The 121,896-nt window shown below is 39.7% G+C and overlaps 7 protein-coding genes and 1 long non-coding RNA gene across 10 annotated transcripts in view; 4 read left to right on the forward strand and 4 right to left on the reverse strand.

The window, feature by feature from the left end:
• EDN3 (endothelin 3) overlaps positions 1–3,925 on the reverse strand; it is a 17,015-nt gene extending 13,090 nt beyond the window's left edge. Inside the window, exons 1-2 of the mRNA XM_074843229.1 lie at positions 3,640–3,925; positions 2,959–3,199 (exon numbers count right to left, since the gene is read on the reverse strand). Coding sequence (XP_074699330.1) covers positions 2,959–3,199; positions 3,640–3,691 — 293 coding nt within the window. The 5' untranslated portion in view covers positions 3,692–3,925. The remainder of the gene's footprint in view (positions 1–2,958; positions 3,200–3,639) is intronic.
• A 25,327-nt stretch (positions 3,926–29,252) lies between these two features.
• ZNF831 (zinc finger protein 831) lies at positions 29,253–90,188 on the reverse strand. The gene is made up of 17 exons (XM_074843397.1): positions 90,118–90,188; positions 89,553–89,630; positions 86,289–86,398; positions 85,638–85,789; positions 84,467–84,553; positions 83,048–83,217; positions 74,962–75,095; positions 60,119–60,217; positions 59,009–59,080; positions 57,607–57,672; positions 49,325–49,378; positions 44,942–45,092; positions 36,174–40,458; positions 35,171–35,313; positions 33,311–33,474; positions 32,295–32,446; positions 29,253–31,043 (listed from the first exon to the last, which is right to left on the reverse strand). The coding sequence occupies exons 13-17, from the start codon at positions 40,452–40,454 to the stop codon at positions 30,198–30,200; spliced, it is 5,586 nt and encodes a 1,861-aa protein (XP_074699498.1). The 5' UTR covers positions 40,455–40,458; positions 44,942–45,092; positions 49,325–49,378; positions 57,607–57,672; positions 59,009–59,080; positions 60,119–60,217; positions 74,962–75,095; positions 83,048–83,217; positions 84,467–84,553; positions 85,638–85,789; positions 86,289–86,398; positions 89,553–89,630; positions 90,118–90,188; the 3' UTR covers positions 29,253–30,197.
• On the forward strand, positions 74,433–80,541 carry PRELID3B (PRELI domain containing 3B). The gene is made up of 6 exons (XM_074843400.1): positions 74,433–74,587; positions 75,497–75,665; positions 76,035–76,124; positions 76,722–76,792; positions 77,634–77,736; positions 78,407–80,541. Exons 1-6 carry the CDS (start codon positions 74,556–74,558, stop codon positions 78,524–78,526), a joined length of 585 nt encoding a protein of 194 aa, XP_074699501.1. The 5' UTR covers positions 74,433–74,555; the 3' UTR covers positions 78,527–80,541.
• Positions 90,189–91,366: 1,178 nt separating the features above from the next.
• On the forward strand, positions 91,367–92,566 carry ATP5F1E (ATP synthase F1 subunit epsilon). Its single transcript, XM_074843402.1, has 3 exons — positions 91,367–91,491; positions 91,676–91,802; positions 92,422–92,566. Exons 1-2 carry the CDS (start codon positions 91,460–91,462, stop codon positions 91,797–91,799), a joined length of 156 nt encoding a protein of 51 aa, XP_074699503.1. The 5' UTR covers positions 91,367–91,459; the 3' UTR covers positions 91,800–91,802; positions 92,422–92,566.
• An 889-nt stretch (positions 92,567–93,455) lies between these two features.
• On the reverse strand, positions 93,456–101,313 carry TUBB1 (tubulin beta 1 class VI). 2 transcript variants are annotated; one of them, XM_074843399.1, is made up of 4 exons: positions 101,253–101,313; positions 96,029–96,137; positions 95,728–95,838; positions 93,456–95,594 (listed from the first exon to the last, which is right to left on the reverse strand). In XM_074843399.1, exons 3-4 carry the CDS (start codon positions 95,786–95,788, stop codon positions 94,522–94,524), a joined length of 1,134 nt encoding a protein of 377 aa, XP_074699500.1. In that variant the 5' UTR covers positions 95,789–95,838; positions 96,029–96,137; positions 101,253–101,313; the 3' UTR covers positions 93,456–94,521. The 2 variants fall into 2 exon arrangements, with proteins under 2 accessions (XP_074699500.1, XP_074699499.1); XM_074843398.1 differs by lacking the exon at positions 101,253–101,313 and adding an exon at positions 97,776–98,039.
• Positions 101,314–101,512: 199 nt separating this feature from the next.
• CTSZ (cathepsin Z) lies at positions 101,513–107,004 on the forward strand. The gene is made up of 6 exons (XM_074843108.1): positions 101,513–101,713; positions 102,222–102,385; positions 104,202–104,381; positions 105,020–105,170; positions 105,428–105,590; positions 106,057–107,004. The coding sequence occupies exons 1-6, from the start codon at positions 101,568–101,570 to the stop codon at positions 106,168–106,170; spliced, it is 918 nt and encodes a 305-aa protein (XP_074699209.1). The 5' UTR covers positions 101,513–101,567; the 3' UTR covers positions 106,171–107,004.
• Positions 107,005–108,763: 1,759 nt separating this feature from the next.
• Positions 108,764–118,458, reverse strand: NELFCD (negative elongation factor complex member C/D). Of its 2 annotated transcripts, XM_074843104.1 has the most exons (15): positions 118,299–118,456; positions 117,681–117,796; positions 117,385–117,494; positions 116,251–116,360; positions 115,824–115,931; positions 115,063–115,215; positions 114,196–114,326; positions 113,597–113,762; positions 112,829–112,963; positions 112,158–112,297; positions 111,333–111,447; positions 110,914–111,009; positions 110,550–110,690; positions 110,061–110,190; positions 108,764–109,666 (listed from the first exon to the last, which is right to left on the reverse strand). In XM_074843104.1, the coding sequence occupies exons 1-15, from the start codon at positions 118,362–118,364 to the stop codon at positions 109,632–109,634; spliced, it is 1,752 nt and encodes a 583-aa protein (XP_074699205.1). In that variant the 5' UTR covers positions 118,365–118,456; the 3' UTR covers positions 108,764–109,631. The 2 variants fall into 2 exon arrangements, with proteins under 2 accessions (XP_074699205.1, XP_074699204.1); XM_074843103.1 differs by lacking the exon at positions 108,764–109,666 and having other exon boundaries at positions 109,805–110,190; positions 118,299–118,458.
• LOC141931224 (uncharacterized) lies at positions 118,440–121,665 on the forward strand. Its single transcript, XR_012625530.1, has 2 exons — positions 118,440–118,765; positions 121,381–121,665. It is a non-coding gene; the product is annotated as an uncharacterized LOC141931224 (long non-coding RNA).
• Positions 121,666–121,896: the final 231 nt, after the last annotated feature.

Below are 121,896 nucleotides of genomic sequence, written 5' to 3' on the forward strand. Positions count from 1 at the left end.
TGTAGTGTTTGATGTAGGAAACAAAACCAAAAAATATATGATAAGTAAGCAGGAAAAAGATCAGAATCAACAGATGTCAGGAAAACTTCTCTAATCTTTAACATCATCTTTATGGCCTCCCATTGTGTGTATGGTCCTCAAAGTTGCACTTGAGCCAAATTTTCAGTAAATATAAAAACTTCCAACAATACCCATACAACAGCAACATAAAAGCTCCATTTACAAACAGCCAGTCTGTACAGATCCAGTGGTTAGTTCCATTTAAAAGAAGTAGCATAACTTGCTTGGGATATTAAATTGCACAAGCAGGCCTGATTTCTCTCATTCACATCCAGAAGTACCTTTTGACTTACTGAGACACAGTTCCAGGTAGGACACCACGCCTGAATTAGTGCCTGTTCATCCAGACGTGTGACATGAAATCTGAATCCTGCTTCTGTTGCACTGGACATGGTCCAGAATGTTGAATATCTGCATACATACTTATTTCAGTGACTACCTCTGCCCTCCTATATTGAAGCATTCCTAGGAAGAATCCTAGGATTTTTGAAAATTGAGACTGCTCTTTCAGCTTAGAAGGAGATTTGTACATCTACCTCACGTGTAAACAGAGCTTTTCCTTTCATTGCTCACCTTGCTGGCTCAGACCGGGCAAGTCCCAGGAACAGCTAGAGGAGCAGACACCTGGCTCTTCCAGCCATCTCTAGACACCGCAGCCAGCCGACTTTGAGAGGACCTCCATTCTCCAGTTCTAATGAGCACTTACAGATTCCAGAAAATCCAGTTCCTGCAGGACTAATTCCCCTACTTTCCACCATTACCCACTCACTATTTATCAACCCAGAGGGCCTCCAGCAGCCCGATTAACCTAGTTCCAACAGTGTTATTAGGTTATACAGGTTGATGTCTTTGGAGCACAGTAGCTAAAACATATCATTCTATGTGAATACTTAATATTGAAATTGAATATATTTATTCTATAGCTTGCATAGAAATGTCCAGTCACATGGCATAAAAATTAAGCGTGATAACAATCAGAATTTCCTACACTTCACATCAAATCGTTACAGGCTAACCTATACACTGGACAGTGGGGATAAGACTTTACATATCTGAGAGACTTGCTGTTATTTTATATACAACTGATTTCAGTTAAGAAAGCATAGACTTATAGCCCCAACTGTTTAATACTTGGATTATTACACATACTTCATCGCTAATGCTATAGGTGTAATGGAAAAATTTATCTATCTTTTGTTCTTTCTTTGGTGATGTTTGCGCAAAACTTTCACGTAGGAAAGAGTTCTCCACATCACTGAATTAATGTACGCTAAATACTTTTCCCACTGGAATGAAAATTACAATTCCTGTAGACTTAAAACAGGATATCCTAAAAAAAAAAAGGGGGGGGGGTGCATGTGTTTAAAATTAGCAGAATTGTATTTATTCGGTGGGTAGAGGAAAAGGAATGTTGTTCCCCCATTTTCACTGGTGAGCTCTGACTTAAATATACTGAGTCATAAATATTTGGCTAAAATAATTCTAAATAATCCTGCGGTGGATTAGTGCATGTATGGAACTTAAAGAATTGAATGACTTGTGTGAATACATGATACTTATAGGTTAGTAGAAGTTCAAAAGACTTGTCACCAGACATGGCCTCTAGCCAGGACACACACATAGGTTTACAAATTAAGCACCTTAAACCCTGTTTGACTTAACCTATTTTACTGCTACTTTCTATCTTTCTATTCATTTTGTTATTTTAATCTAATTAAAAGCTTTGCAATTGATTCAAAGGCAGATCCGAGTTAGTACAACTGTTCCCAAACTGTAGTCAGTGGAGTACTTGAGGGTGTGTGTAGAAGTTCATAGTCATACAGTCCCAAGATCTTTAATTCTTGAAGTTTGTTAAAAGAAATGTTTTTAGATTCATCTGATCTCCTGATTATTTTTTAATGAGCTGGTTGCTGTGGTTGCTACAGAACTGAAACCTATTAGCCTACGAAAATCTTTAAGGCTGTTTTGGTTACTCAGAGAGACAGGATATATACAATGGTCTAGGAAAAGGAGGCCTCTAACCTTTAGGATGTAGGCAAAGTGTCACTCTTCCTGGAGGATTTGTTTTCATTAAGTACTGTTAGTACCAGACCCTGCTTTTCTGTGTACGTGCTCCACCCCCACTGACCTGTGTGAAACTCAGAATTTCCAATTCATGGGAAATGTTATGTTTTCAAAAATTATGTTTATTACGAGTTGAAACAAAAACTTATGTTTGCCATTCCCTTAAAACCTAATTGTAAAAGATGCTCTTCTGTAACATCTTAAATCTGGTATATTGAGGTTTTGAAAAATTATTTTAATGTCAAATTACTTTTCCACATGAATTTTTCTCAAATACAGTAGAGCTGCGCACACACACACGCGCTATTCTTCCTTTCCCAATGAGTGGTTTACTAGAAACAGATTTCTCCTACAAAACAGCGACAGTTGTCCCCCGGAGGGCCCTCCCCGGGGCGGGACACAGCCCACACGTGCCGCCCCCAGCCCGGCACACAGGGCCCGCCGCGCCCCGCCGCGGGGGCCGGCACCTTCCCGCCCGGAGGCCACCGGCACTGCGGGCCCCTGCCCGCGGCTCGCTCCGACCCACCGGCGCCCCCCGGGCCGGGCCACCCGGCGAAGCCCGACAGGTGTCAAGGCAGCGAGGGCAAGAATTGAATTGAGCGGAACCCGGGCGACCTGCGGAGCGCGGCGGGCTCCCCTCAGCCCCCCGATCCCTTCAGCGGAGCGCGCGGCGCCCTCGCTCGGGCTCCCCCCCCGGGGCCGGGCAGGGAGCCCCCGCCCGTCCCCGCCCCACAGCCCCCGCCGCCGGGCGGCCCCTCGCCTCCCCCCTGCCCGCCAGGGTCGCCCCCTCGGCAGCCCGGCCCGCCATTTCGCGTCCCGCCCGCCCTCACTCACTCGGGGGTGTTGATCCAGATGATGTCGAGGTGGCAGTAGTAGACGCACTCCTTGTCCTTGTAGGTGTAGCAAGTGCAGCGCCGGGCTCGGCGCCGCAGCGCCCCGCCGTCCACCTTGGCCCTGCCGCCGGCCGGCACCGCCGCCGCTTCGCTCTCCTCCCGCTCCTTCTGCCCCAGCGCCGCCGAGCGCGGTTCGCCGCCGGCCGGCACCGGCGGGGAGCGAGGCCGGGGCAGCGCGGACCCTGCACCGCGGGAAGGCAAGAGCAGCGCTCAGCTTCCCCTCGGCGCCAGCCCATCGCCCCTTACCCCCCCCATTCCCCCCCCGGGCAGAGCCCCCTCCCCCGGTGCAGCCCCCTCCCCTCACTCGCAGCCCTCTCGCAGCAGGACCCGAACCGTCGCCAGTCCCGGGAAAGTTTCAGGGCTGGCAGAAGCACCGTTATGTTTGTATTTACCGCAGCGTGGTGGGGTGCCCCCGCGGCCGCCCCAGGCTTGGGGTGCATCGCTAGCGAGTGTTTTTGTTTTAAACCTACGTGCGGCCAAACGATGTCTCTGGCCTCTAGTTATTTACCACGCATCGGAGCGGGCTATTGCTTACAGTCTTTTGGAAGAAGAAGAAAAAACCCAAACCCAGCCCTTCTTTGTGTGCATGCGTGGAAGTGGCAAAGAAAGAAATTCATATTACCTGCAGTCGACGTAATTGTAAGTCCAAAGAGGAACAATAAACCCAGCTCCATTAAACCCAAATTGCACGCTTGTTGACTGCAGGCAAAGGTGAACTGCAGGGGCGACTGAACCGTTGCAGGAGGAATCACTTCGGGTCGAGGCGGGGAATGTCCCGGGGCTGGCGGCACACGCTGCTCCCGGAGCCAGTTCCCACGCGGAGGTGTGATTAGTGGTTCTCCCTGGCAGTTATTTTCCTCCAGTGCAGACTTAGTCCTGAAGGGGAGAGTGTTGTCAAAAGAAGGGAAGATCCATCGCTTGGCTTTTCCCCCACACACCTCCCACCCCACCCCCAAATCTGATCAGAAACCGGAGCTGCTGTTTCCCAGCTGCAGACGCCTCCCACCCGCGGACAGCTGCTGCCTCCCCCGCGGCGCAGCCGTGACCGCCCCCGGCCCGCGCTCCGGCCCTGCCCCTGCCCCCCCGCGGCAGGTACACGGCAGCCCGGCCCCCCCAGGAGCGGGGCTCCAGCCCCTTTGTTACGGCCGAGGCTGGTCTGCCTCCACGGCTTTAAATGATCTCCTGCTCGCGCTCTGTGTGTGATCCCAGGAGGACAGAGGACTGCTTGGGCGACAGAAATGCCAAGTTTTGACTCCAAGCTGGGCTATAGTTTGGGGAATTGTTTGGGGTTGTTTTCCAGGTGAAGTTAAGTCACCAATTTATCAATACTTGCTTTTTCCCCGGTGCATTATGAACACTGCTTTGCGGATAAACCGACCTAGAGTGCAAAACTTAAGGTAAAAGGGGATATCATACCGCGTGAAATACCTGACACTTGTGCCTAGAAAAACACTCCAGCATGTGGCCCCATTTGCTATTGTTATATCAGCTATTGAGTGATAATAGGTGAGGGTTTAAGGGTTAAAGGAATTGGCTATAAATTTCCTTACAGTAGTGTGTGTAGTATATCCTGTTATAGGAAACATATGTCATAGATAGCACATGGAGAAAGGTTAACAAATTGAATCGTGGATATTTTAAATCAAAACACAATGTTTTATGTAAGAATGTTTCAGCTAACACAAAGAGCTGCAGCCAAAATTCCTTTTGTATATGACGCCAATTTGACATATTCACTAAAATCTGTTTTGTGAGTAGAAAACGAGTTGCGGGATCGCTCAGGTTATGTTATGCGAAGGAGGAACGCTGTCCTCTACCTGTATCGCATTCTTCTCCAGCCCTGCCCCGATTCCAGCTTCTGGTGTGGAGCATTCAGTAACAACACTTGCATTACAAAAAAAGCTCATGCCATGTTTTGTCAGTTCATCAAACCTTGCCTTTTGTCAGTTTCTACAGATGGAAAGTTTTGTGGGAGAACTCTAGTTGACCATATTCTCAGCTAATAACAAAAGCGTGATGGTCATCAAACGCAGGGTAATAGCTAGAAGGTTCCTTAGTCTCAAGTTCTGCCAAGACCACAGCTCTCTGTGGAAACTTAAATATTGCTTTTGTTTCACACAGTTTGTGCAAATCACAAGACTATGCAATATGGAATTGAAATGTCAGAAGCATTGGTCACGCCCTATCTCCAAAACCCTGTTAGAAAAGACAGGATTTCAGTAAATTTCTAAGGTTTGCACCCACTGCAGTGAGTGCAGTTCATGAGGACGTAGCTGCAAGTGGTTTGCTCAGGTATTGACAACATTCAAGAACTGTGAAAGTACCTTCTTGATTTGAGCTCCGCTAATTTTCAATAGTTTAACTGCAGCTGCTGAAGTTCTCATAACTACTACAGTGGGGGGAAAATAGATCCCATGTAAATTACTGAATTTAGCATTATTTTGAAGTTCATGCTTGATCTAGGAAAGTAAGTGCTTGCTTACCTTTAAGGATGAGTAACTGCCGTGACCTGAATGTTTACATAGTTTGCTTTGCTGGATGGTGCGTTTGTATTAAAGCCATGCACTCCAAGCACCAGCAGAGTTACAGTTAGGCTTCACAGTTGTATAGCTGCTGCTGTTTTGAAAAATATCATGGCAAAACATAGCTGAAAAAAAGAAAGTTTTTGAAGCTATTTCCATTTCTTACATAAGTAGAAAAATAATTGCTTCAAATCAGGAAGTTCTAGATGTTGTACTCTGATACTGTTGGATACAGGATTTTGACAGATGCTTATAATTGCATTTTAACTTATTTGAAAAAGGAAAAAAATAGAGATTTATTGTACAGCAGCTGTTTAACAGAACTCCTCACTGCAGTGATTAGGAAGTACTAGGTCGTATGTCGCTGGTGTAATAAGTAACAATGACATGAGTCCAAATTCTGATTTATGAATTTCATTTTCCTCATTGCAACATATTCTTTTTTGTTAATAATGATGTAAATTTATCATGGTAACAAAAAGGTTAAAATTAGTACTACATAGCTATATCATATGTATAGGTTTGTTACAGAAAAAGAAGTCATGTATTGTGAATTAATTTATCCACATTTTCCTAAAAATATTATTCTATTTTTTTAAACGATATTTTGAAGGCCTCTTCTACATTGCTCTACTTTTTCTTCCATGTGATGTTTAATCTCTGAAAAGCCAGGGGAGGCCATATCAGCACTGATACTGAGTGCTGTGTAAACAAAACAAGTAATAAAATATATTCTGAAATTAGCTATCAGGGTTCAGAAATTAAGAAGGGCAAGGTTTTGGTCAAATGACCTCACGTAAGCTCTAAAAGAAGATAAGACATAGACTCTCCAGAAAGAAAGAGACGCTCATCAAAGGAATTAATACTTCTGGGCATTGTGGGCCTGCTTCTCATTTACATTGACTATCAGGTTATTTGTGTCACGTACTCCCTAATGACTTGAGACCTTTTTATTTAATAAATATAGCAGTCACAAAACAAGAATGCTGGTTAAGTGAATAGCAACAAATAAATTTTAAAAATCCGGGGTTCATTTTGAGTTGGGATAGGAATAAATGATGTCTGGATATTGGTGTCAGTGATATTAACATCTGATGCAAAAAGGATTTGTAAATCTGTTTAAGGATTACAATTTCATCTGATTAAAAAAAAAAAAAAAAAAGGAGTAGCAGCTATGGAGGTAGCTGACATAGGTTGGAAGCCAAGAGATCCAATTCATATTATTTTACAGCTTTTCCTTTAAAATTGTTTTAACTTTGTAGGTTGCTTTTGCTATTTCAATTTCAAGATCTTTAGGGTGGATGGGTACTCTGCAAAAATCTTGTGAGCCCTGGACAAAATGTGTGGAGTTAATCCTCCTCTTTATACCTTCTAATCTTCCCACCTCCAACATACTCCTTCTGGCCCTTGTGCAGTGCTCTAAGAGCACACAATGCGAATTCCCCGGTGCTAGGACACTTCCTCATTCTTAGGGCCACCCAAGCAGCTTAAGGAAGACAATCAGCAGATCTACCCTGTTGCTGGGTGTAAATATTGTATATTTGAGAACTTCTAATTGACTGAAGGGAGAATATAACTTAGAGATGAGGTCAAGGCTGAAGGAGTCCTGGAATGTGCAACAGCTGAAACAGATGATCTTAAGAGAAGTAAGCTCAGATTCCAGATTTTATATTTGAAAACGCTGGACTGCCATTTCAATTAGGAACATAATCTTGGTTTTGTTTAGTACTTCTCTGCCCCTTGTATCCCTACGTTATAAATACACTCATGTGGTTTCGAAGCAATCAGAGACCCTAGCAGTAATTCCACAGCATTTAACCTTCATCATACAGGTGACTACACAAAATGGTTATGAGTTATAAAGAAGTTCCAGATGTGTTTAAATAAGGTTGGTTACTGAGAGAAACCACTTAAAAAGCTAACCTTCTAGGATATATTTACACTAGTAATAAAGTCTGTATTTAAAAAGTACGGTAGGATTTCAGCAGCAGTGGAGAATTTTTTGGCACTGATACCTATTCTTACAGCTTCACAGCAGGCCAAGAGGAAAGCCTGATCAATAGAGATATGATCCCAAGTAAAGGCAACCAATCTATTTATTATATTTATAAACGATTCGTATCTCTTTTCCCACTTTCTTTCCTCCTTCTTAATCATGATGTTCTTTAGTATTACTTAAAAAAAAATCATATTAAGCTGCAAACACTGTATTTTAATAGCACACTGCATCACTCTCACAAAGCAAGCAACTTAATAGATGGTACCTGATGTTTGCAAAAATGTGCTGAAATCAGTAGGTTCTCAAGAAAACCTTATCTTCTGATTATTATTTGTTACTTTTTGCTTGGGTTCTATAGCCAGAAAGCTGAAGTTAATCTTGTCTCCCCTCCTCTTACAGACAGCCCTATTCAGAGCCCTTTGATGTCAGTGCAAAGAATCCCATTTTTAGTGGCCTTTGAACCAGATGTAGTAAAAGGGCAACTGAGCATTTTGTAGGGGTTGCAGTTGGGTAACTTGCTTAAAGGAGAGTTATGTTACCTTCTTCTGTTTTCCCATTTTTATTATTTTTAATATTTACATACCATTAAAAATAATGTAGATACTTCGTAAACAGTGGAGAAGACAAATGCCTCTGCTCTGACCATGTTACAATTTATTTAGTTAAAAGCAAAGTAAAGAAGGAACTGTATGGCTGTTTTTCAGCCTTCATAGCAGTAGAGCAATAGCACACAAATTTAATGATTCCTGCTTGTTTCAGCTATTGTGAAATTTAGGAAGGAGTTTGCATAAGATAACATATCCTGCTGTTGTAATATTCTGGAGACAGGGCTCAGATCTCTGGATAAGGAATGCTGCAAAAATCCCACGTGTTATTATCACTACACACCACTCTCCCCAGGATCTGAACCTGACCTCACTTCCTGGATCCAAACAATCTCTGTCTTTGGGAAAATAACAGGATTTTACAGGAAGAGAATTTTCTCTAGTTATTATGTGAAACAGTTCTTTTCCTCGACATTTATTCAGGTTTGGGCATGTTACTGAACAAAGAGAATTCCATATCAAAATATGACCAGTCTGAACACTTCTTGGGTTTGTAAAGAATGGACGGAGAGCTGCCAGCAAATAAGAAGCTAGAGGCGGAAAACTGAGGTGGCTGTCTTGCCAAAAGAACTTAGAATATTTTAAAATGAGTAAGGCAGAGAGGCAAACCACTTGGGAGGGACAGCTTGTTTCTGGAGGTACACTGGCAGGGGGAAGAAAACACAAGTACCAAAGCAAATCAGTTTGGGCAGAAGCCAATCTGGAGGGTGATGAGAAGAGGGAGGGAGTGGTGTGCACATATAAGGATTTGGGTTCTGGCCTGGTTTTCCTTCCTCAGTGGCCTGGTAGGAAACTTGTGGTCAGTTGTTTGTAGTGTGAGTGACTGGGGAAGTCTTTAGTCCTGAGAGGAAAGGGAGGTGTAAAGATAAGCTGGAGGAAGGTGGCTAGAGACTAGGTATGTTCTGAAAGCTATGGCTGGCCCTCAGGCTATTATACAAAAACTGAAATTCATGTGCTTCTCTGACAGCACTTCCTTGAGAGCTGCCTTCTTGGACTGCACTGAGCTGAAGCCAGCCTGGATGCCTTTGAAGAGGGCATTTTTTTTGCATTTTTTGGGAAGCCAAAGTACAATAAACCCTAAATCAGCTGTCCTGTCTGTAGCAGAATCTGCAGAGAGTGATACACTGGAATGCTGGAGAGGTGAGTGCTTGCCATTGCTGTGCTCCTAGGAGCTGGATGGAGCCACAACATAAAGTGTACTGGGGCACTGTAGTGACGCTGCTTTTTATGGCTTTGTCCAGAGATGTAGCAGCTTGGGTGGAATAAAAGCCTAAAGCTTGTGTTGCAAATCACGGGGTTTGTAGCCCTTCTGGCTGTGAAGGGAGCTTTACAACATCTGCTGGATTTTAATTAAGAGCATGGACTTTGCAGAAATGATTGGTCTCTTTGTGCAGTGACAATTCCTGTTTGCCCAGTTAAGGAGTTTTTGGGGCTTTTTTCTTAGTGTTGCTTTGTGATGTGACATGCAGGTGATTGCAGAATTTTAAAAAACTCTGTGCTGGACCACTGATATGCAGAAACATCTTTTTACAAATCTGTAGATGAGATAGGTGTCTTCTAACAGCCAGTCTTGTTACATAATAAGGGCTGCCTGGAACAAAGCTTAATAAAATGTGCAGTAGCAAAAAATCTGCACATCAATAACAAAAACTTTATTTTATATGATGTGCCCAGGTGGACAAGACTGTTAATGTATGTGCAGCAGTCAGTATACTGTGTGATAATAATTTATTCACCTATAGAAAACCAAACAGCCTGGTCATAACTACCTTTATTCTGTGGTAAATCTCTTCAAATTTACTTAACAACATTAGTAAGAGATCAGTGTTTCTGGTGTTGCCTTGTAGGATAGTGTAAATAAAAGTTCTGCTGCAGTTACCAGCTACTAATGAAGTTAGTGTCTCCTTATTGCAACTTCTTGGCAAATCCAATTTTAAAGACAAGTACAGGTCTGACCGTTTCTTTTTCTGGAGGATCCACAGCTGAGACTCATCAGTCTAGCAACAACCTTGACGCCATGTTTGAATATATAACCTCTCCTCCTCCCAAGTAACTTATCTCTCACTAAGAAAAGACTTTCAGAGAGAAATAAACAAGTGTCTGCCTGTATGAACTAGTAAAGGGAAAATAAAATGAAAAATGAACCTGTATTATTTAAACAGTGTGACATGACAAACGGCGAGTGCTGCTCACACCTAGCCCTCTGAGAGCAGCTTGCTTTGTCGATAAGCTTTGATTGAACCTGAACCTTTAGTTACTGAACCTAACTTTGTGAATGCATTACATTTTGCAATGGCATGATATTATAATCCTCCAGATTTTCTTCAGACCATTTGTTGGGATGAAATCACGCAAATGTCCGAACACAAAGACAAGGCCAAGTTGGGCATCAATGTTGTGAGTGATCTGACTCGACTTCAGTCCTCTGGGAGTATTCAAGTTTGGTGCAGAGGCTGAGTAGGTTAAATCATTCTAGTACCTAGAAAGACTGCGTGTATGGGGATCAGGGGGCTGTAGCATGAAATCTGGGGTAACAACTGCAGAACTGTGCAGGTTGCGTGGCCTAGGGCTGGTGGCAGGTTTAACTAAATGAGGTTAAGGAAGCCCGTGCATTGCTCAAGTGTATGCGCTGTGCTCTAACCCTTTCTGCAGTGCATATAGAGTGCTCAGCTATTTTTGTGCATTCTAAAAATCCCTTTAGGTGTGTGTTACAGGCCAAGCACATCTTATGGCAAAGAGATAATTGCTATTCGGATCCAGATTACCAGGTTGTTTTCAGCTTGAGATGCTGTTGGTAAATAGCAGATGGCACAGATATCCGAGGCAGTTTTAGTTATGAAATTCATGTCTGTGGCTATGTTGTGTTTAGTCTGATTTGTTGAAAGAACAAGAGTTGGCAGCATCATTCTTGATGGTTCAAAAGGAGCAACTCTTTCCAGAAGAGGCAGAAGTCTGCAAAATAAACATGCAGAGTTACAAGATGAACATAAGCCTAACGTAACATGGGAATTCTTAATCTATTTAGCTGTTCTCATTGACGTGATTGTGCTTATTCTGGAGGGTCTTGACCTCACATTCAGTTTAATAACATAAGCCTGGGAGTAATAGCAATGCAGTACTTCAGGCATGGCAGGAGTTCTGTACATTTTGTACATTTAAGTACCTATATTATCTTCTCTATGGTTGAAACATCAGGATAGGAAGAGAGTTAGAGGGACAGTAAGTGCACCATACAACCTGCATGTAAATTCTGAATGCAGCTGATGTAGCTTTTTCCTTTCTCACATTTTCCACAACTGCATTTCACCCTACCTTATCAGGGTTGGTAAAGCAAGTGCTAGTAAATCAGATTATAAGAAAAGAGTGAATGCTGAAAGAATGTTCTCCCCTAGCTGCTAGGGAAGAATACTGGGACATTAACTAAAATAGGACAGGGAAGGTAGCAGTGTTTTGTGGGAGAATAGGAAAGACGGGGAAAACAATAGGCAAAGGAAGGGGAAAAGAGAAAGTCAGTTAAGTGGCTTTCATAGAAGTGTTTTTTTCTATATAAAGACAACAAAAGGAAAAAGGAGGAGGAATAAACAAAAAGTTAAAAAATAAAATAGGAGACTTAATGAGGGAAGTGGAGAGAAGGAATAAAGAAACAGAGTAGAGGAAGAAAATAAGATGCTAATCTTTTTCCAAGGGTCAAGTATATCCCTCTAACAGTTAGCAAGGCTTGGGTTTTGTTTCTGCTTTTTGCCTCTGAGTGCTTCTTTAAAACAAGTAGCTAACCAGGCACCAGGCTGTCTAGATTGTCATTTGAGCTTCCTAGGTATTACGCTATTTCCCTGGCAAAAATTCTTCAGCTGCAAACGTTTTCAGGCCATGGTTGTGGTGTTAAGGGCATGGAGAAAAGAGACAATCTGAGGTAATTTCTTAGTACAGTGTTACTTTTCATATATTTTAGAAGATATGTTGTAGTAAGCATTGAAAAGAATATTGAGGCAAACTAGAACAAAAGACAAGTTCAAAAAGCTATTTTATTGATTGAAGGACTTGATGAGGGAGGGAATGAAGAAGGACTGGAATTTGTACAACTCTGTTAACAGTCTGGCTGCATTCCTGTGTCAGTATTTTTATTGACTTTCACTTCCAAAGAAACAATGATGCTTCAAGCTGTTCTCTGAAGTCTGGCTATACCTTGCTGAACTAATGAGACAGAATGCATCACAGCTGTTAGCAAGGCCTGCATGTGTGTACACACATTTGTACGAGAAGAACAAAAGCGTTGTGATCATATTTTTCTCACTCTGAAGTGCAATTGTTTCCATGCCTTCTGAGTTTTGAGTAACAGCACACATTAGAAAGGCCATAATGAAATTTATTATCCCTGGCTCTGAAATAATTTATTGTTGTTTTGACATTTTTGGCTTTTGCTGTTTTATCTCTTCTAGACTAGGAATAGAGAACTAGGAGTCAGACTTTCTGCTTTTGATACTTGCAATTTTGCAAGCAAAGATTCACCTAAAGTTAATACTAGTTAGTTAGACTAGTAGTGACTATCTGTCATGATGATATATAGCTGAAGAGGATGCAGGACTTGTATTCATTTTGTGATAAATCAGAATCTAGGGGCAAGGATTTGATATGTCCATCATTGCCATAATAGGGATGGGCAGAAATTCACTGTCTTACTATAAGGTAGCTGCAAAAAGGATGATGAGGATTATTATAGGCTCCAGTTAAATTGCATAAAATATGAATTGAGTAGTGACTGTCAGTTTTTCACTGAATCTAATGGGTGTCTGATCCGCTAGAGATTCATTCAGATAGCTCTATTTGCTTTTAGTTAGTGAAGAGGTGCAGGAGTTACTACTAAATTGTAACTAACCATTGCTTTAATGTATCTGCTTCATATAGTTTATATTTGAGGTTCTGAAAATGCACTGGGACCTTAATATTTGCAGAATATAATAAAAATGAGAAAAAGGGTTGGCATTGAGAATAAGGAGATGTGAGCAAGTAAAGATAGTTATACTGCTGGAAATTGGCCACCCAAGAAGATCTGGCAGAGAAAGTAAAGTACTAATAGCATTATTAATCTACTGAGTTTTACTGCCAGTAAAATAAGTAGAGAAAGCAAGATCAAGGAGGAGAAGTTATGAGGCAGCAACACAAATAATGTAACAAACTTACAGTTGTCAGAGGTATTATGTTTGTGGTTCCTGTTACCAAACTGTGAGTATACACAGGGACAGCAGCTATGCCAAATGTCCAGATATTGCAGTTCGCAGTGAGATGACATAGGCATAACACTGTTTAAACTCAGTATGCTTCTCATATGTAGTAAATCCCCCCTGATTATTTATTACAACAATCAGAAGCCATTTTTCATGGGTTTGGGGGGGAGGGGTTTGAATGCTGAGTTCACTGAATGCATTTCTTCTACTCTTACTCTGCAGAGTTCCTGTACCATGGCACTGTGCCATTGTTATGTCTTGTGTCTTTTTCCAAAAATTAAAAGTTGTTTTCCTGATATTCTGGATAGATTTTTTTTTCCAGACAAACAGTTCCTGTAATTTCAGAATATCTCAACTCATTGAGACTGTCATTCATGAAAAGTTTGGGTCACAGTTCAAATTATTTCTAAAAAACTTCTTCTTTCCAATCCAGCACCACTCAAGGCAATGCCATATCAGGCACTGGAAATCTCCATTGTACTTTCTGCATGTATTCACGCCAGTGCTTTGAAAGAAACATGTTATGCTTTAATTAAGGGGTATGTTTTATTTCTAATGCATAAAGAAAATTCTGCTCTAGGTGTGTGGGGTTTTTTGTTAAGGTTTAGATTTAGTTGCCAGTTTTCAGTGAACATTTTTCTTTTATTCACTATTTTGTTGCTCTTGCCTTCCTGAACTCACCGTGACTTCACAGCTAAATAATGATCAGTATAAATTTTTCAGTATATGCCTTTCAGAATTAATGAACAGAGTGTAAGAGCATTTGGTATACAGGCCTCCCTGAAAATGACAGGAAGCTATTTTATTTTTTATTTTATTTTAATGTTTAGTTTGTAGCATCAGCTTAAAGGGCCAAAACAGAAGGATGTGACTACTAGATACACTGCATGTGCCGAAGAAGCAGTTCCTACCTCCTTCATTCTAATTGTTCCTGGTCAAGACAGTAGGTTTGCAGAGCTGGAAAACTGAAGGCAGTGATAGGTCAGCTGATTTAGAACAGATTGACTAAAAAAGGAAAATATTGTGAAACACATTTGCCAGATAGAATAAATAACTGGCAGTAACTTTTTTTTAATACAGAACATGTTCACTATGAACAGTCTCTAGCAGTCCCTCTTTATTACACAAAGCATGATGAAGCCAAGAGCAATTAAATCCAGAAAATGATCTATTCACTACAAAATAGAGTCTTTCCAGGATATGGTCCAGGCTATTCCAGATTATGTGGTCTAGGAGAGGGGTAGAAAAAAACTAACACATTGGTGATTTCAGATCCTACTATAGATACATGAACATTCCTATAGATGAGTTAAGAAAGGGTGCAGATTCCAGGCAAAAGGCCCAAGTAAGTATAATATCTGGGACAATAACTTCAACACAGAAGACTGTAATACCAAATCATATCTGTGGGGAAAAAAAAAAAAACATTTAAATAAACAGATGAGACCTATCAACTAAGTCACATGTAGCTTGAAATTCATAGAAATATGAAAAGCAGAATAGGAAAATTTTGCTTGGGAAAAGAGAATAAAACAGATCAGCAGAAAACTTAGTACATTAGCTGTCAGAGAACCATCATTCACTTTTTGATTCCTCAGAAGCAGAGGAGGACACTGCTTTCCTCTGTTGCTTCAACTTCTCTCCTTTCAGTAAAAATCTGTTGTTTAGTTTGAAAATTCACATCTGTTTTGTACAAACTGCATGAGTATTTTAAACTTCAGCTATAAATGCTATTAAGACATTATTTGCTGCTCACAGTATGGTTTATAATTGGGATCACGTACTCCCTTCTTGAATCAGGAACTGAAGCCAGGATTCCCTGTCTTGATAATTATCTCAGAAATTAGTGACAAACTGAGTCTCATCATCTGTGAGCTGGGCTCTGTCAAGGGTGACAGACTGCTGGTTGCTACCAGTTACTACATTAGCTCAGAAGGAAGAGGAATGTGCTGGGAATCCAAAGGTACCAGCCTCTAGAGGGGGGGGGGATAACAGATTTTTTTTTTTAACTTTTCTGTTTGTAATTTGTTTGTTTTCAAAATCTTCCTTACTTACATTTCCCCAAACTGAGTTAAACCCAAGCAAGCATCCTGTTTAAAAGTAAATAAATAAACAAAAAGTCTAGCTATGTAATCAAATCTCAAGTATGTTGCTTATGCAAGTGATCTGAACTAAGTCAGCATGAAAAATCCAGAGTTCTGGTATTTTTGTCCCAGTAATATCTAGGTTTTGGTTTTAAAAAGATTTTTTTTGGTTTGGTTTAGGCACCTCTGAAAAACAGTTGCTTTACAGATAAGTGCCTTTTGAGGTTTATTTTCTAACCTTCCTCTAATACTGCAGTCTTCTCCTCTCTTTGGGGTACGTATCTAGCCATTTGCTTTTTTCTCTTTCTTTCTGTTTCTCAGGGTTACTTATAATCTCTTGGGTCAATAAAGCATGTCCAGTTTGCTTTACCATTCAGAAACTGAAGCTACAGCAATATAGGAAGCTGAACCAAACTGTTTAGGTTCAATTCTGGTAGAAATTTTCCATTGCAATTTAGGCAGTCACCATCTCTTTCTGATAGTATCTTACAAACTGGGCAAGTGGTGTTCTTCAGGCCTGTTATTTAGGTTATAAGCCATTTGAGGCAACTTCTTCTCATCTTTTGTGTGAATATTGCCTCAGTGTTTGCATTTTGACTCTAAGTACAATTGAAATATAAAATATGTAATGGTGAGTCTCTCTAGTAAGCTCCAGCTTTGATTCATAACTACCACTGGAGATATGCTGATCATTCCCAGTCTTCAAGAACTGTATCTTAAGTAAGCCGAGAAATTGAAAAAAGCTGCATCTTGCATAAGCTTTATTATTTTGTTTCAGTGATATTTTGAAAGATGAATGTTTTGTTCAAGATGGATGTTTGGAGTTAAAATTCAGTGGTCTTACAGAGTAAAGGCTCTGTATTTGGGGCTTTTGAAATGTGTGGTTGGTTTTATTTTCCTCTTAATTTTTGTATGCTTGGCTGTATTTACATTTTATGCCCAGATGGTTTTCTTTAACGTCTTAGTATAACTTGCATGTAACATCTTGCACCAGTGTTGTTTTCTTGATTTATGCCTCTGTGTTTGAATAGTTTGAAAACTTTGTTAGGGCACCTAATGGGGAAACTTTTTTTGACACTGTGGATGGCTGTTCTCTATCAACAGAAAACTAGAAACTTGTGGTTTGTGTGTGAGTTGTTGGACAGTATAATAGTCATGTCATGTTGGGGTTTTTTATTTTATCCTTTAAAGAAGCCTAAAACCTTTACCCCCAATTGAAAGAGCGTTTTTTCTTAGCACATTAATAGCTCTGGAATTACAGATTAAGTAATTTATATCTTTCATAAGGGATCATATTCTTCCCATGTAATAAAATGCCATAGAAGATGCTAAGGCCTGTATGACTAAGCTAAAGATGAAACTTATGAGCTGATACATGTGACGAACTATTCATGGAAGGAAAATCCAGTGTTAGTTAGAACTAGAAATGCTCATTGGGTAGATAAAAAACCTGCAAATACTACTGGCTATAACCATTCTGTACACAGCCTTATCTGAAAGAAAAGGTTGTACAATAAGGAAATACTTATAGAAAATTTTAAAATTACTCTGCAACCTGATGTGCAAGTCAGATGTCCTGCATTATAGCAGATAATTTTGTTCTATGAGTAAAAGTACCTTCTTTGCAATGGCAGCCTAAAAAAATAGTATGTATAGAAATCCATAATGTGTTAAATTGAACTAGCAGTTGAGGGTCTTCTCAAAACAAAATAACACAGGCTTCCTTCATTCTGCATCTGGGGAGGGCCTGAGGGCTTTTGAGATTATTTAGAAGGTGAAGCATAATTAATTGTGAATGAAATTATGCAGCTGGCACAAGGAATTGATTTCTTATCAATTTTGACTAGGCCAGTTATAAAGTGGTTTAGCTGCAATGACTAACAAGTATTTGTGCTCCACTGTTGAACAAAATGTGCTAGTAATATTCACAAACAATGGAGTTTACATTTTCTCTTGAAATGTGCTGTTGCCAGAGTTCCATTTCAACCCCATTTAGGGAGAAGAAGAGTGGAAAAGGATCTCATTTTTGTATAATGTGAATGTAATAGAAATTAGGCAGAGTACATCAAATTTATTGTAAATGTGCCACTTAAACTGGTGAAGCCTAAGTTACATTGGTAGAGTGAAGATATTTAGCTAGTTACACCTTGCCAACATACTGAGATCTTTTCAGGGAGGCAGGATTTCTGTGCAATCCCAAAGAGATGAGATCTATTAATTTTTGACTACCCAGAAAGGTACCTATTTCCTGTCTGAAGATCTTTCCGTATATGTTTGTTTGCGTCTCCTACCCACTTCAGACAGTGCTTAGAGGAAAATACTATGAATTCACTATGTTGGCAAAATGTGATTAGAAAACTTGAAAACAGCAGTTTTCACTAAATCATGATTTGCAAGCAATGTTCAATTTTGTAAGCCTGCACTCTACATTCAGAGCCACTTTCATTGAAAACATAGCAGAACATACCAACTCTACAAATAACATGAAGCATGATCAGAGTAGCTTTGAGTGGAAGAACAAGTTTTATTTTTGTTGACTACAGCATTTATGTTTGCAGGGTCATACAATCCTGCAGACCACCACTGGTAAAGTATAATTTTTTCTGAATTAATCTTACAACTTGATTGATTTAGTGGAAGAATTTGAATCCTTTTAGTCTGATAAAGGACTGTTAGGATTTCATTGCTTTTAGGACTTACTTATATTTCTGCTTTTTTGCAGAATAGCTAGTGTTCTCCCACAAAATTAAGACTTGTAGGCTTAGGAACCCTCGGAGCAATTTTCTGTATTTTTGGGGGGGAGTTGAGTGCGTTTAATGCAGACTTGTGGTCTGTTTTAAGTTGTTCTATTCTATGAAGACAGTCTCCCAAATGACGTTAATTCTCCTTCCATTGCATAATTTTGACTTCTCACTTGGTGAAAGAAGGGAAAGTACCTGTGAATACATTGCAGTTCTGTAAGGCTCCTCTCAGGTGCTGCATGCACATAGCTACTAATATGTGCCACTCAGTTCTTGGGGAGACAGAGGAAGGTCTTATCCTGTTGGTCTGATACCGCTGTGGTGCTGCTTGTACTGCCACTGTAGTCACAAAACTACACTTTCCCATGTGTCTGGGCAATGTTCTTCCTAATTCATGTCCACGGCTTTCCTTTATTTGCTGCTGCTCTTGCTTCCATCCCCATTTTTCAGGCTGTTATCTGTGTTGGTCTCAGCACCTGCTCACCAGCTAATCCTCTCTGCCATCTTTCATAGCAAGGGAAAGCACCGGTGGTCTCTTTGATGCTCTCTGCCCTAAAAATGTAATTCTTCAGCATTAACCCCCTAAACTATATCCATGGCTGAATAAGAAGTTTTTCTATCTGAACCTTGCTCTGTAGCTACATCCAGTCTCCCTTCAGCATCCCATTGCTGTTGCATTCTTGTGCTTCATTTCCTGTCCTGAATTTCTGTACTCCAGAATGATGCTTCCTCTTTTAGGTTGCTTGATTAACAGCGTTGAGATAGCTATTGCTATCCTTCCTCAGTATTTTTTCCACAATGACCCACAGCCTAGCCATTTTCCTCCTTGCCCCTTTGAATTTGGGAATAAAGAACCAACAAATGAATTAAAACTCTACCTGACTGGGTCCATTGCTGCTTTTTCTTCAATTCTCTCCACTGTGTTAACTTGGCAAGTGAAGATGGACTTGGTGAATTAGAGACTTTGTGAGTAGACTGGAAACGTACTCAGGCCTGAAATACTGCATTGAAGCCAGTCTTCAAGGATATGTTGGAAGTAGTCTGATGACACAGCAATTCATTAAATGCTTTGTAAATCCTTTTTTTATCACTTGTGGAAGTTCCAGGGCTTCTCAACAGGGCTTACTGACTTAGGTGCAGTTCCCCATCAGCATGACTGGACTGAATCAATTTACTTCAAGCCAACTTGATATGTGTGTTCTGATCTTTCATGTTTCCAGTATTAACCTGAGTTAAGAGAGTTTGGACAGAGCCAGCTTAGTTCTTTATAAACCCAAAAGCATGTAGGAATGTCCACCCAGCATACAAATGGAGAAAACTAGCATGTAAATGGAGCCAAAATACATGTTTTGTAATACCCCTTTATTAAAATAACAAATTGCAGATATTAGAGTAGTAGCATGCATATAGTGAGACAAAAGAAGAGCAAGCTATAAACATGTTCTGCCACTGGTGTATGTGTATTAAAAAGACTAGGTTTTTTTAAAGAAAAAGTCAGACACTAGTTAAGTAACTATTATACATAACAGCCTTTTTTGGCTTTCTTTTCAGAACATGTTTGATACAAGGCACGTAGATTGCTACTGTGTTATCATTTATGTAGATTATGGGAAATAACTGAAAGATCCACTCATGGGTAATTCAAACATATTCTTTTTTCAACAGAATTATCTGACACACTTAAAAAGAGGGCACTCAACATCCAAGTTAACTGCCTGTTGGAACGCTAGCCCTGAGTCTTCCCAGAAGAATGTAGAATGAATTTAACTTTTCAGGGGACAAAGATATTTAAAGCAATAGAAGCTATGTAAAGAGCTTAGGGATAGTCAACTAAATAGTTTTCTGTTGACTCAAGCACTCTTTTTCTTATTGTCACGCAGCATGGGATCAAGGGTGGTGGAAATATGCATCCGAGGAAGCGTGAAGAAATGGCTCTCTCTCTTTGTATATCTTAGTGGCTTTTTTAGACTCAGCCTTACTGCAACATAGTTACTGTTGCTACAGTCCAATCTGGAATCTTTCCATCAGAAATGCTATTTTGAGTACTGACTTCTAAATGTTTCATATCTCATTGTTCTGAAATTTGTCACATCTGGAGCTTGGGAGGCAAATTAAATTACATTTAATTTTAGATTAATTCTCTGCTATGCTAAAGACAAGATTTGGTTTTGTTACTTTTTTGGCTTAAGACTTCTAATGATTTCTGAAGCCAGAAACATTATAGAGTTGCAAAGGTGGGTAGCACAGTCATCTGAATGGCTCAAGTAACTTGGCATGGGACGTGTGCTTTGTGTGTAGACTAAGACATGTATTTTTTTAAAACACTTGGTATTACAGAATCACAGAATTACAGAATTCATGGGAAGGATTCTTGGTATTAGTCTAACTTTGTTTTAGCTGAGCTGAATTAAAAGTACAATGAACACAGTGCTGCTGAATTCCTATTCATGCAGTATTGATGCTCATATATAGGTAGCGCCAAGATAACTTGCTACCCATTTTCTTTGTTCCACTTGAACAACAGCAGATCTCCTCTTTTAGGTTTGTTTTCGTAAGATGAGTAAAGCATGTCTCTTTCTCAGCATGTGAACCTCAGCCATATCCTGAAGAAATTCCTGGACACACAGAGGGCCATGACTGGGAATAGCCAGCATGGATTCATTGTCTTCACTGATGAAATGACTACTATATCTATGGATGAGGGGGTTGCAGCAGATATTGTCTGCCTTAACTTTAGCAAGAGTTTTGACATGGTCTCCCATGGCATCCTTGTGTCCAACTGGGATGTTAGTGTAGACAGGTGAAATACTAGCTGGATGCAAAAAATGGCTGGACTATTGGGCTCAGAGGGTACTGGTTAATAGTTGATACTGTACCTGGAGTCCAGTTACCAGTGGAGTTCTTGAGAGTCTGTTCTTGGACCAATCTGTGCAATATCCCATTTAATATCTTTATTGATGACCTGGAGAAGGAAATGGAATGCGTCTTGGTTAAACTTGCATGCCACCAAATTGGAGGGAGAAGTCAATACACATGAAGATAGCCTTACTGTTTAGAACGACCTGGATAGCCTAAGAATGGACCAACCACAACCTCATGAAATTCAGCAAGGACAAATGCGAAGTCCTGCACCTGGGATGGACTGACCTCATTCAGTGGATGGGTGGGTGGGTGGGTGGATGGATGGATGGATGGATGGATGGATGGATGGATGGATGGATGGCAGCTCTTCTGAACAGGATCAGAAGTTCTGATGGGCTAAACATGAGCCAGCAGTATCCTGGGCTGTGTCAACAGGAACATAACCAGTAGATTGAGGGAAGTCATTATCCCTCTTTACTCAGCCCTCATTAGACCCCATCCTGATTACTGTGTCCAGTTTTAGGCTCCCCAATACAAGAGAGATGGTAAACTTGAGCAAGTTTAGTGCGGGGCCACCAAGACAATGTGGAGGCTGAAGCCCATGATCAGTGAGGTAAGGGTGAGACAATGTTCACCCTGGAGAAGAGAAAATGTCTTTGGGTTTGAATACCAGCATGCCAGTAGTTCTGAGGCAGTTACCAACGAGATGGAACCAGACTCTTTTCTGAGCTGCATGTTGGGACATTGAGACATAATAATCATAAGTTGAAACATGAGATTCCAGCTGCATATAAAGGGAGGGGGGAATAATTCTGAGGATAATAATGCATTTTGGAACACGTTTCTCAGAACGATTCCTGAATCTTCATTCACAGAGGTTTTCAACATCTGAGTGGACAGAGTGGACAAAGTCTTTGGGTGCCACCTTCCAACCTGCATGATTCTATGAAATACATATCTAAGCAAATAAAAGGAATCCAGTCCACTTGTCTCCTCATGGAGGGTTTTATTCTGCCTACGGAAACTACTACCAGAATGTGGATCTTGAATGTTCATCTACTAAGAAATGTAGTGATACAGTCACGTTTGTTTTATGAGTTTCATCACACTAGTGTAGATTTGACTTAGTCACTCTGTCTAAAAGCTCTTACCTCCACACAGAGATTTTAGTTGTAAGACTGGAGGAAGGAATCTTAAGGGGAAGATCTCGAAGTCAGAAGAGGAAGAATACAGTCAAGAACATAGTCACACATCTGAACTGTGACTGATTTTAGAGATTGGACAGATACTTTTAATGGTGAACAATAGGTTTAAGTGATTGCTGCCAGGGTACTCTTTACAACAAGGTTAAATTTCCAATTGTTAACCCTGAACATGATAGTAACATAAACGTTTGCAAACATTTTTCTGCCTTCTGTATTTCTATCTGGATTTCCACTTGCAGAATTTGATGCATTTGGAGCAGAAGTGCACATGCTCTGAATCTCTTTGCCTAGTGGTTAGTAAATTAAATTACTGGCAAGCATTGTTGTGGCTTCCAAAAGCAAAATACCAGCAAACATATGTATTTGCAGATCTATCCTAGAAACTCTCTCTTGATCATATTATCCAGGAAGCAAGGATAAGTGGTAAGATTGCTCTCCTTCTGGCCCCATTTTCTTTTGCAGTGTCATTGTAATTAACAAGAATGGTGATTTTTTTTTTTTTGGTGGAGCTGTTCTTACACAGTGTGTTCTTGATGAATACAAAATGGAACATCTGGTACACTTAACACATAAAGGCCATGCAATTACATTTTAGTAACTGATCCAGCTTGGATAAATTTTCATAATGCATTAGTCACTGCAGTGTGAATTAAAGTGGAGAGAAATAATGGATGTAGGCATAGAAACAATGAATGTAGACAGTGTGTCTGCCTCTGTGAATGACAGGGGTATCTAAGAGAAAAACTGCTCGATCGCGTTCTCTGGTGACCTCCTGTGTGTAGTTATTTTGTACAGTGAGTGGCTGTGTTCTAGCTTCACATTAAATATCCCAGAGAAGGTATATAGTAGATGTAACTGCAGTGGAACGTTCTCTGGCTGTATTTTCCTTTTCAGTTTGTCTTATTACAGGACCTACTGTCTCCCTGAAATATTTTACCAATTTCTTTCCTTTCTCAAGGGAATTCTTCCTCTGAGCATTTCTAAGCAAATTCTTCATATGTTTCAGTCAAGCTTTTCTCCTGGTTATACTGGTCCATCATCACTAAATTTAATTGGACCACATTAGTGTAATTGAGAGCAGATTGGTTCCTTTAATCCTTCTGCATAAGTAATCTACTTCCCCAATCAGGTTTTTTTCCTGCTTGGAATTTCTTCAAATTTGTCAACATCTTCAGGGTAAGGATGTTCTCCCAGTCCTAATAGTACCTGAATTCTTTCTGAAGCACAGAACATGTTTCTGCAGGCATATTATTAATTATGGATATTTCCGTAATTCCACTTCTCTGACTATTGTCCAACAGTTCACATCTGCCTATCCACATCTGGTACAAATAAAAAAAAGTTTTTGTGTTTTTCATATCAAACATGTAATAATGACCATTTTGCTTTTGTTCTTATTTTTAAATCAAAGTTTGTAAATCCTTTTTATATAATCTCTTAAGCTTTATAATATTGCACAGGATGAGGCAGCTTTTTTATGCTTTACTTAGCTATATTTACTTTCTTCCTTCTGGACAACTAGTGATTTGAGGTCTGGGACCTTTGTATCATTTCCGCTTCGTATTTGCTCCATTTGGAGCTAGCATAACCCATAACTTGAATCAACAAAGTTATGCAAAACTTCTTCATAAGGGGGATGAGTTGAAATAAAAACCACTCGTGGGCTGCAGAGGCTGTGCTGATGTGTTTTATGCCTGTATTGCCTTCCATTTGAGGACCTCAACGCAGATTATTCTCTGTAAGCAACAGGAACATTAAGAGGCATTGTAGAGTTAATGGTCAAATTACTTTTTACGAGGTGTAATTTTCCCTGTTCCTCCTTCCAGCCAACAGACATAAACGTGTATGTGCGTGTAGCTATCTAAATTAGTAGTTGTGCCAATCTCGTAATTGCATTTGTACATACAAGTTTTGAGATTTGAGCTAACTATCATAGCCCTGGCTTAGCCTTCCAGTAAAGTATTCCTCTTCTTGTGGTTTCCTAACATAGGTAGGAACAACCCTGAATCCCTTTCCCCTGTTTAGCTGCTGACCTAGGTTTGCCAGTGCATGCTACGGAAATAAATTTTGTTCTTTTCTTTTTGTGTTAACCATTTTGATGGAGAAGGGAAAGTTTCTGTAATGGCTCCTTTTTACAGAGGAGTGAAGGCAACAGCACCTCATCTGAATGACCCTGTCATACTCCCAGCTGTGTATTTGAGACAGAATGTTTTATTTAAGAATGTACAATGAAATGAGAAGGATGTTTTCAAGAAAAATATTAATATGATATGTATAATAAAGAATGATAAGTCAGAAAGATTTTTAGATATAAACACCAACTATAGCTCTATCAGTGTAAAAAGAGTGAGGAGGGATGTTGATGTGACCTTAATTCTGCCCCGTGAATACCTCTATAATGTGTAAGAGACTTTGCTTTGCAGAGGTTAAGTGTAATGCAGAAAGATACACTGAAGCCTGACTCCACAAAGGCTTAGCTGTCTACGTTTGTCTAGAATGATTGACCTCATCAGCAGTACTACTGAACCTAAGTACCAGTCAAAGGCATCTGGAAAACAAGACCACAGTAGCTTATGAAACAGAGCTCCCACGGCTTTCATCCAACTGCTCGTTTTGTTAATGCGTAAGAATCTTTGAAAAGAATCAGAATCTAATATATCTGAACTAGCTCACTCTGAAACACTTCCAATCATTGCTGGATCAAGTACATGCTCCTAATATCCGATGTTGTACTTAGAATTGCTTGTTTTGTCAATTAGCGAACCAAAAACATGCTACAAACGCATATACACAAAACTGGTGATGCTTAAAAAAATAGATTATGGATTCATTAATTGATTGTATTAGAATCACCTTGTTTTGTTTTGTTTTTTAAACCCTACAACATTAGGGACTGATAGTGAGACTTATGTAGTGGTTTTTTAAAGCCAGAATAGCCTATACACCCATGGCACAAGAATCCTTTTTGACCACTTTGCATAGCACCCACAAACACATTCAAGTGAGTCCGTCCCTTGTTTACTGGCCTTTGTGGTTCTTCTAAACTCAAGCATTACATAAACACGGAACATACTTAGGCAGTTGTCATGAGTAGTCAATAGGTACATTGACTTTGACTGTGAGAAACAAAACCGCTTTCTTATATTTAAGTACTGCTTAAACTTAAGAGAATGACTTATAACCGAGCTGTGGTAACATTATAGTTCCCTGGAAGACACAGATTTTAAGTTACGTGCTTCTACATGACATTTATCCAGTTCCACGAGGACACTTGAAATGTGCTATTAAAATCTCACAGTATTTTAAAGTCTAAAAAAAATAATATTGACCTTTTCATCCACATGACTTTTGTGGAATGCTGACGGTAAATGAGAAATACAGGCCAGGAGTCTTCATCTGTAGCCATAATTCCACAAAAATCCTTAAGGGAAAATTAATGGTTTAACAAAGGTTCTTATCTGCATGAAAATTATTATAATATAAACACTCATGAATGGGAACAAATTTGGTTGTGTAAATAAAACATAGGCAATATACAAAACCAGATATACCTTGCGAGTAACACAAGTGTGTTTAGGTACTGCTCTCTGTGTGTATCAGGAGTGCATATACAGCCACAGAAGTAAGAAATATTTTAGACATTGTGTTTTGGGGAAGCTATTGACAAACAAGAGTTTATGAATAAAAAACAGGGCTGGAAAGAAAGTCTGTTCCAGCCCTAAATAATATTATACCTATAATAAGAAATAGTTGCCCTAACTGTAAATGAAGTTCCCAAGTGATGAAGAGTCTCCTCGGTTATCTGTTACATGCTTTGCCGCTCCTTAAATAGGAAGCTTTTCTTAATGTCTAGTTTATATGCTGCAAATTAAGCCCATCATTTCATATCACAGAATGGATGTGGAAAACAGATGAATGTGATAGTCTTCCCACATTCTTCCACTGAACTTTTTTGTGCATATTCCCTTTTCTCTTCTGATAGCTAGCCAGCTCTTGTTGTCTTTTCTCATAAATTATGTATTCAAGGCATATCTTTGTATTTGTTGGTGATCTCTGGACTTGCTTTGGTTGGTTCACACCCCTCTCATCCACCCTTGTGTTGGGGTTTGCCAGGCAGATCAGTGAAGTATCAATAATTAATAAAATCTAATATAAAAGTTTGAAACAATAAGAAACAGTTTGTTCACATCTAAAGAGGGAAAATCTGAAACATCCACTTATTTACAGTCTCTTTGAGTAGATGTAGGTGTGAAATACTGATCTTATCAGTGATCAGCATTCCTTATTAATTTGCTTCCTTCCATAGAAGGAGGGAAAAGTTGATGAGATGCATTCATGTGCAAAGAAATTTCAAACTGCTTCTAACAAAGCAATGATCTGTCAGAACTGCTGCTGACTTTGAAGGATAAAGAAACACAGATTTTTCTCTGTGCCTGGTGCCCTCATGTGGCTTTGATGTTCAGCTTCTCGTGAATTAATTAAATACATCACTGCATGGCTGACACTTTTGCTGTGTAAAAAGTAGAGAATAATTTGCCTGTATAGCCTTGTATGTTCTTCTATCAATATTGCATCTTCTGGAAAGCCAAAATATGCTGTTGGCCATATGGCCGCTGGATTTGGATATGCAACTCCTTGAGTTCCCTAACATAAACCAAGAACATTTCTCACAGTCTTCACACACTGATGTACGTGATTCAGACCTTACTCCTCCAAGGGTTGTTATGCCTGAGAAGATTTGTGCTTCTTTAGTGATACTGTTAAAAATGCCACCATAGCTCTATCGGTGCTTTTAAAGAACTACAATTTTCTGCTTTTTCAACTCTAATGTTAGGTCAAATTTCTATACTGTATACTGAGATAAAATATCAATGATTACTTCTGTCAGGAAATAGAGTTTAAAATGTACTTTCCCAGCTAACTTAAAATTGTTCCATTTTTCTTCCAGCTACAGTTGCAGTAGGACAAAGAAATTTCTATATTTAATGCTGTAAAATATACACAGGATAAAAACTTTTCTTTACAGCTGGATCAGATAGATTTAATAGGTGTGGATATTTTCCATTAGCTCTAAAAGACTATACATTTTTAAGAGAACATTTGCAGAACTTTGAAACATTTGAGATTTTACTTTCTCAAATTTTTTGATGGAATGGCACAGAATTGAAAATTCTGATTAAAAATTGAAAAAAACCACTTTGTTGTCATCCATACTACTATTAACAAAGAGCTATAGAGAGTTTGAAAATGAAGGTGGAAAAAGATCTGAAGCTAAAGCAGCTTAAACCAGGCACATGCTTTTTTGTTAGTATGATTATCTAATGAACGTATTCATGCAAGTACCTGTGGGACAGCATTCGTACAGCCTTTAATAAAGCTTGGCCAACAGTATTGCTGGGAACACTGGGACTTGTATCTCTGTAAGCACTGCATTTCTTTTTCTCCTGCTTTTTCTACAGATTCAGAATCCGGCTGTAACTTTCAGTGATTCCATTGGAAAAAAGTTCCAAAACTTTGAATGGTTCAATATTGTGGCCATATTGGTGGCATCTCCTCCACCTCCCTCTTCCCTCTTCTTTCTCTCTTTCTCTCCCAATTGGAGTTATATTAGTGTACGTCTTTGAATTCACATTATTTCAATTCTTTGCACCTGGGATTTACCCAAATAGGCTCTCCAGTCTGTCTTGGAACATAAATACTGAACAGACCAAGAAAGATTTCAAGACACGTTTTTCTTTGATCTTTCTTGTCCTTGTAATACCAAACCTATTGAAACTTGTCATATTAGTGATGTTACCAACATTTTTCTGTTCATAATCTCACTCTGAAGTTTCCTGAGTAACATGTTAGTTCTTCTGCTAAGGTTTGAGGTAGATGAAGAAATTTAGCATAATTTCTCCTAAAAATCATTAAATGTTAATATGCTTGAACTATAATACTAGTGCACCTACTAAGATCTTCATGTTTCATTTTTATTAAGATAAAATAATTTAACAGTATAAAGAGAAAAATATAAAACCAATCTACAGCTATGTCATTCTTTTCAGCTGTATCATTCTAAACAAAATGGTATTTTTTGTGCTATATCTCAGTCAACAAAATACGCAATTTGCAGTGCCTTGCAATCCACCGTTGGTGATGCCATTCATGCTTCAGCTATATGCCCGTGCTTGCTGAGCTCTAAATACCAAGCTTCCCAAGTTAAGGAGGTTGTTACTTCACCTTATTGTCTCATTGTGTGGTATGTGGAGGTAACACTGAGGTTTACAGAACTCCACCATGAAGTGTAGCAAAAGAACAGACCAGTTCACTGTGTGTCTGAGCAAATGCTGATCACAACCCAACAGATTAGTGGTAATACTATTGTTATATAAGCCCAGCACTTGGTAAGTGAGAAGTAAAGCAGGAGAATAAAAATGCATCATTCCTTAAACTAATATTCCTAGATTTTTTCCTTGCAGTTTTGACACCAATTATTGGTGTCATTGGTGTAATATTGTAACATTTTTAGAAAGGGAAAAATATCTTTCATGGTTCATCCTCTATTCTGAAAGAGTAGATTCTTTTCCTAATTTTTTTTCTTTACACATTAGAATTAGAAATTCATGTAATATTTTGATCATCATTTTTTTTCTGTATCAATAACAAATTTATGAACATAACTTGAGGCTATGAACAACCTCAAATCTTGTCATGTTTGTAAGACATCTGAAAACACAGGAATTGCATGGGACTTAGCACTTGTTTTATCTCTTAGTTGTTTTGGCATCTTTTTGCACATATACATTTATTTTTATCATGTAGTATACTAGATTTCTTTGTGACTATGATTTATATAAGCTTACCTGTGCATGATTAAAGTAAAAGCAATTCCAATGTCCCACATAGGTTAATCCATAAAACCCTATGTATGATTCACAATATAAGAACACAAGAAGTATAGAATTTGACTATAATGTAGAAGTGGAATGTTCTTAATGTTTATCAGTTTAAACAAGCAAGTGAATACACTTGGTCAATTTAAAATATCTAATTATTTATTCACATAGAAACCAGTAAATTTTAGGGTTCGTAGCACAAAACTTTTTTTTTAAAAAAAGAAAACAAGCTATGCCATATAGCTTATTTACTCTCAATAAAATAGCATCATTGCAGTTAAACTTAAGATTACAATAAAAATGAGACATTCCAGATTACATCTGTTGGAGCACAATGTGATGAATAATGAGAAAGTCCTTGTTAGAAATTTTACCACAAGGAAATATCAATAGCTAACACCCATATTCTCCAACTAGAAATCAAGAATATTTGAGTAGATCTTGGCATAAAAGGCACAAAACACAAAGCAAAGCATGCTTGTGTCATTTGTCACAAAGAAGCATTGACATTTGTGCAACATGGAAAAAGATCGGCATTTTTCCAGACTCTTCCAATATCACGGATACTTAGGGAACAGATCTTCCCTTTAATGCCAGTGTGTCACTCCCAGTGCAGGTGGCAGTGACTACATGAAAAGAGGAGTATATAGAAGAGAATACATCCATACCCTTCCAGGAAATCCTAGCTCATACACTGAGGAAGCTGCTGCTATTGTATCGTTAGTAGTAAATAAATATGCTGCAGCCTTTTAGTAATACAACCACTTGCAGCTAGCACTTGTGGGAATTATATGTGACTGGTAAAAGTGTTAACAATGCTGAAAACCCCTCATAAACCCAGGTTTACCACTTGCATTTAAATGTGTGATGCCAGCTCCCTCTTTGCTTCAAATAAGCTTTTTTTAAAAAGTCCTTGAAAGACTCTTCAGAAGAGAATGCTGCCTATTGCACAGAGGAATGGCTTTTCTGATTTTAAGGTGCTTCAGAAATACAGATCAGACATCCGTGGTGTTTCCTTCTGTAATGGGCCATCATACAAACATCTTGTTAGCAGCCTATTTGCTATATTTCTATAACAAGCCTATCTTCATCATCACTGCTAGTGTCATCATACTCAACTCTGGTTTGCTTCCTCATCATCTCTAAACCTCTCTTTTTGTAAGTCTTGGAAGGTGTTGCAGAGTAAGTCTTGAACTCGGCAGACCTGAGAGTCACTGGGGGCTTTTTAAAGGCAGTAGTTGCTGTTTCATGTGGCCTTCCATAGCTGTTGGTCTGGAGCTGGGTTCCATTCTCGTCTGCGCTTCCATGAAGGTCAAGGACTTTTTGAGAAGAGTTTGCCCGCTCTGTGTATTCTATACCGGGTAATTTAGCCCTTGTGACCGACTCGGGAAGAGACTCTGCTTTTGATCTGAATAAACGTGAACATCCAGGCTGGGACCTGGGAGTTGAGTTCTCCTTTGGAGATGAATATGTGTTTCCTTCAATTGGAGATTTCTCCCTTCCTGAGGCCTGGATCACTGGGTCTAAGGTACCGACTCTTCCACTCTCTGACTCTACATTTAGTATGCTTTCCTGGCTCGCTTCTAGATGTACGGAAAGAGTCTCGGAGTTTGTGCTGTCAAGTTGGCCAACTGTGCCTGTATTTGTAAAATCAGAAGGGCAAGACCAGAAAGAAGATGCCACTGAGACACTCTGAATGTTTGGCTGTGACTCCCCTGGGTCTGATCGCTGAAGCACAAGTGGTTGTGTCACTAAACAGCAGATTTCCACATCACTGCTGACTTGCTGCATGGCTGTATTGACTGTGGATGAAAAGGAATGAGCTGTCACAGATATTTCCAGAGGAGCTGTAATGTTCTGAAAAGAGAGATTCATTCTTGTCTGTTCCCTGCTTTGCCCAGAAATGTCCTGTAGAAATTAGGGGGAAAAAAAATTTACATTTAAAATATTCAACACAGAGCAATTCCATCCTTCATAAAAGTGTAATGATAACTAAGTTGACTATATCAGTAGAAAACATTTACCTCTGCTATAACTCCTATCAACTGAGTAATTAAGCATAATGTCAACCTTTATTTATACAACTGTGATTATGTTTGCACTCTTTTTTTTTTCATTACTGCAAACCAAGTTACTCATCCCTCTCTTTTGATGAGAAAACTTTTTTTTTCCTCCCAGCATGTGGAGGAGGTGTAGCAAAGGATGTATTTTTTCCTTCAGTTTTTTTTTCCCTTGGGTAGGTGACAGACCATGCTAATAATTTATGGATGATAGGGATTAGGGGTTTCAATCTGCATTCTTATGTACTGTCTAGGATGACGTTCCTTTCATTAAGATAGTTTAATGTACATATTGCAATGATGTTTGTGCAATGTGAGGGGAAAGGTTTGTGATGAATCTGTAAGAAATATTACAATGTCCGAGGTGATGAGATGTATGTAGGAAATAAAATTACTTAGTAAAAAACATTTTAAGGATTAAGTTCCTAAGTATGATACTGCTTATGCTACCTGAGGAACCACTGCTCATGTTACCTAACAGCAGTCTGGCTCAGAAGCTTTTGTCTTCAAGTGTGGCCAGTGGAACTAGGGAAAAGTATAATTAGGATAAGCATAGAATACTCCCAGAAGCTGTGCTACACTGCATACAACAGCGCTGTCTGCAGCATGTGCAGATGTGTCTAAGGCCCCTTCTAGCTGATGCAGCTAGTGGTAGCACTGAAACCACAGCAGCACTGCCTTCCATAAAGGGCTAAAGAAATTCAGTTGTGACCCTGGATACACACCACTACATGGCCATTACTACCCTCCCCACTTTTCTAGTTTCAAGCTTACTGTCTCTGTCTCAGGATACTCTGTGCTACATCTACTGGCACCTCTGGCATCGGTGCTAATCGATCATCTGACAGCAAGCACGAGAAATATCCTTTTCAAGTGATGCAAGTTTAATTGTTCTTTTAAAAAAGCTAATTCTAACATTAGTAAATTTTCATTCTATTTTAACCCCAAAAATACCCTTAGCAAATTTTAAACAAAATCTGTGAAACAAAGTAGTCTCAACTTGAACTTTAAAACAGCTGAATATAATTCAAGTTTTCATTACCAGTATAATTTTTTCTTTTAATAAAAAGTAATACATGAATTAAGGTACAATACCTACTTTTTTATCCATTTTGTCTTTTTGTTTCAGATGGTTTAGATTTTCAGTATGGGAAGATATTCCTGAGTTATTCTTTCCTTCTTTTTTCCTTCTGCAAAGTGCCTTGTCTGAGGTGAAACAAGATGTGTCTTTTTGCTGGTGTAGGTAATTTTCTATTGAAAAGAGGTTGAAGAAAGTTTTACTTTGATTTTTATTCCCCCACATGCTAGAAATTACTAAATTTCTCATCGTATCACTGAACTCACTACTATGGTTTTACTATTTCCTGTAGATTTTTATTCTAAGCCTGATACATTTTCCCAGTCTACATTTTCCTAGTTTTTATCACCAATGTGCCTATAGAAAATTTTCCCCCCATGAGGACCAGCGCTTGTGAACATGAGGCTGCTCCTGTCTATCGAGGGCCTCGTCCACTCAGTCTTCCTGGTCGGGTGGCCTGTAGCAGACCCCCACTATAACATCTCTTGACCCTACCTGCCTTTAATCCTGACCCACCAGCTCTCAGTCGGCTCCTCACTCATCCCCAGGTGGAGTTCCCAGCACTCCAGCTGGTCACTGACATAGAGGACGACCCCTTTCCTTGTCCTTCCTAAAGAGCCTGTATCCTTCCATCCCAGCACTCCAGTCACAGGAGCCATCCCACCACGTCTCCATGATGCCAGTGGGATCGTAGCCCTGCAGGTGTGCGCACGTCTCTAGCTCCTCTTGTTTATTCCCCGTGCTACCAGCGTTTGCACAGAGGCATTGAAGTTGGGCCCCTGATGAAGCTGACTTACTGGCTGGAGTTACTTCTTTTTAAAATGCCCCTCTAATTGTCTGATTCACATATATGTGTGTGAACGCCACTGTGTGTTCAGTTCTGAAAATGTGTGAGATCGTATTTTTCCTCGCAGAACACACTGAAGGACAGAAGTGTTTTTGCAGTTCCACGTGGAACAGGTGCATATCAGAGATACTGCTAATGTTCGTTCTCTTAAAAAATAAACATTCAATACATTAAAAAATATCCAGAATACCTTGTATCTTTGATTGAGGCGAATGGCACTTCTTATTAAATTTACAGGGTTGTGATGAATAGCCCTTTTTCAAAGCATCCAGTGTTCTATTTGGAAAACGGTGCCGCTTGCTTAGTCGGTTAATTTTCATCTGAGCATATCCATGTACATGCCTCCCTCTGTACCTGCATTGCCATGGCATTGAAAGGGTAAACAAATATGTGCGATTTAAAAGCAGACACAGTAGAATAATACCACATCATCAGGTAAATTTATGTGTAACAACAATTTACTACTGTGAAGGAGATGTTCGTTTATGGTGACTCAAAAGTCAGGATTTTAGCAAGAGACCCATCATTATTTTATTAAATTTTTCCTCAGTAGGATTCAGTAAATCCTTGGTTTGCTAAGAGAAAAGGATTCAGGAATAACAGAGCCTTTTTCCTGCATCTGGAATTTTAACACATACTTCATAAAGACTTGAATTGCACAGGAATCATCTGAGACTGTATAGTTGTTGGATTTTTCACTTTCCACTTCTTACATGCTAACTATTCATCACCGCTAATGACCGACATAAGTATTTCAGTTATTTAGAAAACTCATACTGAATAATCCAACTCTGCTTTGTTTTCTACTCTAGCTACATCTTTCAGTAACTCTTAATGATGGAGACTAAAGTACATTGGAAGGTCCCATTCCTATATTGATAGAATCAGTCACTATACACAGAGTAATAAGTAAATCTAAAAGGGTGTGCTTATTCAGGTGTTTGGTGTATTAGAAAAATAGTTTACATTTCATGAATAACAGTTTGACTAGTTAGCTACTATGTACGACCTGAGCTTTCAGGACCCTGTACTTGATTGAGTCCCTATACTTATTTGATATAGCCAAATAAATAAATTCTGAGATCAGCAGGAAAAAAAAAAAAAAAAACCAAAAAAAACCCCAAACAACTGACAAAACAAAAGAAAAAAACACCCCAAAACCAACTCGGAAAAAAGTCCTAGAAGAATGTCACTAAACTGGGTAACATAGACCTGAGTCTTCTCTTTTTGTTCTTATGATCCTTCAAAATTGCAATGCTGTTTGCAAAACCAGACACAGTGATTAAGTTACTGACTGACATTGATTTGTCCACAAGGGAGTCACTCTGTCTGATTTTGGCCATGAAATAAAATAAGAGGGATGTATGTACACAATATGTGTTTCTTAGTGAAGCAATTCATCAGACATTCTGCTACACCACTCTTGAAAGATTAGAGGCTAAATCTTCCACTGATACGAACTCCCATTAAATACAGAGAACCTGTGCTGATTGATACAATGTGCCTTTGATAGTTTTATACTCAAATTCTTCCTGCTTTTTATTTAAACCAAATGATACTTTAAACTACAGATGGTTTCGTGAGTTTGTGTTAGAACTTGATATTTATTCTTCTGCATTCTCTGGTGAATACAAGTTCAGGATATAGATCTTCTGAGGACAAAAGGGCCTCGCACACTGCTTTTAGCTGCAACAGGATTAAAAACTGAAGTATTTTGGTTCCCTTCAAACAAAAGTAAATGCTGACAGTTTTGACAGATAAAAATCATTTTGAAAGCATAGTGAGAGTCAACTGACCAGTCATCATCTTTCTTTGGTACATGTCTGTTTTGCTTAGAGAAGTCTGTTCCTGATAGTAAACAACATCTTTATTACAGTTTACCTTGGTGGAACTGCTGCAATGTGGGAATAGCTCTTTCAGAGACATTTATTTTTTCCCCCAATTTTGATAAGGTTGAATTTTGGGCATGACTTTTTTTCTGTGGACTTTTTATACCCATTTTACCAAAATTATGTCTGTATCTAAGGAAGCTGAAAACCATATTCCTTACCATTTGGGGGTGACTTTGATCTTTTTCTGTTTGTGGCTCCTCTTGAGTTTATTTGTTGAGAGTTTTTCCTTTTTGCAAACTACTATTTTCTTCTTCTGCTCTGAAATATTTTTGAAAGCACCACCATGAGCTGCTGAGCCTAACTGTTGAGAATATTGGAAAAAAATTAAGTACATGAAAATTGTGAATTACATTAACTGAGAGATAGGAAATCTATGCTCTTTTTAAATAGCACTGAATAGCGTAATAGTTAAATACAACAACCCTGAATTTTTTCCTACAATTTGTGTATTAGTTTTTTCTAATCACTTTGTCATCTACTTTTATAAAGTAGATCACTGCTTTTGTGGATCTATATAGAATTAGTCTATGTTCTTTCACATTCTTCCTATATAAAAAGTAAGCTTAGTCTTACAGAGCTGTTCTAGGATCTGTACAGGTAGACTAGTCTATCTTCACTCACCTAAAAAAGAAAAGCTTTCAAGCCTTAAACACTTTACAGGGTATTAATACAATTTGATTTTGTTGTCATTTCAGTGTATCAAAATTCTGAGAGATCTAGTAGACTGTCTGTCTTTGACTCCAAGTATCTCCAAGTCTAATAAATCTTGACATTAATGGTCTACTTAAGTCCCACTCTAATTCAAATATTAATTTAAAATGAAAACAGTGAAATATATATGCTGTTACAGAAGAATATAAAATATACTCAAAGGGGAAAAATCAATAAATAGAAATACACTCTTCTCACTAGATAGCATTCCTACTGAAATTCTCAAGTGAAAGAAACTTAAATATTCACAGAAAAGTATGTATTTTTCATGCATCAAATGAATATGTAGATTCTCTTATAAAAACATAAATTGTAAATTCTGTATTGACAAATGCCCGTACATGTCCATAAATATACTTTTGATAATTCTTTTCTTTTTCTAATAAGGGGGTGGGAGGGTGTCAGCCAATTACACCCACCTGAGAAAGGAAATAGGGTTATTAATATTACCTCCTGCATCTGTTGTCCTTCAGAGAAGGATGAAACCAATGTTTTTAAACTCCTGTTTGTTAAGCCATATGCCACAGTCTTGCCAATATTTTTCATTTTGAAAATAGAAATATCATATTTTGAGAGTGTGCATTCATTGCTAGATTCCTTGTCACAGGCGTGCATGGAGGAATAAGCAGAATCTGCATTCCCCTTCTGCTCAGCAGGCAGAGGAAGGCTTCTTGTTAAACAACACCAAGTTAATCGAGGCTCAGCATTTAGTGATGGGAAGGTGCTCTTCGTGCTTGGTACTGTTAAACTTCCAGAGTAGCAAGTCAGATTATTGTGGGGTAGCACTGGGAATTCTTTACAGTGAGTGGTGAGAGTGTGGCAATAAAGAGTGCCAAAAGAATGGCAAAAATAAGTGGGGTTGTCTGTTGAGCTCTGACTATGCTGCGTATCCTGCAGCGTTGGTGAAATGTCCTTAAGAATGCATGGGCTTCCACCTCTGTCCCATCCCACGATTGTTGGCTCTGCACCCTTGCTAGAAGCTGATGTCATTATCAAAGAGTCACTTCCTGAGCAAAGATGATGTAAAACCTTTCTCTCTTCTTTGATGTCAGCTGATATGAAAAAACCACTTGTATACATTGAAGTAAAGCATATTTTCTTCTTTGGGATCTGTGTGGAGGAAGTAGTTATGCTCATCCACTTCTCTTCTGTTTGCCTTTGATAATTTAATTTATTTTTGTTCTGTTTGTTTTTCCAAGCATCTCTTACAATATCCTGCTGCCTGAAGTTTTGGTTATAAAAGGTGTTATCTGCTGTGGTTAAGATATTTGTTGTTTCTGAATTGACTGGTGAACAAAATACTGGAGTTTTCCAGTTCGCATGTACATTCCATCGTAGCTCTCCTTTGCTGGCTTTTTGTCTCACTTCAAATTTTAAAGGGGACCAAAATACATCATTAGAATGAGAACTGAGTGATCCGCTGTTGGAAGAGCAGGGAGGGTTGGCTAAGGTGTCTGTCACAGGTGTGCAGGGTGTAATCTTCTGTTCTGATCTAAGCAAAAGCGACAAATCTGAGGCTCTTTTGTCATGTGGCAATTTAAGGATATATTTTGGAGAAAAGGCAGTTTGTTGTGGGACTGGAGTTAAATGACCAGATTGCAGATGATGAATTTTAGAAGACACATCAACAGCATTGTCACTGAAAAGTGGTACTTTTGCTCCTGTTTTCACAAGACATGTTTTGACATCTTTATCTGTTGCATTGTGCAAGGCAAAAGAGTTGCAATCACTTCCCCTTAATTCAGGCCCTAAAAATCCCACAAATGAAGCTTTTGAGATACCTGCTGCATGTGAAAGAAGGTTAACATCACTATAATTAAGAGCTTTTGTGGGGAGTTTGATTGTTTTCGTATACACCATATTGTCAGTACCTCCAGTGGATTCATTAATTCCTGTGCTTAATTTTTGCTCCTCTGCTTTACCGGACAATTTCACGGGTGCTGTGGAAAGACACTGTGTGCTAGTGCAATTGACTCTCTCTGCTTCATTTACTGCATTGTTTTCACTACTTGGACTACAGCAGGACTTTGAAACAATGTTTTGTGTCTTCTCCACTTCAAATTTCAGCTTTTTTCTTTCCGATGGTAAATTCTGGGCTTTCCTTGCAGCTTCTCTGTTGTTGTTGCAGTGGACCCATGGGGGTGTCAGGGCATGCTGGCCAGTTTCCTTACTCCTGCTATGGTTTCCATAATTGTTTGAAGTGCTTTTACAATCTGATTCAAATGTACTGGATTCTTTCCCAAGGTTTGGCTTTTCCCACTTGCTACTCTGTGCTGGCAAGCGGTCATCATTCCTTCTGTTAGTGTTCAGCTGACACTGAGCATTTTGAAGCCTGACTTCACAACTGCTTGGAGCTAGTAATGTGCTGTTGCCAGCTGTGTATTTATCTGTGTCACTGCCACTGAGGTCTTGGGAAGTTTTGCTCATTACAGTATGTGCCCCAGCATTTACTGAATGCGATGTCTCCATTAGGTAGGTTACACTGCCTGCAGTTTCCTCAGAGGACACATTCTGTAGAATATGATTACCATTAGTACACGTTTCTGATTTACCAGTGTTTAAACCTGTTGTCACAGGGGAGGAAAGACTGTCACTTACAGAGCTCCTGCCATCCCTTTCTTCAGTAATTTCAGTACTGCTGACCGATTCCTTTGAATCAGGCGTGAAGCTTGTAATATCTGCAATCTTATTCCCCCTTTGTTTAATTTTCTTGGCATTTTGACCGCTTTTCATTTTTTGGTAGATTTTCTTAAATGTTTCATCTCCATACATTTGCCATTTTTCTTGAGAGAACATCTTTAACTTCCTTTGATTGTGTTTCTTATTTTTAGCACTGATTACTTCTCCAGCCCCAAGCTTTTTATTCCCTTGCAACTCCTCCGATGAAGGAGGGTGATCAACTACATTACTTAGTGGCAAATCATCCACTGCTGTTTGTCTGACTAGAGCCCGGGGATGGCTATTAGGAAAATCCACTGAATTTGCAGCAAGATTGTTGCTAGGCAGCAAACTAGCAGTGCCTGTATTTACAGTCTGCTTAGTAAGAGAAAGTGGTTTTGAGCAACCTGCTTTGTCATGTACCATTCTCGTGCCCTCCACAAAGGGCAAAGAGTTACTTCGTGTAACAGGCACAGTATCTATCGTTGTGGAGAACTGGGTGGGAACTGAATGAAAAAACATTGGCTTGCATTTTTCTAAGGGTGCAAAGGTAGATTTTGCTGAACAAAGGGAAAGATTCTTTTTCCTATTTACATCACAAGTTCTGATGTCAAAATGGAATGAGTCTTTGTATGTATAAGGCATTGGCAGATCAATGCTTCCCTGTTTAGAAAGGACAGTTTTTCTGGGCCTAACGTTGTCTAACTGGGTATCATCCACCACACTTTTGTTATGAGAAATAAGTTTTGAAATGTGTTCTTCCAGCCTCTTTTTCTCTAGCATCGAGGCTGTAGCTTTTTCAGCTGTATCTAGCTTTGCACTGCTTCCGGAGGTACACCTTAAGCTGCTGAAGGCAGTTTCATTTTCCAGTTCTGTGCTGTGTTCATAGAGACTATGCAACGGGCTGGATGATGCCAGCTGTTGTTCTGTACTATCAGAGCGTGACAGATACCCTGAATCAGTGCTCTCACACTTCTTTAGCTTGCAGTCAAATGGCTTGTAATCCCAGTGTTTTTCCGAAGAGGTTGCTTGCTGCCTTTGCAACTGAATGTGCTTATTGGCAGTTGGAGTTCTTTGCTCCTGTATCTTCCTTCTCTGGCACTGACCATTTGGCAAAGCTCCTGGAGATGATAAACTTTGAGGTTCTCTTTCAGGAACCCCCTGATTAGCCTTTGAACTAAAGGACTGACTCACTGTTTCTTGATTTTCTGAAGCAAATGATGAATTGCTTGTGGCTGGCAGTGAAAGGTCATTAAGAAGTTTCTTAGTGTCTGTTACAGCACTGGTCTCTGAACTCACTTGTTTCATCTCTATCCCCCTGTCTTCACAGGTACTACTAAGTAGTTTGCTGCCTTGATGTGAGGTGATGCTCTCTGTTGATCTCTCATTTTGCTCCAATATGCCACTGTTGTCAGAGTCGGAGGGCAGTCTGGTGTTGTTGACATGTGTTTGAGTTCTTCTGTGTTTATACAAATTGCTTTGAGTTTTAAATGCAATACCACAAGTGGTGCATGGAAAGGGCCTCTCTCCTGTGTGAGAGCGAATATGTTTCTCAAGGACACTTGGCTTCAAACAATCTCGTCCACAGTGTTTGCAGATATATTTCCCAGCTTTTTTCGATTTTCCTGGGCTTCCAGTAGATGCATTTACACAAGAATTTGGTGATGATAAAACTGGTAAAGTGCTCACTATGTTCAATGTTAGAGTTTGCCCAAGTTGTTTCTGAAAAACTGACTGAGGGTGATCTGTGCCTTCTGAAGTAACAAGTGGATTCAGGATTAGAGGTACGTTACTGCTATCTAGATTTACACAGCTCCTGCCAGTCACTAACTGACTGTTTGGCTGAAAGCATCCTGCCTGGACAGGCTGGTACAGTGGTATGGTGAGGGCTTTTAAATAAACAGGCTGGGACAGCGCTTGTTCCTGTTGAGGAACCGCACTGCCTTGGCAGAGATCTGAAGAACCCTGTGCAGGCTGAAGAGAAGAGGTTGGAACTGGTCGATCTGCTAGTGCAACTGTAAAACCAGGCTGCTTCTGTGCCTCCATTTCAAAGGTTATCTGCCATATGCTCATGTATCTGGAAGGGAGGGGAAACAAAACAAGTAGGAATCTTCAAATAGCAAAATAAAACAAACACTTCCAACTGCTGGACTGGGAAAGTTAGCAATTAAGAATACCACAAATCTTATATACAGGCATTATACAGACAATAATTACTTCATTTTCTAATTAAATTGATTCATCTTTAATGTCTTAGCTAGGAGTTAAAGTTTGGTACAGTGTAAAGAACATTAAACATTGCACTTAAAACCTACAGTAAGTACTCAAACTATTAGAAATAAATCTGAGTATCAGATTTGCAAATGGAGGCTCTCAGCACCCCAGAAATAATACAGTTTTAATTTTCTGGAACCATATTCCCATTACATATTTATACCATGTTTTTTAATTTAAAAATTTACATGAATAATTGTTGACATAGAAACACAGAACAATTACAGCTAGAGACCTCAGGAGGTCTCTAGTCCAAACACCTGCTCAGAGCAGAGTTAGCACTGAGGTCAGATGAGGTTGCTCAGGGTGTTATCCAGTCTGATTTTGAAAACCCCCGAGGATAAAAACTGTATGGCTTCTTTGGGTAACCTGTTCCAAACACAGGACATTAAACCTGGCTGCATATTATCTGTGTTCACCCAGTTTAAGTGAGCTAAGGCTAAACACATTGCATCAAGTGATGCACAATGGAAATAAGTGAACAAAATGAAACTGATGTCCTGTTTTACAAGTGAGATTTACATAAATTTGTACAATGTAGAAAAGATGGTATCATAGGAAAATAGTGGGATAAATTAAAGCTGTCTTTTGTGTAGCCCAAATTAATTTTGTCTAATTAAAGGCGATATTATGGTATACTGCTTATTTTTAGATGCTTTCAATGCCAGATGAAAACATTTTGTAGACACAGTTTTTGGAAAAAGTGAACCTATTCTTACGAAATCTGTCCAAATATATTCAGGGTTGGTGCTGGTTCAGACTACTTATTTTAACAAAAGTTTGTCTTGTCTTTTATTGTTCCTTAGAAACAAACTAGGAAACTGTATCAAAATAAGTTAGTTGAAAATTATCTTTGGAAGAGCTGATAGAGGCATCAGCATAACCTCTTGTAATTATAGTTTGGGTGAAAATTAGAAAGTGATCTGTGAATGTTTATTCAGATTCTTATTCAGCTACACTCACAGCTATACCCACAGCTCTGTATCCATTGGCTGTTATGAATAATAGGCTGTTCTTGTACATAAAAATCCCATTTGAAATAACATAATCAGTGGTTAAATGTGAAATCTGCTATTTGTTGCCTTACTACGTAATCTGCAGTGGTGTTTCTGTACCCTTCTTGGATCATTTTAATAGGTAATCATTACTGGGAAACAGTAAAAATATTACTCAAATATGTTTGAAATTTGGACTGGTTTTATATGACACACACACTATATTACCATTATTCAAAGCAAAATCTCTGTTGCAGGTAGTTACTGAGAATTTTGCAAATAATTCACATAGAGGAGAAATGGCAAACTCAGTGTAATTGTTTTTGAGTATTCCTTGGTTACTATTAGAGCAGTTAATAAATCTGGTAAGTTGATATAAAGTTGGATGGAGATCCAAGAAAAGTTCTGTTACTTCACAACTGAAAATGATAGCATCTCACATCAAATGAAAAAATAGGAAAATAACTTTCTATTAATGATGACATGGAACAGGTTAAGGTCAATGAGTTATGTGCTCAGTAATAAATGTAATTAGCATCTTAATAGACTAGGAATTCAGGTACTTTTGGTATTAAATGTATGCACCATTGAAAGTGAAAGATAAAGCAATCCTCTTGGTTGCAGTCTTCTGCAAAGGAAAAGGTTTACATGTTATGGTGTTGCCTTTAACCCGACTGATTATTTCATCCCTATGTGTACCTCAGAATGCAACTGTAAATACTTGTCTGCTTGAGCAACAGAAAACTACTGTACCAAGAGCCCAGTAGCTATTACTCTGGGCTTCTCCCTCTGCACCGCTTCTGGAAAGTTCTGTTGCTGGCTGGCAACTTATGTTTCACAGCCAAGGCTTCTTCCAGTTTCTCTCTGATCTGCTTTGCTTCTTGCAAGAATTGGAAAAGTGGAGGAAAAAAAAAGCAATACAATCCCTGGGATGTGTTCTCTGACTTTCCTTCTGGTCACAAGCAAGGCCGTTCTCTTCTCTGCATGCATTACACACATGAACAGAACTGCTGATGGGCCCCTGAAGGGACTGAGAAGCTTGCTGCCAGCTGCAGTGGGCTCAGGGTCAGACCATTTATGGGAAAGGTATCAGTGCCTGATGGGATTCTTTGTCTTCACCCAAAGATTTTAGTGTAATAAAAATCCCAGAAAATAGCTTGTAAAATGAACTGATTTATGCACTGCAATGTGTTAGATTTTGCCTTTTCTCCTTTCTCACGAATTTTATAAATCAAACGCAGTTATCAAGCATGGACTTTTCTTGTCCACTTCAGAGATTTCTACATGGAACAATCCTTTAAGTGGCATTTTAATATAGGTATTGACTATATTGATGAAAGAATGTTAAAAGAATACGGCTTGTTAAAGGAATTCAGTTGTTTTCCATATTCTGCAATGTGATTAACCCTGTGGGATAAAAGTGGATTTCCCTAATTTGCAAAGTGAGGTTATAGACATTCCAAGTCCATTTAAGATGGTTCTTAAGCTATACAGTCACCTTTATTTATAGCCATTTAAACACAGCATACAATAAAAACAGCAGCAAAGTGATAAGACATGAGCCAATGATACTCATAAACTAAGCACGCAGCAGTTTTTCCAACAATGTGAAAATAACAAAAAGTTGAGGGGGAAAAAATATGCTGCAGAGACAAGACTTCAAGAACAAAAGTGAAGTCTGAATACCGTGTAGCTAGAACATCTAACTCATACCACATCAGGCAAAACAAGTCATAGTATCTGTGCTCACCTCCTTCCCCTGGAGAGAACAGTGGAAATGCAGAATTTACATTTCCGCCCCGATAAGCCTGCTCCAGTGTCACAAACTACGTTCTCTCTCTGAATATCCTCATGCACATGCATAGTTGATGGGCCCTTCAAGGCCAGCCTGTAAATTAGTAGGACTTGTGGTGGACAGATGTTTTTAATATAAATCCTGTAGTTCCAGAATACCAGACTCTCTGTGTAATTTCACTTATTCTGTTAAATTTCTGTGGCCCAAAATGCAGTGTAATTCTGAGAATCGTTTCAGTGCTCTGTAATGTTCTACAAAGAAAATACCTAATTGATTACAGAAAATTTAAAGGAAAGTTTTAACTAATGCTAAACAATTAAACTAAATGGTGAAACACAATCTCATTACTTTTAAGAGTTTAATAATACATTTCTACCATCTGTGGTAGTTTGCTTTTCACAGCAAACAAAAAATACTTTCTTCCTAAGTGAAATTTCTGTGGCTTGTATTCTACTGTGGCAAATACGATCATACTTTTCACATCTGTCATTTATATACAAAACAAGCCACTACATTTCTTTGCACATTGACAAAAATAGCTTATCTCAAACTAATTCTACCCCAAGGCTAAATCTGGTTAGTCCTTGCCTAAAGTAGAAAAACTTCCTTTGTTGATTATTCCCCAAGGTTCTATAACAGAGTTTTGTAACTTGTGGCATAGAACTACTAGTGTAAAAACTTGATCCTAATTAGATAAGGAAAAATTTCCAATAAACAAAACTAAAAGCAGGATTTGGCCAGTCCAAAATTTTCTACATTAGTTTCTTAAGCCATCAAAACTGGTCAGTAAAATTCCATTTAAATAGTTATTTTGTTCCTAGTTTGAATTATGCCTTCAGGTACACACCATAAGTAGGTCTGTGGAACACTGAAAAGTCAGAAAGTGGAGGAGTTTCAGACAACAAATCAGCATAGCAGAAACTGTCTTATTCTGTATATAAGAATAACCATAAAGTATTTTAATAAGGGGGAGTGGTATAAAAAACTAATTGTAAATCCAATGTGTTCCTCTTTTCTATATAATTTTTTCCTGAATTCCAAATACATTTTATGAAACTTACTTCATTTTATCAGCAGTGTTATAATAATCTTGGATTATACAACCAAAAGATTTTTGTCTTCTGCACGGCACACATAAACGCACTGTCAACTGTCCATCATTATAAATAAAATCATTAAATACACATGTAACTACTTATTTCCTGCACTCACATATGATTTTTGGACACACCATTGAGAGAAGCATCACAGTCTTTAAGCAGATACAGTCCTCAATCCCCTGGTTTGGTCTACAGATACAATCTGTAGACATGACATATTTTTGTAACTATGCAGAAGCAGCTTTTCAACATTCTGAATGTACATATTATACTATATTATACCAGAAGTCTTTGCCTTTTTTAAAAGCCTTTGGTGATCCCTACCTTAAGTATAATACCAGAGAGCATACAGAAGGGGAATCCTCTTTACTCTGTAAATAATTTTAGCTCACATACCTTTTATTGAGCGAGGCGTTTCAGCAAAAGAAGTCTCATTTCTGTCAATACTTGATGCAAGCAGAGAGAAATGAGGACAAAGACTTGAAACAGATTAGAAGTAGGAAGTTGGTTTTTTCTTTTTTTTTCACATTGGTGTCACAGTAACAACCTTCAGAAAACAGGAAGAGATGAAACAGAAGAAAATGAAGTAGCATTTCAATCTCTTTGTATTCTTTATCATTATTCATGTAGGAACCTATGAACAGAATCAGCTGTCTTCAAGACATAGGCATTTTGTACACTGCATTCAATTGTATCATTCAGTGAAATACTGAATACTAAAAATAACTTGCTTATAACTTTAAAGATCTCTCATAAAATGTGTTGGAAAAGAAAACAATGGTGGAGAGAAGATACTTGCTACATATGAACTGCTAAATTTATCCAGTGTGGGTATTATCCACCAGCTTCTTGTAATGGTGCCCTGAAGTAGGGTAGAAAGCAGTAACCAGGAGGGAACACACTTCAAGAATGTTAGAAGTGCTAGGTCATGCTCAACAAACCTCCCTAAAATTTGTGAAAAGCTGTAGGGAAAACAGGATAGGGGACAGTCAAGAGAAGTGAAAAGATCATTTTAAGAGTTTAGATTTCATTTGTGGGTTGACTTCATAAAGCAGTCAGCAGAGCCAGGGTATCCTGTTAGGGGGTCAGCTGGTCTTCATGCAGATGGCCATTTAGCAGATGGACTGGAATGGCTACTTCCTGCACGGCTACTAGACTAAGTAAATCCCAGACTGGAATATGCATTCCCTATAATGTTACAAAATCAGCATACCCGGCCTGTAAAAATTCCTTAGGAACACTGGATTTTGGAAGATGTCGCTTTTAATCTTACTGCGATGAGCACCTGCCCAATTCAGATAGCTGCAGCCTGCATCTTGTTAATTGGATAGCGGTGAAACTGTAGTATTATGGTTGTCCAATATCCACTGCAGCAGAAGCTCGCTCTTTTAGTAATTCAGATGATAGACTAACGCCAGAGGTGTCAACGGATTTTAATTCTACACAGCTTTATTGCTCTTGGAGAGTTTTGCATGATGTTTGGATTGCTTTCAGTTTGTTTCTGGACCCTATTTTAGTAGGCCTCTAATTTTGGAGGTGAAAAAATATTTCTGGCTTATTCTTCCTATCTTTCTTGCCTGTCTTTTGGTTATTCAGGGGTCAAAAAAGCTCTTAACAGGGCCTAGTGTTGTTCCTTAAAATCCTTCTAGTTTCTATTATACCCTGAAATGCTCCCAGTAATTGGTAATGGGACTGCAAATGCTTTTAAAATCACTGAATCTAGAAAACTACTTGACATTGTGAACTGCTTTAGAATGACTCATGCTTCTGATCTACAGACTCATTCTGTCCATATGGATAAAACTACATGCAGCGACTAGTTTCAGCTCTGTTGGGAGATACTTTCCTAAAGGAATGGATTCTCACATATAAGTGAGATCTTCTGGAGGATTATTGCATGCTACAGTCAACAAACTAACGGAGAAAAAAAGATGCACATCTTATAATAGAATACTGGCATGAATCAAATCATACAAACAGATGATTATGGGCATTTTACATAACCAGTCAAAATTAGTTTCTCTTCAGTTTTATCACATATCTGAAGCCCATTATATTTTATTCCACTTTGAGACTGACTATTATTATTTTAAGTTAAGGTGAACTTACTTAAAAGGGACACTTATTTTAAACAGTACTAATAACTCCAGTAGTATGCTGGAACTAGTAACAACTCTAAAACACATATAATTCATTATTTAGAACACCCAGTAGCATATCAAATTCTAAATGCTGAAACTGCAAACTTCTTATCCTGAGAGCCTTAAAGAAGCAATAATTAAATAAAGCAAGTAACAACTAAAGCAAGTGACTGCATGGATGTTTGCCACTATCACACAGGTTTCAGAGCTTAACAGAATCTTTTGAAGCTTGATCTAAAATCTCTAAACCTTGAATAAGTGACTCTGGAATCACACTGACTCCACAGCATCCTATGATTCTTCCCATTTATATGGATGAACAGGTTGCTGTGATGGCTAGAAGTAATTTGAACTGTACAGTTAATACAGAGGACCAGTGTTACACTGCATTAGTTCTACTTGAAATTAAGTGATTTTTGTTTTATCTTTTTAACCAATGTATTTTTGGGTGTCACTTCCTAAACTGGAACCTCTATGCAAGATTACTCAGATTAATTTAAGTTCAAAACATTATCCTGCTCAGAGAAGCTCTATTAACTTCAGTTAACTTCAACTAACTTCAGCTCAATATGCAGCAAAGTATCTATTTTAACTATGTATAAAGATAAGCTTACTGTCAGGTACTACACAGTAGGGAGTATGTGGTGCTAACTGCACTTCACTCCCAATTCATGTCTTAATCAGGATTTGAGGAGATAAACCCCCATACCATTGGTATGTATTTCTAGGTTCAAAGAATCTGTGGAAAGGGCTCCTTCCCAGGTGTCTAAAACCCTGTATCCTTCAAAGATTCCTACAGGGTCTTAGTCAAAGATGTGATCAAGTGAAAGTAGCGATAAGCATGCTTCCTGTGCTAATAAGGAAATAGATTTCAAAGATCCTATCAACTACATGTTTTAAAGTACTTTACAAACTTAAATTTTAAAAAAAAGTATCTTATAGGATTGCTAACAATTTTTCTTATGAGGACAGTGATTGAGAACAGCACACGATCTCCTACCGTCAGCAGAAGATACAGATACTGGAATTATTATTTGCAGTTGCTAGTCTACCACTGACGGCTAGCACAAGGTGCCAGTGTTTATGAAGAACTCGGTTGACTAGACAAAACTTCTACTTAAATCTAATAAAGTAATAGTGAACCACAGGGTCTGAAACAAATTTTTTGCAGGTACTTTAAACACTACTTGTTTGATGGAAAAGTTTTTGAGCATACCCTAATTCTGGCACTTTCTAGTCCTCAATTCAAACCAGCAAAATGGAACTGATACACTTCCTGATTAGCCCAGAAATGACTGTTAACCTTGTTTTACTTAAAAACTATTTATGCCTTTGCTCTTTTCTCAGTTTGACTTCATACCTTGAAATGTCTCATAACAGAAGTACTGACTTCACCAGTTCACTTTTTCTTAAAGGATCTATTCCATCTCAAATGACTGCAAGTTCCACCAGCAGTGTGCAGACTGTTTATAACTTTATTAACAAAGTTGAGAGCCTCAGTCCCCTGCAGAATTAGTATTAAAATGTGTAATTCCCTAATCTTCTGAAGCTCTCATAATCTTTCAGTGATAACACTTCTGGCTCAAATTCTGACTTTAGGAAATCTTGCTACTTGTTAAGACGTCATTGCTCCTGAAGTTTTGCTCTGCTTCATATGTTACAAAAGTACAAAGCAACTAGAGAACATGCTGATAGAACTTTGAAATTCTTGTACCATAGCCTGAGGACAAATATTTTTGACACTGTACTTCCACAACTGTGTAATATCAGTGAAATTATTTTATTTTTTAATTTTTGTAAACACTGTACCAGAATACAGTATTAAAACCTTTTAAGAATAATGTGATCTGTAATAACTTTCCTTCATTCTAGAATAGCACCGTTTTGATCATTATTATACAGTTTTCTATATTTTTGATTCTTCTTTTCTTGAATATTGATAAATGAAAACATTCAAAAGGCTTAAATCAATAAGAACATTGTTAGCTAAAATATACTTTAGTGTGTAAGTAAACGTTGTATTGGTCCTTTTGATCTCTTAGTGCAATTTGCATCAGAGAATATTTCCTATTCTACTTCTTATACTGCTACTTTTCTCAGCTCCAGTCATAAGAAATGCTTTCTAGTTATTATATGTCTTTAGTTTAAATTTACACCACTTCTTTCTAAAAAGAAACATATCTAACACATCTGTTGGTTTTGTAACACTGTTGGTGTCTTCACAATGAAAAAAGATAGGATTGTTAGTGGTTAAGAAGTCTAAAAACCTCAAAGGTTTTCCATTCTTTTGTCCTTTCATCAAATTTGCTCCTGTGCATTTCCCTTGTTAGGAAAGAGTTAACCTCCAGCCAGCAGTCTGTAATCAACAGGTTGCTCTAACAGAAAAATAATAACCCTAATCCATCTTTTAAAGTTTAGGAGGTTGGACTAAATGATGAAAAAATACTGATTAAAGCCCTCTGGAAAACAGGAGTGGGGCCAGTACTACAATGCTTTGTGTTTTAGGAAAAAATCTTTCTCATTGCTAAGTGAAAGAAGCATCACATTTAAAAAATTATAACTTTAAAATTTCTGTGTTATCATCTAGAGTTTAATTATATCTCTGTCTATATAAAATGATAACAAAACACTTGCTAACCTTTAGGTGGCCAATTCACAGGCAGGTGGAGAGGTTCAGGTCTCTGGAATAGCGCTGAAACAAAAGAAGCATCCTGTTTTCTTTTTTCAGTGTCTTTCTCTTCTCTTTTTTTTAAGCATTTGAAAATTGAAGGGTGGGTGGTGGGGTGTGTGCAAAGAGAGGAGGGGGTGAAGTCAGCCCACGCTTGGTGTAGGAAGAGTTTTAATGGCCGATGCTGGTAATATGGTTTGCCTGCTACAGTGTCTGCACTACTGCAGCTCTGTGTGTGGGCGTAAAGAAATGACACGACTGGGTTTCAAACCATTACACTGAGGATTTGCAAACAGTTAAAAAAAAAACAACACAACCCCATCAGGCACAAATGAAAAATTATTACTTTTTTTCTTTTATCTTTTTCTTGGGTTTGTTTGCTGTTTTTTTTTAACTTAACAGATGTAATCCAGTCAAGTTTCTTCCTCAGCCTGTAAATTAAAAAAGGTAAATTACGTATTTAGGAAGGTTTTTGATTTTGCATACTGTGAACATCTTGTTATGATTTTTGCTGCTATTTTTTAATTAACCTCCAAAAGCTTGTATTCCAAAAGGCATCCAGATTTCCACAGTAAAAATCTTAAGAGGACACCTATATTTCTGCCTTTAAACATGTTAAATAGGTACCCAAATCTTAGTAGCACTGAGTAGAATGGTACAACAGACATAGCAGCCACTCCACAACCGGTCAGGTAGGAAATCTTAGACCATGACTGTTCCCTTGAATATTCCATAAAACATAGCCAAGAAAAAACAGGACATCCTGGCAGCCCATTTTTGTTTAGTAGTCTAGCAATGCATCAGCCTTACTGATCCAAATTGGACAGAAAACAGACTTGAATGTTTGTGGTAACTACTGGGTATAAAGGAGACCAACAGGAGTGAGACTAAAGGGCTGTTCTCTGTAATATCATGGGGAATGAGAGGAAAACTCTATTTAAGCTAAACTATAATTGCTGGCACACTAGAAGGTGAATATAAATGGTTATGAATACACTGTTGTTGGGAGGGACTGGTGGAAGGTTTTTGTCAGACAAGTGAGAACACTTCTCAAAGATATTTTTGACCACAAAGAGTGAAACACAGACAAAACAGTTTTAGAAAGGAGCTTGAAAACTTCAGGAAACCTTTATGACTTGGCTGCTCCATGATAGTAAGGGACTAACTAGCACTTGCTAGATGCATATCTTCATGTATGTGTGAGAGAAGACATCCAGCTTGAAAATCATGTGCTTGGACACAGGGTGTTACATTCTTGAGTGTAATGGTTTAGGTGTGTATTTTTTCAAATATTACAATGAGCCCCAAATCAAACAGGATTTCTATTGCATATGGTATTCTGCTGGCAATAAAAAGCAGGACAACTGGATACATAAGCAAAGGGGGATGGGAAAGAGAGGAGACACTTCCCAATGCCAATATTGCCATTTAGTGTCCAGTATCACTGGCAATTCTTCACCCCATCTCCTGGCTGCCGTGTGAAGCTGCAGTGTGAGAGCTCCCAGAGTCGAGGATCCAGAGCTGAATGCCAGATCAGCAGAATTCAGTGTGTGAGTGAAAACAGCAAGACTGGGCTTGAGGACTTCAGACTATTAATCCCAACCTTTAACAAAGAATCTGATAAAGGTAGTTAAACAATGAATCCCACTACAGGGAATGAAAAACAATCTCCAGTTCTATATCTGTCTGGTAAAACTGTCAGAGATATCACCTCTAATACACAGAAGTACAGGCTGACTTGGTATTGAGTGGGCTCTGGCTACTAGTCATAGTAGAAGCTTACATTCTTCTTTCATGTATAAACTTACAGCTGAGGTCAGCTCCAGGAAAATTTTGCCAGAGAAATGTCTGTGGCCTCAGCTGATACAGAGAACTGCATGTTTAGAGAGAAAAGAAATATGGCTCCCAGCAGGGTTACAGTCATACAGACCGAGTGCAATTGTACATGGTGATGTAGATTGCAAACTGAAATTGCTTAAATCAATTCAGTAAAACTGGTAATTTTCCTAGAATTGCAATTTTTTTGTATGTATAAAAGTAAAAAAGACAGATCTTTACCTTTTTTATTACTTTCTCTAAATTAATCTTTGTGTACTGTCTGCTCAATGAAGATACTTTTTACCCAGTTAAACCCTGCATTATTAACAAGTAGTATCATTTGAATCTTTTACTATAATTTGTACTAACTACAGTTTTCTTGACCCAGCTTGAAAAGTGTTGTAACAAAATACATAGCCTGAAGCAGTAACTCTGAAAGGTATATATTGCTCATTTTTGTCTCAGTATGTCATGGACAACTATGTATAGTGATTCTCTAGTAGTCATATTTCCAAGTCACTGCAGCATTCATCATTTCTGCCATGGTATTGGCCACTTTGCTGCAGATAAATGTCAAAATGCACCTAATCCTTCTCTGAGGACTAATCCCCATGAAGAATCATTACATAATATTGCTATCATTTATCACAAATAGCGGTATTTCTTTTATAGATGGGAACTCTTAAGTTTGAATATACAGAAATCATTGTTGCCTACGCAACTTTCTTTTGACCAAAGGCACACTTCCACCATGGTACTTAACATGATTTTTTTTCCTCAAAGATCACAGCTCTGTAAATTGATCTTTTAAAGCAAGTATTAAAAATTCTGGAAAAAATTTAATATAAAAAGACATTCAAAGCAGGAGGAATGAAAGCATTCTAGCAAATTGGAGAGCCAACTATTAGCCTTATATCAATACTGCATAACAATTACTAAGATGCATATGGCACTTTTGACTATTTGTCAAGACAGCAAGAACCACCCCCCTAAAGAGGAGTGTAACTCTCATATATTGGTCAGGCCACACTGAAAAAAAAAAAGACCAAGAGAAAAGAGCTTAAAGACAAAAATGTGCTTGAACAGCAAAAGGGAGAGATACAACTTCATTAGAAGCAAACATTCTTGCCAAAGAAAAGCCAGTACAAGGGAAAAAACTAAAACACGAGGCAAAAGTAATGGGTCCCATAGGGAAAAGAGTCAAGAGCTGCTGAGAAAATGCTAAGACAATCACAAAAATGAAAAGGTTCAGCTGGTAGTGCATGCAACCTAAGTGTTTCACCAGGAATTGCATTTTTTCTTTGAAGTGTGTCGTGGTTTAAGCCCAGCAGGCAACTGAGCGCAGAGCAGCCACTTGCTCACTCCTCCCCCTGAGGGATGGGGAAGAGAAAATACAACAAAAGGCTCAGGGGTCAAGACAAGGACAGGGAGGGATGACTCACCAGTTATGGTCATGGGCAAAAGACAAACTCAATTTGTGAAAATATGCTGGGTTTTTGTGTGATGGGGTTTTGGTAGCAGGAGAGAGGCTACAGAGATGGCTCCTGTGAGAAGCTGCTGGAAGCTTCCCCAGCTCCAAGCTGGACCCCTCTGCACCAAGGCCAAGCCAATTAGTGATGGTGGTTGTGCCTCTGTGATAACGTATTTAAGAAGGGGAACCTGGGAGGAGGAGTAGTGAGGGAAATACCTCTGCAAACAGCGAGGTCAGCTGAAGAAAGGAGGAGGAGGTGCACTGGAGCAGAGACCCCCTGCAGCCCGTGGGGAGAGTGCAGGCTGTCCCCCTGCCACCCATGGGGGTCACTGGTGGAGCAGATGCCAACCTGCAGCCTGTGGAGGACCCCACACCGGAGCAGGGGGCTGTGCCCGAAGAAGGCCGGGACTCTGAGGGAAGCCCTGTTGGAGCAGTCTGTTGCTGGGAGGGCTGCAGCCCATGGTAAGGACCCACACTGGAGCAGTTAGTGAAGAGCTGCAGCCCTATGGGAGGGACTCACATGAGTACTTCCCTTCCACTTGGAGCTGGGGAAGCTTCTAGCAGCTTCTCACAGGAGCCCCCTCTGTTGCCTCTTCCCCACCACCAAAACCCTGCTACACACAAACCCAACACAACACGCTTGGGTTATTTTCACACCCCAGTAGCAGAGCTCTACTGTAGATACTCACCTGAAGGAGAGGAAAAAAAAAAAGCTAGCCTCAAACCATCTTCCATTAAAATCCCACAGACCTTTTTTTCAAATTTAGATTTAATGTGGTTTAGGTAAGGCTCTAAATGCTGAATCATGATATAGTGTTGATTTGGACTTTTATTTGGTTTGGTTTTTTAGTATTAGTTCAGCATGAGCAGGTCTGGTGAAGGACTGTTTCATGGATTAATTCCCAAGGATAGTCTACAACCCAAGAAAAAAATTAGACATCTGAGAGAAGAAGCAGATATATGAGTCTAGGTTTGCTTCTGAAGTATCAGGTGATAGGGTGGTAATGAAGAGAGCTCCAGTTACTCCTTCTTGCCCAAGTCATCTTTTGCTAACAGTTAAAAGGTTAAAAAGTGAAGGATGTTATGGTGCCTCTTCTGCAAAACAGATGTTTTGCAGGAGGAATATGGAAGGTCTTTCCAGGTCTTTTAGATTGCTGGAGTAATGAGCTATAGTATTTCAGGCATATTGCATCATAAATATGAGTAATTACAATTATGATGCACTTAAAAGCAATGTAGCTTTCAGAGGAACAGTTGCTTTGACTCAAGAAGTCAGCAAGGTTAGATGTTTTTTGCACATGCACAAACTCGAGTATACTCATACTAATTTTTCCATCTGTTTCTTATTTGTCATAGAAAAACAGATAAATCGAGAACTTCTGATAGTATTCAGAAATGTTCTAAAACTCACCAGCTACACTAACTTAAGTGTACTTTACAGAAAATGAAACTAGAATTTGACAGGGTCATTGATCATTTGAACCAACTTTCAGATCAATGTCAACAGCAGTAAAAGGCAGCATCAATAACTAGAACTGTAGAAACGCAGGATTCCCATCACCATGACCCCAGAGCAGTACCAGTCACATAGGTAAACCCATGTCCCACACCATTCAGCCAACTCAAATATATTTTTTTTAATTTTGTCCATAAGTTTTCATATAATTGTGTTTTTTCTCAACATGTTGTCAAGGAAACCCTACATTCTTGTAGCTTAGTATTCAGCTCTTTATTGCTGTAGACACAAAACAATTTAGGATTTGGAACTGACTGATATACTTTCCACTCTGAAGGGATGCTCTTAATACCATAAGCTGGATAGAGTTGAAGGAAGACCTTTTTTTTGAAGATTCAGTTCTTACAAAATGACTATGGGAAATTTGACAATTAAATCTTCTATTTATTAATTTTTAAATTGTAAAATTTAATTTACATATCAATTTTTCTCTTATGTTGTATGCTATCCACTGAAAAATAGCCCTGTAATCTTACTGGTGTCCTCTTATTTATCTCTATCACAATTCCTCTCTTATTTTATTGTTTTTGAACAATGTTGAGTTCCTCTGACATAAATATTTTTGGATTGTGTGAGAGCTGCCAGCTAAATTTCAAGTGATAATAATAAAGTTAAAGTTGCACACTTCTTGTATCCCTTTCTTTGTCATAATCTTACCTAATATTTGTAGTTTTTCACTGAGAAAAGAGGTACTCTATGTACACAGAATTTATGATGCACTCCAGGGAACAACTGCTCTTCAACACCTGGGTGTGAAATAGTAGTGTCCACTCTGCCCATGGCTAGCTTTCTGTGGAGCACACTAGTCACATCCACGCTGCAAAGCACGAGGTCAATCTCAGGGTTGGCACATATTGTTTACATCTCATGCCTGTTGTCGGAAAAGTTCTTTCAGCATGCTATATACAACACTCATCTGCTCCATGCATGCCACAAAAGCGTTCCAGTTCTTATCACAGGCTTTAACATGCCATTTTAATTCTTACCCTCATGAAGATGATCAGTGAAACATACAGAGTGCCTCATGCTACTGGATAACTTCAGAATACAGATGGGAAGTGGTCGTGTGAAAAGAGTACTTGTAGCTTCCTGGCAGAGTGAAGTATATTATTGCACTGGACTCGTATTTCAGTTGTATGTCATGGTAAAAGGTATTTCTGTCATTCTGTCCTTTGGGTTTCATGGAGCTATGCTTTTATCTGTTGTCAAGGAAACACCAGGTTTTTTTCCCCTTGCTCATTAATGTCTGCATTTTTGTTTCCATAGCTACAAAGGAACCTTAGTGTTTTAAAATAGCAGTAATTGGATTACCATGACTTTTTGCAATTTATTGACACCATTAATGGCTCCGATTTTCAAAAGCAGACACCAAAACTGTATCAGCAGTTTTCCAGCTATTAACACGTATCTCCTTGTCCTGAACTAAGAAAAGTCTTCAGCATCCACTCACTGCACCCAGGCTCAGACTCTATACATGGTACCCCAGTTTTCTGTCCATGCTAATAAGTTATATACAAAACTGTGGAGATTTAGCCTGTTTGTTCTTCTGTTACAAGTTACTAAAGAGTCCTTAAATAACCACAATGAAATGTGACAGTTAACTTTTAATTGGAAGTTTCCCTGGCCATGCTTTGCTTCTGAAGTGCCAGGTGATAGGGTGGTAATGAAGAGAGCTGCAATTACTCTGTACTGAACGAGCGTCTATTTGGCACAAACCGAATTTCCAAACACCTGTCCCAAAATGCCTTCATCTTGGCACAAAATATGAGCTGAAATTACTGAAAATATTCTGCTTTTTAGTTGTATTCATTTTAATTTCTAATGGGCACCTGCAAAGAAGTGCAGAAGTTCTGTTGGGAATCTGCTAAGTATTAACCCCAACATCTAACATATTACTGATCCTTTGTAAATTTGACCCTAGAATAATAATCTGTGAGAATTTTTACAGCCAAATATCTAGCCAACTCAGGATACAGGAACATGGAAAAAGCACAAAGAATTGAGAGCACCAGTGTTGCTAAGATCTGGTATTACTTAGCAGGGGCATAACTCACGTTTTCTTAAGACAGAAACTGAAACTCCTAGACAGGCTGATCTGCATGTCTGTCTGTCTGTGCCTATATGCACAGTCACTCCTACCATGCTGAAATTGTTACTATGCCATCTCCTAACACTTCTAATTTATTTGTTACAATTTGCTTGACACTATGGTGTCTACAGAGCACCATAAATGCATATTCTATACCCTTACCCTTCCTTTCCAATATCTCCAGGTCCTCCTGTCCTCAGCCTCAGCACAGCTTGTCCCATATCCCCTAATTAGGGGGCACTCCCAGTTGTGGCTGCCTGATCAAGCCAAAGGCCAGGCAGAAAGCAACTGAATTTACCATATGGACTTCCCACCAGTGCTGTCACCACTCTGGGTTTCTGCACTCTTGTCTACTGAGTCCCAGTCAGTAGACACATACTAGTCCCACAGTCGGGGGTTGATTAAAATCAACCAACAGTTTAAAAAGTTGTAAGAGGAGGACAGACAGAATGACTAGATATCACCTATTTCTTTAGGCTAAAGAGAGTCAGCAACTAAAAAGTTTACAATCTAGGTAAAAGAAAAAGGTGACAACAACTGGCTAGACACAGGTAAGTATAAACAAAGAAGTCCCTTTAATCTAAAATATTAGTTCTTACTTTTCATAATGGATTTCAGTGCATCTTTGAGGCTAAGACATTCTATTACCATAGAAACAGTATCCTGTGTCATTGTGGACCTTACTGTAGATGTGTGCTGTTATGGAAACAGTCATCTTAACAGCTGTCCTCATGTTATATATTTCAGTTATGGTGTTTGTAAAGATCCATTACTAAACTATCCTTTCAGGATTCATTTTAATAAAAACTAAGTCTTTGAAATATTTAGCAATTTAATAAACACCTCAAGGCTGCTCCCAATTAAAAATACAGCATTAGAACAAAATGTATATTAGAATTACAGTGCCCTTTCAATAATTACCTACCTTTCCAAATCTCTAGCATCTTCAAAGGTTTGGGGAAAAAGATGGTCTGTACACCCTATCAATCATTAGTAGAACTACTTCAGGAAAGCAAATTTTTAAGCCATGTGTGCTGTGCAAGGACTCTTTGGCACCAACATCCTAAGTGCACGCATGCATGGAAATGAAAGAAAAAACATGAAAAGGTACAGTGAGAAAATGTGGCTTATTTGACTGAACTGGGAACTGTGAATTCTTACATTTTAATCCAAGATGAACCATTCTTTTGTCTTAGAAAAGCCACTTAAGACAGATCTTGAAAAAAAGATACATGTGAGTTGGAAGCTCAACTCCCACTAATTTTTTCTTGGGAATCGAGTCCTTAGCTGATCCTAGAGCTTTGAGAAAATCTCCTCAACATTTTCATATTTCTAACATCTGAGATACTACTACTTACTTATTTCACTGGAGTTCTGTGGGCATAAGTATCGCTTTATTTTCTTGAATAGAGCCATTGAAGAATCTGTGACACAATTATAAGTTTTTACTTGAGTTAGCGGTCATTCACCACTTAACTTGTCAGATGTAAATAGCTTCTTGGCTAATTATCTTGATTACACTATCTAGTTGCTGCAATTCAAGACTGTAAATGTACACTTTTTACCTTTATCTTTTATCTCTTTATTGTTTGGGGTTTTTAAAATCAAAATCATCTGTACCAAAAAACATAGAATCATAGAATAGTTTGGGTTGGAAGGGACCCTAAAGATCATCTAGTTCCAGCCCCCTGCCCTGGGCAGGGACACCTTCCACTAGACCAGGTTGCTCAAAGCCCCGTCCAACCTGGCCTTGAACACTGCCAGGGAGGGGGCAGCCACAGCTTCTCTGGGCAACCTGTGCCAGTGTCTCACCACCCTCACAGGGAAGAATTTCTTCCTTATATCTCATCTAAATCTGCCCTCTTCCAGTTTAAAACCATTACCCCTCATTCTATCCCTCACCCTCTGACAAAGAGTCCCTCCCCACCTTTCCTGTACCCCCTTTAAGTACTGGAAGGCCGCTATAAGGTCTCCCCGGAGCCTTCTCTTCTCCAGGCTGAACACCCCCAACTCTCTCAGCCTGTCCTCACAGGGGAGCTGCTCCAGCCCCCTGAGCATCTTCGTGGCCTCCTCTGGACCCACTCAAGCAGGTCCGTGTCCTTCTGATGTTGGTGCCCCCAGAGCTGGACACAGCACTGCAGGGGGCGTCTCACAAGAGCGGAGGGGGAGAATCGTCTCCCCTGCCTGTCCTTCCTAAAGAGCCTGTATACTTCCATCCCAACACTCCAGTCATAGGAGCCATCCCACCATGTCTCCGTGATGCCAGTGGGATCGTAGCCCTGCAGGTGTGCGCACGTCTCTAGCTCCTCTTGTTTATTCCCCATGCTACGAGCATTTGCACAGAGGCATTGAAGTTGGGCCCCCGATGAAGCTGACTTACTGGCTGGAATTCCTTTGTGCTGCCTTTCAGGCGCTCTCCTGCTGCCCTGTGATCCCTCTCCAGGCTCTGGGCATCTATTGCTGGCACTGGCATCAGCTGGTAGGATTGGGATGGATTGAGGTTCCCCTTCCCCGGCAACTTTAGTTTAAAGCCCTCTTCACCAGGTGGCAAGCCGACGATCGAGGATGCTGTTCCCCTTCTCTGACAGATGGACCCCCTCAGCCCCCAGTAGGCCAGGTTTCTCAAAGCGAGTCCCATGGTCTAATTAGCCGAACCCCCAGCTGTGGCACCAGTCCCGTAACCAGTTGTTGATTTGCTGGATTCAACTGGCACTTTCAGACCCCTTTCCCCTTGACTGGGAGGATTGATGAAAAAACTACCTGTGCTCAAGAGTCCTTCTGCCACTCCCAGGGCTCTGTAGTCCTTCTTGATGCTCCTCAGGCTGCTCCTGGCTGTATCATTGGTGCCCACATGAAACAACAGCAGTGGATAATAGTCAGTGGACTGTATGAGGCTGCTACTTCTTTATTCCTACACAAAATACTAGTTATTATGGCTTGTAATGAGAACATTTCCTAACACTGAAAATCTGAAAGCATATCAACTACAGACAGTATTTTAACATGTATAAAGAAAACATCCAAACATAATGAACTCTAAAATTCAAGTACCTCCACTGAGCTTTGGGGAAGCAGGAAAACAAAAACTACTCAGAAACATGTCAGTTTTGAAACCCAGTTAATTTCCCCTCTTAAGGCCAGTGATGCAATGATCCCTCAGCAACATTCTTATCATCATTTAAGTGCAGTAATGTTTTTGTTATGTCCTTCTAATTTAGCCTTGAACTTGACTCCTTAGACACTTTTTCTTGCCTAAACCAAACTACTAAAGACCATGTTCCTGAATTCAGCTTCAAGAACATTAAAAATTAGTCCATCAAATCTCCACCCCCAAAAAAGGTTTTCAAACTAGAACTCACACTGCTCTGGGCACAGATGTGACTGTCTGCAGTCTGAGAGCGCAGTCACAGAAATGAGGAGCTGTTGGGGCTGGCACAGCTCGTAGGCCAACACTAAACTCACAGGAAAACTCTGTCTGTGGGAAACTTGTTGGCATTCCATTTTCAGGATATGTAACAGGCCAGTTAAGATGTCACACAGAAAATGTTTTTTTTTCCTTCAAAATATTTACAGCCTCTCTAATATTAGTAAATAAATGTGCCAAAACCTGGAAAATGTTTAAGTAGATATAAGTCAAGTAAAAAGGAATGTCAGTTATTTCTAGGAGAAGCAATTGCTAGGTACTTTCACATTTTTACCTTGGAAAATCAATACAGCAAAAATAAAGTACTGAAAAAAATATCTTTTTCTTAACATTTTCTTTAACTGTTTAGATTCTGCAAGCTTTGTTGTTTGGGATACGTGTTATAATTTACTTTGTTATTATATTCACAACTGCCAAAGAGAAGAGTTTGTTATCCAGATTATTACCTGTGAAAACTTCCATCTTCGCAGTGCTGGTATTCCCTGTTGGCTGAGTAAGTAGTCTCTGTGAACTGTCAGAGCTCTCAGTGCTTTCTCATATTATTTCTGAAAAGACAGAATAAATTGATGTGCTCAATTTAACGAACAAAGCTGACAGTTATAATCCCATTCTGTTCATCTGCCAAAAATTGTGTGTTTTAGTGGGGCTAACAATTGTTCTCCTTCTCTCCATTTATAGCCATGTTCTTCAGAAAACAGATTCTCTGATATTTATTTTTTAGTATTTCAGTTTTTGGAATGAATGCCCATGCTGACTAGGTTCTCCAAGAGGCAACAACAAAATATTAAATTAGTAAATTTAATATTAAATTATTAAAATAATAAATATTAAATTAAATATTTTTAAAAACAGATTACATACCATACTCTCAATATAGGACTTAAAAAAAAGCCTACAAGCAGATAAGGTAGGAATTACTTTTTGAACAAAGTATTTTCTAAGTGATCAGAGAAAGAGATTCAGCATCTGAGGTTTGCCTAAATCCTAATTCTGCAGACATTTTTTCATGGTTTTGATCCTCACATTTAAATAATCAGATGAAAAATTAATGAACTAAAAAGAATATTCACCATCACTTTTCTGAAGAAGGGTCTTTCTTGTAAGTAATTGTAGTTAACTTTTGTTTAAATCTGTGCAGATCCCTCGTATGAGTGTTCAGGTGACTTTGAAAGTACTCCTCTAATTTTAAGTGTATCAGCAAGGATTAAGATGTATATGACACACTAAAATACACATTTATAAAAGGAACAAACACTGATTTTGGAGTAACCAAATTAAATAAGTTTTAGTTGCTTCTGATACTGGGTTGTCTCCAAGCTCTGTGTTTAATGAAGCTTTGTGGAGGTTTTTTTTTTAATATCATAGTTTTACTTAGAACTCGCCTTGCCTCCTGCTTTCATTGCTAATGTATCTGGCAGCATCAGTCCCTGTTTGAGTCCATATGCTCAGGGGAGTGTTCAGCTGTTCAGACAGTATTTGTTTTTTCTGTTCCTATGATACTCATACCACTGTACATTTGGGAGCCCCTTACTTAGAAGATACATAGTATGCATATCTTGATTAAAAAGAAAAGCTGCTGTAGCTCATATACTCTTCATCTTACCTTTTTATGGACCTTAATTTCTAATAATTACCGATTTACAGTATTTTATGTATTTCAGAGAGCTGCTGTATGCTCAGAACTTGTTACGAGTAGAAATTGTATATAAAAGCTATTCTTATTTCTGAGCATGAAAAACCATACATCAACACTAACCAAGAAGGTCAAACTCCAGTTTTTCCATCTTAGTAGTCATGAATCTGATGGAAAAACAATGTATATCCTATTGATTTAGTGCAATAGAACTGATACAAATATTATTTACTTGTGCAGCAACTTGAAGTAGTTGTTCAGTGACACAAGTTTAGAGAAAAAAATAGAGGCACCTAGTGAGAAAGTGCTTTAATGTACACTATGCAAGAACTAGATATGAAAAATTGCATTTTAAATGTGAGAAGACTAGTCATTGTTAAAACTACTTTTTGCAAATATTTATACCTTTAAAAAATATTTTTAACTTCAGTTTGTGACTGTTAACATTTTGGACTTTATACACATGTAACAGAGAACATACATATATCCTGAAGAGATAGATGGATGGCATTAATCCAAGTTGGCTTAATCATACTAAGTTTGATGCTTTCTCAGTGCTTTGAATTTAACATTTTTTTCATTTATACATGTTGTTAGTCCTTTAATTATTGCTTTTGCTGAAACACTAAGTTGCAGACAGCTTAGTATACAGCTTAGTTTCATCATCACATTAAGTATAGGTGGTACAATGATGAAAAAGCTTTTGTCTCCCAAAGTGCTCTCTAACTGATTATCACTAATGAAGCTGCACAATAACAATAATGGGGGTGGGGAAAGACCTAGAAGAATCCCAAGTTTCCATATCTAAATTCAGTTTCTGAGAACTGTCATGTGCACTGAGCACTTTCCATCCTTGGTACAAAGTGAGGTGTAACAGTATGGAGAAAAACAAGTGTATGATTTTGCAGGTATACTACATGCACAGGAGTTAAGGGTGTGATGACACTAACTTGGTATTCCTCACAAGATGCAACACTTCAAGTACTGTTCTGTAAATTATTTTTAATAGCTCTTATGTTCTTATAATACTTACTAAATTCTTAGATCCTCTTTAAGTTGTTGCATAAATGTGTTTGTCTTTGGATCAGGACAGTTCTAGAGAATGTAGTGGAGTTCTTTCACAGGACTTCCAAGATTATGTATTCCTTTCATTTTCCTTAAGTGCTACAATATTTTACAGTTACGTATATAAAAAAACGTCCATAGCCTGTACTAAGTGTCAGACAGTGGTTATAATACAGTGCAGATTCAGGCATTTTATGTAGCTGGACTCTGCCACTTAATTTTGATCACACCATCGTGTTGCCTTTGCTTTTGATTTTTCCTAAATGGAAATCTATTATTTTTACAATAATGAAGATTTTATGGAATCTGTTTATTAGTTTACAATGTTATTAGAGAATGCCATGAAAGAAAATACTTTTGTCCCAACTGTATATGAAGAGTATTCTATTACTTTATTTGCATAGAAGATACTTGCATTAAGTTTCCATCTTAGACTCTCCTATTTGATAATATTTTTTTAATTTGTTTTTCTTTAATAGTTTATCCCTGAGGTTAGGTGAAGTCAACTCATGAAAAACCCTCAGAAGACTACTTGGAAAAGATGTATTTTCAGTGAAGCTACAAACCAGAAACTACCACTGGCCTGATAAGATATCAAAACTTTTAAACTGTTGGAGCACCTCATCCCCAGAAGGAGAAGGGCTATTTTCTGGTGCAATTTTTGACTTTCAGGCTAGCTGTTTCTCTGTGGATTGTCAGTTCCATCCAAACACCACAATGACTTCTCAGTTTGGAGTTGGGAATTACTGTTGTCAAGCCCAGCTGAGAAGGTTGGGACTGAGCCTTAAGTTGCTGTTACTGTTAAAGATTCAAGGACTGTAGTCCCCAAGATGAAGTCTTGTGCTCTTGATTGCTGAGACTGGATCCTCCCCCTCCCAGAGAGGTGGCAAATACAATCCCAATGCTAAGGACAGCATAAATAGACTTAAACCCCAGATCTACCTGTTCTCTGGCCCATAAAACTTTGAACAAAAATGATTTATGGCTTGTCTTCATCATAGCTCTGTGGTCAGCCACTGACAGATGTAAGCTAGAGACTGTTTGATTTATAATTGATCTGATAATTGTCTCTGTGATAGTTAAGATGTCAGCATTGATGACTAAGTACCCACTTCCATGCAGTAGTTTGTGTATGAAGAATTCTCAACTTTTATTTCCAGGTTGCAGTTTCTTTAAACCATGTCAAAAGATAGCTGATTGAGTACAAGATTTCTGAAACAAAGGGCTTTATATAAATTTTGGATACAGGAGCAAGGTTTGAAGACCATGAGTTATGTTTGTGATTTAACATGTAATATGTTATGACCACTACCTGTCATCACTGGTTCTTCAAGGTTTTGCATTAGAAAGTTGCATTCAACGAACATTTGATAGCATGGTATGTTTCTGTAAGAAATGTTGTCGTCTTTAGAATTAAGCAAGGATCAGATGTAGGGGAGAAGCATTATTATTTCCAAACAACACAAAATCATCAGCAATTTCAAAGTATTTTAAAATATGTGGTTTTGTCTTTAATTGTGCTGTTACTGTGCTTGCTCATGAGTTGTGGGTGATAACATGTGATTATCATCTGCCTACTTGATCACATGCACATTTGTGATGCTTGCAAGAAAAAACATTATCTGGCTGGTAACTGTCATATTATGCAGAGTTTAAGAGACTGTTTCCCAGACAACAGAATAGTCATATTGCATCCATGAACTGTACACTGTCGTGTATCTGCACTTAAGTCAAACACCCGGTGGCAGCTGCTGCTCCCACTAATGACACAGACAAGATGGAACTGTTTGTTTAGCCGTAATCAAACTCACTGAACTATGGCAGTCAAGGAAATAGCACAATTTAAAAAAAAAAAAAAAAAAAGTCAAAATTCATTATTCTAATGAGTCATACAGCACATACCTTGTTACAAATTTTGAGTCAGTTTTTAAATTGAAACCAAATCATTCACTAGCCAAAAGCCATTTAAGGGCCATGTACTACCTGTTTAAGACCCCTGCTGCAAATCATAAATACAAGTTGCACCTGTACAATATGGTATATCATTTCACTGTGGCAATTTGAGTATGTTAAAACAAACCACCACAGATAGCAGGTGGAAGACCTAACCTTAAGAGTAATCAGTAGGATAATGCTGAGGCAATGAGATGGCCAGCTGTGTGTGATTGTGTGTACATTTATTTTTTACATTTTGTATGTTGTCGGGGGGGGGGAGAAAGCTGATAAGAAAAATAATTATTTACATTCAAATTATACAAACGACATTAGAGCCTAATTAGTGTAGACAATGTTAGACAGTATGTTTCACAACTGCAGTAGATGTATCACGTGCTTGATAAGGAAGGTATTTAGCCAGTTTTGTATCTGAGGCAACAGGACTCTGAAGGTGTGCAGCTTTAAGCCTCTTAGGACATTATATGGCAGAAGAATAAAATAAAAGGGATCTAAAAATCAAATGTTTGTTCCAGGGCTACTGCCAGATCATTCTATTAAATGCACATTTTTAATAGACCCTAATTTAAACTAAATGCTCTGAAACAAAGATAATGTCTGAGTTTTAATTTTTTTTTTTTTTGAGGGGGTGGGGGGGAGGACATTGGTGTTTTTTTCAAGGTGTGGGGGTTATCTGGGGAAGGAAGAGACATTAAATGCTAGGTAACAAAAACTCAATCTCTTCTTGATGTACTTAGCTTCAATTAGCTACAAATTAGTGTGCTTTAGCAGCAGTGTAGCAGTATCATCAATTAGCAGTTCATATACCATGCTATTATTTCACAGTCAGATGGCCACAGGTTTCCAAAGATCTTATCACAAATTTTTCACTTTTTACTTATTAAGAATGACTTAGAGTGTGAGTGAAATAGTAAACGAATTTGCTTACTGATCCTGTGACATTTGGTCAGAATATCCTGTAAATTTAAAAATGGGTTCTCTGGAGTGCGTGATTCCCTTTGTGGGTAGTATGGGAGACCCAGGGTAGAACCTGATGAAAGATTTATTATCTTCTGTACATCTCTTTCATACATAGTTTCTGACTGCAATCTGCCTTTCAGAGCTTCTCCAAGAAAAGTCAATTCCACGGTCAAGACAAAGAGGCCATTCTCTCTTCAACCAAAGACTGCTTCAAATCTTTTTGAAATACGCATCACCTTCTGTTAAGACCTTACTAAATTACATTTGATGAATGCTACCCTAGGCATACTTCACTATTTCCCTAGTTAAAGCACCAAACGCTGTTATCTGACATTTAATGCACAGGTCTACAACTGTATACTATAGTAGAAGCTTGCACTCTGGATTTTTCTCAGGTTTTTCTGTTTTAAAATCTCAGTCTGCCTTTACCTGAGACATTGTACATGCTTTATTTAAATCACGTCACTGGAAGTTATGTAGTAGAATTGCGTATGTAGTGACAAGTATCTGCAAGGGAAAGAAAAGCTACTTCATCATAGATGAGGACTTCTGGAAATTGTCTAAAAGACTGTTCTCAAGTATGTGTGGCACGATGTATAGTGGAATACATAGACAACACGTGTAACCCAGCATCTTCCACTGATGGTGAGTGGTGTTTATTTTAGCTTAAGACAGTCCTTTGATGCAGGAATCAGATGCTTTTCAATAGAAAATAAAAGGCCAATGTTTCTTTAAAAACAATTATCAAACAATGCATTCAAGTTGACTGCTTCAGAATATTGTTAAAAAAAAGTATCACCTTGGTAGCACAGGCTCTTTCTTGACTGGATAGAGAAGATTCAGATATCCGTTCAAATGCAAATGTAAAATGGTTTTGCCTGCTTTTTAGCAGTGAATGAGGTCAGCCTTATGCTAAACAAAGTTGAATATGATTTTAGCTTTATGATTACAAAGAACAAAAAGATCATACAACAAAGAGAAAACCGCCACATTTTTCAGCTATGATTACAAACCTAATCAAGGTGCTCTGAATGCTTTTTAGCATGGATAATGTAAGACCATCGACACTACTCATTCACTGAAATAATTTCAACTTTCTGCCTCATTAGATTTTCAGAAGGCTTTTTGAAGTACTGCAATGTTATTACTCAAAAGTTCCCTCTTCCTAGTAGCTACATACTTACCATATACACTTCTAAAGCTACATTTTTAAGACTATTTGCTAAAAATTACCCATCTGTTGATTTTTAGGAATTTATAATATTTTTCATAGCAGGTTCTTGACACCTAAATTTGCATGAATAAATATCTGTGAGTTCATTAAATGTAATTTTTACCCCTTCTAGGTTTCTGGATGCAAACTTACTGGCATGGACAGCAAAGTCCTGTGATTTGCATATGCAACTCTTTGTGTAGATAGCGAGCAGAGCAAATGTGTGTGTAAAAACTGAGCAAAGGAAGTGCATGTGACTTCTAAACTTTGCCTTTTCTGTGGGGCAGGTACCTATCCAAAATGCAGCCAATCATTGTAGATGATAAAAAGCTGACAGAGAGATCTGCAGCCTTGTGAGAGAAGGATGTGCTGCTGCTCTGTTTGTTTGCCATCACCCTTACAGAGGGATTCACTGACTCTCAGCAAAACATGACCAAACCACATTCACTATAATTGTCCAGTGTTGAAGTAATTTATGCAACCTGGTAAATAATGCTGATGAGGTAGTAATTTGACTGCTTTATTAAGTGGAAACACCAGTATGGAGACCTCAAACAAATCTCAGATGGTTTTCAAAAGATCATATGTTATTTTCGAGCTTAGAAATTATTTTGGGAGCCAGACTGTTTTAAATGTGTCTGAGAAGGAAATGAGCATAATTTTGAAACAGGAAATAGATTTGCAATAGTATTGTTAAGAAATTACATCCCTTTTTTTTTTTTTTAGGTCCCTGTATCACCATGCTAGAGAACAACAGCACTTTTTCACTACAGCCTTTGTACAACAGTTGTGCATGCATATATATATATATATGAAAGATTTTAGCAGCAGGAAAATAATATATATTAAGAAACTCCAGGAAGAATCCTTTTATGCAATCAGTATTGGAAAACAAATTCTGAATATGCATTTAAATCTGTGGAAAAGAATTAGTACCTTATTGGTTTTAGTCATAAGAAGGAAGTATATCTCCCCTTTTTTACGATACAGAAAATAGAATATGGCAGCTGAGAATGAATAATTCCCATTATACACTCTGCCTTTTGTGTCATCTGTTTTCTCCCAAAAGACAAGAAAAGCTGTCTGAGACAAACTTCTACATTGTGGTTTTCACTCAGTGCATTTCACTTCTGCAATAAGACACGTACATGAGCAATAGTACATAGAATCAAATTGTATGAGTCTGGGTTTGATATTGCCCCATGAGCAATTGACTTCTCTGTCCTTTATTTCCATTCCATAGGTTTACATGTGATTTAAATTCCTGGCATAAAAAAAGTGATTTGGAAACTTTCTGGCCAGACAACCAGATGTTCTGAATCTTTAGAGTCTCACAGGATTCCTGCTGCCTATATTTCACTTGTCCTTGTGATGAAGGCAAATGTTGAAGGTGAGCGTACAAAGATGCTAGAAGATTGCTATTTATATACATGTTATCTGAAAACTTCTGGGGTTTTTCAGTCCTTTTGGGAAGGCACTGGCAGAAGCAATGGATTTTTGGATGTATGTTTATTATCATTGTAGGTTACCTATGTCAGAGATCAGATTGCCAATTACAGACCCTTTTATCCTTTCACTAGCAGAAGGTGAGTATAGATCAGTAGCATGTTGAAGGGGTAGCACTTTCCTCTGGTGTAAAATACCGTGGTCTGTCTTCTGGCTGAGGAGGCTGGATTCCCTCAATACAGCTAGTCTTGCTATTAAAGACTGAGGCAAAGAAGGCATTTTCAGAAATCATTTAAACTGGTCTAAGATCATGCTGTTGTCAGGACTGTTTGTGGCCATACATTCCTGTCTCCTCCATTCTTCTGCTGCTGAAGTCATGCAGGAGCAGCCAGTAAGATCTGTAAACTGGTGCAGCAGTAAGTCAGGTCTTTTTTGTAGGTTTAAGTTTCTGACAAATTAACCAGGCTTAACTAGGACATAAAAGGGACCTTTATTATTATTTGGGGATGTTTCATTGCTTTTATGTTGAGTTTTCATTAATATTTTTGAAGAACTGAAAAAAAGGGCCTGAATGTATCTTTCCGGTTTCCAGCAAGGATTTTCTGTCTAGGTCACATTTTAACATGGAAGCAGGGGAACAATTTATTTCTGCAGAAAAAGGTTCTCTGGATTTAAGGATGGGTAGCCCTTTGAGAGTGGTTCCTGCTGGGATGCAGAATCAGAGTAGGGATCTTGTCCTCTTTCATGTACCAATGCCGAGATGTGGATACTTCGAGGCGAGTTTGCTTGTGAGACGGTGAGTCCTTTCCCTCCAAGGGAGTAAGGAGCAACAGGTCTTCACGTGGAGAACCTCATGGAAATCTAGCCCCCTCTTGTGGTTTTTCCACACAGAAGGCATGATTCGATTCAACCTTATTTCTTAATAAAAATATATATATACATGCATCTTTTCTCTGAAAGTTGATATGGTTACTGCTACTTCTGAGGGGATGATAGGTATTACTCTCAGGATACAAAATTATAATCTGTAAAAATTTTTATTTGCATTTCACATGCAACTTGACAGCCATTTTCACCAGAACATGGGGGATTAAGGGAAGGGGATATGTTGGCTATTTCTATAATCTGATTTTTCTTCAAATTGAGGGAGGAAGAGCCCTAAATACTAAAGGACAGAAAAAAAAACTCTCCTGGTTGACTGATAGAGACAAATACAGGCTTTGGTTGTCTTACACTGATCTGTTTTATTTTGGGTTGAACCAAACTGCATGATACTAAGAAATACCAAGCCAGTGTTTGTTAGTGGATGAAAACCAAATGCAGTGAACTTAGAAAACTGTCTAGCTAAAACCAAGCTATGATTCCAGTAGGCATTCTGGGGGCTACACAGCACTGGCTTAATCAGCCTAACCACTTGTTCTTGCCACCTTTCTGTGATTTTTTCAGTTCCATTTATGGTTCACTGTGCAGAAAACAGAAATTAAGCTGCATTGTTCCCTTACAGCACTCATCCTGGCCATATGAACAGCTGTTCCAGAGCAACATGAGTAGCAGCTCGAGAATGGGAGTAACTGACCTCAGATGGCATCTGTTCCAGCCAGCTTAAACAGCTTTGACAGAAGTTGAGAAATCAGTTGTATAGAGTGCAGTCTGACAGTGCAGCTACCTTGAATGAGGCGAGTAGCTTTAAGACAGTATAGAGCTCAGTGGTCTTAAATGCTGTTTGCTAGGTTCCTGTCCCTTCCCTCTGTCCTGGGTCAAGTGATGAGTCCAGACCTCAGCCATGACAAGGAATTTGGGACTACATCTGTTATGAAGAAGGTGAAGGGTTTTGGAGTGGGAGACCAGCTTGCTGAAGCAGTGGGAAGCAGCTGTTAGGACTCAGCATCAGCAGTGGAACTGCTAATGCCATGCAGAGGAGAAAAAAACTGGTAAAGAATGCTGGTTATTTTGATAAAACCACATTTTAAGTATTGAAGAGGAAGTATTTTTATTCCATCTATGTTTCGCTGCAGAGAGAAAGCAATGCACTGAAGCACCTGAATGCTAATCCATGATATAGTTTGAACTCTGTCCTGACCTAGTGTCATGGTTTAACCCCAGACAGCAATTAAGCACCACACAGCTGCTTGCTAACTCCCCCCACCTCACCATGGGATGGGGGGGAGAATCAGAAAAAAAAAAAAAGTAAAACTCATGGGTTGAGATAAAGACAGAATAATAGGACAGAAAAGAAAAGGAATATACAGAACAAGTGATGCACAATACAATTGCTCACCACCCGCTGACCGATGCCCAGCTGATCCCTGAGCCATAGTGCCCTCTGCCAAGCTCCCCACAGTTTATATACTGGGTGTGATGTCATATGGTATGGAATAGCATTTTGGCTCATTTGGGTCAGCTGTCCTTGCCGTGTCCCCTCCCAGCTTCTTGTGCACTCCCAGCCTCCACTGGCAGGGCAGTATGAAAAGCTGAAAAGTCCTTGACTAGTATATACACTATTTAATAACAACTAAAATATCAGTGTATTATCAACATTATTCTCATCCTAAATCCAAAACACATCACTGTATCAGCTACCAGGAAGAAAATTAGCTTTATTCCAGCCAAAACCAAGACACCCAGTAAATGTATCATCATGTAAACTCATTTGCAACTAACACCATGTTTTCAGGATGTTTCATTGTGTAGTGGTGGCATTTCCCCATTAGTATTTCCTTTTGATACTAAACAGAAATGTGGAAGGATCAAAACTACTTGAACAAAACTCCTATTAAAGTATGAGCAAAACATAGAGGAGTTGGTACTATCTACATTGACATATTGTGGTGCTTGCTTTCTGAAGAGAAGGGTATTTGCTTATTAAAAGTACAATTTGAGGTGACCTTTTCATACAGAGATGTATAATAACTTGCAAGGCTTTACAGAGCTGATTCTGGAAGCACTGGAAAGAGCTTTGCTATCCAACAAAGCTTTTTTTAAGAAGTACATACAGGAAAATACAGCCAAGCACTAACAGCCTCCTAATACTGAATTGACTGCTGATGGTGAAAGAGTGTTTGTAGATGGGGGTAGTCATTAAGAATTGTATAATGAAAGTAATTGAAGAGGTATGTCTGGAAAAGAAAACATTGATAATGCCAGTTTTCTGCCAGTACAATTGCCAGACTGACAATGGGAGTGTGAACATGTTTTTCCAGCTCAAGAAAAGAGCAAGACCTTTGAATGGTTTCCATTAATATTGCATGTGAATACCAGTTATTTCACACACATCAAAACTTTTCATTTCAGATCAAGGGACTGGTGCAGTATTACTTTAGTGTTAGTTATATTTTGGAATATGAGAGCAGAAAAAAATACTCTACCAAATATATTTTTCTTAAGTGTATGAAATAGTAAACTTGCCTCAATTTTAATCTGAAAACTGTGAAGTGCTGTGGTACGTGAAGCAGGATAAGCAACCAGAGCTCATATCCTGCCTGTTGCAAGGAAGTGCAGCAGTTAAATATGGAACCTTCCACATTACTCTTCACTGTTTCAGTCATCTGCAATCTCGGCACAGTAAAATTTGGTTGTGGTGATCCATTATGAATGCCACTGACTTGTATTCATGTCATTCAGAAGTGCAGCTTGAATCACTGCCATTGTCACCAAACCCTTTGCAGTTTAGAATTTAGTGACATGTACTGCAGAGTGGTCTAGTTGATCTCTGGGATTAGGGCTTTGAACCAGGATGGTGTTTGCTTTTCTAAGTGTGACACAATACCTCTATTTTTCTTACAGAAAGCTAAAACCACGGTTGTCTAAGCCTGAGTGGGTTTGACAATCTGGGGTTTTGGTAGCCATTATGGAGTGCATGAATGATCTGGACCTAATGCTGGAGATAAAGTGAGTTTTGGTTTGTGAGTTATTTCCTGACATTTATGCTTTTCAGTCCAAATGATGGATATTTCACAAGGCTGCTTAAAGGGGACAATTCACACCTTCCTGCTGGCAAACATGGGTCTGAAAATACAAAATCATAATGACTCATTCTGCAAATAAATTAACTGGAACCTCAGAGCACTTTCATACAGAATTCCGAGAGCAAATTCAAGTCTTTCTTAGTCATGCCAAGGAGATTGCCCTGCCAAAATCTATATGAAGCATATAACCACAAGGCCCATTTCATGCATCAGTTGCATTTAACAGAGTCATAAGCAAACATCTCCTGAGTGATACATATGGACTAAGGAACCTCACCATGGGTTTCCACAGATTTTTATAGTCTTTTGTAGATGTCCATTATGGTCCTTAATGATCATCTTGGTAGTACCTGGGACTGGACAGACAACTGAAATGTGTCGTCTTTGATTTCAATTATTAGATGGATTATAACAACATATAGGGGAAAAGATATCAAATTTTATAGTATTAAATTCTTGGTCATAAAAATGGACACAATATTCTCAAGATGCAGCATCACCAATGTAAAGAAATCTAATGTTTCGGATGTGCAACTTTTTCTTCTGCAGTTACAAATGAGCATTTTATTTTCCTAAAGTCTGGCTTTATTATATATAACTTTATTATTCCTTTTAAAAGTCGGGTTTATAAGTAATTCAGCCCTTGATATCACTCAAATACAGAAACTAACTTGAACAAAACTGTTAAAATAAATTGAAGCTTGTATGAGCGAGAACTGTTGAGATCCAGCTCCTAATCTTAGAGATGTCATTTTGTTTTGCTTCTAGTAGTTAACATTGGTTTTACAGAAAAAACTGAGAGGCTACAGATAGCCTAAGGGATAGGAGATGGGTATCTGCTGAATTGCCGATGTCTATTTAAGGGTCACCATCTTCCACAACTATGTGTTGCATTCTGAGACCTCTCCAAATGCTTAGCATTTTTAACATCCTTTGCAAAATTCTCCAGTTGCAAAAATCACTCGGTGAGTATTGAGACTACAATGGATTTAGAACTGACTTGTAGTCTTCCAGAAATAACCTTGCACACTGTAATAGACTACTAGCATGTTAACAGTGTTTAGGAATAGTCCTGTGAGGTGGAACAGTCAGGAAAAATAAGATCAAGACAGGTCTCTCCAGCAAAAATTTATTCTCTCGACAGCTATCACTTAAGTATTTGCTACTAACAGAATCTGGTAGTTTATCATTAAATAGTAGCTTCTCTGTATAATGGCTTCTGTATTTGATATTCAGTGCGAACAACAAGAATGCATGGGAATATTCATTGAATCTGAGTCTTTCCACAAACTGGCTAGGATTTCTGGCACTGCAGAAAGATGCTTGGAATTTCACTGTGTGAAATAACCTGTTTCTGGGAAATTTCCCTCTCAATCTTTTCCAGTGGGGCCATTACTGTGCAGTTGTGAATACATAACAGTCACTCACTGGTTGAGAGTTGTGTCCATGAAATGCTGTGCTGCTGTCTCCCTGTTTGAGAATATTACAATTTCTATACAACTCAAGGCACTTTCAACATTGTCATCTTGAGAATTTTCTGAGAAAATGCTTGATTATGTGCCACAAAATGCATGGGATTTTGTTTGTTGCTATAACTGATTTCTCACTGCTTTATTAACCTTGTAAATCACTTGTTTTATTTCAAGGATAAGAGAAACAGTTTAGGACAAGTTTGTTGAAACCCTTCCATTCTGGAACAGCCTGCCTCTTACAGAGGTGCTTCTTAACAGAAAATAGTAAAGAGTCTGTTTTGTAACTGTTGGTTATAAAATAACTTCCAGGCAGTGTACTTACAAAACACGTTGGCTAAGGACACCAGAGTGCTGGCCTGGGTGGGGCACTGGTATGACTGCTCATGCATCGGTTAAATAACATTTCTACGTGTCCTGTCTGTCGATCCGGCACGAGCCCCTGGTCCGGCAGTGAGACTCGAAGGATCTCTGCGCCCTCTGGTGACCGACAACCGTGTCACGGCTGTCCCCGAAAGCAGCCAAAGGCCTAACGGGGTAATAGGTGGTGTCCTCGGTCAGCGGGAGCGCTGGCCCGTGTTACCCAAGGCAGGAAGAGAAGGGCTCCTGAGAGCCTGAGTTAGTATAAAACGCGCGTTAATTCCAACTTTAACTGATTAAGCCTTACAAAAGCTATCCGGTCTGATTTATGAATGAGCATCTTATAACACACCGGAGTAACTTGAAAGATTTTCAACTGTAACTAAATCTCCGTTGACGGAAGCTACTTGGTTGCACTTTTTATCCACACCCCAACTCACGGTGGGGAAAGAACTCGGGAAACGTGGCAGCTGTCGCCTTAACGCCACGGCAGGACAAGAAGAGTCACGCCAGCAGGAGAGGCCGGGGCCGGGGCCTCCCGGTCTGGCGCAGCGAGCGCGTCCGCGCCGGCAGCAGGCACGTGGCCGAGGGTCCTCTGCGTGACTTTCACGCGGTACGTGACCCCTGACGTCAGCGCGGCGCCGCGCGGCGATTGGAGCCCCGCGCTCCGCGCCCCACAGCCCGGCGGCTGCTCGCTCCTCACTGCGCAGGCGCAGCGGCTGCCAGCGGCAGGGCTCGGCCCCGCGGGTACCGGAGCGCCGGGGGGCGAGGAGAGCGCGGCGGCGCCTCCAGCTCCGTGCCTGCCCCGTGCCCGCCGCCATGAAGATCTGGACCTCGGAGCACGTTTTCGAGTAAGTGTAGCGCGGGGACGGCGTGAGGGGACAAGCAGGGCTTGCCTGGGGGACTGAGGGAATCCGCCCGGGGGCTCTCTGCCCCCCGGGCCGGCCGGGCGCCGCGGCCCTGCTCCGACCGCCGCGGCTCGCTCGCCTCCGTTGACCTTGCCTCTGCGCGTCCTTGCCGCCCCGGGGTCACTGACCGCGGGGAGCCGCTCGCCGCGGTGGGCAGAGCACCGAGCCGGCTGCCGGCTCTGAGGCCGCTCTGCTGGGGGGCGCAGCCCGGCTACCGGCACAGTGTGCGGGGGGCTGCCCTCAGCGGGGGCTTCTGAGGAGGCGCAGCCGGTGAGACCGTGGAGGCCGTGGTTTTAAAACCGAAGCAGGAGGCGTACCTGGGTAGCGCGGGTCCGGCTGCTGTGTCGGCCCTGCTGAGGGATCTCCGTGCTGCCCTCGCCTTCTAGGTGTCGGGCTCGCCAAAGCTGTATGAGGCGCTTCGTGTTGTCGGGGCTCAAGTGCTCCAAAACACCTATGTCGAAAAATAATCCAAAGGAAATGCTTGTTAGGGGAAAGTAACAACTTAATAAATTATTCCAGTATTGCTGAAACCTGAAAAAAGCGACAGCCTTTCAGCATTATGTCACAGGGAAAACATTCTTATCAAATTATAAACCAGAAGGTAATTGAACTCAGGAGTCCTGACTAATCAGGTGTATTGCATGCTTAACTTGCGTGTACCACTGTCCAATCCACAAAACAGATGTTTTCCTCTAGGGAAGGGTGTTTGTAGGGTTGAGAATGGGAAACTGGACTGCTTTTAAAATAGAAATTGATTGATGTGTTGTGTTTACACATCAATCTATGTGTTCAATAGAAATCCTATTAAAAAATGAAGGTGTACAACTTTGTGTCTTGATTCTGTTTTGGCAGTCACCCCTGGGAAACGGTAACGACGGCTGCCATGCAGAAATACCCAAATCCCATGAACCCCAGCGTGGTCGGAGTCGATGTCCTGGACAGACACGTAGACCCCAGTGGGAAGTTGCACAGCCACAGACTCCTCAGTACAGAATGGGGAATACCCTCCATTGTGAAATCAGTACGTATGGTGTTGCAGAGCTTGAAAAGGATGCTGGAGGGAGCGGAAGCTTGTGAACAAGATGTTGTAATAGATGTGTATCATTTCATAACTCTAATGCTTTAAAAATATAAGCATTTACGTATCAGGAAAGCTCAATAGCAGTACATATAGCAACTAACTGATAGCCAGAAATTGCCTGGATCTTAGATTGCTTCCATTTTGAAAATGAGATCTACTTCAACAGAACAGTTTTATTTTAAGCTAAGCCCTAATTCTGTTGTTTTGGTGTCTGTTCAATACAATAACCACTACTTAGGAATTTAAAGGCACTAAAATATTACAATTGGTTAGCATAATTAATGCCATATGTCTTTGCCTGTCTTCTAGCTCATTGGCACGTGCAGAACAAAGACATACATTCAGGAGCACTCTGTTGTTGACCCAGTGAAAAAAACAATGGAGCTTAAATCCAGTAATGTAAGTAGCTGTGTAAGTGCAATTGAAATAGGTTACAGATTATAAATTGTAAATTTGAAAAGGAAAATCATCTTGAAAATGACTTGAAAATTGCATTAGAACAATACGAGTTAAAGGTTTAAGTAATGTGTTTATAGTTGGCTGGTTCTGTTTTTCAGAAAGGAGCTACTAGGTTTTTGGAACTTGTCAGGGCCAAAGCATCTGAACATATTGATGAGCAGGACAGGAGTAGTTTTGGGAGCAGGAGGGGTGTTAAGAAAAAAATTTTGAAAGCCATTTGGTGTACACTGTCACCATTTCCTAATCATGTAACATTCTGTCCTTTGTACTACTCCCATCTGTCTGATCCCACTGTTGAAATGTTCTTAGAAATGTGGTAGTGTATATTGGCAAATGACCCAAAAAACTTAAGGAAAGAGAACTGGATCAGCAAATGCTGAACTTGGAGATTTCTCTATCTTGTTCTACAACCGTAATACTTGCAGGAAAAGTATAATGTTTAAATCAGATATAAGCATTAGTTTTGAATCTGCAGTTTTATTTACTACATTCCTTTAATATTTTTATCAAGGGGTAATCTTGTCTTGTATTCTGCAGATTTCATTTACAAACCTAGTGTCAGTAGATGAGAGGCTTGTCTATAAACCACACCCTCACGAACCAGACAAGTAAGTACCTCTTTGTTCTGAGATTGCCCTGTAGTAGTACACTTTGGCTTTGAAAATTTCCATGGTTTCTCTTAACAAAAGATGAGATTGACATCACTTCTGTTACAGTAACTCGTCTACAAAAGAATTAAATGGACTGTCATTTTGCCTAGTGACAATGCTTCTGCAGAGCACTACTGGGAAATTTAGTGTCATGCTATGATCAATGCAGATCAGCTTTTCAGGGAGTTGTCCTGTGTCCTGTCTGTAACCAAGTTTGTATAGATCTTCGGTTATCAGCTCCTTATTTCTTCATCAGCCTGAGCACAGAACTTGGACTAGAAGGCACATTTATTTGCCTTTAGTCTGTAATTTTGGAGGTTTGGGTTTTGGTGTTTGGTTTTTTTAAGGCACGTTTAGAACTTACTGAGTCTATACTGCTGGGACTAGTGATAATTCTGAAGGATCTTTCTCAGGATTCTAACATAAGAGGTTTTTTTCTCCCATGACAGTCAGAAATGTTAAATCCCTATTGTTGAAGGGGATGTCTTAATGCTGTTTTACCAGTATACCTTCACTCCAAATCTGCTGTTTCCACTCTTAACTTCCTGTTGCTAAAGATGGAAATAGTTGCGTGCCACAAAGGAACACTTGGACTTGGTGGGGACTCTTGGTTTTTATTTTATGAGTAGAAGTGTAAAGAAGTTAAGCACTGTTCAAGTGGGTTGTATTTATGGGGTAAGAAGTTCTGTGTTATACAGTGAAGCTGATGAGGGAATGTACTTGCTGGGGAGGAGCAAGTTTCGTTCAGCAGTGCATTCTTTTTAAACTACTTTAAATAATTTCCTGTTCTGTGTTTCAGAACCATTTTGACACAAGAAGCAATAATATCTGTAAAAGGTGTCAGCCTCAGCAGTTACCTAGAAGGGCTAATGGCAAACACAATTTCTTCTAATGCTAATAAAGTAAGTATGATCCTTGTGTAAAATGTGTGACCACTGGCTAAATGACAAAGGGAATAAAAATCTCTATTTTATTTTTGGCTTTGTCAGCAACCTTAGGAAGGGTCTGCATAGCTCTACTGCCTTCACTGTAGAGACTAAACACTCAGCTTGCTGAACTTCCTCTTTTTTTCCCTTGTATGAAAGGAGATAATAAATTATTATTGGCAAAGCTCTCTGAATCTTCACTGGAAAAACATCTTCACTCACTTAAGTCTGGCACTGTTACTCTTTTACTGCCCTCTTGATGCCATCTATTAGTTTTTGCTATTGAAAAAGGATATACATCCAGACAGATCTGAAGTCGTTATGTGGGAGTAATGAAGTGGTGTTTTAGTTGAGTCTATCCTCTGGGAATCTAAAGTTGCCTTGAATTCAGCCTCAAGAATGATAAAGCAATCTGGATGAAAAGCCTATTGTGGTTCATAATGTGAGCACTGCTGACAAAAGCAATTTTTTCGTGAAATGTAAGGCAATACATGTTCCTGCAGTGTTCTGGTTATTGAAGTAAAAAATATCACAGAGGCATTTATTTCTTCCTTTTTCAACTATTGTGTTTGTAGCAATTTTCATAAGACAGGATTTAACCTATTTACTAAGATTTCTACACTAATAAACTTTTCTTTAACTGTAGGGCCGTGAAGCATTGGAGTGGGTAATTAATAGACTGAATGCCGAAATTGAAGAGTTCGCAGCTTCAGCAAGAGGAACCATGAGGAGTTCAATGGCAGCAGCAGCATTTGTAGAGAAATGATAGTCAAACACCTGTATAACTAACAAGGTTTCACAATGTGAAGCTTCTCTCCACACCTAAATACATGTATCCTTTGTTATTTAAAGGCATACCTGTGTATTAGGCATGTTTCAAATTTAATTTGGAGAAAAGCTGAATTTGTACTAATGAGGCTGATGCGCAAAGCCTACTTAATATATTGGTTCAGCTGGACCGAATTTCGGTTACAGATGAGGAAATAGTTTTCAAGTATAGTTCCTGTATTTACATGAACACTAACTTACAATGTTTTCAGATATGAAATAGCCTTATTTAGTGATGAGGCTGCATGTGGTAGAGGAGATTGGCATGTAAGGTTAACTCTATGGAATTTTTGTTTTTGTGTGACTTACGGACTACCTCTTTTGGGACCAAGCCCAAAGTTAAGGAGAATGGTTTGTTCCAGCATTGTTCTGTTTGTTCATTTTTGACAGTTGTGTGATACAACTTTGTTTAATAGAAATTTATTACTTGATGCTTGACATACAAAAGAATGTACAAAATATTTTTTGATAAGCTTTTTAACTTGTTTGAATGGTTGAGCTAACATGGTACTCAAATTCTTTTTCAGTCAGTATAGGTAAAACATACAAAGTGTCTCTTATCTACTAAGACCTAAATTCTGATCCTAAATGTGACATTAATGAGCTGGGCATGCAGTAACTTAAAATAAAATTTTATCCTAAACTTCTATAATAAGTATTTCCATTTCTAAAAGCCCATTAAATAAAGGGGTACAATAAGCATAGAGCCTTAAAATCTTGCAAGCTGCTAGGGCATCTAATAGTAGTTGTTCACTGCAAAATTTCGAAGAACCACTTAAAGGACTAAAAAAACCTTTGTGAAGTTGGCTAAAGATATATCTAAATATAAGAAGAAGTAATATCAAAGAACGCTAATGATATACTCATTAACTTGATTGTGCTCCAAAAATAACCTGTTAAATCAACTGAATATTGTGTTGTCCTTTAAACAGTATTCTAAGTTCCAGAAGTTCCTTTACCTTTTGAACTAATTTGCTCACAATACGAGGCTCTTTATATTACAAGGCTCTTGTGTTTGTTTCTTGGTACTGTCACCAGTCATTAGCTGTGGGAACATAAAGGTCAGACCTTGACATCCTTCCTTACATAGTATACCAGTCTGCTGGTAGTCCTGTTGACTTCAGCAGGGGCCATCTGTCCCATGAGGCTCCTTCAGTGTGAAGGAAGAATGGAAAGACACAGCCCTGAATTAGCTGATGCTTTTATTGTGGTGCCAGAGGCTTTTCCTGGAATTTTGATTCTAAGCTTACAAGTAATTTCAAGACTCTCTCTTAGCCTTTAAGAACTGTAATGTCATCTGTCTAAGCATATTTTATGTTGCATGCCATTTCTGTTCTATCAGAATTGCCTATTGAATAGTGTCTGCTATATAAAGAAACTGAGCTTATTTTAAGTGGTAAACACATGGGAACACATTCTTCTGTAAGATTTGTGTAGGGGAAAGAAAACAGGTGTATAATATATATATAACTTCTAAAAATTTAACTATTCTAAATATTTTTCTAAAAATAAATCGTTTGAGACTACCTTACTAAATTGAAATCATTGAGGTTTTTCATGCTTTTACAGGAGATTATTACAACTGAGATAGGATTTCAACTTGAAAAGTGTATGTGAAACTTTGCAAAACTGTACCATTATTTCTGATAAAAATGCAATGCTTGAAACTCATTTTAAATGTTGGTTTAGCCATTAGCATCAGTTGGTATTTTAAAGTCAATTTTTTCTTTTCCTAATTTTTCTGCACTAAGGACTGCATAGTATGAACTCACAGTTTGCCCTTGCACTGAAAAAAACTTACTGTTTAATTTTTGCAAGCATTCAACAACTTCTTGAGAGATCATTATTTTCTTTCTTCCATTTTATTTATATTCCTGTGTTCTTATTCTGTCAGAGAGCCTGGCTTTCTGTATGTGGCGCTTTTTAAATAAAATTTTATCTGAGTTCTAACTAGTTCATGAAACTTTATGATCTGTTTGTTTTTTATAACTACTGGGTGAGTAATCTCAAATGAGGGGGATGAAGGTGCAGAAATACTCTGGAATTAGTAGCTTTTTATTGAAATCCATATCTAAAATGCACACTTACAGCTGCTGTGGTCTTTTTTGCTTCTTAATAACTGCTTTTCTGCAAATCTGACATGTTAACTAGCAACCAGATTTCACAGTTTGCTAGATCCTGTGGAAAGATTTTCAGTTTACTTGGACTGAGATTTGTCTGCTCCCATTTACCTGTTAAGGAATGTGTTTCTGCCCGTGGAATCTAATGCTCACTATTGTTAAGAGCAGAAGAGAACAAAATGTTTGGGTCTGTATAGTCATGTAACAGCTTGTCTGTTTACCCCCAGTTCTCACAATAGGAGACTGCACCTAAAGTAGCTTTGGTTGATGGGGAGTGGGGGATTTTGTGCGCAGCAGTTACGGTGTGCGTACTGTCCCATCACAGGAGAAGGAAGTAGATGCCTGCCCTGTGCTCTTTATGCATACGTACATACATACATACTCAGATGGTTTCTTCACCAGCCACTTCAGCAAGTCGTATGTTCCCTGTTGATCAAGCTCACAGCGCACTGCAGGGCTGTGTGTGGCTGGCAATGCACCAATGAATGTAGGGTGCTACGGCTGGATGCACCGATACTGCAGTGAGTGTGACCTGAGGTAGTGCAGAGAAGCTGTGGGTTCTGGTGGTCGGAAGGAAGGAGGAGGTGGCGAAGAGAAAGGAGCTACAGCTCCAGGAACTTTCCAGAAAGAAAGAAAAAAAAAGGGGGGGGTTGGGGGAGAAAGGCAGCAGAAGGGGCAGAGGTGGAGGAATGTGATGTGAACAAATCGCTGTGGTCTCTGGTGGATCCCTACCTGCTTCAGCTTGCCTAAATGGATTCATGTTTTACCTTATCTGCAGCTTTAGGCTTTTAAATCAGTAAAACTTCAAACTCACCCATATAACTTTGCTGAGAAATAGAACAGACGTGAGTAAACTTTAGATCCAAAGTTCAATGGCTTGGACAATATTTAAGATGGCACTGTTAAATCTTTTGTTCTCACTGCTTGCCTTCTGAAGTTTTTCAGTAATAAATGATTAGGTTTCCTTGCTCTTCATTGTCTTAATTATTTTGGATGACTTTCTCATGTTCCTGTGACCCTTAAGTACTCCCAACACAGCTACTAATGATTTCTGCCAGGAGGAGGGACATGCTATAAGTCTCCCAAGCATCCTTCTAAAGCAAGTTGCATCTAGAAATGGTATTACAGTTAATTTAAAAACAGAAGTTTAAATTGCAGTAGCTGGAAGTTTGAGGCCTTGGCAAGCTTGATGCCCTTTTCTGTTGAGACTGAACACCTGGCATCCTCTGCTGGTTCTACTGGCCACACAGTGCTCTTGAATTCTCAAATATCTGTATGGACATAGCCATATGCCTATGGAAAGATTCTTCTGAATCAAACTGCTTACCTGATTTGTATCTAAAATTTGAAACAAGGAATGCAGAAGTTACTTTTCCTCAGGTTTGATATAAGAATTGGCCATACCAGTGGTGGGATTTTGGTGTTAACTTAGTAAGGATTTTTTTTACTGTAAATTAGTGACTTTGTCCTTCACTTCTTGATTTAAACAGGCTTGGGATGGCTAAAGCAGAAGTATAATGGATTAACTTGTTTTACATTAATTGCTGGGCATTCTAAGGAACAGATCTATAGGGTTATAAAGTTTTTTCAATGGTGTGTAGTTGTCTAGCTTCCATGTACCCATCTGCACTACAAACTTGTTAAAGACTTGCATTTGTGCACCTTGCTAATTGCCTGCTACTCTTGTGTCCTAAATTTACTGTGACCCTGAAACAACTTGTGTCTATATGGACACTAAAATAATACCACTTTCTTCAGTCAGCAAGAGAAATTAAGTACTTTTTAAAAGGCTTAATTTACCTGAGAAGTATTTCTTCTTGCTGACAATGAGCGTCTGTACCTGTTCAGTCATATAGCAGTTGACTGTAAATGTAAACCAGTTGTTTGTTTTGGAAAAAACAGAAAAAACTTTCACCACCATTTCCTACAACATTGCTGATCGATCTGTCTCTTGTGGTCTATACTTGCAGTTAAGCTGTACAGTCTAGCATATTTCCAATAAATGTCATACACAGTAAACCTAAGCACCCATTGCCTAGTAACTGCAACCTTTCAGAGCCCCCTGGCATTGACAGTTGGTTCAAAGGAAAGATCAGTGTCCCGTTGAGGTTCACATTTATAGAAGAACTGAAGAGTGCCAATAAAGAGAGCTTGTGTGAAAGCACAGAGTTGTTTGAGAATCCTTCCGTTTCTTAAGGTGAAGGCTGTTCTTTCATTTGCACAGGACCTGTTCATTTCTTTCTCAAATAATTTGATAGCTTTGCTTTATATGTTGCCAGAGAATGAATTGTTCTAAAGGTGAGGATACATGTTACAACTAAACTGAAGTAATTGCTTACCTTCAATGATAGGAAACAGTCTCCTTGGTTGCACTGTCCTGCTTCTTCCCTTGCACTGAAGATAGTGGTCTTCACATGCTTTGTTGAGCCACGTCAACTTGTTGAGCCAAAAAAACATGAATATGAGTGGTGATAAAATCTTTAGGCAGCCAGCAACAAAGTGAGACATGCTGCAAGAGAAGAAATGGAGGATCTCCTTATCTATAGGAAGCTGTTGGGTGGGCTGAAATTGTATTCCCTCTGCAATGTGTACTACAATAATTTCATACTGCATCTAGTAGGAAGAGTATTTGATTCTGTAAACAATGTATGTTATTACAAGAGTAAAAATTACAGTTTTGTAAAACAGTAACATTGTTAAGTTAAAGTCTTTCATCTCAGACACATATATCACAAGCTCAGCACAAGAAGGCTTTTTTACATTTTCTTCAGCAAGGTTTGACAGTCCTTTAATCAAAAAGTTTTAAAGCACTGTGCTAAAAAAATAGTATCAGCTAAATAATATGTATATATTATCCAGCTGAATATATCAGCTAGAATATAATAAAATGAATGACATATGTAGTAAATATTTTCCTAATCAGATACCCAATCCTTTTTACACCAAATTAAAGGAAACAGTTGCCCCTGCTGTGAATGTTGTTATTCCTGGAGCCTGTTCAACTTTGCAGATACCCTGGTAAGAAATCTGTTCTATAATATGACAAATAGCATCATTTGGGTGAGTTCTTGTTAACGGGTTTTTGGGGACTATGCAGATATTACTTACCTGTGAGATAACTGCTTTGGTTTATCTAGATTTAAACTTATTTACATATAGCAGCTGCAGCAAAATCTAGTAGGTATGTTGTGAAATTGGGATTAAGGAAGTGTGTATCAGAACCTCTACTTGGAATTTATTTATGTTTTGTAGTTGTGTCATATTCCGAATGATCTAGCTGAAGTGCTACAAGCACGTAACCTTCTTAGCGTAATGCTCTATACAGTTTTATTTTCTCTATTTATAATTGCCAGTTTTGAGGGACATGCGGAAAGCTACGCAATTTCTCTGCTTTTCTTGTGAAAGAGTAGACAGAACAAATGGAAGCAGGGTGCTACTGCACAGACAGTATTTCCCTATCCGCGAAGTGAGACGCAATAATGGCCCTTATTTACCTAGGATACTGAGTCTCCCTTGTCTTTCAAAGAAGGGCAAGCACATATGAGACTTAACAATTTCTGAAAACAGGCTCCAGCCATTTATGTCACCTAGGTGTTTTTAAAACTCTTATTCAATATTATCATTGACTGTGGACAGAATGTTTTACATTATCATGTTATTTTGTTGTAACAACATTTAAAAAGTAACACAGCTAACAAAAGTTATTAAACATATTAAAATAGGAAGTAATGCACAAGATTCTTAGAACCTGAGTGTACCTGAATTCTGCTCTGCAGATCCTGGGTCCCTCCAGAGACTGTTTATGCCAGATTTTGTAGCATGGAGAGCTGAGAACTTGGATAACACTGCAAAATTATTTTTACTTTGAATCCAGGTGTCCAAAAGTTAAAAATTTATGTCTTCATCTGCTTTGTCAACTAACCTTCAAAATGTACTGTAATAAGAAACAGCACATAACTGCAACTTTATCTTAGGATTAGAGCTGATTTTGGAGTATGTTTTCTGCTGGTGCTCTGTGCAGAGTGCAGTACTTAGACAGGAGGAGATTTAATAGGAGATAAGCCTATTGTTACCAGTATGGCATGATTTCCAGTAGCTGTGGAACAGATTAGGGTCATCAGCAGAGAGAACAGCAGAGCTTTACCAGCACAGCCCAGTATGGCTTACACAGGCAGAGAAAGGAGATAAATCCACAGCTATCAAAGGTAGGAAGCTTTATTACTGACCTGCACATTTTATACAATAGTGACCATAATTCCATGTTTCTTGACAGTGTTATTTCATAGAAAAATGTGCAATAACTTTGCCATCTTAAATTATGGCAGAAGGAACACAGTGAAGAGATGATGGAATTTATAGTGTGTGGAAATCATGTTGATACTGGCTTTTTATTGTATTGTAATTTGCCTTTTGAATAATTATTTGTTCTCCCCTGTACAATGCACTTGAGAGATTTTTAAAATTAAAGATAAAGACAGTCACAAAATGATAGTGTTGTTAGTTACAAAGGGATTTTTTTAAGGTGTTTATTTTTATTGTTTTATTAAGAATATAGGGCAGCAAGCAAACTTGTAATTTCATCACGAATTATGCATGTTAAGAAAAATTCATTTGTTTTGCCTTTTGATCTTTAAACATTGTGCTCTTTATAGAATTACAACCATGTTGCATGAGCTCTAAAATTACAGATGCATTATGAATAAATATTAAGTGTACTCACGAACTGTCATCATTGGTACATAAGCAACTCTTTTTTTTAGTCTGGTAATTTTTGTGTTGTGCTAAATCCCCACAATTTTAATATTTGAATAGTAAGACATCATTCCTGTCAACTTCAGTCCATGTTCAGCAGACACCTCCTTCAGTTAAGAGGTGACCTCAGTGGGAGTTCCCCCCATGGTGATTATGTTAAATCCATTATACACGCACCTGGACGTCAGTTGTGTAATAAGATGGGCAAAGCTTGGGTGTATTCACCTGAGAAGCTGCAGCCTCCTGTAAGTGTGTATCACTTTCTTGGTCCATAAAATGCTTTTGTGATGGCTCTCTGAAAAACTTTATGTGCATTCCTGTGCCTATGTCTGGAAAGACAACAGCAGGTTTCAACTATTCTCTGCTTTGCAGCACAGTCTTGAGTCAAGAGAAGGCCGTAGACGTAGATCTCATACTATAATTAGATGCACCTTTATGAACTGGAATATAAGCTGTTCTGGTCCCTTTTTAATTAGATGTCTGCCTTCTATCAGAACTTCTCTTTAGGATATTTTAATGAAATGATTCAAACTAACCACAAATTTTAAAATTACTGTTATTACAGTACAGGTTTTATGTCCAGAGGTACAAAATATAAGAAATAAAATAAGACCTCTTTTTATCTGAAAAACTACTAGAACTAATGTTGCTGAAATGTTCATTTCTTAGTCACAGAACCAGTTTAGCATACTGGTAGCTTTCAAAAATAAATCCTGCACACGCTGCAAAGAAAAATACTGTTTTCTTTGACATTTTTGTTAGCGTCACCAGGAAGATCCATGTTTTTTAGTTAGATGTTATGAATCAAAAGGAAATAATCCCTCATACCTTTACAGTCAGAGGCCCAGTTTGACTTGTTGCCATTTACAACAATGTATTTTTTTTAAATCTCTCTCCATAACCAACAAGCAGCCTGGTATCTGAATATCCTATGGTATCTGGAAAAGAACAACAAAAACATTATAATTTCCATTCTATTACATAGCTATTCTTTTATTCCAGACCTTCAGGACAGGGAGATGGCATTTGACAAGAGGGTATTTTTTGTCAGACTCTCATAGATGCTAAAATCTAGAGACATGCCAGGATAGAAGAATGTCTGCTCTATGGTACATATTAGTCTGTATTTGTACTTCTGTACTGGTCCTCTGTAAAGAAGCAATATTCTAAATAAGTCTGTGAGCTCTTATTACTATTTTTAATTTAATTTTAATTACTAGCTCCTATTACTATTTTTCTGCACCAAAAGAGAAACCAATAAGAGACATAAAGATTAAAACTCTATGCTTAGCTATTTTCAAAAGTAATATTATTTGGGTTCATTATGTCTTTTTGTTTTGTTTTGGCATGTTATAAGATATCTTTAGTTTAAGATACTTCTGATTTAACACCAGTCATGTTGTGGATTTACTTGGCTTTTCAGTGTCATCTCTTCAATCTACCTGGACCTACTTGGTCTCACTTTTGTGGCCTCCCTGGACCCCTCCAGTGTCAAGACCTCAGCCTCCTTGGAACTCTTTAAAATCCCCTTTTCAGATCCTTTGGATTTATCCAGTCTGAGCACTTTGTCCTCTGTGGACTCCTCCAGTCTCACTTCTTCATCTTCTCTGGACCTTTCAAGTCTCACACCTTCAGCCTCTTCAGACTTCTCCAGTACCTCCTCAGAGCTCTCCAGTCTCACCTCTTCAGATTCCTGGGAGCGCTCCAGTTTCACCTCTTCGATTTCACTGGACCTATCAAGTCTCACTTCATCAGGCTCTCTGGATCTCTCTGGCGACAGTTCTTCAATCTCCTTAGATCTCTCAAGTCTCACCTCTATACCCTCCCCAGATTTCTCCAGTCCTACTTCTTCACCATCTCTAGACCTTTCCAGCTTCCCTTCTTCATCCTCTCTAGATGTTTCCAGTCACGCCTCCTCAGCTTCCTTGGACTTTTCCTGTACAGTGCCTCCATCCACACTATGTGTTTCAGACCACACCTCCTCAACCTCTTCAGAATCACTAGATCTTACTGATTTTAACTATTTCATGTTCAGGGCTCCTCTGAATTATCCTCATTGACCTCTGAGGATGTTTCTAATCTCATCGCTACACCCTTTCTGGATGTGTCCAATCTCACCTTTCAGGATGCTTCTTCCCTCACCTCCTCAGTTTCTTTGGACATTTCTAATCTCACATCTTTAGTTCCCCCAGACCTATCCGCTGTCACATTTCTGGATGTTGCTAATTGCACCACTTCAGCTTCTCTTGATCTCAGCATTTAACCCTCTTAACACATCCCTCCTCCTCTCTGCTACCTCTCTCTATATCTTTCTAAACTTTCCTCCTTTATATGCTCTTTCCTAAATTCTGTCTCTGAAAGTTCTTATCTGAGGAAAGTTTAGGGCTTTACAAATATATCCTGGCATCTAAACAGAACTCAGCATCAAAACAGGTTGCACAAATCTATAATGGTGCCTTGTTTACAGCTGCCTAAACATCAATATATATTGTGGAATTTTTGTAGAGCACAACTTCTGTCACTAATCTAATTTCCATTCTGTCTCAGCATGGTACCTCTCCCAAAGGTTTAACTTTTATAATTAACGCTGAATTTTTATCTATCGAGATCAACAAATACTAAACAGAGCTAAACATGCAAATAATTGCATCCAAGTTGTATATCTCCACTATGGATTTAAATCTGAGTGCATTGCACAGAATTGCAGGCAGAGGCACTTCATGTGGAGGTACAGAGAGAGAAGATGTGGTGGGAAAAGAAAACTGGCGGAAAAAGAGCAGGTGAGAGACAAGGGTAGGGAGAGGAATAGGAGAAGGTGTGGGGCAGGAATAGAGGGACACGTAGCTGGAAGAAAGATGTCCAACTCTGCTAGCATGACTTTTTTTCTGCCAAGCCGTATTTGTGGCCTGGGCTACCCATGAGGCTTAAAATAATCTTATTGATAACTATTTTAGCTATCAAATAATCAGAAGTTACCATCAAAACAGCATTTGTATGTTACATCCCCTTTATCAATATATGTAAGTAGTGCAGTTGTGTTGCATCAAATATGTTCCATAAGTAGCAGAGAGAGGCTTCCTTAAATCTTTGGTGCTTTCTTGTATCTTTTTGATATCATTGGTATAGTTGGGTTTTAGAAAACAAGTATGTTTTGTTTCAATATCATACCACTGGTACCCTTTCTGTGTTAAAAGCACTGTCATCATAACAAATATTTTTTAACTGATTTAATTTTTACAGGTTGGAAAGCTTTGCTCTAATATGCCATGTCTGTCTCAAAATTAGGATAAAAAGGGCTCACAGAAAAAATAAATAAGGAAATAAATGCATGAAATAAGAATTATTTTCAGTCTCATTTATGCTTCTTATTTCCTTAAAAGTATGTAGGAAAGATTGTAATACATGGATTTTAGAAATGAATCCTGAATTCAGTAGGAGAAAAGTTGTTTAGCAGTATAAAAAAAAAAACCACAAATCATTAGTCCAAATGGAAGGAACTAGAGTAATGTAGCATCCTAAAGTGTCCACTTTCAAAAATGTCATCACAACTGGCACTAACTAGAGTCTTCTTCAGTAATCTCAGCAGAGAGATTAAGTAGGCAAATTAAGGATGGGAAATTCTTTACATCTTTCCACTCTTTCTTCCTGGTTAGTATTCCTACTAATGCACTATTAGGCAGTCTTCTCTCACTGTCATATGCTATCCTGGAGACAGACTGACGTAGCAGAGGATCACCTTCTCCAAGCTCAGGAGTGATGCATCCCAACAAAGATCAGAAGTCAGGCAAAAATGCCAGGAGGCCTGTGTGGATGAACAAGGAGCTCCTGGACAAGCTCAAACACAAAAACGAAGCCTACAGAGGGTGGAAGCAAGGACAGGTAGGCTGGGAGGGATACAGAGAAACTGAGCAGCCAGAAATCAGGTTAGGAAGGCCAAAGCCCTGATAGAATTAAATCTGACCAGGGACATCAAGGACAACAAGAAAAACAAGGGACATCAAGGACAACAAGAAAAACAAGGTATATCAGTGATAAAAGGAAGACTAGGGAGAACGTGGGCCCTCTCCAGAAGGAAACAGGAGACCTAGTTACCCGGGATATGGAGAAGACTGAGGTACTCCATTACTTTTTTGCCTCGGTCTTCACCAGCAAGTGCTCCAGCCACACCACCTAAGACACAGAAGGCAAAGGCAGGGACTGAGAGAAGGAAGACCCCCCCACTGTAGGTGCAGATCAGGTTCAAGACCATCTAAGAAACCTGAAGGTTCACAAGTCCATGGGACTGATGAGATGCATCTGCGGGTCCCAAGGGAACTGGTGGATGAAGGGGCTCAGCCACTATCCATCATATTTGAGAAGTCGTGGCAGTCCAGTGAAGTTCCCACTGACTGGAAAAGGGGAAATATAACCCCCATTTTGAAAAAGGGAAAAAAGGAAAACCTGGAGAACTCCAGGCCAGTCAGCCTCACCTCTGTGCCTGGCAAGATCATGGAGTGGATCCTCCTGGAAACTGCTGGGGCACATGGAAAATAAGGAGGTGATTGGTGACAGCCAACATGGCTTCACTAAGGGCAAATCCTGCCTGAAAAATTTGGTGGCCTTCTACAACGGGGTTATAGCGTTGGGGGATAAGGGAAGAACAACTGACATCATCTACCTGGACTTGTGCAAAGCGTTTGACACAAAGCCTCTGTGCAAAAAGAACCAAAGTCCCCAGCATTTCCTCAAGATCTGCACAGCTTCTGGAGGATTTGTATGTATTTTTGATGTGGTTTGGCTCTGGATGGAAGGAATAGAGAAAAGATGTATACATGCTTAAATGCAAGGATTTAATAAAAACCCAATCCATAATCTCCTTAAATCCTTAGTCCCAATTATTTAAATGAACATTAGATTAGGACCAAATTGTTTCCTTATCAAACATGATTCAAGTCTTCTCATAACTTTTTGCTTATTTTATATGGAAAATTGTCTATTTTTCCATTAAGTGTTGACAGACTATGATAGCTTTTAGTTTGCTATGTTGTCTTTCGTGTATTTGTTTAGCGCAAATGACTGAATATAATTTCAGGTGTGTGCATAAATGGTTTTACATACAAAAGAATCCCTTGCTAAAACATCATGCCTGATGGGATAAGACTGAATATTGCGCAGTTTGGCCACGCATGGATTAAAACTCCAAACGGAAGACAGTCTGTTTATAAAAACCATAGGCTCCACTGCTTGTAAACCACTTTCTTCTTTGCAGTCTTATCTAGAAAACACTAAGAACCGATGGCATAGAGGGGTAATGAATTAGCTGAAAGAAAACATGCTTTTAAACACTTGCTTGGATTATTAGATTACAACAGAACTACTTAGGAATGAATTAAGATGTAACTAACGTACGTGCTATATAACTAGCCATTAGCCTCATAGAAGAATCAGGCCTTAATTTCTATTCTTTAATTAATTGACGCGTAGTGTGTTTCTGGCAAATTACCGGCTCTGAATCACGGACGATCACACGCACACCCGCTTTTTTGGACCCCCGAGGCAGGTCCCAGCTGGCCACACCTGGAGGCGGAGCTGAGACCTTCCCAAACAGGGAAGGCCCCAACCTTCCCACACAGTTCCTACGAGGGGGAACTGGGAGAAACGCGTCGGTGTGGTGTGGTGCTGAGCACATCCCTGTGGCTGGGCTGGGCGCCTCCTGCTTCCCTGCCGCGGGTCAGCGCTGAGCTCCCGCGGCTGCAGGGCAGCGGCCGGCGGCGGCCGGGGCTCCTCAGAGGGAAAGGCCGGGGCTCGCGGGCCTCATTCAGCCCTCTGATTGGTCGCTGCAGGGGAGGGCGCTGTGACTGGAGGAGAGAATGGTAGTTGCCATTGGTCAGACTCCCTGAGGTAATGCGGATTCCCATTGGCTAAAGGCTCAGTCCTGCTTGTTGATTGGCTAGAGCGCAGCGCTGTGGTCCTTCCCCTTCCGGTGGGCGCTGACCTTGCCCGGGAGAGGAGCCGCAGCCATGGTGGCGTACTGGCGGCAGGCCGGGCTCAGGTACCCGCCGGGCGGCGACAAGGCCCCTCTCGCGACTTCCTTGCGATAACTGTAGCGGCCGGAGGCGAGGGCCTGGGAGGGAGGGTTGGCGGGGTCACAGCGGCGCTTCTGGAGGCAGAAGAGCTTTTGGGACGGGTTTGATCCTCACCTCCGTTTTCTTCTCCCTTTTCTCTCCTATCTCTAGTTACATCCGGTATTCCCAGATCTGTGCTCAGGTTGTTAGAGCAGCAATGAAGCCTCAGTACAAAGCGGAGGCCGAGAGGGCGGCGATGGCCACTGTGAAAACTGTGAAACCCAAGAAGGAATAAAATGTAAGTAAATTGAGTGGGCTGGGGTGCCTTATTAGAGCTTTTTATAGGAGGAGTGTTGGTTTCCCAATGTAAGGTTAATGAAGCACCTAGCTGCTTGTGTCATTTCGTGCTGTATGTGGCAAATCAGCTCTGATCTTCATGCATGAAACTGGAATGGATTTCAGACGGGTTTAGTGCAAATGTGTGCAGATGTCTCAGCATCCTGATTACATGTGGGATAGGAAACTGCTTAATCTCATTAGTTCAGTAAAGTGAGATGGTCTGTCCATCAAGCCCTGCTTTGAACGATTTGGTGTTTGGTCAAAGTTGTTACGGTTTAAGCAAAACAGCTGGGTTTCTGTGGTGATGTTCATAGGTTTCCCGACAGACAGCCTCTCTGAACTACTGTTTCCCCTATCAGCAGACTTATTTTCTTAAGGGTTATCTACTGTCTGTGAAAGATCGATGCTACTTGTACCTTTATTTGTGACACTGCATATATCGCATGCAGCTGAAATCACTCCTCTTCCAAGTAGAACAGCTTCTAGTCCTGATCTGAGATTAAATGTTATTACCTTTTGTTTGAAGCACACCTTGTACGTATTCTTGAATTGAATAACTTGTATTTTAAATCCCATAGGAACTGATCTGTGGTGAATACTCTTAACAGCAAACTGCAAAGCTGTAGGCAAGCTCAAGACTCTGCAATATAATGTCATCACATCAACTGTAAAACTTGCCTCTCTATGTAAAGCAGCATGCTAATAAATGTAATTTCTGTTAAATGAATGTGTGGAAAGTGTTGTTCCTCTTGAAACCAACTACTCCATTTGCAGAGACATTTATCTTTCTCTTATGTTAAAAATACATGACTGTTATCAGAGTCCACTATTCTGTAGCAACATGTCTTTAAGGCAAATCTTTTGTTGGATTTCATGCTGATATTCCAGATACATAATGAATGAGAAATTTAATTGTTGTTTAAAACTTTTCTGCACTAAAACCTATGTCAAAAGAGAATATAGGCATGTAATTTCAATAATTAAAAATATCTGTCAGATCTCTCCACAGGAAGTGGTATACTGTTGGCTTTAAAATTCTCTGTTGTCATGGTGTTCATCTTCCATTTGTGCTTGGAACAAAACTAACTCAGTGAAAAACCAGTTTGGCAAGGCTGGGTTACGACTAAACTGGAAGCAGGCTATTTTGCTGTGGGTGTGCTGCAGGGGATCTCATCTCCAGAGCTGTCTGAACACTGAGCAGTGAAGCGGGAGCTGGAGACCTGGCGTCCTGTAAGAGCTGGAGAAGGAGGCGCAGAAACCCCTGGGCTGTACTCTGATCACACAGCTACTGGTTGTCCTTCGTGTTACCACTTTGTCACTTTACTGGGGGGAAGAGGGACACGTGTTCACTGGAAAGCAGTGGGAATGGAGGGTGACACTGCCGCCGTGCTTGCCTGGGGGCCGAAGTCATACTTCCAGCTGTGCTGGTTTGGGGGAGGTGTTTGCGTGTTCCTGCTGCTGTGTGTCTTCACAGCACATGTACCTGTCCCACTGCACGGGAGGAAATGGAGCACACTTACAGAATGTGTGTGTTCCCCTAGACACTTCTGCTGTTGACTAATGCATGAGGCATTACGTTCTTCACAGTATAATAAACTCTCTCTTCTAAAAGTATAATAAAAAAGCTCAATTTTTTAATGTATTTTAAAGTTAGTCCTTACAAGAATAAACTATGATCTTTGTCTATCAAATAGCTCAAGTATTATTTTATAGAATGCTATATAATTTTTATTTAAAGAATATTATAAATACAGTGTTAAGTAGATGTCTGTGACTGGCAAGAAAGTTTTTTTTTTTCCTGAAGTCAAGATAAGTTTTTGATTTAGTGATTGCCGTTGAACTTAGATCTAACTAGCTGCAAACCATTCTATCCATTTTGCTGTACTGAATGATAGGAAAAAATTTACAGTAGTTAGTACATGGGGGGAAAAAAATACCACACCAAAGCTTTTACACAGTGTTCACAACTTTGTATGCTAATATAACTCAATCTATAGTTTGAAATAGAAACAAACCACACAATGATAATGAATGCAAGCTCTGCAATAATCTAAGCCAGCAATGTGATAGAACTATTAAAGTACTTCAAAAAAAAGTAAGAATGTGCATATTCAGTCTTGCTGCATGTTGTTTCCCCTCCCCCTGTAACTTAAGGAACTGAACTTGTCTGGAGATTCCATCAGTCTGTGGAGTGTGTAATAAAATAGGTACTGCCCTTATAGGCCTTACAGGTGTGCCTGTGCTCCTGAAACAGTAACAAGTTCACAAACACAACACAGACTGTGTTCACCTGAGAATAAATAAATTTGATGCGTTGATAGCATATTTTGCTGTTGCTTATGATCTTGATATATATGCACAGACACAGAGGCTGTATATTACATTCAGTATCTGGTGATTCTAAAAGTGAATACACTTACAAGAAAGGCTGTTACGAGACAACTTGTCTTCGTAGTGGCTCTTTTTTGGGAGAGAATTGGCAATGGTTGTTCAGGAGAGTAAAGCAGAGCTGCCATTAATTTCAAAAGCATTGTATTGTAATATTGGATATATTTTGGCCAGATGCAGAGAAAAAATTCTGAAGGTGTTATTTTTGGTATGCAGATGATGGCTACTGCTTTTTCTTTAGTGAGTGTCAGCAGGCTTGTTAGGGCCATGTTTTGCTATTACCATTGGGTTTACAGTGCTTCCTTTTCTGAGCTGGCTTCCACTTCTACCTCTTCATATTCCTCAACATCTGCAGTGGCATCCTGGTACTGCTGGTACTCGGACACAAGGTCATTGGTGTTACCTTCTGCTTCAGAAAACTCCATCTCATCCATCCCTTCACCAGTATACCAATGGAGAAACGCTTTTCTTCTGAACATAGCTGAGAACTGTTCGGAAACCCTGATGAAGAGCTCCTGAATGGCTGTGTTATTGCCAATAAAGGTAGCGGCCATCTTCAAGCCTCGTGGTGGTATGTCACACACAGCCACTTTGACGTTATTAGGGATCCACTCCACAAAGTAGGAACTATTCTTGGTCTGGACAGCCAGCAACTGCTCATCCACTTCTCGGGTAGACATTCGGCCTCTGAAGATGCATGCCACAGTCAAGTAACGTCCACGACGAGGGTCGCAGGCTGCCATCATGTTGCGCGCATCAAACATTTGTTGAGTAAGCTCTGGCACTGAGAGGGCTCTGTACTGTTGGCTACCTCGAGCTGTCAGCGGAGCAAAGCCTGGCATAAAGAAATGCAGGCGAGGAAAGGGCACCATGTTAACAGCCAGCTTTCTCAGATCTGCGTTCAGTTGACCAGGAAAACGGAGCGAGGTTGTGACGCCGCTCATCGTTAGGGATACTAAGTGGTTGAGGTCGCCATAGGTGGGATTGGTGAGCTTTAAAGTTCTAAAACATATATCGTACAGAGCTTCATTGTCAATGCAAAAGGTTTCATCTGTATTCTCTATTAGCTGATGGATGGAGAGGATGGCATTATATGGCTCTACGACCGTGTCGGATACTTTGGGTGAAGGCACAACACTGAAAGTGTTCATAATCCTGTCGGGATATTCTTCTCTGATCTTGTTGATGAGGAGCGTGCCCATACCTGAGCCTGTGCCACCACCAAGTGAATGGATGAGCTGGAATCCCTGAAGGCAGTCACAGCTCTCACACTCGTTCCTGACCACATCCATGACGTTTTCAATCAGTTCAGCGCCTTCTGTGTAATGGCCCTTGGCCCAGTTGTTTCCAGCACCTGAATTACCTGTAAACAGAATTACAGAAATAACAGCCACAAAGTTAACAATAACATTTTTAAAGGCTATGAAGATGGGAGTTAAAAGGTTGTTTTGGGACAGTTGACTCTAATTAGTTTGCTGACAGGATGCTGTACATACCATGAATAAAATTGTCAGGTCGAAAGAGTGGGCCTATTTTGCTAGACCGTACACTGTCCATCGTACCAGGTTCCAGGTCCACCAAGATAGAACGGGGCACGTATTTATGGGCTAGGACAAAAGAAAATCAATGCAAATAATTATTGTTAGAAGTCAAAGAGACAGGCTTATAATCTACTCTGAAAAAATCTGACCCACCTACAGTGATTTGGGGATTTTTTTTTTTTTAATTACTTATTGTAACCTTCATGTTGGCTCTGCTACTTGCCATGCCAACACCCTATCAGTGCTGAGCACTTACAGTAAGCCTCATTGAAGTACACGCTAATTCGCTCAAGCTGCAGTGACGCATCCCCACGGTAGTTTCCAGCAATGTCAATTCCATGTTCATCACTTATCACCTCCCAGAACTGAAAAAGGAAAGAAAGGTTCAATACACTCAAATTTTGTTTTTTTTCAGGACAATGTGTTCAACACCAGCTCTGCTGCTCTCATGCCTGATGGCACATAAAGTAGGAACTGTGCCTGAAGGGGGGGGGTGTTTTGCCATTTACATATTAGATCAGAGAGGGGCTCCTCTTTTCCCCCCTCCCCAAATAAGTGCAAGAGAAAAGTTTAGTAGACCATTTATGCTGCTTAGCCATCGCCCATGCACTAATAGGTGGAGGCCCTCAATTTGATCTCTTTATAGTAAAGGAAAATTGGTATTAATTTAAATAACACAGGTACTAGTTGGTATGAAGTTAACAAAAAAGTCGGGGGGGGGGGGGGGGGGGATTGGGAGAGTTGTTTTGAAACCTGCCACATACAAGTGGGACTGTGGCATGGCAAAGCTGGCTCAAAGTTGTGTGTGAGCAATGCTTTCCACAAACAGATGTTGGTTCTAAATGTTCTATCTTGACACTCATATGGATGTCTTGTACTGCGGCTCTTATCTAGGCAGCAGCCACAGCAGTCTTAATGTAGACACACCCACTCACTATAATGACCAGGCTATTTTAATTTTAAAGGTCTTCTGGTTTATCGTGCAGTCTCTTTTTGAGTGTACAAATACACCATGCCAACATGTATTAGAGAGTGTGTGTGTGTGTATGTGTGTGTGTGCACTTTTCTACAGGTCTCACTAGACATAAGCAGTTTCCAGGTCAAAGCCAACAGAAAAAGTACAGACCTTTCAACTATCACACTGGCTGCATTCAAACTATCTGGGTCTAACATGACATTCCCTGTCCATCCACAGCTTCATGTGCCAATAAAGGGAATCAAGGTGAGATTTGTGGGAGCAAGAAATGGAGGAAGAACACAACAGAACAACCCTTCAGCTATCATGTGTCTTCAAAGATGTTCCAGCCCCAAATTAACCCAGATACTTTTATTTGACAACTTCCTACTTATCAATAAAAAAAAGATGGACATCACAGGGCAAAAAGCAATGCTTTTTTTTTTTCCCCTCCTGGCACAGAAAGTCAGCAGAGAGTGACTTTTCTCTAAGTAACAGCAAAATACTCCAAATGACACCGCTACCTCTCGCAGGAGGTCCATTAGGCAGGAATCCTTAACTGCACTTTGTGCTACTCTTAGAAAAACCTAACTGGTCACTGATAGCACAGGTCATTCTGTTGACTAATAGAATCCCATATTAATTATTATAATGTGGCAGAGTTATTGCTGTATGGCATCACAACTTTACAGCCCTGGAATTACTGGCTCCTTCACTTGTCCCAGTATTTTGCAGACTAGATTAGTGCCCCTGGGAATAATGAAATTCCCAGCAGGAATGCTCTGGAGCACTTATAATCACTGTGCCATAGTTATTGCAGCTGTTTCATGCACTGACAGGCTTTAATTTAAAGGTTAATGAACCTTTGCATAAGGAGCAAGCCCATCTTATGACTTTAATATCAAAGTAGTCATATTCACTGCTAATGTGCCATGCATCCTATCACTGAGTTAACAAATTGTTCCCTCCAAAAGTCCCCATCCGTTAAGGATGTTTGACCTGCTACCACTGATCGCACTTAATGACCAATATTGAAAAGAGACCTTACCTTAGCTCCAATTTGGTTCCCACACTGGCCAATCTGAAGGTGCACAATTTCACGCATTTTGCGTAGCTTAGACCTGTTGGTGGCTACAACCTAACACAGGTTTCCCAGGTGCAGAACAAGCCCTCTTTCTGGTGCTGTATCAGCTACACCCAGGGCAGCCTGCCCCAAGGGGCCTTTTTATACTACAGGGACTGTCACTCAGCCAGCAAGGGGAGTAGCCAACTCCTCAGACTGCTCATCAAAGCATTTCACAAGGGAAAGTGTCTATTCACTGCCTGTGTACAGCTTACAAGAGCACAGGTACATTCCTGAGTGGCTTGGAAGAGAAAATTGTCACATGCACCCCATTACAATTAATCCCAGCTCTCTGTGCAGCAAACAGTGTGATTCATTAATATCTGTGCACATTGTATTTGTGTTTCATTATTTTATACATAATATATATACAAATATATACACATATAGAGATTATAGCCAAAAATGAATGATCTTAATTTTTTAAGTACATGTGCTTCTGCTGCATAATTTAAATTTTAACATCATATAAGTCATAGAGGACAACATCCATAATAAAAACAATAATAACTTTTGAGCAGCAGCCTCCTATAACCACAACATTCAGTGCATTGCCAGGCAAATTTGCAGTTCACTAACAAGCATCATTCTCAGTGTTTAACTGCACGAAGGAGGGGAACAGGATCAGTAACAAAAAAAACACTTTGTAAAGCATAACTATAACATTGCACTCTCAGTGATATATGTTCCTTTAATAAGAATCCACCTATTTCAGCCAATCTAAAATCTGAATCAACCTGTGACTAACTTGCACAGATGCTCTCTCTCTCTCTTCCTCTCCTGACATTAAGAAATACAGTATTTCTTACATATCTTGTTTTCTTATATCTGAGATGTAGTATTTCAGAACTTGCCAGGAAAATGCTAGAGGTGAACACCCAGTTCCTCTGAAGTTAACTATAATGTTCACTGTGTGAAATATGTCACTGCATTAAAGGAAATGATGCGAGGCTGAGCAAAACATGACACAGTCATGTCCCCTGCTGATAAACAGGACTAATATCACTGAGCAACAGAAACCCAGAATGGACTGTCCTCTGGAAGCCTATAGTAGTTTTATTACATGTCAGGCGACTGTCAGTGCTTTGCAAGTGTTCCTTTTAAGGATAGGAAAAGGAACTATAATTAGGAAAGCACCTTAAATTATTTTGTATAAAAAGATGACAGTGGAAGGACTTGACTCATTGAAAGTAACTACCACTTTATGGGGTGCTAGAGATAAGGAATCTCTGACCTTCCATATTGTTCCAAAAGAAAAATCAGCTTATTCCAGACTTCCCCACCACAGATGACTTCCACTTCTTCCACCAGCAAATGGAGGAACAGACAAAGCTTAGCACAGAAGCACACTGCAAAAAAGGAGCTAGCGAACATTCTGTTATCCTCTGCGAAGCTATGAGCCAGACTTATGAGGGAGCAATAAATGCAAGACCTTAAATTCAGGTAGATTACTTTCATTTCTCTAAAACATAATAGTTTCATCATTTTCCGAAAAATAAGTATTCTCTAAACCGTTCAGTTTACTCAGCAAGACAACATAAGTTAGTCCCATTGTAGGTATTTTCTGCAATGGTAGTGGCTATCTTCTACAATTTCCTAAAACAAAATTCTGGAAAGGTTATTTGGACATTTACTTGGAAAGCACATTTCATTTTATTCATGCACATTTCATATTTATTTTTCCCAACTATGCTTAACTAATAGTGTAATTCTGAGTTGTAGATTCAATTGCTGCATTTGGAATGGGAGTTGCACTGACACTAAATAACTACTACTTAAAATATGCAATGTATTGATCTACAATAGCTACAATTTATGAAGAGGCTGAAGATGCTAATTCACTGTCCAAAAAAATTGGCAAAATAATTTCAGCAATAAATATACTCACTGAGAGCATCTCACAAGCAAAGGAAAAAAAAAAAAAAGGGAAGTGAAAAAAATATGCAATCACTTAACATTGTTTTTTCTCTTGCTAAAAATAGTTCCCTGGAATCATGCACCTCCTCTGAAGCACTTCCTTATAGTCTTATAAATTATGGCACATGACACGAAGTACCTGAGGTGGTTTGTGAAGAGGAGGTGGTTTTGTGCCCCTCTTCCCTCTCCTCCTCAACTGCGTATCTGTGAACCTCCAAGTCTGTCTTTATACCAAACCTGGTATATGAAAAGCCTGTTTCTGTGTAGATTTTGTTTGCAGGCCTGTCATTCCTCAGCTCTGAGAAACCTCAAGCCTGTTAACTGCCCAAGTGCACTTCCCAGGCACAGCCATTGAACATGTGCTATTGCAGATTAGCGCCCTGAGCGTCACCAGAGAAAGAGGAGACGGTGGCGGAAGGGTTGGCTTCGAGGGCCTTTGGCACTGCGGAGATTAGGAGCAGCCTGGCACTGGGCACAGCTGTTACCACCCTGCCCCGCAGTCTATTATCAGGCTGCCCACTGCTTCTATTGCCTTCAGAGTGGGCCCTAGATATCAAAGCCTTGATGCTGGGTGTAAGCTGAGACCACAAACAAGCCAGGTTTTTTCAGCTACTGTTTTTTTTACTTTGTTTCTGTTTTTCTTGGGGGTTTTTTGTTTTGTTTTTTGTTTTTTTTGTTGTTTTTTTTTTTTTTAAATGTGACCACAGTACCCACTAGCAACAAATACACATGTGCAGGGAAGAGTTTGGTCAAAGAGCCAAAAAGGTCGACTGCACAGCAGCCAGGCTCAATTCTCACTCTGCTGTTGCTTTTGCTGCATTGGTTCTCAGTGCCTCAGTTTCTCTATTCATGTGGAGCTAATAAACCTCATGTCTTTTATAGAAAGTGCTGAGAGCTAAGGATGAAAAGCTATGAGGGAAGACCTGGCTGTGGTTTACTAAACCTGTTTACGAAATGTGAAAGCTCTAGCCAACATATGGAAACAAGACTGGTAGTCCACTCATGCAGATACTTAAACCTTCTTCAGGAAAATTAGCAAACTACTTTTTACTATTGTCTAAATCTTGTAGCAGATAATAAAGAATCTTCAAATGTCCTGAACCCTAAAGAATAGCCTAAAAAACAGACACAGGCCTGCATTCTTTTGTAAATTGTAGTATAAAAGGCCTCGAGACTTGGGACTAGCAAAAGAACCCAACCCAACCCAACCAAAAGCCCAGCCTGCTGCTCTATGCAATCACGCAGTTGCTGGGCACAGTCTTACCCAACGCTGGTGTGTGAGGCCAAAGGTAAAGAAACCTGTAAGCCAGCCCCAGGGGGGCTGCATCGCTCCCACATACAAGTACCCTTGTCACAAACCCCCTGTTGACAGCAACTGCGTATATCGACTCACCACAATATTTTAACAGCTTTTTTTTTTGGGGGGGGGGGGGAATATATGCTCAAAATTGCTTCATTTTTGAGCACGTGAGATGGAGACTTCACCCGGAGGCACCAGTGGGGCCCTGGACGGGGCCATCTCAGGTGTTTGTTCCTTACCCCCCGAATTCCTGAGACACCCTTGGGAAGGTCTCAGCGACGTACCCGCTGTACCTGCCCTGGGCGCAGCGCCCATCAGAACCCGCTGATCAACACGCAGTAAGGGACACCCAGGGGAGGCTCCGCGCTCCCGCCCGCCGCAGGTGAACACGCAGCGCCCGGCCCGGCCCGCCCCGCCCCCGGGGCCTCCCCCTGCCGCCTCCCCCCGCCCTTAAACGCCGGCGCCGGGGCCGCGCTGTGGAGGACGGTGCTGCCGCCAGCATGGCCGGGCTGCCCCGGCCCCTCGCGTCCCTCCTCTTCCTCCTGCTGCTCTGGGGCTGCCTCTGCCCGCCCGCCCGCGCCGGCCTTTACTTCAGGGAGGGGCAGCGCTGCTACAAGCCGGCCCCGCGCAAGGCTCCCGGGCTGAGGTGAGGGTCGCCCCCACCGCCCCGTCCCTCACGGGGCCGCCTCCCCCCGGGCCCCTCCAAGCGGCCTCACGGAGGGGGGTGAGGGGGCGGCGGCGGCAGGGGGCTGGGCAGGCTCAGCCGCAACGCCCGCCTGCTCGGGGGCTTCGCAAACCCGGCATCGCCCGGTACCGGGGGGGGGCACCCGGGGCAGGCAGCACGGGTCCCCCGCTGCCCATGGAGGGGGGGGGGGGGGGTCCGGGCCCGCAGGGCTCGGGGGGTGGATTTCGAGGGGGGAATCCCAGGGTGTGTGTGTGGGGGGGTGTCGGGGGTCTCTGCGGGGCGCGGTGGCGGTCACGGGACCGCGCGGGCAGGGAGCGGTCACGCTGCCCCCTGTCACGTGACCCGCGCGGCCTCGTTACGAAACGGCCCGAAAGCTGTGATTTTTAAAAATGCCCAGCCCCTCCCCGTTTGGCTGAAAACAGAGGCCCGTGCAGCAAGGCAGCTCGTTGTTGTCTGTGCCCCCGCGCAGGAGCTACCCCCGCCCGCACGAGTACCTGGACGTGTCCGCGCTGCCCGCGAGCTGGGACTGGAGGGACGTGAACGGCGTCAACTACGCCAGCGCCACGCGGAACCAGCACATCCCCCAGTACTGCGGGTCCTGCTGGGCCCACGGCAGCACCAGCGCCTTCGCAGGTAGGCAGGGCGGGGGGCTGCCTGCCCCCCCCCCCCCCCCCCCTGATTTGTGGGTTTTGGGAAGCGGAGGAAGCGCTGTCGCCAGTCTACAAAATAGCTGGTGTGAAGGCGAGGCGCCAAATCACGGGCTAATACAGCAAAAACCGGGGCTGACACGTCTGTGAATGCCCTGGAGACAGGGGGAATTCCCAAGCTGAAGGCGAGGGGGTTTGATTTTAATAGAGAGAGCAATCAGCATGAGGCTGTCCACGCCCTCTCAAAACAGTGTGAGGGGGAACACAGGGTTGGTTAAACAGCTGTTTGCAGAGGGGCTGCATTCACTGCTGCTGCCAAATGGTGTTTAGGGCCTGGGGTAAGAAGTGGAGTTTCTGCCCTCTTCTTGGAGGTGTGGTGATGGCAGCAGCAGATGCGAAAGCAGTTATCAAATCTCCTTCCCTTTTCTGGTACCTCAGCCTGCTGCACTACATCTGCAGCAGCCAGGGGCTGCTCCAGCTGTGCTGGATAAGAGGAAACGAAAGAAGTTGCCTCACCGAAGTTGCCTCGCCTCTTGTGGGAAGGGCCCGCAGGGTATTGGCTTCGAGAGCCCTGCCACTGAAATGAAATGACTACCACAGCATACAGACAAATCCTGTTTCAGCAGATACCTATCAGCCTTTTTCTTGGGAAAAGGGAAGTAGGGGTTTGCTTCAGCTGGAGAAATATTTTCTCCAGAGAGAATACATGATGATTTGCATGCAACAGTAACATGCTGCAGAAGTACTGTTTGTACAGGGAGGCTATAAGAGGATTAACTGTGAAGGAGAAATAGAGGAAATTGTGCAGAAATGGGAAGACAGCGCAGATGTGAGCAGACAGCAGGAATCATGAAGGATCCGTCCTTAAGCAGATAAAGACATGTATGGACCCTGCCATGACGTAGTGAAATACTAGGACAGATAAAACACAGCAACTTCATAATTAGGTAACTTTGGTTAAAACTTAATTGTATACATAGGTATGCCAGTATGTGCATAACTATAAGTTTTTTAAAAATCAGTATTTTTTTCTTAACTCCTGTGAATAGTTAAAACATTCGTTCCTTCTTTTGTTGCTAGAAGACAAGGCTGGGATAATGCCTCCCAGTTCTGTCAAGTATAGATGAATGTTGTTAGTACTAATGGGATTAAAAGTACTACAGTGGCATCAGTTAAGACTGTTAATGCACTGTGAGGAGCAGTTTATAAATACTCACTGGGAAGGTTTTCTGTCAGGTAGGCTAGTTGTTTCTGACAAAATAAGGCAGCAGGGTGGTGATGCCTGTCTGAGATGCAGGGTAACAGTGAGATGTTGACATAACAGTGAGGATATACTTCTGAAAGCTTTTCCCTGCTTTAAGTTTGTGAAGACTGTCTCAGAGCCAGAGACCAGGGCTGCATGGGTTTATGCATAAATCTTTACTCCTGTAAAAGAGGCTAGTGAGAGCTGGTTTTATGAGGTGTGTTTGAAAACTCTTTGCTGTCAAAGCCAGGAAACAGATCTGGAAGTTTTCAGAAGCTGTAAGTTGAATTAAAAGATGTCTAGGGCACTTCAAGGCTTTAAACAGATCTTACTCATCTGCATGTTTCTGCTGAGTTTTTAATGGAAAAAACTTCTAATGGAAACCCACAATAATAACTCAGCCTGCTGGTTTGAGTTAGGTCACGCTATGTGCCTCACTGTCGACAGAGGCTTTTCCAACCACAAGTACTGTAGCCTGAAGTTACAGGTTCAATGAAGGAGACACAGTTTTAACACTAGTTGCAATGTGTAGACAAAACCCAATCTCGTATCCTTACAGATCGAATCAACATAAAGAGAAAAGGTGCATGGCCTTCTGCCTACCTCTCTGTTCAGAATGTGATTGATTGTGCTGAGGCAGGATCCTGTGAAGGTGGAGACCACTCAGGTGTTTGGAAGTACGCCCATGACCATGGCATTCCAGATGAGACCTGCAACAACTACCAAGCTAAGGATCAAAGTACGATACCTATTTGCTTTCCTGTAAGGCTTCATCCCAGGTTTAGTGGATCTTAATATATATATAAAGAAAAGATAGTTTCTTGGGTTTTCAATGTACTGGTTCCTGCCTTTCAGTGTAGTACCTGCTGTTTGACTGACAGAGCAGGTTTTCTGTACAGGCCTGCATGTCTGTCTCTTTACTTTAGACAGATAGCGTAGCATTAAATCACGCCCAGACAAGTTTGCACAGCTAAAATGTTTTAACTTAATCTCTTGAGTCTGTGATATACAATCTCTAATGTATGAAATATTTACAAGTATCACCTCAAGCTAAACAAAGCAGAAGTGTAACCTTTGTCTGGTCATGTATGACTGGAATAGTTTCTGTATCTACACAGAAGCACATCTGAAACACTTCCTCATCAAAGCACTTACGCCTATGAAGTAAAGAATAGTAACTAGTGATTGTAGGGACTTTAAACTTCTGGTTTCCAGAAAGGAATTTAATTCACCAGAGAGTATATATTAGTAATTACTCTTAAGTTATTAACATCTGCCTCAAATCAGTTAAAAGAAAAAAAAAGCTTAGCATCATATCATTAATTCAGTTGAAGAAAAGCGTTCTCTTGCAGTGACAATCTCACTTTTGTTTTGTAGAGTGCAAGAAGTTTAACCAGTGTGGAACTTGTGTCACTTTTGGAGAATGCCATGTAATAAAGAACTACACCCTCTGGAAAGTTGCTGACTATGGGTCTGTCAGTGGAAGAGAAAAAATGATGGCAGAAATCTATATTAATGGACCAATTAGGTAAAAGTAATAATCTCGAATGGTAAAAAATGTTTGCTAGCAATTTTGGGATTGAAATACTTGAAATTCAGTCTAATGACTGAAATGTACTTTTCCACTCTAGCATAAGTTAGCAGCTCTGCACTAATATGCAGACTTTAGCTTGTTTGTAGATAAATTGAGCTCTGAAGCCAAAACGCAAGAAAAACGATTGGTTTTTAGTCAGGCCCCTGTCCTGATCCCCTTGTATGAAAAATGCTTTCTCTGTTTTATTACAGCTGTGGCATAATGGCTACTGAAAAGTTGGATGCTTACACTGGAGGACTTTATACAGAGTACAACCCCTCGCCTGTGGTGAATCACATCGTATCTGTGGCTGGCTGGGGTGTAGAAAATGGAACAGAATACTGGATTGTTCGTAACTCATGGGGTGAACCCTGGGTAAGGAAACAAACACGTTTGCAGAATGACTTTAGAGGAAATGTAGGGGGTTTTCACTTGCAAACAGGAAGTTAGCCTGTGGACCGGAAAAGTAAAACTTTCTTTGAACTAGACTCGCAATTAAAAAATTAAACCAAACTAATCTGAAGATAAGGATATTCAGCCAAGGTTACATGAGTAACGTCAACTCAATCCCAAATACTATCACTTCCATGGACATGCAGCTCCTGTTACTACTGTTAGTTGTAAGCAAAAATCAAGTCACATACCTGGAATAGATGAGAGGGATGTAAATTCACCAAAACAGTTTTCCCCTTTAAACCCAGTGCCCTGTGAACCCAGTGTTCATCTGAGTGAATTCTTAGATTCACTTAAATCATTCATATTTGGAAACAGACCAGACTCAATAGCATACATTTTCTATAGTTATGTTTTCCAATTCACAATGCAAATTAACTCTTTACAGGGTGAAAGAGGGTGGCTGAGAATTGTGACAAGTGCGTATAAAGGTGGAAGAGGAGCACAGTTCAATCTGGCTATTGAAGAGGACTGTGCGTATGGAGATGCTGTACTTCCTTGATTCTATATTGTACATCTTTCTGTTTAGGAACTACTTTGTTTGGAAGCTTCCCAGCACAACCTTCTCCTGTTAAACAGTAGTCTAAAACTCTTTCACGGTTCAACACAATTAGGCGGTTCTGCAAAATTAGTCCAGAGAGCAACACACAATGTCTTCAAAGTAAAATAAATACAGAGCTGCCTTTAGATAATTATTTACAATTTAAGTAATTTACCCATGAAAAAGTGGTCTGCCTTGGTGCACAGTATTTAAATCATATTGACTTAATCACAGAAACTGTGTATGTAAATCTCTGTATATTTTTTAAATACAAATTATGTAGACATACTGGGAAGGAAAAAGTATACTCAATATTTGGGTCTAGAGCTTATATTAAATTCTCTGACAGTATTGAGCAAATATCTCAGTGGTGCAGATGAAAAAACAAAGCTAAGTCTGGATATGATTTATTCAAAAACTAACAACTCCTCTGCTTCCAATCCTGGTGAAACAATGTTGTTGGAAGTCTCATGTAATGCAGTTGCTTTTATGCAACTAAAATGATACAACAGGAATTACTTTCATCAAAAGACAAAGTCTAAACACTTAGTTATTTAATTAGTCTTGTCTTTGCTCAAATTCCTTGCTTTAATAGGTGATTGGCTATGCTATTTTTCTCCTAAAGAGGCAAAGCATAAATTACCACAACCCTGACCTCTTCACTAACTTGAAGAAAGGTAGTGAATTCTTTTCCTTAGTAACTGGCTCAGTTTTAAGTGGCAAATCAGTGCCATATCAAATGTTACTAACTGGCCTTGTTAATTGCACTTAATAAACAGACTTTCTCTTACATGACTGTATGTGTATTATGAGAGCTTATTAATACATGTTCTAGTGTTGTACCTAATAAGCAGTCTCATGAGGCAGACCAGCTACCCAAAGCTTACCCAGCTTTTACTGGACTTCTTCTTGCAGAAGAGCTGGTTGACAATACAGTCTATACAGCAACTATGATAGTTCAAGTTAAATTATGCTACCTTTACCCACACTTGAGATTAAGATATAAGCTATAAAAGGAAGCATCCAACTTAAGCAAGGGAGAGAAGAAACATTCAGATGTTGTAGAACACCAATTTTAGGTGTCAAATCACCAAAACCTACCCTAAACCAACCTCTGAATTATGCCTCACTCAAACCTGTGAGTTAAAGCTTTTTAGTGGTACAGAAGAAAAAACATCTTTTCAGAAACTGTCTCTATTACCTGCTACCTTCCAGTTGGCAGTTTCTGCAACTTAGCTTGGTTTTATCTGTGAAAGAAAGGAGTCTGCTCCTAATCAGGAGATAGGTTTGGCAGAACAGTGAATATCCATAAAAGAATACGACTGCTAGTGTCTAGGGTGATGGTGAGGTGGCTGTGCTATTCTGATCATTTATGTGTCAAACAGCACAGCTTTTAGTATTGTGACAATAAGGACAGTTTTAGACCTGAGGTTAGGTCATATTCTAGGAGACTTCAAAGATTGCTTTTCTGGTTGATGTGGGCCTAATTTTGGCTTCCTACATAGAAGAATCATACTCTTAATGATTGTTTTATCATCTCTCTCATCCACCGTTCATCTCTTAAGCATGCAAGACAATAATACACATTTAAATCTAGGCAGAAGACAATTCCATCTGTCTCCTTGGCTTTGCTTTACCATAGCAAAATGACTCCATAGTGCCAATAAGGATTAATTCTGCTAAGCTGCTGTAACTTAAGTTCCACTGAGATATGAATCTGGTAGTAGTATGAAACTGATCATCATGGAAGTTTTTACTAGTTAAAAAGTCATCTACAAGGACAGGTGCAGAGGAGCTTATGTGTTTAGAGGAAGCAATACCAAGCTTGAACACAGAGGAGAGCAAAAGGAGACCTTGTTTAAACAGCTGGCAGATTTGCAGTGGACACAGGAACAAACTGCTCTTACCACTAAAAGATGATACAAGGATACATCCTAAAATGAAGCTCTGTAGGGTGAATTATTTCTGTAGTTAATTCCACAAAGAAAGGAAGTCAGGGGCTACAAAAAGCCAAATATGTATGCTAATTTTACTTAAAATATTACAAAAAATAAGTCTCATGCAAGTTTGAGTGGCGGGAGTTAGCTGGAATGCCAGTACATCTATTCAAAGATATGCAAAGAAGTTCAGAACAGCTGCTGCAGAAGCAAGTTTGGCCTGTTTCAGGCTGTGCTTTAAGTTGATTAGAGCACTGTGAGTGGTACTAGGGTACGCTCAGTCATGTATGCTGAGAAGAGGGAGGATGCACTCATTTTTGTAAGGAGTTAAGAATCTATACAATTGGTTGCTGTCTCAAGAATTATCATAGTGGCTTAGAGTTCCCATTCATGAGTCACTGACACCAGAGAACAAAATTTCCTTTTTAAGTTTACATCCAGTTGGACTTAAAACACCAGTGGCTTTTAGAAAGCAGATTCTTCAGAAGAGAGGTGCTTGAAAAAGCACAATGGGCTTGTCTCTACCCCTTGTTTTTAAACAAACCCTATTTGTCTGTACAAAGAGAAATCCAATCCAATGAACAGAAAGAGTGGTCTTAATGAAACTGAAAGAAATCTCTGGAAAAGAAAAAACACCTTTATTTAAAGGTAAGTTATAATCTTGGGTGTATCCCCCACTGTTTGGCATCAACCAGGACAGAGTAGAGGTAAGTATAAAAACCAAGCCACAACAAGCAGTAATGAAATTTCTGCACACATTCATATTTTTGGACAGCAGTAGAATTCTGACATGGTAATGAAACTTACCAGTAACATCTGATGCATCTATTTAACAAAAAATAGATTCTGAAAGATAGCACACTCACACAGGATTCATCTATTAATACAAAACTAACCTTGATTGTTACAACCCCACTTGTTACATAAAACATTTTTTTTTTTTCATAGCAGTAAATATGTAGGATATTTAGAATTCTAATATAATGCAAACATAGAAAGAGGCATTGTGGCTTCTCTGCAGCACAGAACTAATCACGCAGTTTTTTTACAACTTGCAACATCAAAACTTAAGAGCATTCAAGATCTAGTCTTCAGAGAACTATCTGCAGAGTGTTTTTAGCAATTTACCTTCCCCATTCTTAGGTTTTGTGTGTTACACAAAAAGTCTCTGACATTCTGCAAGTAACCAAAATAATTCTTTGAAATAAATCTATTTCTTTCCTGCTATCACCTTCAGAATATTCAGAGTTATACTGATTTGTGTAACACAAAATCCTTCAGTATTATTCCATTTTCCAAATTAACGTAACATTAACAGTCCTCTGATATGAAGCTCAAGGTCACCATGCAAGTCAATCAAATGCCCTTTTTTCCTTGTTTTGGGTTTTTTGTCCCTTTTTTTTTTCCTGCTGTGTTGCCCAGTTATAGAACCTTACTGATGGAGAGTATGGCAAAGTAGTGATCATTCTTGATATTTTCCTCTGCTTAGTTCATCATAATAAAGTTAGATTTGCAATGAGCTTAAAAGAAAAAAAAAAAGAAAATGTTCAGTGCATTAATGATTTATCTGTTTGCAAGTGGATTTCTGCATTATGTAAATAATCATGATTTTAGGATCTAGAGAGATGTTTTTGTTTTAGGAGAGGAGTGTATTATGACAGACTACTTCCCTTTCTGTCCTTTCCTTACTACAGTGCTAGTTCTCAAAAATCAGTTTTTGTCTCCAAGTTCCTCGCTAATACCCAGAGATTCTTCATTAAAGGAAAATTGCTAAACAAAGGCTCCTAAAAGGGAAGTTATCAGTGGAAATATCTAGCAGGCATTCCTATTCTTAGCAATCCCCCCCTAAACATTATTTGCAAGTTGTAACAAATACAAATGGAAGCAGGGGTGTAAGGAATAAATGTGACTCACCTATAAACTCAGTGACAGGATCATGTTCGCCTTCTGTTTTAATAGTACCTGCAATACTTTCATTCTCCAAGATTGGAAGAAAAAGGTGTACAAAGTCTGAGGTATATGGAGGAGCAATCACATCAAGCACCTGAAACAGCAGACAAAAATAGATTATTCTTCCAGTTAGAGGGGTAGTAGGGTGAATTAAATATTGTCGGTACTACTTGTGAAAGCATACTAGTAGTTGCACTTAAGATCTCTTGTTCTCCACACAAGTAATTAATTATGTATTCTTGTGGTACTCTATCCAGTACCTTAATACTTTCTGAAGTCAGGAGTCAGTAGGACTAAGTCACATCCTAGTGAATACTGATACATTGCTCAGAATCCAATCTCATATCTTGAATTATTTTTGAATCTGAGGCAAGCTGATTTAATATCCAAACACATACAACTGATGTTGAAGTTTATTTCTGTACGTTAGTAAACACAATTTTTGCTGCTGACCTCTGTAACAAAGTATCTGATGAGAGAGATATCTGTATCTAGCTTCTCCAGGCATTTGCGGATATAGCTGACGACAGGTAGGACATATCCTCGACTGAGTAAGTGCACCATTCTATCCAAGAGGGTCTTCTTCAATTCCAGCTGATGGTGCAGGGAGGGAAGAACCAACAGATTAGAACTTTCTCTCAAAAACGTGCAATTTCTATTGCTCATTTTTATTGATTCAGTATCTGCTATGTTATGTTCTAACCATAACCATATTCTTAAATTAAACTCTCAGAACTGCTGTGACAGCAAAAGCCATTATCTTGAATAAGTGTAACTAATATGAAGGAACACAAATACTGAATCCTTTGACAATCACCTGCTCCATCACATCAAGCTGCGAATGTTCTGTTTCAAAGAGCTTGACAAGAAGTTGTAGAACTTGGGGATGAAGCAGCTGATGGCATGTACTGATCTGCAAACAAGACAGTAAAGTTAGATCCTCAGAACTTCAATTTAAAAACCAACGCACCAGTCTTTATTAGACAAATTTATATTGATGTTCAGTGCCAGATGTGCATTCTTTTAGAAGAGTATTCCATTTCTTTGACGCCTATGTTTTCCTAGTGTAAATAATGCTGAGCTGACAAAAACCAAATAATTAACTCTGAATAGAAACAGATTAATCTCTATATATTTTCTGACATGCTGCAACTGATAGGCATTCAGTAAAATGCATGTGTATCCAGGCATCAAAACTGTTCTTACTCTTCAGCAAGGTTTTATGTACGCTTTTACCTCATCCAGTAACGCCAGATGAACTGGAGTGTGATCAGTCTGCAGCTGGAAGTATCGTGGTTCTGACACTGTCCAATCCACCCACTTTAATACACCCATTGCCACCACTGGGAACCTACAGAACGAGAGATCACTTTAGCACAGGAGCTTAAAAACCAAACCAAACAAGAAACCAACAACCAAAAACCCCAGAACAAAAAAAAAAAAAAAAAAGAATCACAGTACATTAAAAAATATCTTTCAGTATATTCTAATGGTTGCTAGAGTTTCAGTTTAACTTAGAACAGGTTTCATAAAGCTCAAAAAGTTTTGCTTGAGAAGTTGCCTTCACGTCAAGCATAGTTTTCATCAAGGGGAAGAAAAAAAAAATAGGCTGGAGGAAAATTCTTTCTACAAGACACTCCCTGCTCAGCACAAACTGCAAAAAAAATAGGCAACAAAATTCATGTACGCTCCAAGTTTGTTCCAGTTTATTCAATATCTGCTATTTCATACTTTTAAGAGGAGAAAAATGGACACATCTATTGCTAGGAAAGCTTTATTAGGAAGACAAAGAGTAATCTGTAAGAAAAGCATGTTCTGTGCTACAAGACACAAGTTGTCAGTGAAAGCCAGAATTTATGTCCTCATGAGAGAGATTCCAAAGAGCCAGATGCACAGTTCTGAAAGCTGCTTTCAGACCACATCTTCACTACTCTACAACAATGTAGAATGTTCTCGTAGAGTAGCCCACCAACGCACCTCCCTTTAGCAGTACTGCCTTTCCTAAATAAAATAACACTTTCCTTCCAACAACTGAAGCTTGGGACCAGTCTCTCTGCTCACCTGATGCACTGATAGAGTGTGCTCAGTTCTGCAACCAACTCCGATGCTCCTTTGTTCTCATTGCAACACAGATTGTGAACAGTTTCAATGGCTTTTGAAGTTGACTTGAGTTCATCCTTGTTTATGCTGACTCTCTTGTTCTGAAAGATTGCAAAGTTTGTATGCAAGAGTTGTGAATATACTGGATGTCTTTGATTATTTAAGGAAAGGAATTGCAACCTGCGATAAGCCTAAAATTACATCAAGTTTCTCAAAACTTATTCTTCTGAAACTTGTATTTGAGTAATTATCAATAACCTGAAGTACAACAATGTTTGCTTTATTTAATTCCCTAAGAATTACTTTATCCACTTCATAGAATTACATTCCTCTTTCTCTGAAAAAGCACATATGGTTCTAGTAGCACAGAACTGCTACTGATAACCTTTGGGGGAGGTGGGGGAAGAGAGTAAAAACACTCAAGTGCACTCAGGCATTTATAGTATTATTTGATCATCAGGATCCACATTTTTTAGTCATTTCAGTTGAAACCAGAAACATTTCATATTAAAATAAGTAAATCAAGCCAACTATGTTATTTTAAACTGAGTAACTTCACAACCATACATCTTCTTCAGCACAGTCAGGCCACTGCAGGTAAAAATAATGTTATTCACAGAACAGAACATTACCTTTTTCCACATCTCTACTACACTGGCTGCATATGCCAGTATGTGGATGTATTTATGTTTGTGGTCCTGGTTGATCTTAGCACCTGGCTTAAACAATGACTGCATGAAGAGGTCCAGAAAGGCAGGTACTCGAATCTGTGAAAAAAATGATTAGAGCCTGAAAATTATGGGAGGCGACTAAAAATACAGGTTTTGCATCTGATACACCTTGCACAGAAAGAGATATAACACATTCCCCCTTGAGTAGGTTAGATAGTTTTCTGAAGAGACCCAAACTTTTGACAGAAAGGAAAAAAAAAACACCCCAAACAACAGGAAACAACAGAGTTACAGAGTATATTGTTAAAGTATCTAAAAGCCACCATTTGTTACCAGAACCTACACTAGAACAAGGCAGTGAGAAATGTGAAATGTGCCACTTAGGCCTCCTTACAACAAATTGCAAAACTGCATGGGGGTTTTTTACTGTTTTTTAGTTTTTGTTAAAATATGTTAATTAATTCCTTGACATCTTTATCTCTTATGGAGAAGTTCTTTAATTAATCTAATTATGTAAAAAACAACTTGGAATGATTAAAAAAAACTCAAGAAGCTAAGGCAAAATAGAATACAAGTAGTAGTTTCACATTTAGATGTTACTTAAAATGGGATGAGTCTGAGTGCTAACTTCTATTTTGTGTCAATACAACACTTAGCACAACAAGACCTCACATTTCTGAGTGCTACTGTAATAGAAGTTTCAGAGGTTATAAAAAGATAACTACTAACCAGTTCTACTGGAGGTGGGTCCATGCTTGTAAACATTTTGAACAGGACAGTAATATCTGCTGGATTCAGAGCTCCTTTGGACAACATCGCACCAAGAGCCTGACATGCTCGAGGATAGGAGGCTGCAGTACCCAATGCTAAAGTGATCTGACTAGCATCGTGGCCCCTAGGTGAAGAGCAAACATACATAGCAACTTATTTTCTTAACCTGGACATTTTAATTTTAGCCTCACTGAGTCAACAGAGCACATCCTATGGAGTGTAATGCCTTAGGGCAGAACCTCTTATCCTGGGTAAGTATAGAAATCAGCCTGTATTTCCCTTGTTTGTTTCTAAAATGTTTGTAGAATAATAATAATAAAAAAAAATATTTTTCAACAGACAGAAACTTTAATGCTTTGCTCTTCTGATTTCAGCTCTCCCAGTACAGAATACTGAATTTTTCTGTTTTTCTACGAGTTAAAGCTTGCTACAAGAACTGCTCTGTTGCAGTTAAGAATTCTCCTTTTGCTGGTAAAAGGTAATCAAGAATGAGCAAAAAACAGCAGTTTATAAATTCCAGTGACTTACATTTCACTAATAATATAACTCCCACTTACTTTTCATGAGCATATCGCTGAACCTCCTGAGCAATCCGTCGGACAGCTGACCCTCCTTGCTCTTCCTGCGCTAATATGGACATCATAGATTGAGCAAAAAGGTAAGTGTGTTCTCCGTGGCACACCATCTTCTGTGAAAGCACACATCAAAAATCTTACCAGTCAACAAGAAACACTCAAATATGCTTCTGTGATTACACTGCTGTAATACCAAGGATTCCACTGAAATCTACTAATCAAAAGAAAAAAACCCACAAACAACCAAACAAGATAACAAACGCAACAGGCAAGAAGAAAGTACAGAAAAACACTCTATCACTATGCACTGATACCATGCAAGAAGAAATGGCTAAATTGGTAACTTGTTTCTTGAATGTCAAAACTGAGAAGAATCCCACTTACACTTAGTACTTTCTCTGCAATATTTAAAAAGTAAGAGAAGTAGAAAGCCATCCGAAAGTCAATATGCTATTTCACAACACAGAACATATGCTGGGTTGTTTCAGGTGGCAACTTTCACACTGACATGGATGATAAAAGAATTATTTTAATTTGCCAGGGGATTGACTAGACCGATCTTTAGATCTTGCATTAAACGTGAAAGACAACAGTTCTACCTTCACCTTTTTACAATCCATTTAATAAATATAAGAAGTGTCACATAAGCAACCCAAGGAACTCACAGAATGAGCAAGAAGCATAAATTTTGGGGTTTTTAACTCAGATTTACAAAATCTTATGGAGAGAAGGTATGAGTTGATAAGATGTCAAGATTCTCCACAATCCTGAAATGATTTGTATATACTAACCAGAAAGGAAAACACCGTTTTCTTTCCACATAAAAAGGAAAAAACCAAAAAGCCTTACAGCAAACTCAGGGAGGTTTTTTTCAAGGTTTTCTTCTCCTCCATCTAAAATTGTTGCCAGAGATGTACGCAGGACTCTGGAAAATACTTCTAGTTGCTGACATGCTGTTGAAACACTGGTTATTTCCCCTTGATATCCAGCATCAGATATAAGCTATAAAAAAACATCACAGAAAACTTGTATTATTTACATCTACATTTCAGATATCCTAACAATTATGGAAGAACACAGAGAATGTAAGATTTGCCTCTGTGTACACTTACTGGAACTCACACTCATCTTTTAGACTACAGGAAAGGTAGCCAATAAAGATGTAGCAAAAGAAGAGTAAACCAAAAGGATATAAGAATATTTCAGAGCATGGCAAGATATAGCATTCTTTACGTATCACAGAAACATAAAAAACTGACTGAAATGTTCCACTGCATCAGAAAGCCAGATTTTTCAATTACAAATTAAATTAAATTACAGATTTTTCAATTACAGGGGAAAAAAACCCCAAACACCAATACAACATCAAAACCTCAAAACCCAACAAAAAAACTCAAAAAGGAGTAATTCAGACTGGGAAACTACACTTACTGCTTGCAACCTGTAACACAATTCCTGCCACAGATGTGTACCTGTACTGTTCTGACATCTGAATAAGCAGTATTAGCAAGAATACATAAAAGATACAGGGAAGACCACAGCCAGTATGTGATGCCAGAACTAAGAGCCCTTTATGGATATTCTCATTTATTAGACTTGAGTAATACTACCTTCACAGTAAAATTAAGCATTAAACAGTCGGGATGGGCTTCTGCCAACTTGTAAAAGAGATCTCTCCACGTAGTATGTGCTATCATTTGCTCAAGCCAGGCTGGAGTCTGAAAAAGATTAGAGTAACAGAGACAAATGTAAGAATAACTAGTTGTCAAGATCACTAAAAGTAAGCCTTTTACCTCTCAGGTAAACCTCCTGTGAGTTGTTATACAGAACTTTATTACAAAGGAGGACGCGTTCAAAGTTCTCTAAGCCTCTGAGGACTCCAGTGAGATATAGTTGGTTTTCTGACACCACTTGTTTCTTAACCAAAGAGCTTTGAAGATACAATTTCCCTTCCCCCACCATCTACTACTCCATCAGATGAAGACGTCTGCGTAGGATCCACTCATGTAGAGATAGCAACACGGATTCCATGCACACCTCTCCTTCCTCTGTAAAGATGGAATCTGCTTTCCGAGGGTCAAAATGCTTGATAAGTAAGCTCTTTAAATGGTTTTCTACAGTCTCCTGAACTTGCACTGGCTCAACACCTGTATAGAAGGAACAAAAAACTTGGCAGATGCAATCCAATCAAACATGGCAGCAACATCTTAAGTTTTTCAACGAGAACAGAAACTACTCAGAAATTTATCAACACAGAGAAAATGAGAGGACAGCCATCAGTTCTACTGTCAAGCCACACTGATACAGACAAATTTACAGATTCCCGATCTTTTTTCCTAAATGCTTAGGATCACAGGCAGGTCACACTAGTCCTTTTCTCTTGCTCTCTTCATCAGTCATGCAAACAGCAATGCCAGTTACCTCACAAGACTGTTACTGGGAGAAATACCAAAATGCACATATCTTAAACACAAAAGGGAAACCCACCTTACTACAGACTATTTTTTTAATATATTTGATATCAGTAGCTTTGATAGTATACTACAAAACAATATACAAAGTAGTAATAAGTAGCTCTACATTTCTGAGATCAGAGTATAATAATTCCGATAATTTGTCAAAGAAAGTTTATACCAGCTAAGGGGCAAAGAGACCACAAGATAATGCCGAACATGTCCTGCAAGAGGCTATTGAAGAATTCATAAGCAGACTGGTAACAGAGAATTCTTGTCTCAGAGAATACAGGCATCTGTATAAGAACCTTCCATCTAACCACTGATCCACTAAAAGGGAATAATAGCTAGCAATAAGTTAATTGTTTTTTCAATATTAATTATATAATACTATTACAAAGTATCAAGTATTGCTAACACCATCTATGTAACAGTACCCTTGCCCTTGTGCATGAAAACAAAAAGAAACTATGCAGTTGCTTCAACTATATTACCCTTTATAATACAGTTTGTAGGCATTTCAAAACGTTCATCAACAGATTACTTATTCTCTTAGTGGAATAAATGTATTATTATAAAGAATGGAGTCACATAGGCATACAGGATAATAACTTTATAATGATCCACTTCCTGAGTATGATCAAATTTGCCACCGATTCAGATATTTCTGACAAAAGAAAGACTATAGACCCAAATTATACTGTATCACTTATCATACCTGTTTGAATGAGCCACTCTGCCAGCAAATTTACTGTCTGTGCCACCGCGGTGTAGTTTTCAGAGAGGAGCTGGATAACATTCTCTGGAGAACCTCCTGCTTGGAAATATCTGATGGAAGGATTACAAAAGAACTATTTGAAAGTTGTATTAAAAACCAAAACAACTGAACTCTAAATAAAGGGAGAACAATACCATCATTTATACATTTTCACACACAGTTCCACAGAAAGAGACAACACCGCACCTCTAACACACTTAACGTGCACCATAACACACACATAACGTTACACCCACCTCTTTAACGTGTTAAATATAGACGGCTCCATTATATAGTCAGGGGTTGAAAATTTCTTCAGGCATTCTTGCTGGACTTCGGCATCATCTTCTCCCTCCCCATCCTCATCGTCTTGCTATTTTCAAGCACATCAAGTCAGCCACCTCTCTTGTCCTGTATCCCCCCTACACTCCCATATTTAGGCTATTTTTCCCCACAGAATCTCAGACACCTCCAGTCACCACGGCAAGCGACCTACTACCCAGACACGACTTAACAGAGAAGGCGCAAAACCAAGCCCCGTCTTGCAGCTGCTTTCCTCCTTTTTAACCCCCTCACGCCCCAGGCCCCACAACAGGGAAGGCTGCCCCGCCCGCCTTTACGCCCGGCGCTTTTCTCCTCAGCTTGGGACCCCGGAGCGGCTCCCCCCGGCCTCAGAGCGAGAAGGCCCGGCGGCTTCCCCCCGGCCCACCCGGGGAGCAGGCAGCGTCCCTGGGGAGCAGCGCTCGGCTCCGCAGAGCGGCGCGGAGGGAGAGCGCTCCCCCTCACAGGCCGCTCCAGGCCCGGCGCCGAGCTGCCGGCTCCCGCCGCGCGACCGTCAGCCCCGCGCCACCTCTGAGGCGCCGGCAAGCGCTCACCGTCCCTCCGTCCGCCTCGTTCCCCCACTCCGCCGCGCTGCCTTCGAAGTAATCCGCGTCCTCCATGGCTCCTCCCGATCCGCCGCGGGCCGAAAAAACCGCGGCGACGGCCGGAACCAGGCCGCGACCGCCCCCCTGGGCGGAGCGGTGCGGAATGGCGGGCGCCGGGAGGGTGGAGCCGCCGCCAGCGCCGGGCCAGGGCCCAGGTCGGGAGGCAGGGGGGGATCGCCGCGGACGCGGCCCTCGGAGCCCGTGAAACCGTCACCTTTCTGCCGCTTCGGGACGGCGGGGAATGTCCTGCCCCAGGCCGCCCCCCGGCCCGGGACGTGCTGACGGGAGCCAGCGCGGCCTGTGCCGGCGGAGCGGGGTGCTGGGGCGGCCGCTTCCTCCCGCCTCAGCACTGGCGTTCGCGGCGGTGGAGCCGTTGCTTGTGAATTACGGCTGAAACCATCCATGAACGCCAGCAGGTAAAAATGAAAAGCGGAAACGTAAAAGCTGGCGCCGTGGCGGTGGCTCTCGGGGAGGTGGAGGTTCGCTCTGTCCCAGTTCAAGCAGCTCGTCCCCGGTTAGTCACTGCCGGAGAGCCAAGGCAGAAGACAGCACACAGAGGGAAAAAAAATAAAGTCAGAGGGAAAAAGAAGCCAACGGAAATTTAAAAGCAAACTTCCCTACGCTGCAAAACTTCCCAAAGCCTCCAGCGCAGCAGCAATTAGACGGGGATTGCAAGGGAAGAGGAAAAAATGGGATGTGTTGCTCTTCTGGCTGCAGCTGAGTAACAGCAGTTTCCTCACGCTTTCTGAAGCGCGAAGAGGATATTGAATGATAGCAACAAGCTGATGGCAATGCTCAAATGTTATGGTAGAACTGAAAAACTAACAAGTAGGAAAAAAGTTAAAGAATAGGAAAGATAACTTTGGTGGAATGTAAGTGGTAAGATTTTTAGGACCAGATTTTAGTGGTAAAGTTTTAGGACTAGCATTGGGGTGTAACTCTGTACCCAAAACTTTCCAGAGAATAACATTAAATAACATTTCTGCCTTTTCTCATTGCAAACAAATTTGGGGGTAGGGGTGGGGGTGGTGTATTTTTAGCCTAAGACAAAATGCTGAAGTCTTTGATCTGAAAAAAAATTAATAAACCAACTGTAGTCCCTATAAATAACACTACTGGCATTACAGTTAGCAGTTTCATTTCTGGGCAGCAGAGACATCTGTCCTTGTGTGAGCCAAGTCCCCTGTTTCCGAGGCTCTTGGGCTGTCTGTAACCATGCAGGACAGCCTGTTACACAGGATCTGTTGCCTCTGCACAGATCCCCAGACCAGGGGTTGTGCTAACCACAGGACCTTAGGGTAGCCCTTCTTGGGGGTGCTGAGAGAGAGGGTCCCAAAGGAGACCTGCTGAGCTGAGGCACTGACTGAAGGCAACACGCCAAGGGGGCCCCCAGTGAAGGGAGGGACTAGGAAGTTACAGACAAATAAAGAGGGGATAAGTCTAAAACGAAAACTGATCATACAATCTGACCTTAGCCAAGGAGATAGACATTACTGAAATGGAGTCCATGTGAGAGAAACAGAGAGTCCCTTTGTCTCTCCTCAGATTGACTCCTGTTCTTGAGTTGTGTAAGAGTTTAACTGTGAGAAAGGGGAGGGTGAGGGTGTGTTCTGGGGATTTGGAGGGCAGCCAAGAGCATTGCTGATTAATTATTTAAAAGGTCCTTTATTTTCATTCAGTTTCTAACTGAAAAATAGTAAGAAATTACATGCAGTCCATGAAATCACTTGGTAGGAAATGCCAAAAAACCCTGTTCAGAAGTAAATTGTCATAGGATCTTCAGGAGACACAGTCCTTGTTCAAGTGTGGTCAGTGTTAAAAGGGCTCACTGCACTTAAAATACACACCACCACCTGAACTGCAGCACAGCATGAGCTGTGCTGTCAGATGCTGCCCTACAGTGGTGAAGAAACCTTTTCTGAAACATGTCTTCAACATTTTTATGAGCTCAGGATAATGTTCTTCTTGCTCTGTCAACAGAAAGGAAAATAGACTTTTTCAGAATAAAAGGCATGGTTTGAAGTAGAGGCACAATGGACGCATTCTTTACCTGTGCTAGACAATTGCTCGATTGCCTACAGTCAGGAAGACAGTAAGGTAACATTTCAACACTTATGGAAGCACTGGCCATTTTTTATGAGGAAAGAACTGGGAGTGAAGTTACAAGCTGAGGCTGGAGGCCAATGGAAATATCCTTGAGAAAAAGTTTCTGGCTTATCTCCATTTAGTTAGCGGGCAATTTCCATCTCGTAGATGTGAGAAAATAATAGTGTACTCAGAACAGACAGTCTGATTAACCAGTCAAAACTCCCAAGAAAATACCAGATCTGAATTTAGTCTATCTCAAACCAAGAAAGAAAAAGGATCTCCTGAGAGTAGAGTAAGAAATATCTATACACCTCCTGTGCTTCATCAACTCTTTTTTTTTGGCTTGTAATGATGTACGGTGTTACAAGATGTAGGTGATTTCAGAGTAACTATTACCCTAACAGTTTAGAAAATTTAAAATTGGAGAATAACTGAGTCCAGAACATAACATACCAATGAAAATGTGGATTGAAAAACCGCAAAGCTGAGACTTTGTAAGGCTTAGGAGAAGATCCTAGTTCTTTACAGAAGGCTCAAATAAATAGACTTTGTACGACAGATGTTTTTACATAGGTAGGAGAGGCTTCCTTCCCATGACTGAAATTTGCTGTGCATCTTCTAGGTAGGATATTTGGATCTGCAGTCTGGAGAATTTCATTGCGCCCAGAGCTTATGGCCTGAAATAGTACATCTTAGCTTCAGTAAAGCATTTCAGAGCAGGTCTAGTGACAGCAGCTGGACATGTAGGACTTCAGTGGTAATTATGCTATGAAACTTACTGCTTAGTTGAGTAGAAAAAGGGAACAGTCCACAGCACCAACTGCCAGTGAGAGACATAGTGTATTAGACATTAATGATACTAGTAATTTCAGTGTCTGAATCTTAAAACTAGAAGTTCTTTTGTCTTTATGTATTTATCTTTTTATTTTGATGGCACTAACAGAAAATGCAACCTGTAACAGAGCCAGACATTTGCTGAATAGCCCTTTGCAGAGGAACTGCAATATCCAAGCTTTCCCCACTTCAGGTCAATAAACAAGAGGCAAAGTCAGATCAAAACCAACAGTTTCAAGGTATCATTTAAACTGTGATGAAATTCTAAATGTACCAGAAATTGATTTTGCAAACTGAACTTTTACAACTTTGAATGGAAACAATGTTGGTTGTCTTCTTGGGTTTAACTTGTGTTTACAAAACTGAAATATTCATAAATAAAAGAACTTAGATTTACCTGGATGTCCCTGAAAGATTTTATTATCCAGCAAATGAATGCAACATGTTTTTCCCTAAATGCCTATTTGACTGCATTTTGTGTGTAAAATATTCTTGAGTCACAATTCCCGTCTAATGAGATTTTGATGAGGCAGTGAGCATATCAAAGATAAAATTTTGAGCCCGGTAAATATTCTATGAAGGCCAGTCTCGGAGTCTGCTTTGAAGAGTCTTTAAAGAAGCAGTA

Source organism: Strix aluco, chromosome 17 (genome assembly GCF_031877795.1).
Source record: "Strix aluco isolate bStrAlu1 chromosome 17, bStrAlu1.hap1, whole genome shotgun sequence".
Classification (NCBI taxonomy): domain Eukaryota; kingdom Metazoa; phylum Chordata; class Aves; order Strigiformes; family Strigidae; genus Strix; species Strix aluco.

Excerpts from the sequence above, each read along its gene's own strand:
- TUBB1 (XM_074843398.1), bottom strand. The coding sequence starts at position 97,832 with ATGCGTGAAATTGTGCACCTTCAGATTGGCCAGTGTGGGAACCAAATT. Across the intron at positions 96,138-97,775 it reads GGAACCAAATTGGAGCTAAG|TTCTGGGAGGTGATAAGTGA; the intron begins GTAAGGTCTCTT and ends TTCCTTTTTCAG. Across the intron at positions 95,839-96,028 it reads GTACTTCAATGAGGCTTACT|CCCATAAATACGTGCCCCGT; the intron begins GTAAGTGCTCAG and ends CTTTTGTCCTAG.
- ATP5F1E (XM_074843402.1), top strand. The coding sequence starts at position 91,460 with ATGGTGGCGTACTGGCGGCAGGCCGGGCTCAG. Across the intron at positions 91,492-91,675 it reads TGGCGGCAGGCCGGGCTCAG|TTACATCCGGTATTCCCAGA; the intron begins GTACCCGCCGGG and ends TCCTATCTCTAG.
- CTSZ (XM_074843108.1), top strand. The coding sequence starts at position 101,568 with ATGGCCGGGCTGCCCCGGCCCCTCGCGTCCCTCCTCTTCCTCCTGCTG. Across the intron at positions 105,171-105,427 it reads TATATTAATGGACCAATTAG|CTGTGGCATAATGGCTACTG; the intron begins GTAAAAGTAATA and ends GTTTTATTACAG. Across the intron at positions 105,591-106,056 it reads ACTCATGGGGTGAACCCTGG|GGTGAAAGAGGGTGGCTGAG; the intron begins GTAAGGAAACAA and ends AACTCTTTACAG.
- ZNF831 (XM_074843397.1), bottom strand. The coding sequence starts at position 40,454 with ATGAGCATATGGCAGATAACCTTTGAAATGGAGGCACAGAAGCAGCCT. Across the intron at positions 35,314-36,173 it reads AAGGACAACAGATGCAGGAG|TTAGGCTCAGCAGCTCATGG; the intron begins GTAATATTAATA and ends TATTCTCAACAG. Across the intron at positions 32,447-33,310 it reads GCCTCAATCAAAGATACAAG|AAAATTACCTACACCAGCAA; the intron begins GTATTCTGGATA and ends TCTTTTCAATAG.
- PRELID3B (XM_074843400.1), top strand. The coding sequence starts at position 74,556 with ATGAAGATCTGGACCTCGGAGCACGTTTTCGA. Across the intron at positions 75,666-76,034 it reads TACCCTCCATTGTGAAATCA|CTCATTGGCACGTGCAGAAC; the intron begins GTACGTATGGTG and ends CCTGTCTTCTAG. Across the intron at positions 77,737-78,406 it reads TTTCTTCTAATGCTAATAAA|GGCCGTGAAGCATTGGAGTG; the intron begins GTAAGTATGATC and ends CTTTAACTGTAG.
- NELFCD (XM_074843103.1), bottom strand. The coding sequence starts at position 118,364 with ATGGAGGACGCGGATTACTTCGAAGGCAGCGCGGCGGAGTGGGGGAAC. Across the intron at positions 115,932-116,250 it reads TCTTTACAGAGGAAGGAGAG|ACTCCAGCCTGGCTTGAGCA; the intron begins GTGTGCATGGAA and ends AATCTTTTTCAG. Across the intron at positions 111,010-111,332 it reads ATCTGGCGTTACTGGATGAG|ATCAGTACATGCCATCAGCT; the intron begins GTAAAAGCGTAC and ends TCTTGTTTGCAG.